The sequence below is a fragment of the Heterocephalus glaber genome, unplaced genomic scaffold, assembly GCF_053883595.1.
Source record: "Heterocephalus glaber isolate CG9 unplaced genomic scaffold, H.glaber_assembly_v1.0 deba00001451, whole genome shotgun sequence".
Lineage (NCBI taxonomy): Eukaryota > Metazoa > Chordata > Mammalia > Rodentia > Bathyergidae > Heterocephalus > Heterocephalus glaber.
In genome coordinates, this window is record NW_028258301.1 from 418,785 (window position 1) to 553,475 (window position 134,691).

The following is a 134,691-nucleotide window of genomic DNA, read 5'->3' on the forward strand; positions in this document are numbered from 1 at the left end:
CCTTGCAAGTGCAAGGACCCGAGTTTGATCTCCAGTACTCCCCCCCGAAAAAACTCTAATGAAAATAATTTGGCTATGAAAAATGCAATCATCTGAGATTGCAGATTAACCTTATTAATAAAATAAATTTTAAATGAAAATTAAGTTTCTTGGAGATTTGTTGCCTCTCAAGTGCAATTATTGATATAATGATATTTTATTGTTTAATATACTTTATCAAGTATCTTAAAGGAAAGGCAATTGTTCAAAAAATAATTCATCAAAAATATTTCCTCTTATCCACTGTAATTAAAATCATTACATTTAGTCATTCAACAATGGTCTTATTCTTCTCTTGCATTTTTGGCAGTAAAATGTGGGCATCTTTTTATAACATGAACAAATTAAGAAGATATACGTATTTGGAAAAAATTCAGCTTTTTCTTTCTTTTTTTTTTTTTGGTGCTGAGTATTGAACTCAGGGCTGTACATGCTAAGCATGCACTCAACTTCTGAGCTACACCCCAACCCAAATTTAACTTTTTGTGGCAAAGTTTACTGCTGTCAACTGTGTTTTAACTGAGCAGGTTAATACCATGAGTAGTCTCTATCCCACTGAACAAAAATGGCTTTAAAATAGCAGGAAAAGAACAGCTACTTTTAACCAGAGACAAGTTTTTAAAAATTTACATTTTTAGAACAATATGACATACAGAGAATCAATTAGGCTTTAACCCAGAGTGCTGTAATAGTTTATGGTGTGATGCCTGGGAAATATTTCTAGAGAGCAACCCGCAGTCTATATAGGAAGTACCAGTCCACGTTTCCAGCCATAAATACAGGAACAAGGTTCTGCTCACTGTCTCCAAAGAGGTGGGCTCCAGAAGGGCATCCTGTCCCATTTTAGAAACTACACCATGAAAGCAATTCTCATTTCCTAAACTCTATTCTTCCTCATTGTTTTTCTTCCCAATACATTTTTCTGCCAGCCACCCGGGTTCCACAGAGTGTGTAACTTCCATGGGGAGACAATGCAGGTTTCCATTCTTTCACACTAAGAAGGGTGTCTTCTAAGAGATACACAGAGGATAAAGGCATTTTATACAGAAGCAGTAGAAACTTTACAACTGAAGCAGTGCCAGAAATCCGAGGCCACAAAATGATTGGAAGGGACTTTGAGATCAGAAAAGTCTGGCCTAAGGGTTCGTGCAAACTTTATCAGAAAACTGTAGAATCTCAAGCACAGGTAAATTCAAACACTGAAAGATGTGGAAAATTTTCTGAAAGGGAATGATAAAGAGACCTTTCTTGCCTCATAAGTTAAAAATCACAAGACATATTAGACTGTTCACATGGGCAGTACTGTACATTATTAATCCCAAACTGATCTTATGACTCTTGTCATAGAATCCAAAACACCACAGAGGGTAAGATATTCCAAGTGGACCAATCACAAAAAGGATCCTAGTGACTCAATTATCCAATTACCTATAGCTATCAATTTAGTCTAGCCTGGGCCTGCTTCTTACAGGGAGGTGGCCTCCCATGGCGCACAATATGTTTTTCTAAGCTGTCCAGAATGGCCACAGCAATCTGTTGGACATGGGGATCGGTCTGTTCATGTTCTTTGATGTTATATAAATGTTGCAGTCCTCCTTCTTCAATCAGCATGCTGCAATACCTTGAAGCTGAAAGAAAACAAGAGAAACAATCTGATAAAAACCATTTATTACAAAACAATGGCCAACATCATATTAAATGGAGAGAAGCTGAAAGCTTTCTCTCTAAAGTCAAGAACGAGACAGGAATATCTGCTATCACCACTCCTATTTAATACAGTTCTTGAAACATCAGCCAGAACAATCCAGCAAAAAGAAATAAAAAGGGATATATATATATATGGATATATATATCCATATATATATATGGATATATATATCCATATATATATATGGATATATATGAAAGAAATAAGTCAAATCATCATTATTCAAAGATGACATAATCCTCTACATATATGACTCAAAAATTCCATTAAAAGATTCCTAGAATTAATAACCAAATTCAGTAACATATCAAGATACATAATCAATACATAAAAATTAATAGCATTCCTATACACCAAAAATAAACTCACTGAGAAAGAAATTAGGGAAATAATACTTTTCCCAATAGCTTCAAGAAAAATTAAATACTTAGGAATTAACCTAACCAAGAAAGGAAAGACCTCTACAGTGAAAGCTACAGCACTCTGAAAAGGAAGATCAAAGAGGACATTAGAAAACGGAAAGATATCCCGTTTCTGCATAGGCAGAACCAATATAGTCAAAATGGTCATACTTCCAAAACTGATACACAAATTTAATGCAATCCCAATCAAAATACCAACAGCACTCCTCACAAGAACTAGAGGAAGCAATCTTAAAATTCATATGGAACCAGAAGAGACTATAGCAAAAGCAATTCTGGGTAACAAAGGCAAGGCAAGAGGCATCATAAACATGGACTTTAAGCTACACTGCAAGGCTACAGTGATAAAGACTACATGGTATTGGGGGGAAAAAAGACGTGGATCAATGTAACAGAATAGAGGATGCAGAACAACTCCAGGCACACTCAGCTAGATGGTCTTTGACAAGGGACCCAAACATTTCTGGAAGAAGAAAGACAGCCTCTTTAACAACTGGTTCTGGGAAAACTAGCTATCTACATGCAGAAGATTGAATCTGGACCTGTATCTCTCATCATGTACTAAACTAAAATGCAAATGGATCAAAGATCTAAATGTGAAAACAGAAAACAGATTTTCCTTTATCTGCTGGAAAATAAAACAGGAAAAACTATTGAAGTCAGAGGCACAGGCAAGCACTTTTTTTTTTTTAACAGAACTCCACTGCATAAGAAATAGTACCAAGAATCAACAAATGGATCACATCAAATTTAAAAGCTTCTGAAAAAAAATTTTAAAGCTTCTGTGCAACAAAGGACGACAGAGTGAAGAGCCAACCTACAGAATGTAGAATATATAAACAACTCAAAAATATTAGACCTGCCCAAAGCAAAAGATCCAATCAAAAAAATAGGCAACTGAAATGACTACACATTTCTCAGAAGTAATGCTCAATAAATACATATAAAAATGTTCAACATTTCTGGCCATTAGAGAAACATAAATTAAAACAACAGTGAGATTCCATCTAACTCTAGAAAGAAAGGCTACATCAAGAAATCAAATAATAACAAATGCTGATGAGGCTGCAGGTAAAAAGGAACCCTTCTAAATTGTTGGTAGGAATGTAAACTAATACAACCACTATAGAGATCAGTATGAAGATTCCTCAAAAAACTAAAACTAGAAATTCCATTTGACCTAGCTGTTCCCCTTATACGTATCTTCCCCAAAGAGTTGAAGACATCATCTCACAGTGATACATGCACACCTATGTTTAAAGCAGCATAATTTATAATAGCTAAATCTTAGAAGTGACCTGTACACTCATGAACAGATGGATGGCTAAAAAAATGGTATTTATACACAATGGAGTACTACTCCGGTATAAAAGAGGATAAACTTCAGTCTTTTGTAGGAAAATGGATGTACTTTGAGACCATAATATTAAGTGAAATAGACACAAGTTTAAATATTGTATGGTTTCTCTCTCTCTCTCTCTCTCTCTCTCTCTCTCTCTCTCTCTCTGTTTTTTCAGGGGTTTTTTTGGTTTTTTTTGAGACAGCGTCTCACTATGTAGTTCAGGCTGGTCTTGAACTCTTAGCAATACTCCTGGCTCAGCCTACTTAGTGCTGGGATTACAAGCACGTGTCACCATATGGGAGACTGCCCTGTTGATTATGCCCAAAGCAGGCTCCAAGTAGTGCCGGCTACAAAGAGTTAACCCCACAATTGGCTTGCTTTAAGAAGTGAGTCTGACCAAAGCCCACATGACTCATAAGAGCACTGGAGATGCCATGCAGGTTAGCACAATTTCTCTGCCAATAGCCACAGCAGAGAGCAGAGAAACGGCAGATGAAGCTGTGGAGCTTAAGATGACATAACATGGCCAAGGTTAGGGTGACTCACACCCAAAATCCATTCCCAAAATTAAAATCTTCTTGACTAAAAAGACAAGGTTAATTGTTAACCACAACCTATATCTGGTCTGTTCTGTTCCTAACACATGAATGCTTTTGTATCTTCTCTTACAAGCCTTGCCTGGATCAGCAATGTATCCCTAGCAATCACATGTAGCCCCTCACTCCAACTTAACGAATAATTGTGTCACCAATAAATATCAGCGGTTCTGGCTATTCAGGGTCTTTGCTGCTTGCTTAGCCTTGACTATCCCAGTTCCCTGTCTCTCTCTTTAATTCTGTCTCTGAGTCCTTCTTCTCACCAGGCATTGCGCACTGAACAGGAGACTGGGATCCTCTGCAGGGGTCTTCAATACCACTGCACCCAGCTTGCATGTATAAACAAGGAGCAAAATAAAAGACAGATAATAAAAAAAAGTTCCCTAGAGGAATTCTTGGTTTATTAACCATAACCCTGTGATTTTATTTTTTCATTTGGTGATATTTGAAGTATTTCACAATTTGACAACTTTTAAAAGTGTACATGCTTTAAAGCCAGGTATGGTGGCATAGACCTGTAATTCTAGCCTTCAGGAGGCTGAGGCAGGAGGATCGCTGTGAGTTTGAGGCCAACATGAGTCACATAGTGAGTTCAAGGCCAGCCTGCACTACATAGTAAGTTCAAGCCTAGCCTGAACTAATAGCAAGACCCTGTCTCAAAAAACAAAAGAAAAAACCAAAACAAAAAAGTGTACATGCCTTAGATTTCACTAACCAGGGTTCTTTCTCTGCTTATGATAATATCACTTTGTACTTTTGTCAAGTAAATAAATGTTTGGATGTGAAAGAAAAAACAAAAAGAAAGTGTTTGTGTGACCTTCACAATGAGCCCCCCTCCCACTTTGAGACAAGGTCTTGCTAAAATGCCCAATTTGGGCTCATATTTATAATCCTCCTGCCTCAGCCGTCCAGAGTACTGGTAATGATAGGCATGTACCACCATGCCTGGTCTACCTGTTGTCTTTTTAAAAAATTTCTTAGTTATTAACTAGCAGTATATTTATTTTTGATCATTTCAAGATTTGTTCAAATTTTTTAGGATTTTTCTAAAGTAGCTAATATTATAGGGCTAGCTTAATTTTTTCTGGTGTTTCTACTGCCTCAGGCATTAAGCTCTTTTTATCCAATACTGGAAACTGAATCCAGGGCCTTTGTCCTGAGCTACATTCCCAGCCTTTTTAAAAAAAAAATTGTTTTGTTTTTGTTTTTTTGAGACAGTGTCTCACTATGTAATTCAGGCTGGCCTTGAACTCACTATGTAGGTCAGGCTGGCCTGAACCCACACCTGGCAAATTCTTGCTACTCTGTTTGGAACTCAAATATTTTCCAGTGATACATGAGCTCCAAATATTGTTCAATTATCAGTAATTTGGTATTTGTTCTTTCTCAGGCTAGAAGTCTTACCATAAGCATGCAACAGGAGTGATATTCAAAGACTCAAGCAATCCTCATAAAGATTTCTGTAGTTTTATGTGTGTAGTGCTGAGGATCAGACCCTGAGCCTTGCATGTACTAAGTACTAAGCACATGCTGTACCAGAGTTACACTCCCAGCCAGGAGTTCCTGGTAACTGTAGCTGCTGCCTCTGCCTTACACTGCACCATAATCTCAGGCACCACAGTCTCTGCTCTTTCCCCTCAGCTCAATGAAATTGTTTTATTGTGCTTGATTCTTCCACCCTAGGCCAGGACTATGGTTTGAATAGTTCCTTTCCAAACTCAGGTGTTGCCAATATGTCAATATTACGAAGCAAGGCCAATAATTTGTGATTAGGTCACAAGGGCTTTGTTCTCATTACTAAGACAGATATCCTTATAAAAGAGGCTTCACACAGCAGCTGGATGGCATGCTGGCCTGCTATTCTGCCTCATGCTAAGGTTCCTTCATCTTGGACCTCTGGCCTCCAGAACTGTGAGAAATAAGTTTCTGTCCTTTATACCTTACCTAGACTTAAGTATTCTGTTACAGCAGCACAAAATGGACTATGACAATCAGGGTCTAGTAATAGCTGTATCTTCAGGAAGAAAACCAGGTAAGCTGTACTGATCATTCCTTGCCATTCTTTACGTATCAGACCCCTTGTTGCCTTGGCCTAAGGTCTAGAGAGAGTTTTTTCAAATTTCCTCCCCAGTTTTCATTTAGCTGGCAGGCTAGTCAGATACCTGTTATTTCCATCATGTACCAAAATACAAATTCCTGCATATTTCCTAGTCTTGTTTTTTTTTTCTTTGTGGTGCTTGGTATTGCACCCAGGGCCTAATGCATGCTAGGCAAGCCTTCAACCACTGAGCTACATCCCCAGTACCCTTTTTTCTGCACTGAGAGGGGGGAGATGACTGTTTGTTTGGTACTGGGGATTGAACCCAGGGCCTTGACACTGAGCTATAGCCCCAGCTCTTTTTTTTTATTTCTTAATATGAACTTTAAACACTCCTGCCTCAGCCTCCCAAAGTGCTGGAATTAGAGGTGACCAAACCCAGCTCCCAGCCCATTTTTTGTATTGTTTTGTTTTTTGAGATAGGGTGCTCACACTCCTGAGTAGCTAGAATTACAGGTGTATGCCACCACACCCTACTCTACTGTATGTTCTTCACTTAAAATGACATGCAAATATTCCACTGTACAGATTGTTCAATGTTATTTTACATTTCCCTATTGCTGGACCTCTATTTAGTGTTATCAGCTATTATAAATAATGTTTGAATGGAATATTCATGTAAAAACAAGCTTTTGCATATAATTAAAAAACAATTTTTTTGCAGTGCTGGGAATCAAACCCAGAATCTCAGGCATGCTTGCTAGGCAAGTCCAGTACCACTAAGCTATATCCCTGGCCCTCACTATTTTGTTTTGTTTTGTTCCCCCAGGACTGGGGATTGAACACAGGGTTTTGGGCATGCTAGGCAAGCACTCTACCACTGAGCTACACCCCTAGCCCATCACTATTGGCTCTGAATCTTTAAATTTTATGAGTTTAGGTCAGGCACGGTGGCACACACTTGTAATTCCAGCACTCAGGAAGCTGAGACAGGAGGATCACTGTGAGTTTGAAGCCAGCCTAGGCTATATAGTGAGTCGTAAGGACAGCCTAAACTGCCTTGTGAGACTCTGTCTCAAATAAATAAATAAATAAAACTAACTAACTAAATTCTATGAGTTTAAACCAGATGTGGTGGCACATATCTATAATCCCAGTATTTAGAAGGCTGAGGTTGGGCTGGGGATTTAGCTCAGTGGTTTCGCCACCTGCCTCATAAGCACAAGGTCCCAAGTTTGATCCCCAGTACCAAAAACACAAAAAAATAGAAGGCTGAGGCAAGATGGTGACCTACATAACAAGTTCAAGGCAAGACTGTATTATGTAGCAGTCCTTGTCTCACAAATAAGCCAACTAAATAATTAAATAAATTTTTAAAATTCCATGTTAGAACCGTTATCTCACTACTGTCATTCCACATTGCCAAACTTATTCTAAAAGAATACTTAGTTTATAACCTATAATTCTCTTATATCTTTAGAAGTCAGTATCTAAAAATTATTCCAAAGCACAAATAAGAAATGGCTTTCCTGTGAAAAGAGAATTTCCTTTGAAAAAGAAAAACCATAATTCTTTTTTTGCTACATACGATTCTTGCTGCAGACATGTTGCATCGCCCAAACTGCCCACAGCTGGACTCCCGGTGTTGTGAAACAGCCAAGTAATGGGAAAAATGGATTAAAGGACCTAAGGTACAAAATAAAACAGTCAAAGTTACATTCGATATGTAGCATCTTTTTTTGTTGTTTGTTTGAGGTAGGGTCTTGGCTACTAGTTTAGGCTGGCCTTGAACTCACTGTGTAGCTCAGGCTGGCCTTCCACCCACAGCAATCCTCCTGCCTCAGCCTCTCTAGTGCTGGAATTAGAGGTATATGGCATCACGCCTGGCTTGTAGCATTTTTTTTGGTACCGGGGATCAAACTCTGGTCCTTGCGCTTGCGCAGCAGGCGGTGAAACCACTGAGCTAAATCCCTGGCCCTTGTAGCATTATTTTTAAAGCAGCAATTACTAAACATTTCATTTTAGAAATGTCATCATATAAATGAACTACAGAACATCTTGTCTTAGACATTTCTGAAAAGACTGAATTCCAACATGTTTTGGTATATAGAAAGTAAAAGGGGGGCTGGGGATTTAGCTCAGTGGTTTGACTGCCTGCCTTGCAAGCGCAAGGACCCAAGTTCGATCCCTGGTACCAAAAAAGAAAGTAAAAGGGATTAGAACTCAGTACTAAAAGAGAAACAAAGCATCTTTCAAAAGCACTTTTTTGGTCTTAAAGATACACATTTTGCAGACTAACAAACCTTGATTTAGAAACTAAGACACAGAGAAGTTAGGTGATACCGTTAAGAAGTAGAACAACATGAAGGTCTAGAACTAGCTTTTCTGCATCTACTGGTCTGAACAAAAAGGGGTACCACATAAATTGGACAAATAAAAAATGTTGGCAGAACCAGCATTTATAAAGCAGACAATAAAAATAAGTTGGAATAAAATTAATTAAGCAGCAACCTGGAATACTTTGGGTAATTAGTAACTTTGCTATGAAATTACCCAATTGTCATAAAGAGGGTTGGGCAGCCAGTATGCACTTTGATAAATTATTCTGCAAACTTTTTCCCTTATGGATGTGGTGTTACTTCTAGTTCTTGCAATACTGCATGTTCTTTTAGATTTCCATGTATTCATACATTGCTTTCTCTTCCTAAAATCTCTTGACCTTAATTTTTCAAAAACTAGCCAGGGGTGGTAGCACATGGCTGTAATCCCAGAACTTGGGGGGCTGAGGCAGGAGGATCACTGTGTGTTCAAGGCCAGCTTGGACTACATAGTGAGACCCTGTCTCAAAACACAAAACAAAACAAAAACTCAGTTCACAAATGAGTTCTTTGAAAGCTTTTTTTTTTTTTTTTTTTTGGTACCAGGGATCGAACTCAGATCCTTGTGCTTTCGAGGCAGGTGGCAGAACCACTGAGCTAAACCCCCGGCCCTCTTTGAAAGCTTTTTAACTTAATATTTTTCAGTGTACATATAAGGGCTTTCATGTTTAATTTTACATACATCTAGTGTAGTGGTCTCTCTTACCAGACTATAAGATTCTTTTTTGAGGGGCCAGGGATTTAGCTCAGTGGTTCCGGTGCCTGCCTCGCAAGTGCAAGGTCACAAGTTCAATCCAGGCACCAAAAAAAAAAAAGATTCTTTCTTTTGTCTTTTTGGTACCAGAGATCACTTGTGAGGCAGGAAGCAGAACCACTGAGCTAAATCCCTGGACTCTATTTTTATTTTTTCAGACAGGGTCTCATTATGTAGCCGCAGTGATCCTCCTGCCTCAGCCTCTTAAATGCCTGGGACCACAGGTGTGTGTCACCACACCTGCCCTTAGACTATAAGATTCTTGTGTGCACCTTAATTGTCTTGGACATCTTTGAATTTCTTTTTATTTTTTCATGTTTGAATTTCAAGAGCACAGAACAAATCTTTGGGAGCAATATTCAGTAAGTATTCAATAAAGGAAGGAATGGTATGAATTATAGGTGTCAGAAAAAATCAAAATACTTTGCTTCTTTTATTTTATTTTAAGATACGCAGGATTGACCCTAGACTCTCATGCCTGGGGCAAGCCCTCTACCACTGGGCTACTTGGCAGCCCTTTTTATTTTTCACTTTGAGATAGGGTCTCACTGAGTTACCCAGGCTGAGATCTTCCTGCCTCAGCCTGCCAAGTAGCTAGGATTACAGGCCTGTACTATCACACCCAGCTACATTGCTTCTTTTTTTTGGTACCAGGGATCGAACTTAGGACCATGTGCTTGTGAGGCAGCTGCAGTGCCACTGAGCTAAATCCCCAGCCCTACACTGCTTCTTTTAAAGTTAGTATTGAGGGAGATGAGTAACATCTAATGAGAATGAGCCTGAGATAAGAAAAAGACTAGGTTACTGGTTATTATTAATTATTGTAACAATTACCTGTATGCTACCATCTCACACTCCGGAGTTGGCCATTTCAAAATAGCTGAATGCTAGAAGACATAAGAAAGATACAAAGAAAGGATTACAAGACTTACTAAGCATTACAGTATTACATCTTAAGGCTCTGATAGTTTAACCATTATGAATGTGGTTTTTATTCTTCCAGAAAACACCAAATGATCCTACCAAATCATCGAGAAGAGAATTCCTCTGGCTACGGCTCAATGTCCAAGCTTGTTCACCTCTGGATATTAAATGGGCAATAATGCCAGCTGCAAAGTAACTCACTTCCACTTCAACACTGTGTAGGAGACTACTGATGTGGTCTATAAAATCCTTCCACATTAATTCAGAATGCAATTCTTGTACTTCAGCTATATTGTTCTGGGGGAAAAAAACATAAAAATTCAAGTAATATAAAAATAAATCAAAAAGTTAAAGTAATATGTATAGTAAATGACTAAAGGAACTGTTTACAGATACTGAGCAATCAACTAGCAATGCCAGAAGGGGATCATTGAAAGTATTCAAATGAGGGCAGTTTTCAGATTGCAATGAAAACCAATGAGAATCTAGTAGTTTGGTTGAGAAGGTAGAGATCATAGTACTGGAAAAAGAAGGGAGAGATACACAGACAGATGGACAGAGACAGATACACACACCAATATTACTGTATAAGAGGGCACCCTAGCCGGGGATTTAGCTCAGTAGCATCACGCCTGCCTTGAAGGTATAAGGTCCTGAGTTCGATCCCCGGCACCAAAAAAAAAAGAGGTCCCCTTAAATATTTGGTTGAGTAATGAAAGGGGGTGAAACTCTTTGAGGTTAGGAAAAGAGCCACCAGAAAGCACACAAAGGAATCTGAAAGTCACAAAGACCTAGGAACAGTTCACATTCCCACCAGCAAGAGTGAAAAGAACAAATAATAAGGTATTTAATAGAGGTGGGGCTAAATTATATTAGCCCTAGGGCCGAAACTAATCGGAAGCCACTTAATAAAACAACTAAACAAGCTTTAAAAAGAAGAAACTTGATGTCCACATAATTTAACTATATGCCAGAATAAAGCATAAGACTCTTTAGAGAAAAACAATAAAATCGAGCAATCCCCAATGTAAATTTCATAATGACTAACATCCAATCAAAAATTATCAGGCATACAAAGGAGTAGGAAAATATGATTCATAACCAGGAGAAAAATCAATTTATAGAAACAGATGTAGAAATTACAGAAATAATGAAATTAGCAAATATTTAAAACAGATATTTTAAATATGACTCAAGATGAAACAAAACATAAACATGAGGAGAAAAAGTAAGGATATAAAAAAGACCTAAGCCAAGTATGATGGCGCACACCTACAATACCAGCACTTGAGGGGCTGAAACAGGAGGAGCTCAAGTTTGAGGCCAGTCTGCACTACATAGACCTTATCTAAAAACAAACAAAAAAATAAAATCCTGAAATGTAATTTCTAGAGAGGGAAAAAAAATCCATTACTTGAATTGCAGAATATATAGGATGGTGTTAATAGATGAGATAAGGGCCAGGGGATTTAGCTCAGTGGTTCTGCTGCCTGCCTTGTAAGCGCAAGGACGTGAGTTCGATTCCCAATACCAAAAAAAAAAAAAAAATAGATGAGATGATGCAGAAAAAAAAATCATCAGTGAACTAAAAAGAAAACAGCCAAACAGTTTGTAATAGCTAAAGCTTGGAAACAGCCCAAGGGCCCATCAACTGGAAAATGGATAAAGAAGATGTGGTTTTTTTAATAAAATGGAGTACTACTCAGCCATAAAGAATAAGCAACTAGAGTCACTTATAGCTAAATGGATGTATAGAGGCCATACTCTTAAGTGAAATAAACAGGATACACATGTGTAAGTACCGAATTATTTCTTTATTGTGAGAAACAAAGTGTAAATAAGGATTAAAAGGATTAATAACTAATAATTGATACTTTGAAATAGGAAAAGGTCCAAAGGGGTAGGGGTGGTGAGAGGAGATGGGGAAAGGAAAAAATGGAAAGGAAAAATTATGAGAAAAGAAAAAAAAAATGGAAACGAAGTCTACATAAATAGGGAAGGGTGGAGGGGTGAAGGGTGCACAGGTAATGGGGAAAAAATAAGAACCAAGATGCATCATGTATAGGTACAAGCCCCCAATGATAAATGTAAATGTACTGTATATCTAAAATGTACCAATAAAAGAATTTAAGCAAAAAAAAAAATAAATAAAAATAAATAAATAAATTGTACCTTTAAAAAAAAAAAAGAAAAGGAAAACAGCCAAACCAAACTACAAAAGAAAAAAAGACTGGGAAAAAGGTTAATAAAGGACTTTTGTGATGTGAAGTACATTATCAAGCAGTTTAACATATTTATATAATTGGAGTTCTAGAAAGAATGCAGTAAGAAAGGGTATGGGAAAAGATACCTGAAGAAATAATGTAAAAAAATTTTCCAATTTGATGAAAATTACAAACCCAAAGATTCAAAAGAAAAAAATATTCACTTAAGACTTCAATAGACACTCAAAAATCTATTTAAAAATGAAAGAAAAAAGACAGGCATGGTGGCACAGGCTTGCAATCTCAGCACTTGGGAGGCTGAGGCAGGAGGATTGCCTCAAATTTGAGACCAGCTTGGGCTAAACAGTGAGTTCAAGGCCAGCCTGAACTGTATAATGAGACCCTGTCTCAAAAGAAAAGAAAAGAAAAGAAAAGAAAAGAAAAGGCTTTTCCATACAAACAAAATCTGAGGAAATTCATGGCCAGCATACCTTCAGAATAAGAAATGTAAAAAGAGGCTGGGGATATACCTCAGGGATACAGTGGTTGCCTGGCATGCACAAAGCTCCACCCGTTGAATCCCCCCATACAGATAGAGATAGAGATAAAGATAAAGATAGAGAAAGAGATAGAGAGAAAGAGAGAAATATAAAAGATACAACTGGGTGTGGTGGGACACACCTGTAATCCCAGCACTTGGGAGGCTGAGGCAGGAGGATTACCATGAGTTCAAGGCCAGCCTGTCCTACATAGTGGGACTTTATCTCAAAAACCAAAAACTAAAATAACAAAACAAAATATATATATATGAATTGAAAGATGAATCTCTCATTTTTATGTCTCTTCAGTGGTTAATGGAAGACTGATGAGGACTCTTGCTTCTGCCCCAGCTGAAATAAAAGCAACCAGAATCACACTTGTTCCCAAACTACTAAAAACAAAACAAACATGAAACAACAGTTTTCAAAACAGTAGACACTATGCAGTAAAGGATTGAGACTTGCTAGGCTGTGGATGAGGGATAAAGCCCTGAAGCAGCGCTCTGTGGACTTGTGGAATAGAGGAAATGGAGCTGAGAGTTCACTGATACTAAGGCAATTTACAGGATGAATACCAGGAAGAAGAGAGATGCACCAAGAGAGAGTGCAGAAGTCTACAGAGGGACCCTCTCTCTATTCAAAAGTGAGGGGGAAGATTAGGGCATGGCCAGCCTGCTGGGCAAATGGGCATGACCTGTCAAGCACAGAAATCCAGAACACGTTTGCAGAAAAACAGCTCCCAAGTTTTGTACCTGGGACAAACCAGAAAATACTATCTTCAGTTATTCTGGTGAAATATCAAGCAGATTTTTGATAGGTCGGCCTAGATCAAACATCAGCCTGAGGATACAAAAGATGGCTGCCATTAACCGGCTGCCATTAACCTCACTGCCCGGTAAACTCTTCAGTGGTCTGCTCTCACCCTGAAAAGCATACTTCTTTACCCACTTTAACTGGCCAAGACCCATTCTGCAGAGTATACTTCTTTTCCTAACTTTAATAAATGTAAAACCTCTAATTCTTGCACATATCTTGTCCAATTCTTTGTTCAGAACAACAAGAACCTCAAAAGACTCTCTAGGAGCCTATGGCAACCCAGGACCCAGGTAAACGAAGAGTACTGAGCAATCTATGAGCTTGAAAAAACTAGAGGGCAGGAAAAGAAATATCAGAAAAGGATTCTGGGGCCCGGGGATTTAGCTCGGTGGTTCTGCCACCTGCCTTGCAAGTGCAAGGACCCGAGTTCGATCCCCGGTACCAAAAAAAAAAGAATTATGGACAAGGAAGGGACAAGAAAAAAAATGGAAACAAAGCTTTTGTATATAGGGGGGGATAGGAAAAATAAAATAAAATTTATTTTAAAAAAAGAAAAAAAAAGGATTAGGGAGCTGGGCCTGGTGTGTCACACCTTAGTCTCAGCTGAGATAAGAGGATCATTTGAGGCCAGGAGTGTAGTAAGACACATTGGGCAACATAGAGCCTGTCTCAAAAAAGAAAAAAAAAAGGTCATGTTTTAATAGTTTCAATAGAGAAAGTAATTAGCCCTAGCTTAATCATTATCTTGGAACCTAGTAAACCATAACAGCAAAACCCAAAAATAAGCCAGCCATGGTAGTACATGCCTGTAATCCCAGCACTCGGGAGGCTGAGCCAGGAGGATTGCAGCAAGTTGGAGGTCAGCCTGGGGTACACAATGAGTTCAAGGCCAGCCTGAATTGCATAGAGAGACCCTGGTCTCAACAAACCAAAAATAAATTTAAAAATTTAAAAAAATAAAAAGAAATAACCCAAAATAGTCCAACTTTCAAAAAGTAAATTAACTGTACCCCAGGACAAAGTTTAATAATATTTATAGGAAAGTAAAAATATGTAGCAAGTAAGAAGGTAAAATTCACAATGACTAGCACCCAATCAAAAACTAACAAGTAAGCCGGGGATTTAGCTCAGTGGTTTTGCCTCCTGCTGCACAAGTGCAAGGATCCAAGTTCGATCCCCAGTACCAAAAAAACCCAAAAAAAACCCTAACAAGTAAACTGGGCATAGTGCACGCCTATAGTCCCAGCTACTAGGGTTAGCACAGGAATTTGACGTCAGCCTGGGCAACACAGCAAGGGTGTGTCTTAAAAACAAAACAACGTTCATTCAGAATGAGGGAAAATATTTGTAAATCATATATCTGATAAAGGAATGATTTTCAGAATACACAGAGAACTCTTAAAACTTAAAAACAAGAAAAGAGAAAGATAGCCAGGGATTTAGCTCAGTGGCACAGCACCTGCCTCTTAAGCACGAGGTCATGAGTTTGATCCCGGTACCAAAAAAACCAAAAAACAAGGAACAAAAAGTAAAAAAAAAAAAAAAAGATAAAGGAGTTGAACAGATATTTCTCCAGAGAAGATCAATGAATGGCCAATAAACACATAAGAAGATCCTCAACCTCATTAATTCTTTGTCACAAAAAAGACAAATACTGTACGATTCTGCTAACAAGGTAGTTAGAGTTGTCAAAAATCACAGAGATAGAAAAAAAAAAATCACAAAGATAGAAAATAGAACTGTGGCTGCCAGAGCCTGAGAGAGTGTGAAGTGGGTGGTACTGTTGTTTCATGGACAGAGTTTCAGTTTTACAGGAGGAAGAATAATGGAGATAAATAGTGGTGAACGGTGGAAAACATGAATGTATTTAATATCACTAAAACAAAGAATCCAGAACTCGCTACTAAAAAGCGGAGGTTATTAAGCTGGATAGAGAAGTAAGATGCAAAGTATACTTTGTCTATAAGAAATACACTTTTTTTGAGGTGTAGGGGATCAAACTCAAGGCATCATGTATGCTAAGCAAGTACTAAACCCTTAGCCCAGGTTATAGTAATATTAATTACCCCATAAGATGAAAATGATGCAAAGTTGGATACAGTCATAAACTTTTTTTTCTAGATCTTAATTGGCTTTATTTGTGATTCTAGAATCAAATAGTAATCTGGACCCAAAATGTTTCCAAATGTTCTCCATAATCTTAAACTTCTAAAATACATTCTGCACTGTTTCATTAATTATAATAAACATGCATTCTTTTTGAAATTTTTTAAAAAACACTTTTTTGGGAGGTGCTGAGGATTGAACCCAGGATTTGTGCACATGCTAAGCACATGCTCTACTGCTTAGCTATGCTTCCAACCCCAAAAAAGCATTTTCAAAGCTCCGTTCTTCAAATAAATTTCCTCCCCCTCCTGCTCTACCTCCCCCTTTTTATTTATGTTTTTTGAGACAGGGTCTCACTGTGTAGTCTAGGCCAGCCTTGAACTTACCACATAGCCCAGGCTGGACTTAAACTCACAAATCTCTTGCCTCAGCCTCCTAAAGAGTAGAAATTACAGGCATGCAGCACTGTACCCCCCCTCCCCTTCTTCTTGATATGACTTAAGCCACCTTCTGTATACAATAATCTTTTTGGGGGGGTACTGGGGATTGAACTTAGGACCTTGCGCTTGAGGCAGGAGCGATGCACTGAGCTAAATCTCTGGCCCTGTATATAATAATCTTATGAACCCTGAATAGAACAATCAAATACTGGCCAGCACAAATACTGCAGCACACACCTGCAATCTCAGGTACTTGGGAGTCTGAGGCAGGAGGGTCACAAGTAGCCTGGGCAATTCAGTAAGGCCTTGTGTCAAAAAATAAATAAATAAAAAGGTTAGGGATGTAGCTTAGTGGTAGAGTGCTTACCCAGTATGCATAAAGTTTCCAGGTTTGATTCCCAGTAGTCCTAAACAATTTATTAGATCAAATCCTGTCATTTATTTAATAATTCCTCTATTACCAGACATTTATATTTTCCTCTTCCTATTTTATATTACTAAAGCAACTATAAATAGAATCTCCTTAAATTCCAGCCCTCAGCTTTCCCCAAAATTCATTTCCTCACTACTCAATATAGCTCATACTCTCACAGGTGGAAATAAACACTAATTTATATTTTTACTCACTAATCTATGCCTCCTATGATCTAATTCCTTGAAAGCCCAGGCCTGGTGTAAAACACTTTTACTACATAGGCACTTTGCCTGTGGCAATGATTTAAGCTGATAAACTATTCGATCCTTTGTCTTTGCCCCCAAATCCTACAGAGCTCAGCTTAACCTATTTTTGTTAAACATTCCTTTAAGTAGTAATTATTACCTACCAAACACAGCATCCAAGAATACTTGTAGGTTAACGACATTTCTGATGAAAATGTTTTTAAAAATATGCTCAGTGTGAAATACAATGTATATTTGTATTTTTCCTTTTAAAGCGTCAAAAATCTTGATATATAGTTTTAGTGTATATGTGTGTGTGTTCTAAATAGACAGGGTCTCATTCTACTGCCCAGGCTGATCTTGATCTCCCAGGCTGAAGTTATCCTCCAACCTCAGACTCCCGAGCAGGTGGGACTTTAGGTATCTGCCACCAAGCCAAGCCTTTATTGCTGTTTGGTGTTTTGTTTTGTTTTATTTGACAGTATCTTGCTAAGTTGCTCAGGCTGGCCTTGAACTTGCAATCCTCCTGTGTGGACTTCCCAGTAGCTGGGATTACTGACGAACTTCTTATTGCCTGTTTATTTTCTAATTTAATAATGATATTGTGTTACTTTCCAGTGTCATTAAGTGTTCATAAATACAGAACCAATTTTTATTGTATTCTTTCAGACAGAAAATAATTACAGCTTGCAATTTAACAGGAAATGATCGTATCTTACCAAAAGTCCTAGAACTTTCTGTTGAATGGATGACTCAGTTGGGAAAGACTGTAAAAAAGAAAGAGAAATCTATAACTACCCCAAAAAGGCACATATAATAAGGAAAGGCTTAAATAAGTAAATCAATAAATATCAAAACTGTAGATTGAGGGCCAGGGATTTAGTTCAGTGGTTTCACTGCCTGCCTTGCAAGTGCAAGGAGCCAAGATCGATCCCCGGTACCAAAAAAACACACACACACAAAAAACTGTAGATCGAAGTGCCCATTCTAACCTCTAGAACCCTCATGAAGAGTTCTAAACCTTGGTTTTCAATAAAGTGTCTGCAAGTGGTTGGGGATTCATCTGTGAGGTTCCAAAGTGCACTCAATGTAAACTTCAACGTAGTATCCACAGAATTTTGATTGGTTTTCTGCTTCACTATTTGAAGAAGTTGCTAAAAGGAGGAAAACAGAATAAAATTTTCGCTGTTGAATTGTTACTATGACTTGTGATTATTATTATTTTTTTAATTACTTAAATTCTTTTATTGGTACATTTTAGGTATACAACACATTTACATTTCTCATTGGGAACTTGTACCTTTACATGATGCATCTTGGTTCTTATTTTTTCCCCATTCCCCTATCCTCCCTTCACCCCCTCCACCCTTCCCTATTTACAAAGACTTTATTTCCATTTTTTCCATTTCTCATCATTTTTCCTTTCCTTTCTTTCCTTTCCCCTGCCCCTCCCACTACCCCTACCCCTTTGGACTTTTTCTTCCTACTTGTGATTATTAATAACCACACACTTTAAGGATCAAGCTCATGGCTTAAAGCATTCCCCATAAAGGATCTTATAAACACAGCCCCTTGGAGCAGTCTTTTCCTTCAATAAGAAAAATGTATAGGATTTTCATAAATATTTCTACATCTTTCTGATCAATCTATAATTTAATCACCTGTTAATAACATTTAAGAGACAAATAACTGAAGGTTTGGATCAACTATCTGAGTCAGTTATAGCATAGAGCATATTTCAGAACCTGAGACTGAAAAGGTGGAGGGGAGGGAGGGCCAGGGATTTAGCTCAGTGGCACCACACCTGCCTGCCAAGCGCAAGGTCCTGAGTTCAATCCCTAGTACCAAAAAAAAAAAAAAAAAAGGTGGAGGGGGGGCAGAAGGGAAAGTGAAGCAAACATTTATTAAATATCAGCAAATTATATCCTAGACCAGTGATGGTGAACCTTTTAGAGACCAAGTGCCCAAACTGCAACCCAAAACCCACTTATTTATTACAAAGTCCCAACACTGCAATTAAACCTGAATACTGAGGTTTCAGCTTAGAAAAACCAACTGTTATCCTATTCTCGACTGCTGGGGTGATGCTGGGGTGACTTGGGTCCTGTGCCGACAGAGGGCTCTAGTCCCTGTTGCGGCACACGTACCATAGATTTGCCGCCAATGCCCTATATCGTAGTACTACTGCTATCTCCATTCCCCAAGGAAGAAAACTGAATCTGAGAAATATTAAGTAATTTGACCATAGTGAACTTACTGAAAGTTTTTCTTAAGAAAAAAAGACAGATGGCTAAATATAATTATAAAAGAATTAGTTTATATTATATACAAGATAACAGCTTTGAAATTTTAGTTATAAACTATTTCTACCACAGTATTAGTCTAAGAACTTTAAGTTCAAAAGGTAAATGGTTTAAAACCTACATAAGGCATCTATAATTTCATTTTTAGATTACACTTTTGGAGGAAAAAGGGAAGCCCTGATAAAATAGACTCCAAGAAAATATTAATGAATACTATTACTAAAAGTTACACTCAATTCAGAAAATTTTTAAAAGAAACACAAACAGGGGCTGGGGATTTAGCTCAGTGGTTCCGCCACCTGCCTTGAAAGCACAAGGTCCCAAATTCAATCCCTGGTACCCGCCCCACTAAAAAACAAACAAACAAAAAAAGAAACACAAACATCTCGATACAATTATTTAACTTAATACCATAATGGCTAAAAGTGTAACACTAGAATCAAGTTATTTGAATACATACAAACAAACACATATGGTCAACTAATCACATAACCTTAACTAACTTAACTGTTTCCTCATCTATACCTTATGGGTGATAATTAAGAATTGAAGAATAAAAATAAACACCACTGGGCATGGTGGCACATGGCTGTAATCCTAGCACCCTGGGAGGCCGAGGCAGGAGGATTACAAGTTTGAATCAAGCCCAGACAATTTAGCAAGACCTGTCTCAAAATAAAAAATTAAAAAGGGCTGCAGATGTAGTTCAGTGAGAAGGTCTTGGGTTCAATCCACAGTACCGCAAAACCAAAGAATGAACAAACAACAAACTTGGACTGAATGTGAAGTTCAGTGTTAGGTAGATCATGTGCCAGGCTCTGGATTTGATCTCAAACACCAAATAAACCAAACAAAAACAAAACTCAACTATCACTATCATCACAGCCATTACTGTTAATTCCTGCTTAAACTAAACTTAATTCCCGCTCCTACAAATCATACACGTAGCCTACTTCCTTAAAATCCTTGAATATACCTCCAGTGAAAATTAGTGAGCACAGGTATAACAAAAAAAAAGAAGTTATGTGTATATCGCTGTTGTGGTTTGTTTTTGTTTTTGCTTTTTTGGTACTGGGGGTCAAACTCAGGACCTTGCACTTGCCAGGCAGGTGTGGCGCCACTGAGCTAAATCCCTGGCCCTTGCTTTTGTTTTTAACAATACTGGAGATTGAACTCAGGGCTTTGTTCATGCTAGGCAAATGCTCTACCACTGAGATCTACATCCCCAGCTCTTTTTACTTTTAGACAGGGTCTCGCTGAATTGCTTAGGCTGATCTCAAACGTTTGTTCTGCCTGCTTCAGCAGCCCAAGTTAGCTAGGATCACAGGTGTGCACCACTGTGCCCAGCAAAAAAGCCTCTTAAAAAACTAAAATGTCAAAAAAACCCCACTAAAATGTCATCCCTAAAAAAATTAAAAATAAGTATTATTTCTCTCTTATCTAATACATATTGTATTTAACTACTTAGCATACACTCCGACAATTAATCTTTTTCTTATTTAATCTTTCTGGGGCCAGAGATGTAGCTCAGTGGTGCCACATCTGCCTGGCAAGTGCAAGGTCCTGAGTTCAATTCCTGGTACCAAAAAAAAAAGTATAAATTAATCTTCCTAACAGCTATATAATGTGACTTGTTCAAATTCCAGCCCAGCCTGAGCGATTTAGCAACATCCTATCTCAAAATTTAAAAGGCTAAGGATATAGTTCAGCATAAGGGTGCTAGGTTCAAACCTCAGTACCAAAAAAACTAAAAAATTAAAAAAAGAATATGAGACAGGGACCACCACAGGGACTGAAGACAAAAAATCTAAGGCCTTAGCCCCTGACCTGTCACCCATTGAAAGAATGGTGTGTGGAAAGCTGAAAACACCCAGCCTTAACCCCTGTGCTAGCTCAACCCTCTTCAAGACTGGGGATACCAAGATAAGACTGACTAAGGTATTTCTCAAGACTTTCAGGGATGTTGCATTGCCAGCTTTTACAATATCCCACTACCGGCCCCCTGGAGCAACGCCTCCAAGTCTCTAGTCCCTGTCCTGACCTGTAATCCTCTGAATCCCAGGAAGAGCAACACCTCTGAAGGCAGATCAGCCCATGATGAGAGCACCCCTCACCAGGCGAGATGATACCCACTGAGGCTGCCCCTCAGCAGAAGCCCTCATCTCTCGGTACCAGGTTGACACTCCCTCTGGTGAAGTGAACTGAGATAATGATCAACCAGTCCCTCGCCCACACCAACAACCCCATAAGAACTTCCCTTGTCCTCCTGTTAATAGGCCAGCCTCACTTTTCTCTCTCAATCAGTGCTCTTCCCCCTTTAACTTCCTTTCTCTTCAAGCTGAAGTTCCTTTCCTCCAAACTAAAAGCTTGGCCTGCATATGCTTGAACCCCTCAGCCTGGTCTCATTTCTATGGCACTGGGTCAAAAGATCCGCTGTCTAATATCAAATACATCCATTTAGAAGTATCAAAATAAATGTTTTTAAAATATAGGGGATGCTGGGGCTGGGGATTTAGCTCAGTGGTTCCAACACTTGCCTTGTAAGCGCAAGATTCTGAGTTCGATTCCTGGCGCGCACACACACACAATATATATATATATCATATATATATATATATATATATGAATGAATGAATGAGATGCTGGGCGTGGTGGGTGCATGCCTATAATCCCAGCACTCAGGAGACTGAGGCAGGAGGAGCACCACGAGTTCAAGGACAGTTTGGGTTACATAGTGAGTTCAATGCCAGCCTGAACTACATAGCAAGACCCTGTCTCAAAATCAAAGGGGGTGGGGTAGGGTCTGATTTTAGCTCAGTGGTAGAGTATTTGCCTAGCATATGCAAAACCCTGAATCCCCAGCACTGCAAAAAAAAGGAAGTCGCATGGTGCAGCAGGCCTGTAATCCCAGCACTCAGGGAGGCTGAGGCAGGAAGATTATTGCAAGTCCGAGGTTAGTCTGAACTACATAGGGAGACCCTGCCTCAAAAATCAAAACAAAACAAAATAACCGGCTGGGGATTTAGCTCAGTGGCGCCGCATCTGTCTCAAAAGCCCAAGGTCCTGAGTTCAATCCCTGGTACCAGAAAAAAAAAACAACCAGCAAGAACAAATCCTAACATATGCTTTTTTTATAAAAGGAAAGAAATACACACACACACACACACACACACACACACACACACACACATATCCAGATGGCTGCAAACAATAAAAATAAATTCTTATCTAGTGGCCTACAGAGAGGAGATATGAACTTACCCTGACAATGAAGAGTTCAGCTCCAAGCTGTGCAGTTTGTTCTGTAGAAAGCTGGAAGCAAGCACAAGACCAAGTGAATATCCACGAACTAGTCAGTGAGCTCACTCTCACTCACTGTAACAGATTCCAAGGGCACAGTAAAATATCTGATCAACACAAAATTCTCTACTATCTAATCGGCTTGACTAAGGCTGGCTGATACGCTTACTAATCTTTCTGGCACACAGACTGCAGGGAAAAATAGTAATTATTTTGAGGGGTTTTTTTTTGGGGGGGGGGGTTGAGACTCATAGCAATTCTGCCTCAGCCTCCCCAGTGCTGGGATTACAGGCGTGCACCACTATGGCCGGCCCCAGAAAACAGTAACTGTAACGGGAAACAACTGCCTATACGAAATTATTCAGCAAGAGTTCCAGTACCTTTGGCCTGGGGATTTAGTTCAGTGGTTCCGCCACCTGCCTTGCAAGTGCAAGGTACTGAGTTCGATCCCCAGTACCAAAAAAAAAAAAAAAGTTCCAGTACCTTGGCAGCCAGGATAGAAATGATAGCAACCGCCATCCTTTGCATGTTTTGATCCTCATGGTTGCAGAGCCACTGCATGACAAGTTTGGCTGCTTCAAACCTAAAAATGCGCAGAGGGTTTCATGAGTTAATCTTGGAGGGTGAAGCACAGTTTCAAAGTTCCAGCTAGGAACTGATGCTCTAAATTAAGTAGGCAAAAAGAAAAGTGAAAATTCCTCTTAATTGATAGCAAATAACAGTCACAGTGGTTTGGAGATGATGGCTTAATTCTGACATTTTGTAAAGAAATAATAGTTTGGAAAATATGATCAAACCCGGCATTTCATCCTCTATAATTATAACCTATTTTATATTTCCTTCCTCTCTCCCCCTCCCCTTCCCTCCCTCCCTCCCCCTCCCTTCCTTCCTCCTTCCCTCTATCTCTAACTCTCATTGGTACTAGAGATTGAACCTAAGGCCTCTGGTATGCTAAGCTAGTCCTAGTGGAGAGCAGTAAACAATAAAATATTTCTACTTCTCATACAGATTTTATTATTCTAGGGAAGAAGAAAGGTAATAAGGGAAAGGGAGGATATGAAGTGTTGAAATTTTATTTAGGATAGCTAAGGAAGACATTGAACCTTTCTTTTGGTGGAGGGGCAGTACTGGGTCATAATGACTTTGGTTTTTTTTTTATTTTGTTTTGTTCAGAGACAGTGTCTCGCTATGTAGTTCAGAATGGCCTCAACCTCGCTATGTAGTCCAGGCTGGCCTCTAACTGGCAGTGATACTCCTGCCTCGGTCCCCCCTCAACCCCCAAAGTGCTAGGATTACAGGAATATACCAGCATGCCTGGCCTTGAGTCTTAGTGTCTTGTACATGCCAGGCAAATGTTCTGAGCTACATCCTCAGACCTTTCTTAAATTTTATTTTAATACAGTCTCACTAAATTGCGCAGGATGGCCAGGAACTTGCAGTCCTCCTGCTCTGCCTCCCTAGTAGCTGGAATTACAGGCGTGTAGCACCACCTTGAGGGGCTCTGGCTAATGTTTTTAATGGATCACTCTATCAATTGTGCTCAGAATAAACTTCAGGAGGGCAAGGACAGAAGTAGGTGAGTGGGTCAAAGGCTAATAATTCACGAGAGAAATCGCTTTTAGTCTAGTCCCAATGGTATAAAGGGAAGTGGAATGTTGGAATTTTGGATATATTTTGAAGATAGAGCTGGGCCTGCCAAAGCACTGGATGTAGGAGAGAAATCAAAACGGCATTATCTTGTCCATAGGCTCATGCTTTAAGATTCAGCTCAAACAGTACTTTCTTCAAGAACCTTTCCTTCACAAGTTTATCGTTGCCTTCTCCTAGTGCCTTGTTTTTAACTGTGATCATATGGAGACTCTCCTGAATCTCCACTGGCTATGAAGTCCTTGAGGGAAGGGACCATATCCTTTACGCTAAGTATTCAATGGCACATAAACAGTGCTTAATACATGTTGGCTGAATGGTTATACTGAAGTAGATTATTGTTCTGCAAATTCACTGTCACCTCCTTTGTATTCCTAATGCCATTTCTTTTTGTTGTTGCTATTCCTAAGGCTTTTGCATGTGTGTGTGTGTGTGTGTGTATAGCTGGGACTTGACCCCAGGGCCTTTGCATTGATCTACATTCACAACTAGCTCTAAAAAAAATTATTTTTGAGACAAAGTCCTGTTAAATTGCCACGTTTAGGCTCAAATTTATGATCCTCCTACCTCACCACACCAGAGTGCTGGGATTATAGGCATGTGCCAGTACACCCAGTTCCCAAGGCTATTTCTGATTGGGCCCATTATTGGTTTTTGGGGAGTGGTGGTACTGGAGATCAAATACAAGGCCCTGTGCAAGCTAGAGAAGCACTCTTATTTCTGAGCTACATTCCTAGCCTGGCATTTTTCTATAGTAGATTCCCAATCAGCTTCCCTGTCTCTATTGCTTCCCCTTTGATTTGTGCCTGTACATCAGTAATAAATAACCCGTCAGAGGGCTTAGGTATAATGTCAGTCCTATACTCACAACATTCTAGGACTCTAGCATGCACTGCTACTTTCAAATCTTCTCTTTTCTTCCCTACCTTATGCTTACTATGAAGTGAATTGCTTATTAGTCACACATACACACACACCTGCAGTTATTCAGTACAATAGCCTGGTGATTAAGGTTCAGATTTTGAAGACAAGTTTTGAATGGCCTCATACAGCAATCCTCCTGCCTCAGCTTCCTGAGTGCTGGGATTACAGGCATGTGCCATCATCCCCAGGTCTACTTTTTTAAACCAGTCCTCTACTTACTCTTAATAATAATAACAACAAATTATTTTATCATGTGCATCTATGCAGTCAAGTCATGAATAACACCATATACTTTGGAGTCAGCTTGGATTCAAATATCAGCTCTACCGCTTAGGAACTCTGGGATCTTGGGAAGTTACTTCGTCTCTCTGGACCTCAGTATTTTTATCTCTAAAACAGTAACAAAAGCCTCTTCCATGGGGTTACTGTGAGGGTTAAATGGTAATACCTGGGCTAGGGTATAGCTCAGTGGCTACATCTGGGGTAGGGTGTAGCTCAGTGGCAAAACTCTTGTCTGGTATACACAAAGCTCTAGGTTCAACCCCAGGACCGCAAGGAAAAAAAAAGACTCAGTATAGAAATTGGCACATAATAAATTCCTGATAAAGGTTTAGTACTGGGCACTAAACCCAGGGAGCACTTAGCTATATCTCCAGCCTGCCTGCCTGCCTGCCTGCCTGCCTTCCTTCCTTGTTTGTTTAAATTTTGAGGTAGGGTCTTGCTAAATTTACCCAGGCTGGTCTCAAATTTAAAATCCTCCTGCCTCAGTCTTCCAAGTAGCTAAAATTGTATGTGTGCAATACCATACTAAGCCAAATGAAGTTAATTTTTACTAATATTACTATTACTGAGTTCCTCTATGATGCTATTCATGCAATTCCAGAATATACCACTCAACTAGCTCTCCTTTTCAAAGCAATATAGTATGAATATAAAAATCAAAGGCTCTGAAGTTGGGCATGGGGCTCACACCTATAATCCCAAGTACTCAGGAGACTGAGGCAGGAGGATCCCAGGTTCAAGGTCAGCCTGGACAATTTAGCAAGATCCCACCTTTTAAAAAAAAGAAGAAGAAGAAGAAAGAAAAAGGCTCTGAAATCAGTCTGGATTTAAATCTAGACTCTGCAACTTATTATCTTATTACCTTGAGCAAGTTACTGAGCCTTTCGGTGCCTGTGCCTGTTTCCTCACCTGTAAGATGAAGATTGTAAGAATAACAATTTCACTGAATTGTGGTAATGATTGAATAAGCACATGTAACACTTTAGCATTGGGCCTGGCAGTAATAGTAAGTGCTTCATACATGTTCGTTGTTACTGTCTCAAGTGCCATCATCAATATGAAGTCTAATGATCATTCAGATGGATCTGTTTTCCTTGCTCAGAGGCCCAATACATTCTGTCAATTATCTATTCTATGAAAAATTCTGTCTCATGTTATATTCATTCAGTCATTTATCCATCCATTCACTACATATCCACCTAAACACTAGAGACCATGAGATGAAGCAGTCAGCTTCTGACCACAAAGATGCTCAATTCTAGCATAATGCATGTTCTGATTTGTATCTAGATATTTCCCCCAAAGCCTCATCTAGTCATAGGTGGGGCTCTTCAGAGGTGACTGGATCTAGAGTTTATGATGCTGTGATCAAGGATGTGATGCTGGGATTGATTTATGATGTGATTTTAGGATTAAGAATGCCCCACCCTGGGTGTGAGTGCTACCTGTTCTAAGGGTGGGTAGTCTCCATAGATTATAAGGGGGCCAGGGATTTAGCTCAGTTGCATCGCGCCTGCCATGCAAGTTCAAGGTACTGAGTTTGATCCCTGGTACCAAAATAAAATAAAATAAAATAGATAGGTTATAAGGGGAAGAAAGAGTGTTGTCACTTGTTGCTGGCTGCTGTTTCTATTGCACCACTTGCTGCCTTCCTACCTTCCTGCCTTCTGCTTGAAGTGAACTATTTCTCCTATGCCATGCCACCCTGCCTTGGAGCCACCTGACCGACTAAAACCTCCATAAACTGAGCCAAAATAGACCTTTTCTCCTTTAACTTTGGGTGTTGGATATTTTGTCTTAGCAATGAGAAAAGTAACTAAGACAGTGCACTGCACAGATCAGAGGCAGACAAACTATAGTCGGTGGACAAGTTGCCTATTTTATAAAGTTTCAATGAACATTCACACTCACTTGTTTATATATTGTCTATGGCTGCTTTTGAGGTACAGTGATTTACATAGTTGCAACACAGACCTCATGGGACACAAATCTAAAAGATTTATAATCTGGCCCTTTAAGAAAATGTCTGGGCCAGGGATTTAGCTCAGTGGTTCTGCCGCCTGCCTTGCAACCGCAAGGACCTTAGTTCAATCCCCAGTACAAGAAAAAAAAAAAAGACCCAGCTAAGAAAATGTTTGTCAACCCCTGGGGTAAATTATAATCTTCTCTAGGAGAATGAGTATCTCTTTTCTACTATTTTTTTGGTACCCGGGATTGAACTTGGGACCTTGCACTTGAGAGGCAAGCGGCAGAACCACTGAGCTAAATCCCCGGACCCTGGCCCTCTTTCTTACTTTTGACTTCACTGCCATGATCAACACAGAGGCTTGATGTTTATAAAATAAAATTAGTGATCTACATGAGAAATATGTAGTTATGTTTTATCCAAGTATTTATTTTAAATAATAAATGAAACACCTCAATCCTTAGCCATACCAGATAATACTATATTCTTTTACCCAATGAAAGGTAAATCTCAGTAATGTTGCTGCTTGAGAAACATACTTTTCATAAATCATGAAGAATAAATTTCCTTTTCAAAATGCCATTGTTAAATACATTTTAAAACAGCAAAATGAGGGCCGGGGATTTAACTCAGTGGCACCACACCTGCCTCCCAAGCTCAAAGTCCTGAGTTTGATCCCCGGTACCAAAAAACCAGTAAAATGAAAAAAAAAACAACCACTTTTTAAAATTTTGTTTTTTAAAGACAAGGTCTCACTATGTATTTCAGGCTGGCCTCTAACTCATTGTATAACCCAGGCTGGCCTCAAACATGAGGTGATCCTCCTGCCTCAGTCTCCCGAGGACTGGGATTATAGGCATGTGCCACCATGTCCAGCTAATATATCGTCTTTATGGTTCCCAAATTACAACATTTCAAAAAACAAGGAACACCCTTTATACTTAGTGGAATTGCTATATGGCTTCCCTTAACCTCCACTTAAAAGTTTCTTTCATAATTTAACACCAAATAATAATAAAAGGTATACTGCAAAGAAAAGAACACTAGACCTAAAAATAGAAGACTTGAGTCTGTCTAGTTTTCCAGTTATTAATCACAACACCACAATCAAGACACTGAATTTCTATATGACTCCATTCCTTTTAGGGTTTTGTTTTTTTTTTGAGAAAGGATCTCGATATGTAGCCCAGGGTGGCCTTGAACTCCTGATCATGATCCTTCTGTTTCAGCCTCCTGAGTGCTGGGATTACAGGTCTACAGCACCATATCTCGCAATTTCTTCATCTTTTGAATGGAGATGATAATGATCACAGAACACAATACAGTGTGGCTATTCTGTAAACTATAACCAATATAAATTCTTTTCTATGACAATCTTTACTTTTAAATGATTCTCACTACACCAAATAACATACAACAAGTTCTTGAGTTCTATTATCTAGTAATTTTGATTAAGATAAATTAAGCACAACCAAACCAAGAATACTTAGTACAGTGTATTCACTGTTTTGATCCTTTGTCAAGGCACTGGCTGCTGTTTCCTACAAGTTACTTTTCCATCGGTAAAGCCCTGGGCATTTAAGAAAGTACAAGGGAAAAAATTTTATTTAACCCTAGGGCCTGGGGATTTAGCTCAGTGGTTCTGCCACCTGCCTCGAAAGTGCAAGGACCTGAGTTTGACCTCCGGTATCCCCCCCCAAAAATTTATTTAACCCTTTTCTTTTTCAAAGAATTGATTTTTTTCCCTACTAGATCTAAGAAAGAAAAATTCAACATTGATATACAGTATATGCTGCTGGAGCTGAAAGGCATAGACCAACGGACAATATATACTCATTATATTTCTAAGAAATATGAAGTAAAATATAAAGCGTTTGGATAAGTACTAAGTTTGTACACAGAACCTAATTATGCCACTCTTCAAAAAGCAAAGGGATCTACTACATAATATACAGAAATAATTTAATGCATTTCATAAGACTAGAACTCAACTTTGCTGAAGCTTCACATTTCATTAGGGTATCTCCAATGCCAATCTATGAACAGGCACTTATTTCTTCTCCTACCCATTTATGCCATAGTTTTCATGGATTTCTGGCCAGAAGTCATGGACAAAGACCAAGAGGACTTTTTCCCTGTCTGCCAGAAGCAGGGCTAGAGCATGGCCACCCTCTCCTTGGTATCTTCCTCCACTTCAGTCCTGCTGCTATCATGGGACCCCAGAGCCACAGCTTCCTTGGCCTTGAAACTCTTTCACCACAGGCAGGCGGTAGGTACTGTTCAACCTCAGCCTGCGCCTCTTTGATCTGCTTCAGTCTCAAGTTCTTTCACTTTGCAGTTGCTTCTCAGACTCCAACAATGGCTGGATGCCCTGAGATGGACCAACCATGGCTATGGCAACTGAGACCAAGGCAAGTAGTCCAAAATGGCACGATGGCCCTTTGAGCCAACTGACCCACAGCCCAGGATCTGCACTTCTATAACCAAGCAAAGTGCTATGAAAATGGGTCAACTGGTATCAAGAAGGTCAAGGCACTAAATTTAACAAAGTAGATTTAGTATCCTTTAAAGCAATCTTACACCAAGGATATCTGGTTATTTTTTGTTTGGTTTGGTTTGGTTGACTGGTTTTTTATTCTTTTGAAACAGGGTCTTGCTATGTAGATCAGGCTGTCCTTGAATTCATTATGTAGTCCAGGTTGGCCTCAAACTTGTAGCAATCCTCCTGCCTCAAATTCCTGAGTACTGGGATTACAGGTGTGTGCTCCACCCAGTCAATCAAGGATATAAAACTGGTAAGAAATGACTTGAGACAAATTTCTAAAATTTAAAATTTTAAGTTTTAGAGTTACCACTTGCCTGTTGAATGGAACATCTTGAAGGATCCGGTCACTGCAAAGTGAAAGGAGGCAATTCTTCTGTAACTAAAGAAAAGGAAGGAGGAAAATCTGAATAAAATATTAGTTCTCTTTTTTTTTTCTTGTGCTGGGAGTTGAACCCAGGGCCTTAGGCAAGTGTTATACTACTACATATACTCCTTGCTTGGTAACACAGCATCAAGGAAGTTTAGCCAGCCTGCTTTGAAGATAGCCTGACTCTAACTTAAGAGTATAAGGAGCTAGTATTCTACATTTTGGCCTTGAAATAAAGACTGATAGTCTTGAATCTTTTTCTTTTTTTAATTAAACTGAAAGTTTCTGGGTGTGCTGATAGGCATCTGTAATCCCAGCACTCAGGAAGCTGAGGCAGGAGGACTGCCACAAGTTTGAGGCCAACCTGGACTACATAGTGAGTTCAAGGCCAGCCTGAACTACACAGGGAGACCTTGTCTCAAAATAAATGAATAAATAAATAAATAAATAAATAAATAAATTTTTAAAAATTTAAAGTGACAGTTTATTACAAAAAAGAAGTATAGCAGGCTACCTCATCAGCAGAGTATGCTAGTTAGAAGCAAACCAGTCCCAGGAAAGAGTAAAATTAGCTGCTCCACTGATACTGTGAAGTGAAAAATAATTTTAGATAAGTACAATCAAAGAAGAGTAAATAAAAATATGCCAGCCAGAAGAAGGACACCCTAGGTTCAATCCCCAGTACCACAAAAAGAAAAGAGAGAATTTATCATCAAAACAGAAGGGTGATCAGGTTACTGTAGTCTTATGAAGCAAAATCATAACCAGGAAGCTTTCTTAATTTTCAGCTGTTCTAAATGCTTTTCCTGTGCTCCCAACATACAGGCTAAATAGCTTTTATCCAAAACACTTGCTCAAAAATAGTTCCGATGTCAGAGTTTTTCAGATTTTGAAACATTTGCATAGACTTTATCAGTTGAGCATCCCTAATCTGAAAAGCCCAAAATCCAAAAGTTTTTTGAGAATCAGGTGTCAAAATTTTCAGTTTTCAAAGCATCTCTGATTTTTGATTTTTGCACAAAGGATGGTCAAGCTATCCTTTTGGGGGTAGGGACAGTACTGGGGATCAAACCCAGGGCTTTGTGCATATGCTTTGCCACTGAGCTACATCCCTTATATACTTACTCCTCAAATTTTAATGTGTATACAATTTTTTTTTCAGTACTGGGAATTGTTGCAGCCAGGGCCTTCACAGTGAGCTACACACTGAGACAGGGTCTTGCTAAATGGCTAAATTGTCCAGGCTGTGCTCAAATTTGCAATCCTACTGCCTCAGTATCCCAGGATGCTGGGATTACAGGTATGTACTCCCAGATCCAACTCAGCCTTAATTTATTAACTTTATGCAGGGCCGGGGATTTAGCTCAGTGGTTTTGCCGCCTGCTGCGCAAGCGCAAGGACCCGAGTTCGATCCCCGGTACCAAAAAAAAAAAAAGAAACATTAACTTTATGTGGAGGTAAGAAACTGGTAAAAGGAAAACCTAGAAAGACTCCTTTTTTTGAGAGAGAGACTGACTGACTAGTTCAGGCTGGCCTCATACTCATAACAATCATCTGGCCTCAGTCTCCCAAGTGTGGGGACTGCAGGTGTGCACCATCATGCCAGGCTTCTAGAAGGACTATTTGCATAAGTATTCACATGTGCTTACCTGCTGATGATTGGGAAAATGTTCCATAGCTTTGAGCAGCAAATGGGTCACATCAGCCAGCAGTCGGACAGGCATTCCTGCAGCAAGATCCTGCTTGGTTAGGTTAAATACACAGGCACTTGCAGCCAGTTGCACTGGTAAATTCATAGGGTGATTTCTCATCCCAGTAACCACAAGCTGGAAAAAAAAAATTTGTCTTAACTCACCTCATAAATATAAGCCATTTTCATACAGCAACATTACTCTGTTGATATATAATAATTTTAAAGATGTCTTAAGTAACTCTTCCATCCTCGTGTACAAGAAGCCTAGCACATAGGCAGTTACTCATAGTTTCTGCCTACCTGGTCAAAGCAGGTATCTGGTTGTTCATATCTAGACATTTTCCTGGAAAGCAAAATCAATGAATGGATCTTTTCTATGCAGGTGCTCATTTTTATATTCCTAAGACCGAGTGCCTTTATGTGGAAAGCAGTGAATAATAATTGTTCACTGACTTGAATAGGGTAAACTAGTGGCAAATTTCACTTTCAATTCCCAACCTTCCTTTCCTTGAGAACACTGCTGAAGTTAGTGTGACAAAATTCATTCACCTCACCATGGCCTCCCCTTTGTTTCTTCCTCAACCACCCAAAATCCTTACCATTTCTCACTATCAGCTGAAGACCTCATTTTCAACAACACTAAGAAAATGAAAACAACCAAGAAAGCACTTTAAATTCTCACACCACATGTATCCCCACACACACCCACCACTAGCAGCACACAGATGAATATATGCCACTCCCTTGGAACCTTACCATAAATGAGATTTTTTTTTTTTTGGCTCCTATCTACAGTTGCCCTCCTTTTACAGTGCTGAGATTGAACTCAGGACCCTGGGCTTGCTAGGCAAATGCAAACCTCCAGGACCAATCCGTCCTTTTATATGCTTGATCATTCCCTTCCTGTCTATTCCATGGCATCAGCAGATTTCTCCCTTAACTCCTACAGCAATTTTTTATTCTGTACTGGGTCATTCATATCAGCATACAAAGAAGCAGTTTTCCCCCCAGCTTAAAAAACAAAAACAAAACCCTCTTTTAATCCCACTTGCTTAGTCAATCACCTTTTTTCTTTGCTTTCCCTTACAGCAAAACTCCTATATTCTTTAATTTCTTTTTTTTTTTTTTGGTACGGGGATTGAACTCAGGACCTTGCACTTGCGAGGCAGGCAACGGAACCACTGAGGTAAATCCCCGGCCCTATATTCTTTAATTTCTGAATCACTCTCTGAATGGACAGATATTTCAGATCAGGACTACAGATCTAGTCCTTTGTTGTTCCAGTTCACAGAACCCCCCCCACCCCCCAAAAATAAAACCAATCCGTTTAACGAATGCCAATATCTTCATATAGAGAGGGAGGGATGCCGGAGACTCCTGCAGTTAAGTCTCTAGTACTCACCTGCCCAATATATGATGCAGGCCTGAGGAAAAAAATACACTAAGACAGAACTAGAAGAGAAAGTGGGGTGCCAGGACAACTGATGCCAGTGCTGGACAGTCCCAGGCACTGACTTTTATTGACAATCAATTGGGGTAAAGGTGATGTGTGGTTTCTATGGAAATTAATGTAAATAAGGTTCAGAAAGGACAAGACAAAGCATTCTCAAATAGACAAAATATATGATTGTAATTAGGACACTGTCCTTCTAGTCAGAAGGTTTAGTTGTGGGAACGGAATTTGGGCTCAAGTTACTCTGACCCTGGCATGTGGGTTTCAGCCAGACTCACTTCTAAAACAAGCCAATTGTGGGGTTAACTCTTTATAGCCTGCTTTCGGCATAATCAATATTATGGTCCTCTGTAGAGGGACAGGTACTGGGGATAACACTAAGGGATGAAATGTTACTGGTTCCTATCCAAGCACCCCATTCTCAAAATGTAAAATATTTAGGAAGTCAAATCAGTTGTGGCTCTGCCACTGACTTATTCTTACCTAACCACACAGACTCTCAGCTTCACAATCTGTGTAACAGAAGATAAAATCTATCTCTTCAGAATGTTGTGCCCACTAAATAAAGTATTAAATATAATACAGTCCCATACACACTGGTTCTCAAAATTCAATGTGCATAAGATCTTAGGAGTTATTCAAATGCAGATTCCTGTGCCCCAGTGGGGCTCACAATTTTTTGGGGGGGGGCACCGTACTGGGGGTTGAACGCAGGGTTGCATACTTGACTACATCCCTAGTCCTTTTTATTCATTTATTTTGAGACAGGGTCTCACTAAGTTATCCAGGCTGTAGTAAACTTGTGATTCTCCTGTGTTATGGTTTCTATCTAAAATGTCCCCCAAAACCTCATGGACTCGTAGCTGGGGCTTTTGGGAGGTGACTGGATCACAGTGTGTGGTACTCACCACTGGATTAGTCTACTGATGGGTTTGTAGCTGGGTATGATATTGGGAGGCAAAGCCTGGTGAGTCTATCTCTTCCCCACTCCTCCCTTGATCTCTCTCCTTCTTGCATGCTCTGCCATGAACTGTTTCTCCTCGGCTATGCCTCTCTGCCAGACCACTCTCCCTTGAAGCTACCTGACTATGGACTGAAACTTCTACGAACTGTGAGCCAAAATAAGCCTCACCTCCTTTAACTTGTGGATGTTGGGTATTTTGTCCCAGCAATGAGAAAGTAAGACATCCTGCCTCAGCTTTTTGAGTAGCTGGGATTACAGTGGCACAAATATGCCTTTAAAATAAGCAATTTATCAGACTTCTAGTGGTTTATCACTAGATTGTTGTTTATCAAACTAGTTGTTTATCAAAATGATAAACACTGCCCTAAGCAATCAACAAAATTAAGAATCCTGGGCCAACGGATGGGGATTTAGCTCAGTGGTTCTGCCACCTGCCTCACAAGCAAAAGGTCCTGGGTTCCATCCCCAGCACCAAAAAATTTCTGCCTAATAAACCTCTTTAGTGGGCTGGGGATTTAGCTCAGTGGCAACATGTCTGCCTCACAGTGCAAGGTCCTGAGTTTGAGCCCCAGTACAAAAAAAAAAAATTAAGAATCGCCTTTATTGTCCTTCAAAAAACTATTTTGGTTAAATGGGAAATAACATGGATCAGTTACAAATGCATAGAAATTTCATAAATGGCATGGAATTCTAATACTGTATTTCTAAAAAGATTGTAAGTGGAAAGCAATATAGAATTAACATACACTGCAATATATAGATTCCAGTTATACTCATATTTTCTACTCTAGCTGGTGATAAAATATCATGATCACTGATTTTAGGTAATTAAGTATGTACTGGAAAGCATTCATATTGTTTAATGAGATTACTTTGAAACCTCAAAAACACTATGCACCTGTCTTGTCATTTAAGCTAATAACTGAAATCACAGATTGTCACTCACATTATAAATAAAAATCAAAGACTAAATGCAAATGTTCTTATACAATTATCAAAATTTTAATAACCAGTTTCTTATTCTTACCTTTAAAATTTCTGGCTTTGTTTTTTCCATCACATGAGTCAGGCTAAAAAGGTGAAACAGAGCTTCTCGGACAAAAAATGCCCGCTCACTGTACCGCTTCAATGCTTCTGCAATCTGAATTTCATTGGCTTCTCCAGATACCTTTGAACACAGCCAAAAAATTAACTTCCAGAATTCTTTTCAACCTTCTAACTTTATCTAAATATCAACTATAAAGATGGCATCCAGGATCGTTATATAAAATAAATGGTAGTATTACTTTGAACACAATCAGAATAGTCATCCCTAGGATGTTTGACAGGCTCAGGACTGAGCATAAGGCTATAGGTAAAATTTTCTATACTAAACTTAAATAAATCTCAATATATTTAACACTATTTATTAGGCCTTCCCACGTCATCAGGCTCTTGTCTTGCCTCCCCACCTCATGCCCTTTTTTGACACAGTCTTGCTAAATTGCCCAAGCTGGCCTTGTACTTGCAGTTTTCCCATCTCAGGCCACAAAACAGCTGGGATTACAGACACAAGCCACCACACCCAGTTTCCTACCTGCCTTTTAAATTTTATTTTTATTTTATTTATTTATTTATTTATTTATTTATTTAGCAGTACTAGGGACTAAACCCAGGGCCTTGGCACTGAGCTACATTCCCAGCCCTTTTAGCTTTTTATTTTGAGACAAGTCTTCCTACCTGTCTTTTAAGGTAATCCCTTTCCCCTAGCTCACAGTGTTACAGCTATGGTGGTCTTTTTTTCCCCCAGATCTTTCTCAGCAAAAGGCCATTACATATGATATCTACTCTAACTGAAACCTTCCATTCTCTATTTATTAAATGACTAATTTTTACTTACCTTTCCTAACTCAAATTAAACATTTCTTTACCAAGGCCTTCCCTGACCCACTGCTCTAAATTGGGTCCCTTAAACCATCTCTTTCATGGCTGTTGTCGTAACAACCCATTCACCAATGGACTAACGCATTCACCATTCATTTTACCCCAACAGCTAAGATTGTGTTTAGTTCAGAAAAAGCACTAAATACTCACCAAATAAATTTATTAATTTCCCCAGATTTATCAAACTCCCTAACAGGTTCTGTTCAAAATTAAATCTAATGAGTTTTCCATTTAGACAAATTAATATCATTATTAATATCATTATAAACTGGTTCAGACACCACTGGATAACCAAATATAAACAATGGAAAGTGGCTCCTTAATCCAACTAGTAAGTCAAAATGAAATAATTAAAATATCACCATAATCCCTAATAACATAAATAGATTTAGGTACTGAGCACCAATAACTGCTAACACCACAGAAAAAGAAACATTAGGTACTCTCCCAGTGAAAGAGCACAACACTTAAGGACCCTCAAAGGGATTAAACACTAGCCTCATTAAACCTCCAAATCCAGTTAGCAATTTGCAGGAAACACAGAGAAATATGTACCACAAGTATACACAAGCAATAAGGAAAATGCTACATGTCCAAAGGACTGAATTCTTTTTTTTTTTTTTTTTTTTTGGTACTGGGGATCAAACTTGGGGCCTTACACTTGCGAGACAGGTGGCAGAACCACTGAGCTAAATCCCCGGCCCAGGACTGAATTCTTCAACAGACAAGTTTTAAGGAAAAGAAAGGGATGGAGGAGGAACTAAAAGACATATCAAAATTTTTAAAACTGGGAAGAGTAACCAAAGTGGCTGAAGATAAACATTTGAGCAGTGAAACTATAAAGAAATCCAAGGACATGATTATTATTAAAGTCAGGCCAAAGGTTACCTTTGTGAGGGAGTTATACACAGAACAGGGCACACAGAAAAGCCTGAGGTAGTTGACAAAGACCCGAGTGATGGTCTCAAGCATGTCTGCCTTATTTTCACTCAGTGAGCTATATAATTGTTATTTATCATCTTTGTATCTGTTTTATTTTACAAAAAGGTAAAAACATGCATGCAAAAAATGTCACTCAGAGAGACAAGGGGGAAGATTTAGTCCTTTCTGGCAATGGCTCTATACAGGGAGGCACAAAAGTGATCAAAGGAAGTGAAAAGACCTTTGTAATGGGGTAACAAAAACTACAGTACCCTGAAAAACATTAAAGAAGACATCAGAAAATGGAAAGATATCCCCTTTTCCTAGATAGGCAGAACCAATATTGTCAAAATAGCCATATCACCAAAACTCATATATAGATTTAATCCAATCCCAATCAAAATACCAACAGCATTACTTTCAGAACTAGACAAAATAATCCTAGGCCCGGGGATTTAGCTCAGTGATTCTGCCGCCTGCCTTGCAAGCGCAAGGACCTGAGTTCAATCCCCGGTACCAAGAAAAAAGAATCCTAAAATCATATAGAATCAGAAAAGACCCAGAATAGCGAAAGCAATCCCAGGCAACAAGAGCAAAGCAAGAAGCATCATAATCCCAGATTTCAAGTTATACTACAAAACTACAGTAACAAAAATAGCACGGTACTGGAACAAAAACAAACATGTGGATCAGTAGAATTGAATAGAGAAACAACCCCAGCACATTCAGCCATCTGATCTTTGACAAAGGGACCAGAAACACACTGGAGGAAAGATAGCCTCTCTAACAAATGATGTGGAAAAAACTGCCTATACAAATGCAGATTGAATCTTGATCCATATCTCTCACTATGTACAAAAATTAAATAAAAATTGATCAAAGATTTAATATTAAAACAGAAAAAAGAAAGAAAAAAAGACAGAATGCTAGGTGCATGGCTCAGTGATAGAGCAGATGCTTAGTATGCTTGGTATATGTGAAACCCTATTGGGTCTGTAGCTCTGAGAGAAAGGGAGGGAGGGAGGGAGGGAAGGAGGAGGGGAGGGGTGGGGGGGGAGAACATGAAGGAACTTGTCCTTAGAGCATCAATTTTAGTTTTAACACATTAAATATTAATAAGGTTTAATTTATTACTACAGCAACTTTCACACAGGATTGAAATTTCTTTTTTTTTCAGTACTGGAGATGGAACACAGGGGTGCTCTACCACCAAGCTATATCTCCAACATTTTATTTTTCTTTGAGACAGGGTCTCACTACATAGCCTAGGCTGGCCTGGAACTTGTGATCCTCCTGCACTATGCTCCCCATTAGCTGACATTACAGATGCACACCAGTATGCCCAACATGGATTGAAACTATTTTTAAATCTATCTCCTCTCTCCTAGACTAGAATTCTTTGAGAACAAGAACACTGACTCAGACATCTTTAAAAAGTACTTTGTAAAATTTTTTTAATGGACCAACTTCTCTGTTGATTACTGCAGTTCAATACAAAAGTCTAAATTCAAAGGAGAGGTCTAAACTGGAGATACAAATTTGGGAGTCATCACACAGTGGCACACGCCTATAATTCCAGCACTCCCCAAGGTTGAGGCAGGGGGACTGCCACCAGTTCCAAGACAATGTGAATTCAAGCCTAGCCTGAATTACGCATCTAGACCCTGTATCAAAGAAATAAACAAACAAAAAGAAAACCTGTAAGTTTCAAGAGCCAAGCATGGAACACTTCAATAGTTAGAGGCTTGGTAGATGATGAAAAACCAATGAAGGAATTGAGACTGAACAGCAAGAAAAGTAGGAAAAAATAAGAATCATCCCAAGTGTGATACCCTGGAAGGTAAGTTTAAAAAACTTTATCTCAAGGAAGAAGCAAGATCAACTGCATCAAATACCGTATTACATCAAATAATATGATGATTGAGAATTAATACTGGGCTTAGCAGACTTACAAAGATCCTCAGAAGCTAGAGCCATATCTTGGTAGAAAAATAAGCCTAGGAATGAGGTAGAAAATGAAGGTAAACATCCTGCTTGTGGAGAAGTAAATGGAGAGCTGTGGTGCACTGAGAAAGTGAGGGGAAAGAGAGATCCTAAGATACTCAAATATGGGCATGAGGTGCACTGGAAAGACACAGGCTTTAGAATAAAAAAGTCCAGGGAAACACAGGCCCAATAAAGCTGGCCAAGACCCTGGAGAGGCCATTTTCTCAAAAACAAAAAGGAGAGGAGGGCTGGGGATTTAGTTCAGTGGCACTGCAGCTGCCTTGCAAGCGCAAGGTCCTGAGTTCAATCGCCGGTACCAAAAAAAAAAAACACCCAAAAAAGAATCCATCTTTTGGACTTTATGAACAAAACCTCAGTAGCACAGGAAGTAGTACAAAGAATCAACAACTGGGATCTCATCTTATTAAAAAGCTTCTGCACTGCAAGAGAAACCACCAACAGAGCTAAGAGACAACCTACAATGTGGAAAAAAAATTTTAGCAGCTATAACTCAAAGGGCTACTATCTAGAATATATAAAGAACTTAAAAAAACAGACCCCCCAACTTTTAAGGACCCAATTCAAAAATAGGCATCCGAAATGAACAGACATTTCTCAGACAAAGAAGTAAAAGCAGCAAACAATATGAAAAAATGTTCAACATCACTGGTCATTCGAGAGATGCAGATGAAAACAACATTGAGAGGGCTGGGGATTTAGCTCAGGGATTTTACCGCATGCTGCGCAAGCGCAAGGACCCGAGTTCGATCCCCAGTACCAAAAAGAAAACAACACCGAGATTCTACCTCACCCCAAAGAATAGCTACTATCAAGAAATCAACCAATAACAAATGCTGGTGGGGTTGTTGGGGGAAAGGAACCCTTCTCCACTGTTAGTAGGAGTGCAGACTGGTGCAACCACTGTGGAAATCAGTATGGAGATACCTCAAAGAACTAGGACTAGAGGTCCCACTTGACCCAGCTATTCCCCTGCTGGGTATCTTCTCAAAAGAATTATTTGTTTTTGTTTTTGTTTTTTTGTACTGGGGATCGCACTCAGGGACCTTGAGCTTGCAAGGCAGGAGGCAGAAACACTGAGCTAAATCCCTGGCTCTTCTCAAAAGAATTAAATGAATCATACCACAGCGATATATGTGCACCCATGTTTCTAGCAGCACAGTTTGTAATAGCTAAAGTTTGGAATCAGCCCAAGTGCCCATCAACTGGAAACTGGATAAAGAAGATGTGGTTTTTTTTATAAAATGGAGTACTACTCAGCCATAAAGAATGAGAAACTAGGGTCATTTATAGCTAAATGGATGCATATTGAGGCCATACTCTTAAGGGAAATAAATAGGACACACGTGTAAATACCAAATAGTTTCTCTGGTGTGAGAAACTGAAAGTGTAAATAAGGATTAAAATGATTAAAATGAATAATTGATAATTTGAAATAGGAAGAAAAGGTCCAAAGGGGTAGGGGAAGTGGGAGGGGAAGGGGAAAGGAAAAATTATGAGAAAAGGAAAACATGGAAACAAAGTCTTTGTAAATAGGGAAGGGTGGAGGGGGTGAAGGGAGGACAGGGAATAGGGAAAAAATAAAAACCAAGCTACATCATTGCACCCAATGATAAATGTAAATGTATTGTATGCCTAAAATGTACCAATAAAAAAATTTAAGGAAAAAAAAAAATTCATCTTTTTTTTTTTTCAAACCCTAGCCTTTCACTTGAAAGATTTTATTACATGAAATGTCCCACAGGTCAATAAATTTAGGGGGAAATGAGTATTTGGCCCAAAAGAGAAAATATAATCAAGATTTTAGGGCTTTTATTTCTTTTGTAATTGTATAAAAAATGGGAAATACATAAAAAGCAGAATTTTAATGTGAAAACATTTGTTGCTATAATCATTAGTTTTAGAGGCATTGTTAAATTTAGTGTGTGTGCAGAGTCCATTTCCCAGAAGATCTTCTACTTTTCCTCAAGTATCTTCTATTTTTATCATGAATTCCATTTTAATCAACTGTAAGTAATTTAAGATAAATTCCTACAACTTAATGGCAAAAAAAAAAAAAAAAGTAATGCAGACAGAGGCACAATAAGCACATCATTTCTTTAAAAACCATCATCCCATATAAATACTGGGGAGTTACATCAATGATTCCTTGCATCCTTTAATGTGGCCTAAATAAAAGAGGCACATAAAGCCAAACTAAACTAGAAGCATCACAATACTGTATTGAGATAATCATTTCAGACAAAGTTTTCACCCACTACGCTAAATTAGACAGTTGGTTTTTTTCACTGGGAAAAGGGCTTTGGGGGATTGAACCCAGAGCCTCACTGAGCTATAGCCTCAGTCCTTTGTATTTATCTATCTTTTTTTAAAATTTTGAGACAGGGTCTTGCTAAATTGTCAAGGCTGGTGTGGAACTTGCGATCCTGCTGCCTCAGCCTGTAAGCTTGGGATTATAGGCATGTGCCACTATGCCCAGAAAAATAAAACAATTCTAAAAAAGGAGGCATAGAAATTTCGGCTCTCCTCTAGCATGATCTATTATGTTCTAGCTTTCAAATCAGTAATAAAAGAAATAAAAGGAGGGCCAGGGATTTAGCTCAGTGGTTCCAGCGCCTGTCTCACAAGCGCAAGTTCCCGAGTTCGATCCCTGGTACCAAAAAAAAAAAACTAAATAAAAGGAATATCAACTTTTGTATACACATGAATAAAGGACAAAGTTCCAATAACCTATATATATATTATACACACATATATACGTATACATATATATATATACATATATATGTGTGTGTGTGTGTGTGTGTGTGTGTGTGTGTATATATATATATATATATTTTTTTTTTTTTGGTACCGGGGATCGAACTCGGGTCCTTGCGCTTGTGGGGCAGGTGGCAAAACCACTGAGCTAAATCCCCGGCCCTCAGCAATGATTCTTAACTTTGGCTGATCATTATATTTACCTAAGAAATTTCTAAAAGTATTTATGCCAGGGGTGAGGTGGCACACGCTTGTTATCCCAGCACTTGAGAAGTTGAGGCAGGAAGACTGCCACAAGTTCAAGACTAGATAGTGAGCTCAAGGCTAGCCTGAACTACATAGTGAGACTCTGTCTCAAAAATAAAAACCAAATAAATAAAAATAAAAATACCTACCCCAAGGACCAACCTCCCTATCTAGTACACAGGCCTTTGTGCATATTAACCTACCCACCCTTAGGATCTCTACTCATTCATCTATCCTTCAGAAAAGCCTTAATTAAGTAGATCTCTCTGCTAAACATTTCCATACATAGTACTACATACTTTCTAGATTCTTAGGCTATAAGTTTAAAGTACAAGGAAATAAATACAAATCCATAACAGATTTTTTATCATGTCACCACCACACCCATTAGATTAGTCTTCTCAGAAGGTCAATCTTATGTCTTTTTCATCTTTGAATCCAAAACTGTATTAAGTCCAATTGATGTTTGTTAAACTAAATTTTAATCATTAAGCACAAGAAATCTCAAGAAAAGAAAATTATTACCATTTCTAAGGTGATTTCCTCCAAGAGCTTGATCTAACATTAGATATTCAATTTAACAAGGAATATCCTTAGTTTCATAGAAATGATCCATTAGAAATGATACATTTAAATGGTTCAAAATATCTAAATGGCATAACAAGACCCTGTTTAACCAGGACCTACTGCACTATACTTTATAATTACTAATCTTCAGAAAAATTCTGCAAGGTAGAAATAGTGTCTATTTTATAAATAAGGAAATGGAAACTCAAAATTAAGTTACACTAGAGTTTTCTCAGAGTGAGAAAGCACAAAAGCTGGGCTTTTACCTAGGACTCTAACTCTAAAGCAAGCCTTTCCCCTATACCAGTACGGGGAACCTGTAGCATGAATGCCACAACAGCCTGTTTATCATTGGAAGCTCTGAAAGGTCCACCATCACTGCCCTATACAATTCCCTGCCTTGTGAACATTTCCCAAATACTAGACAGTCATTCTAACAGAGTCTATGCAACTAAGACTTTGGTCAGCCTGACAAAATAGTATTTTTGTTGTTGTTGTTTTGTTCTTGGTTTTTTTTTTGAGACAGGGTTTCACTATGTAGCCCAGGCTGCCCTTGAACTCTCAGAGATCTTCCTGCCTCAGCTTCCTAAGTGGTAGGATTACAGGCATGTGCCACCACACCTCCAGCTAAAATAACACATTTTTAAGATCTAACCTTTAAATGTCCTTCGCCTGTGAGGAATTCAGAGTAACCAGCATCAGTGGCCAGCAAACCTACAAACTGCATGCTGGGCCGTTGTTGTATAAAGGCTTCAACAGCTTTATCTGTCACATGTTTTCTCCCAGAAACATCCAGAGAGACAAGACTGGGTAGGATGTCCTTCTGTTCTAGTAAGCGAAGAGCTATGTCTGATGTAAACTGTTTATCATCTGAGATATCAAGATGATTCAGATGTCTGAGTTCCCGAACAACATCCAGGATCTGGGTAGTTGTCATTTTTAAACACTTCAAGTGGTGCATGGTTAGAGACTTGAGTCGGTCTCTGCAGGCCAGCAAAGCAGTGATGTCTGTGATTGAGGTGTTAGAGATATCCAGGCTCTCCAATCGTGGCAGCGACGCAACTTCAGCCAGGTCTTCATTGTAAAAGAGAACATTGGTGATGCTGAGAGCTCGAAGGCCAGAAAGCCGGCTGAAGCACCGCTCATAAGGATCCTCCAGGGAGAGAGTCAATGAGTTCAGCACCAAGCACTGGAGATTCTGCTGGATCCATTTGTTACTGCCAAGCCCACTGATAATATCAGTGATGGTGATGTCAGCATTCACACCTGTGGCATCGAGTTCCACTAACTTGTGGTGGCAGAAGGCTTTCCGGAAAGCAACAGCAGAGATCTTTGCTTTGCGAATGTAAGCTCGCTTTAAGCGCATCTGGTTGCCCCTAAAAATACCTACAGTTCCATCATTCAGTAGACCTGGGGAAACACAAGCAGCACTTTTACTTCAAAAAACAGCTAAAAGACAACAAAAATGCCCACCATGCTCTACATTTCCGACGTGTCCCATGCTACTGTATTTCATCTGAAACTTGTAATTCTGTGAAATGAGGGTATTACTCTTACCTATAATTTATAAGCAAGTAAGCTGAGGCTTAAAAAGTGGCTCTCCAAGATCATATAGCTAACAAGAGGCAGAATCGGGACTGTAGTAGACCATACTGAACTCAACTAGCATTTGGTTCTCCTCATCTCACTGGACACACAGACAGCTGTACTTCCCAGCCCTTCCTGCAGTTAGACGAGGACATGGCGAACCAGGAGTCTTCAGCTCTAGAGAGGACAGCTTTATGAAGGTGGAGCCTCCATCAGTCTGGATACTAAGATAACCTTGGAACAGAACCCTTGATGGGTTTACAGAGTTTATGTATCATGAGTGAGGTTTAAACTTTGTGTTAATGCATCTCTAGCCTAGACTTTAAATTCACTACAACATATTGTGATATAAACAAATATATATTATATTCAGCACACATAAAGTGCTTAAACACATTTTTTTTTTGGTTTTTTTTTTGGTTTTTTGGTACCGGGGATCAAACTCGGGCTTGCGAGGCAGGCAGCAAAACCACTGAGCTAAATCCCCAGCCCAGCTTTAACACATTTTTAAACCACTAGCCAGATCTAAAATCTATTAAAAGGACCTAGTAGTTATAGCCCCTCTCTTTTAAATGAATATAAATAAAGCAGACACAATAAACTCTTTAGGAAGTTCCTCAGAGACATACCTGCCTACCAATCAAGAGTGCTACACATTCTCTGGAGCCATATCTCAACAGCATCACATCAACTGAATAACATCTACTATGAAAGAAGCAACAGCCGTGCCAATAAAAGGCAGTCTAAGAACAGTCTGAGGTAAATGAGCAGTTGGGGCAGAATAAATAAAGCTTGATTTCAAGAGACTAAGTCAAGTGGCCCCTCAGCTAGCCCATCCTAAAGATGTAGACCAGGCTGCCAGGGAGCCACCCTCAAATCAGAACCAAGGTATTATTTAAAGGGAGTACTCTTCACTAATGGATGTTATCAATTATCGCTAGACAAAAAAACTTTATAAAAACTGGCACAATGGACAAAAATAAATGACATATTAAGAATCCCGCTACATATTGTAGAGCTGTGTTTACTAACACAGTAGCACTAACCACACAGCCGTTGAGCACTTGAATAGCCAGTATGACCCATCCCCCTTTCTTGTACTGGGGACTGAACCCAGGGCCTCCACATTAAGCTACATCCCCAGCTGCTTCTTTTATTCTCTATTTTGAGACAGGGTCTTGCTAAACTGCTGAGTTGTCCAAGCTCGGCTTAAACTTCCAATCCTCCTGCCTCAGCTTCCCAGAAAGCTGGGATCACAGGTATGCACCACTGTACCCAGGTCACGGTAAGCTTTAAGTGTAAAACACATACTGTGGGGCGTGGTGGCACATCTGTAATCCCAGCACCCAGGCAGGAGGATCACCGAGAGTTCGGGGCCAGCCTGGGCTACATAGTGAGTTCAGCCTGAACTATATGGCAAGACCTTCTCTCAAAAAAAAAATATACATATACTGTAATTTTGAACACATAGTACAACCAAAAAAAGGAATGTAAAATACCTCAATAACTTTATATCTATCACATGTTGAAATGATACAGATTTATATATATTGGTTTAAAGTATTATTAAAATTTGTTTTACCTGTGTAGGGATGCATGTTTGGGACTTGTGTGTGTACGTGCATGCATTGCTAGGAATGGAACCTATGGCCTCACCACGCTAGGCAAGCACTTCACCATTAAGTTATACCACCATCTCTTGTTTTACTTTTTTAATGTAGTCAACAGTAGATGTAAAACTATGTTTCTATTGGACAGTGCTATTCTAGAGTAAGTCTTTTAAACTACCTAAACTTTATCTCAGGGGGTAAATTTCATGATGGGGTTCTAGCTACTCAACAATTTTTTTTTTTTTTTCAGACAGGGTCTTACTGTGTAGTTCAGGCTGGCCTTGAACTCACTATGTAGCCCAGGTTGGCCTCAAACTTTCGGTGAGCCTCCTGCCTCAGCCTCCCGAGTGCTGAGATTACAGCCCTGCACCACCACATCCAGTCAATGAACAACTTTTTAACAATTACTGTAGGTCAAGCAGTATTAAATATTGTAGATGCAAAAAAACATATGCTTCTATACTCGATTTATAATTCCACAGAATAAAAAAAAAAGATGACCAGCCATAACAGAATGAGATGTATGCTCTACCAGTGCCAAGTACAATGTACCAAGAAGGCAAAGAAAGGAAGTGATCCATTCTGGCTGGAGATCTGGGACGGATTGGATGGAGGAGATAATGCTTGAGTAAGGCCTTCAAAGATGATAAAAGAACTCAAAGATGGAGAAAGAAAGTAAAAGCAGCATCAAAGGGAGAACAGACAGCATGAACAACGCCTTACAGATGTGAAGGCACATCACACAACTAGAAAACAGTAAGTAGTTCTATATTGCTTGAACATAAGGACAGAAATCAAAGGAAAGGAAAACCTGCAGCCCTGTTTCCCTGATAAATAGAAGAAAAACAGATATGAGTGATAATGTGGTGCATTTCTTGGGATATTAGTACACAAGTGGGGAGATAAGAAATGAGGCTGGGAAGGTGAGCTGTGGATAGATTACATGAAAGTTAAATAAAACAGTACAGCTGGGGACCTTGGGACCCAAAGAAAAACACAGCGGAATCCTGGGTGTTTTACTGGCCATGTATCCCACACCCAAAGTTGAAGCTAGCACCACAGGAAGCACCAATGAGCACAGACAAGCTCCAAAATATCTGCTCATTCTACCCAAAGTACCAGACGGAGCCAGCAAAACTGGAAATTTTTGGACAGTAAGTTCTCTACTTCAGCTGAAGACCACAGCGGGTAAAAAAACTGTGACACCAAGGGAGCCTAGGTTTCCACCCTCACAAGGTTGTTAATTACCCGCCCCAACCTCCCCACAAGGGAGGCGGCGTTAGAGAAGCCTAAGGAGCCAGGACTTTCACCCCTACCATCTGCGATAGCTGACAGCATCCCTACCTTCGCCCCTGTGATGTCAGTGGATACCATCTGGGCAGCCCTGACTGATATCCACCTAGCAGTATCGAAGTCCTTCACTCTCCTGGTCGGAGTAATGTCACCGGAAGCCTGGTGACAAGTCAGGACTTTCACAGTGGCCTAGCAGTAATGAGATCACTTGCTCCCAACATGGAGTCCATGATGGTGAAGCAGAAATGATGCACTCACCTACCCCTCAGCTAGAGGTGTCCCTGGAATCCTAGTGGGGAGCCAGAGCACCAACTCCTACACAGCAGTGACAAGGCCGTGCTCCTGACTGCCACTGTCACAGTCACAAATTTAAATAGGAGAACACAGTATTCAAGACATCCAGTTTTCTATCAAAAATTACTCACCATACCAAAATAGAAGAAAAGATTACAATAGATGTCAAGTGAGGTAACAGAAAATTTTAAATTATTTGATAAAGATTTAAAGGAATGATGATCAAAATGCAAATACATTTTCAAAAGTGACCAATTATATCCGCCGCCTGCCTCGCAAGCACAAGGACCCAAGTTCAATCCCCGGTACCAAAAAAAAAAAAAAAGTGAGCAATTACAAACATGCTTGAAACAAATGAAAAGCAGAAAACTTCAGCAAGGAAACAGAAAACATAAAGAAGAACCACATGAAAAATTTTACAACTGAAAAATACAAATAATGTTTGGGCTCAAAAGCAGATTGAGGGAACAGATGGAGAAAAAATCAGTGACCTAGAAAGATAAAAGAATACAAATATCCAAATTTAGGCAGTAGGAAAAAGTACACTAGAACACTCCCCCCCCTCAAATAAACATCCAAATCTATCTGTGTAACTGGAATCCCCAAGGAAAGGAAAGAGGGTGGGTTTCAAGAAGTACTTGAAGTAATAATGTCAAAAAAATTTCCAAATAAGGCAAAAGACAGACTATACATTGAATAAGATGCATGAATGACAATCAAAACAAACCCAAAGATACTCAAACCAAAACATGAACTCTAAAAACAAAAATCTTGAAAGAAGTTGGAAAGAAATGACACTTCCTCTATAAATTTAAAAAAATTGTTTTTTTAAACAGTCTTGTTATGTTACCCAGGATGACTTTAAACTTGGATCCTCCCACCTCAGCCTTCCAAGTAACTGGGATCGTAGGCTTGCACTACTGTGCTTGGCTCTTTTTCTACTTTATTATGAAAAACTTACAAATAACAGAAAAATTAATGAAACAATGTTTTAAAATAGTAACCAGATCTGGCAACTTGTTCTCTTGTACATTCTCAGCAGTACCACTCTGGCATGTTTAAAATAACTCAGAACTGGTTTTGGTAACTAAAGCAGGTCATCACATTGGGGCAATACAAGTAGGGGCAGCAAACTACTCTTTGACCCTCAGTTTCCTCAGTGGAAGGCAGTTTGAACAGAAGAGTTAGAAAATATATTTTGATCAATCATGTAGCCTTCCTAAAATATCATTCTGAGGGACAATTATTTAACTGTATTTATTTAAAAGTCACTTTCATTATTTTATCCACATAAAACATTTGCCACAGTGCATAAAATGTAATAAGTATCCAATAAATGCTAGCTGCTATCATTAGCTATGATTAGATATATTTCAAAAGAATAATTCAATCTGGCAAAGTTAAAACTTTAGTTAACACTTATTTTTTTATTTACTAGTTTTTTAATTGAATATGCTGAGTAAAATAATTAAATTCAGATTAGAAAAAAATATTAGCACCAGCATAATCTCTTAAATTGTTGTGCAGTTTTATAGGGGACTTTTTTATTTTTTGGTACTGGGGATTGAACTCGGGTCCTTGCACTTGTGAGGCAGGCGCTGGAACCACTGAGCTAAATCCCCAGCCCTGTAGGGGACTTTTAAACATGTATAGTACTCAATGAAATTTACCCTGGTTCCTATAGAGGATTGGAAAAATTCAAAGAGCTGATAGGCTTGAGCAAACTAGTGAAAATCAAGGAGTATAGAGGTCTTCTTTCCTAAATTATTCAAAACAAACCCCCTCAATTATAGCCATATTTTCCCCTACTCTTCCCTGGAATGCGTTATCTGCACACATGCTTAACAGTGTTTTTCATATAAAGCCACAGCAAAAGTGGCACATAGAAGCAGGGGTGGCTCAACTGTAGGTGCAGTGCAGGAAGCTGTGTGGCACAGTGGGAAGAATGTATGTTCATAAATAGGCAGACCTGCACCTGAACTATTCACTAGCACTGTGACCGGCAGGAAGTTACTGCTCTGAACCTCAGTTTCTTCATCTGTATATGAATGGGGTTCATAATGGCTATACTGTAAAATGTCTGGCACAACACAGGCAATCCATAAATGATAGCTATTATTATTGCCAAATTTTCATTCTATTTTACTTTTTTTTTTTTTGTACCGGGGATCGAACTCGGGTCCTTGCACTCTATTTTATAGCTATGAACAAGTTGTATTTCCCACTTTTAAGAGTTTGTAAGATATAATAAAGGTGTATCTCTTGTATTTAAAACATATAAAAATAAAAAAAGACTCAATATACACGACTATCATTTCAGATACTTCTCAATTTAGAATTTGTTTTAGAAAACACAAGTATTAAGTTATCCATAGTTTCCCATGTTAATAATCAAAACCAGAAACTAGTTTTTTCATGATAGTACTGATTCTCCCACTGTCAAATGAAGACAAAGATATTTTATACTCAAGGATTTCTAAATGGGTATTTTTTGTCCAGCTTAGAAAAGAAAAATGCTTATTCTAAATTACACAGTAAGAGGCAGGATAAATAAAAATAAATAAATTCCTTTTCCTAGAATCGGGTTTATCTGGTCTTTTCTGTTATTTCTAAGAAAATAATTAAATGGCCATAGTAGTACTTCAAAATCCATTACCAATTAATAGCACATAATTTTTGTCTCCTCTGGTTATGTCTTACCATGAAATGCCATGGTCTGAAGCAGTCGATCAGCCACCTCTTGTGGAAATACCCCAGGTTCCTGCAGACACAATGTTCCATCTTGCCTTGCTGAACAGAATTTCTCAAGGTGAGTGGTCAGGAAACTCAAGCAGATATCAAGTAAGGAATAAGGAGATGCCTCCTCCTTGGAGCCCAGGAAGAAACATGAAGGGAACACAAAAGGAACAAGTTAATTTCCAAAAAAGGAGAGAACAAAACATTCTTTTACTCCTCCAATAAGAAAGTGATAAGCAATGGATACTGTTAGGCAGTGAGAGGACAGTGTTTGAGCCACGCTCCTGGAAGGAAGAGAAGTACCAAAACAACATTTACACACTGCTCAGGACCTGTAACACAGGATGGACACACTGTATGGGGTACCATGTAAGCACACAGGAAGTTCTAACTATCAGGAATGGTTGGGGAAGGCCTCAGGGGCATAGCAAACTGATCCTCCTAAACTCTCTCATGACTCCCCTGGGCTTGAAGACAAAGGACAAAATTTTTGGATAGATACACTGATGTCCTCCCAAAATTTAATTCTAATTTACTTTTCAGCTTAATCTCCCACAAAATTCTTATTTCCAATGTGATTATTCAAATATGGTGAGTTTATCTGGATAAAAGAATTTAGTATAGATGTTATCCTCAAAAAAGAAAAGGTTGGGCCGGGGATTTAGCTCAGTGGTTCTGGTGCCTGCCTTGCAAGGGCAAGGTCCTGAGTTTGATCTCCAGTATCAAAAAAAAAAAGAAAAGGTTTGGCCAGGCATGGAGGCACACAACTATAATCCCAGCACTTGGGAGGCTGAAGCAGGAGGATCACAAAACCCTGTCTCAAAAGAAAAAATAGAAAAAGGGCTGGGAATTGTAGCTCAGTGCAAAAGCCCCAAATTCAATCCCAAGAAAGAAAGGAGGGGAAAAGGAGGAGAGGGGAGGAGGAGGAAGGAAGGGTTTAACCCCGTCATTTCAGTCCAAGGAATAATAATTTTTAAAAAACTAATAAATTAGCAAAGATTTAAGGGCTTTAATTATAAAAATAAACACTTTAAATGTCCTTAATTGTGTATTGTGCTCTGTATGACTATGCTCAATATCTTACAAGAATTATCCATTATTTCATTTATTCCTCATCTTTATTTTGAAAAGTAGTCAAATATTTTCATTTTCATATAACTGAAAACAGGCTCAGAAAAATAGCATCTTTCTCACCATTTTACATTTATTAAGTGACAAAATGGGCTTCAAAACAGGAGTTGGTGGGGCCGGGGATTTAGCTCAGTGTTTCTGCCACCTACCTCGGAAGCTCAAGGACCAGAGTTCGATCCCTGGTACCAAAAAAAAAAACAAAACAAAAAACAAGAGCTGATTCAGGAGTACAACTCTTACCACATTATACAGCATATATGACTTTTTTTTTTGGTGGTGGTGGTGATTTTGTGAAACAGGATTTTGCTGTGTACCCCAGGCTAGCCTTGAACTCGCCATGTTGCACAGTCTAGCCTCAAACTCACAGATCTCCGGCCTCAGCATCTTGAGTGCTGGAATTACAAGCATTTACTACCACACCCAGCTGCATATGTAACACTTTAATGACTGAATAATGTGAAGCCACTAAAAATGTTTATTTCTAATATATGCTGTATTAATCACATTGAAAAATACTCAGCGTACATGATTAAAAAATAATTTATCAAACTTCCTCAACCTGAGGAAGGCTATCTACCAAAAAAACCAGTTACTTAATAATAAAAGTCCCGGGCCGGGGATTTAGCTCAGTGATTTCGGCGCCTGCTGCGCAAGCGCAAGGACCTGAGTTCGATCCCAGGTACCAAAATAATAATAATAATAATAATAATAATAATAATAATAATAATAAAAGTCCCAATGTTTTCCCCCTAAAATCAGGATCAAAGCAAGGATGACTGCTATCACCATTTCAATTCAACATTTTACTAAATTTTAGTAAGAAATTAAATAGGTAAGAAAATAAATGGTACACAGATTTGAAAGAAAGAAGTAAAACTATCTCTATTTTTAGGTGACATGGACTGAGATACAGAAAATCCAAACAAGTTTTTAAAAAGCCATCACAGTTAATTAAAAGATGAGTTCACAAGATTGCAGGTTAGGGGCCGGGGATTTAGCTCAGTGTTTCCATCACCTGCCTCACAAGTGCAAGGTCCCAAGTTTGATCCCCAGTACCAAAAAAAAAAAAAGGAAGAAAGAAAGAAACAAGATTGCAGGTTACAAGATCAATATTAAAAACTCTTTTGCATTTTTTTTTACAGAAATTGATAATCTGATCCTAAAATGAATATGGAAATACAAGAGCCCTAGAATAGCCAGAACAAACTGGGAAAGAATGAACAAAGATGGAGGACTCACATTGAAACCTTACTATAAAAATACATTAATCAAATAAATCAGTGTGAGCCGGGCATGGTGGCACACACCTATAATCCCAGCACTTGGGGGGCTGAGTCCGGAGGATCAAAAATTAGAGGCCAGTCTAGACTACATAGTGAGATTCTATTTAAAAAAACCAAAAGAAAAGTGAAAAAACAAGTGGCATTAGTATAAGGACAGACACAGAGACCAATGGAAGAGAAGTCAGAATCCAGAAATAAACTCTTACACTTAGGGTCAAATGCTTTTTCAACTAGGGTGTCAGGACAATTCCCTGGGCCAGAGAAGAGGCAAGCAGTGCTGGGACACTTGGAATCCACGTGGAGAAGAATGAAGAGTCTGATTTCACACCATATACTATAAAAATTACCTCAGAATGGATCGGTGAGACCTAAAACTATTAAACTCTTAAGAGGAAAACAGGTATAAATCTTTTTTTTTTTTTAAACAGGTATAAATCTTACTGGCTTCAGATTAGTAAATGGTTTATTAAATACAAGTGCACACACAACTAAAGAAAAAGCAGGTATGTTGGACTTCATCAAAATTAAAAACTCTTGTAGTTCAAAGAATACAACAAAGTAAAATGACAACCCACAGAATGGGAGAAGATATTTGCAAGTCACTTATCTAAAAAGGAACTTGTGTCCAGACTATTTAAGGGACTCTGGCATGGTGGTGCTTGACTGTAATGCCAGCACTCTGGGAGGCTGAGGCAGGAGGACTGCAAGTTTGAGCCCAGGCTGGGAACTTGGCCAGACTGTCAATCAGTCAATCAATCAATCAATCAACAGGGCTGAAGATGTTACTACAGTGTGAGGTCCTTGGGTTCTATCCCCAAAAACCTCTCTTACAAATTCAGTCATAAAAAAGCAAACTAAAAATAGAGACCTAAATAGACACTGCTCTAAAGAATTACAAATGACCAGTGAAAGATGCTCAAAATCATTCACCACCAGGAAAATGCAAATCAAAATCTCAATGAGCAGCCAGGCATGGAGGCACACACTTGTAATCCCAGCACTCAGGAAGCTAAGACAAGAGTATCGCCGTGAGTTTGAGGTCAACCTGGGCTACATTATATATTCAAGGACAGTTTGAATTACAGAATGAGGCCCTGTCTCAAAAAAAAATGTTTTTTTCAATGAGCTACCACTCCACAATCACTAGAATAGCTATAATCAAAATCATGGCCAATAGGAAAGGTTGTAAAAATGTTGCAGCTGTCTGGGAAAACAGGTAGCAGTTCATCAAAATACTTAAACAAAGAGTTGTCATATGATCCAGCAATTTTACTCCTGGGTATAAACCTAAGACAAATGAAACTGCCCATATAAAAAATTTGTACATGAATATTTATAGAAACATTATTCATAATAGCTTAAAAACAGAAAGGGTGGTCTAAGCTGTTTTTACTCACATTACTGCCACCAAATGTGAGGTTTCCTCAGCACCAGAGTTCTGATCCCCGTGGGTATTACAGTTCAATTCAATTCCAACACTACCCAGAATTGGTGCAGACCCACAGGTTAATGGCTCAGCTCCACACCACTGCCCACACTCCCAACACCAGTCCTAAGTTCCAGGTTCCCCCTGGTACTCAGCTATAAACTGGGGGTGTCCATGATCCCCCTGAAGAGGGCCTTGAGTTCACTTATTTGCTAAAATAGCTCACAGAATTCAGAACTCTTATAATAGCTTAAAAACAAAAGTAACTTTACTTACCACTAACCTCCAGGAAGGGAGGAGTGGCTGAAGGGTAAACTACTGGTCAGGGTTAACAGTTTAATCGATCATGCATACATAATGAAACTTCTGTAAAAAAAAACCCTGGAGTTTGGAGAGCTTCCAGGATCCTGAGCATGCAGAGGAGCTGGGAAGATGGCTAGCAGGGAGGCTGCAGAAGCCTCACACCCCTGCTTCCAAAATGATCATCTCTTCCAAATCACTTTTCTTAGGATCTTTTAAAATACTCCCTGTAATAAACTGCAGTACTCAGAGGCTTCTGACCCAAGAGAAGATCCTCAAGAGCCAAGTTCCAGAACTGGCTATTTCTCAGGACTGATGAGCTGCCTGTGTCCACCTGACTGACACTGAGATGGATCTTTTTTTTTTTTGGTACTGGGGATCAAACTCGGGAACTTGTGCTTGCTAGGCAAGCACTGGAACCACTGAGCTAAATCCCCAGCCAGACACTGAGATGATATTCCCATATAAGATGCACCATAAGCTGTCTCCTGGCAGTGCCAGGCAAGAGGGTCACGGACAGAGACTTCTCGTCTTCCGCCATGCTGCACAAAAACCATTTCTTTTCCCATTACTCTATCTCTGAAGTTACCGGCTCTTTTGGATGGCAGCAGAACCAGACCTTTTGTGATAACAAGGTGTCTGGAAATCCACAGATGGTAAAGTTCAGAGTCAGGATTATTCAAACCAAAAAGTCTGCCTTAAGGGTCTGTGTCCTTATCTACCACAATACACTAAGAGTGTGTGTGTGTGCGTGCGTATGTATTTTCTGGGGACTGAACACAGGGCCTCATGCTCTACCATTGAGCTGCATCTCCAGTCCTTTTTTTTTTTTTGAGACAGGGTGTCACTAAGTTGCCCAGCCTGGCCTCAACTTGAGATTTTCTAGCTTCAGCCTCCTAGGTAGTTCAGATTACAGATCTGTACCACCACATCTGTCTACCATATTATACTACCCTTTAAAACTTTTTTTTGAGACAAGACCTTGCTATGTAGTTCATTCTGGCCTTGAACCCATTATATAGCTCAAGTTGGCCTTGAACTCACGGCGATCCTCCTGCCTTAGCCTCCTGAGTGCTGGGATTACAGGCATGTACCACCAGGCCCAGCTCTACACTTTTAAACTTTATATATGAATTCTAAATAGTCATCCTTTGGTGTGAGGGACTGGACCCAAGAGCCCCGTGGATATCAAAATCTGAGGATATTCAAGCTCCTTATATAAAATGACATGGTATTTCCTTATACCTACACACCTTGCTTTAAATTACATCTAGAGTGTTTATAATACCTAGTACAATCCAAACACTATACAGTGGTTGTATTGTATTTAGGAAGTAATGACAAGAAAAAACGTCTCTACATGTTTATTATAGATAATATTTCTTTTTCTTTTTGCCACTGTGGGGATTAAACCTACAGCCTTGTGCATGCTGGACAAAAACTCTCCCATTTAACTTCATTCCCCAGCCCTTTTCTGAATATTTTCAATCCCAGGTTAGTTGAATACATGGTGTTAAAAGTTTTGATCTCATGTGTTTGGAAGGTGACTGCATCATGGAGGTGCTACTGCAACTGTAGCTCCATCAGCCGTTAGGGCCAGGGCCTGGTCGGAGGAGGCAGGTTACCCAGGAATGACCTGCAAGGGTGCTTCTCCCTCCCCTGCCCCTCCTTCTCTCTGCTTCCTAGCCATCAAGACGTGGCCGATTCTAAAAACCGTGAGCCCAAAGAAACCTCTCCTTCAAGTGGTAAGTGGTGGATACTGTGTCTCAGGGATGAGAAAGTGACCAAGACACACAGACACAAAACTCAAGGGTACAAGGGCTGACTGTATATATGTCTCATTATAAAAATATTTTAAGAGCTTAGAGGTATAGCTCAGTGGTATATCATGTGCCTAACACCCATGAGGTCCTGAGTTCAAGCCTAGCACCACACACACACACACACACACACACACACGCACACACACGTTTACTGGCTACACAGCTTGATCCCCTCTTCCCCAGCTCCCATGCTCTCATCCTCTAATATAATCTTTAAGAAAGTTTACACTCTGAGAAGATAATACCATATTTATCCTCTAGCTTTAGTGCCTTGCACATCTCCACCGGGAATCCCTTGAAAGTCTTCACAGCATGAGAACAGTGGGTAGAGATGATATGGGAGTCTTTGTCTTTTTTTTTTTTGGTACCAGGGATCAAACTTGGGTCCTTGCGCTTGCGCAGCAGGCGGCAAAACCACTGAGCTAAATCCCCAGCCCGTCTTTGTCATTTTTTAAGAAGAGAAACTACAGGATAAAAGCTATACATTACAGCTGGGTTAGACTAAGTGGAGTAGAAGTCATTACAATAATTACAAAGAACTTTCCAATACTTCCTAGAAATCATTTAGTCTTTGAACTGTGTGGATTATCTTGTTATCCAACTTCTGTTTTTTTCAGTAGGAGCTTTGTTTTTAACTGTCTGGAATATGGTTGTTTGGTAATGGGAAAAACTCTCTGAGTTGAAACTATGAAAGAATTAACTGTAAACTTGGTGTGCTGCTGCACACTGGTAATTCTAACACTCCAGGAGGCTGAGACAGGAGGATCAAAAGTTGGAGCCCTTAGCAAGAGGAACTTATTGACATTAACAAGGCCCTGTCTCAAAAAGGTGTAAGAGGGAATCTAGCTCAGTTCGAAGGCCCTGGGTTCAATCCCCAGTGGCCCCCCCAATAAAATTTGTTTAATTTTAAGAGACACTTAATTTTCAGTGCTGTTGCTACTATTTAAAAATAACATAGGAGGGGCTGGGGATTTAGCCCAGTGGTTTTGCCATCTGCTGCGCAAGCACAAGCACAAGGACCCGAGTTCAAAAATAAATAAATAAAAATAACATAGGAAAGGAAGCTCTTCTCAATACTTCTGCACTAGCTTAAATTACAATTCAGGAAGTCACAGACAGCAGTGTGGCTTCTGGAGTAGATTTTGTTTTCTGAGACAGGGTCTCATTATGTATTCCAGGCTGGTCTTCAACTCACTGTGTAGCCCAGGCTGGCCTCAAACTTGCAGCGATCCTCTTGCCTTAGGCTCCTGAGTGCTGGATTACAGGCGTGTGCTGCCACACCCAGCCTCGAGTAGACCTTAGACAGTGGGTACAGCTCTGGTTCTGCCCTGGGCTTGGTATGTACCTATCTGTTCTTTCTTTCTTTTTTTTTAGGTATCCGGGATGGAACTCAGGACCTTGTGCTTTCAAGGCAGGCGGCGGAACCACTGAGCTAAATCCCTGGCCCTGTCTGTTCATTTTTAGATGGGGTTACCTAGCCTTACTCATGTCATTGACCTGACCTGCCTTGCATTTCAGAGGAGTGACACACAGTAGTAATCCCCTCCTGTCCTAGGTTTCACTCACCAGTTTCAGTTCCATGCACATAATCACAGTCTGAAAATATTAATTCATTGTGGGTTTTCTGTTTACATATTTATTCTTTGTGCTGCTGGGGTTCAAGCGCAGGGTCTTACACACGCTAGCCAAGTGGTCCACAGCTGAACTACACCCCCAGCTCCTTGTTATTTGTTGTGACTCAAGAGAATAATCACATTCACATACTTTATTTATAGCACACTATTACAATTGCTCTATTTTATTACTGGTTATCACTGCTAATTTCTTATTATCCCTAACATAAATTATCATAGGTACATACATATAGGAAAGAACATAGGGTTCTGTATGAGCTGTAGTTTCAGGCATTCATTGGGGATGTACTTCAACATACTCCCCGTTCATTAAGGCGTCCTACTGGAGGCAAATATCATACCAAGTTTTAGAAATTCCTGTTTATAGCACTAATTTCAAGTAAACCCTTCCTCTACCCTATAGCAATTTTATTTTATTCTGCTCTTAAATCAAAATTAGAGCTGGGTGTGGTGGTGCACACCAGTAAACCCAGCAAGGGAGGCTGAGGCAGGAGGACTGCTGCAAGTTTGAGGCCCGCCTGGGCTCCATAGTGAGTACAAGGCCTTGAACTATGCAGCAAGGCCTTGTCCCAAAAAATTAAAATGAAAAAAGGTCAAAATTAGAAAAGCAGAGACCTACAGAATAAAGAATAAGTACTTCTGGGCCGGGGATTTATCTCAGTGGTTTCGCCTGCCTGCTGCTCAAGCACAAGGACCCGAGTTCGATCCCTGGTACCAAAAAAAACCAACAAGTACTTTTTAGCAAGGTATTCAAAATTATTTTACTAACTGGTTCCATCCCTTCTCACTAGACTCATTTTCCAGTTTCCTTTTCCCCCCAAAACACACTACCTACCTGATGCACTAAATGCAACCTAACCCTTACTGTTCTTATTTTAGCGCCCCTTTTTTAAAAAGGTGTTTTGAGACAAAGTTTCACTATGTAGCCCAGGCTGGCCTTGAACTTTTTTTTTTTTTTTTTTTTTGGTACCAGGGATCGAACTTGGGACCTTGTGCTTTCAAGGCAGGTGACAGAACCAATGAGCTAAATCCCTGGCTCCTGACCTTGAACTTTTGATCCTCTTGTCTTTCTGCCTCAGCCTCCCACAGGGCTGGGATTATAGGCTTGCACCACTACCCCTGGGAATTTTGACCCTTCCTTTCTTTTTTCTCTTTTTGGTTTTTGAGACAGGATCTCACTATGTATTCCAGGCTGACCTTGAACTCACTATGTAGCCCCCCAGGCTGGCCTCAAACTCAAGGTGATCCTCCTGCCTCAGCCTCCCAAATACTGGGATTACAGGTAAGTGCCACCATGCCTGGCTGGATTTTCACACTTGTGAGCCCTTATTTAGATTAGTCCTTTTATGGCAAAGGACTCAGCCTTAAAGATTCGATCAAAGCTCATTACCTAGTTCTGTGATGCCTTTCCTAATTTCTGAGGCAAAATTAACTACTTTCAGCACCTGAAAAACTAAACTGCACTAGTAACACCACCTACTGCATACTGAATGACAATGGTGTGGTTACAGGCACTAAACTAAGCACTACATACCTATTTGCAATCTGCAAATCAAGTTTGCTTTGAATAAAGTGGGTAAGCTAAACTACAGAATAATTAACTTACACATTAAAGATAAAACAGCCACCAGATGGCAGAACAAGAATAAAGATCACAGCAGCGATCTTACATGAAGCACTTGCTATGTATCTAATCCTGGCAGAGTCCTCTGTCCCTTGATACATGAGCTCTTTGAATTTCTCTATCTGAAGCCAAGCACAGTAACAACATGCATTTAAAGACAAGGAAATGGGGTGAGATTAAGTATCTTCATTTTCACATGGCCACTATGATGTTAGACTCCAATTCAAAAATGAGGTCAAAACCTGTATCTTTAAGCATTTAATTGCTATACTCATATCATAATCATTATTATTGAGCATTTTTGTGCTATTATGTGCTATTTTCTTTCTTTCTTTCTTTCTTTTTTTTTGGGACCGGGGATCGAACTCGGGACCTTGCATTTATGTGCTATTTTCTATGTTCAGTATGCTACTATGTGAAGCAGTTTATGTACACAATTTCAGTTCTCATAAGAATTTTATAGGCACCCAAATTTGAGTGGCCACTCCTGTCCTGCCAAGTAATTAAAGGAAGAGGCATGGCAAAGATACTATAGCAGTAAATGCTGAAAAACCTGCCAAATTGTGCATTATTGCAGAATGTGGAGATCTGAAAAAAGGTGATGGCTGGGGAATATTCCCCAAAGATGGCTCTGGCAATAGTCATCCATATTTCCCTGAAGGTACAGATGTAAATTTAAAAGATGTAATTAAAACTGTATTAATAACAGAAGATTTAGAACATTTAAAATACTTTTTTCAAGTCCCAGTACTGAGAGATGGCTATTAAAAAATACACAAAGGTTTTAAGATGTGAACAGTTCAAAGGCTGTTACTGAGGAAGCAGACAGCTCTGGGGGCACTGCTGATACCAGTGCTTGTAATCTGAAGACCTCAACTTGGCAAGGAGCAAAATCAACAGTGATCTGCAAGCTCCTGAAACAGACCCATCAAATACCAAAGCACTGTGCCACGGAGGATGGCAAGGATTGAAAGACTCTAATCTGGCACTGGTTGATCTTAAGAAAGCTCAAGAGAGCACTAGAAGACAAAGCTATCCAGGCACAGCATAAAAAGATAAAGACAAGGCAGTACATGCAAAAATGTTTGCTTGGTAAGGGTTCAATTTTGCTTGAATATTACACATGGATTGTTTAAAGCCATAAAACCAAGTTACTGTTGGAGGTCCTGAGTCACGCGGAAGACGCCGAGTCACCCCACTGCACACAGGCGGGTCTGCCCACACCCTGCCGAGGTCCCCAGTCGCGCAGAACACACACCGAATCAGCCCGCTGCAGACAGGCAGGTCTGTGCACGCCCTACCGAGGTCCTGAGTCACGGGGAAGACACCGAATCACCCCGCTGCAGACAGGCAGGTCTGCCCACACCCTGCCAAGGTCCCCAGTCGCGCGGAACACAAGCCCGGTCAGCCCGCTGCAGACAGGCAGGTCTGTGCTCGCCCTGCTGAGGTCCTGGGTCACGCGGAAGACACCGAATCAGCCCGCTGCAGACAGGCAGCCACCTGATTCCACATTACCAAGGTGCAGAGGACACCAGACCACCAGACCAAGGTACTGAGTCCCACTGTTCCCGGGCCAGAGGTAGGGGCTTCTGAGCCATCGTCCCACTGCTCCTGGTCCAGAGGAAGGGGCTTCCCAGTCACCATCCCTCCCGCTGCTACCAGCCCAGAGGAAAGGGCTTTTGGGCCACCTTCCGTCCCGCTGCTCCTGGCCCAGAGGAAGGGGCTTCCGGGCCACCATCCCTCCCACCGCTCCCGGCCCAGAGGAAGGGGCTTCTGAGCCACCATCCCACTGCTCCTGGTCCAGAGGAAGGGGTTTCCCAGCCACCATCCCTCCCGCTGCTCCCAGCCCACAAGGAAAGGGCTTTTGGGTCACCATCCCTACCACTGCTCGCGGCCCCTGTCCCACCTCACCCAGCTCAGAGGAGGTAATCCATGCAGGCGCTAACAGCCCCCCGCCCCAGTCGAAATGAGAAAACACGTAAATAAGTCTCAAAACCAGACTTCCAGATCACCTACAGCAACCCCAAAGGGAAATGACATGGAACCCTCTGATACTCAACCACCTGGACCCACTGAACTGGCAACAAAAGGGGATCTGGAAAAAATGAAATCAGAAATAATTTCTCAGATAACAGGAGAAATTGTGCCCTTAGTGCAAGACATGGTTAATAAATCTAGAGAGGAGCTGAGGAACATGATGGAATCCCAACATAAGAAACAAATGGAATCCATAAAACAGATGCAAATAGATTTCCAGGACATGAAAAACTCCATTGAAAGTCTACACAGCAGAATGAGCCAGTATGAGGACAGAATTTCAGATATAGAAGATAAGATTGCAATTAGTGACCAGGAAAAGAAAAATTGCTTCAAAATTATAAGGGAACATGAGAAATCAATCCAGCAGCTGCTAGATGATGCAAAAAAGAATAACATAAGACTGATTGGGCTCAATGAAGACACAGGAGAGAGTGCAGATGACATAAAAAATCTCTTCACAGAAATAATGGCAGAAAACTTCCCAAGCAGGGGAAAAGAGCTTGACATACAGATAAGTGAGGCATATAGGACTCCAAATAGCCTTGATCAAAAAAAATCTATACATAGGCATATAATTGTTAAGATTCCAGAAACACAACAGAAGAACAAAGTTCTACAAGCAGTCAGAGAAAAGAAACAAATCACATACAAAGGAAAGTCCATCAGAATCACAGCAGACTTCTCAAAACAAACCATCAAGGCAAGAAGAGCTTGGAGTGACATATTCCAAGCCCTAAAAGAAAACAGCCTCCAACCCAGATTGATGTACCCTGTAAAACTATCTTTCAAAATGGATGGAGAAATAAGATATTTTCATGACAAAGAGCACCTTAGGAACTTCGTGAATACCAAACCAGCACTCCAAAGAATTTTACACAATAGCCTAGGAACAGACATTGAGGATCACAACCCCAGGAAGCAAAGCAGAATGAACCCATCTGGCAAGACAAGAAATTAAATGTAAAGGGGGAGAACCCAACAAAAAGAAAAAGTCATGGCAATAACAAGTCAATACGTTTCAGTTATAACCATCAACGTTAATGGTCTCAATTCACCAATCAAAAGAAACAGACTGGCAGAATGGGTCAAGAAGCAAAATCCAACAATATGCTGCACACAAGAAACACACTTAATTCAAAAGGAAACTCATAGACTGAAAGTTAAAGGGTGGAAAACAATACTGCATGCGACAGGAACCCAAAAAAAAGCAGGAGTAGCTATCCTCTTGGCAGATCCAGTAGATTCCAAACCAACACTGATTAAGAGAGACGAAGAAGGACACTACATCCTTGTAAAGGGAAGAATCCAAGAGGAAGAGATGACAATCATAAATATCTATGCAACAAACACTAGTGCACCCAACTATATAAAACAAATACTAACAGACATGAAAAGCCATATATGCACTAATACAATTGTAGTGGGGGACCTCAACACCCCACTGTCACAAATAGATAGATCAACTAGACTAAAAATAAGTAATGAAATACTAGAACTCAATCGAACTCTTGAACAAATGAACTTAACAGATGTTTACAGAGTCTTCCACCCCACAAAATCAGAATACACATTCTTCTCAGCTGCACATGGGTCATTCTCCAAAATAGACCACATACTCACACATAGAACATGTTTAAGTAAGTGCAAAGGAATTGAAGTTATCCCCTGTACATTATCAGCCCATAGTGCAATGAAATTGGAGATCCATAGCAAAAGAAACTCAAAAAATTTCATAAACACGTGGAAATTGAACAACACACTTCTGAATAACCAATGGGTCACAGAGGAAATTAAAGAAGAAATCAGACAGTTCCTTCAATTAAATGACAATGACAATACAACATATTGGAATCTATGGGACTCAATGAAAGCAGTCTTACGAGGGAAATTCATAGCAGTGAATATGCATATTAGGAAAACAGAATGATCCCAATTAAACAACCTGATGCTGAACCTCAAGCTTCTAGAAAAAGAAGAGCAGGACAACCCCAAAGCTCATACAAGGGAAGAAATTATAAAGATCAGAGGAGAAATCAATGCAATGGAGACTAAGAGAACGATACAAAAAAATCAATGAAGCCAGGAGTTGGTTCTTTGAAAGAATCAACAAAATTGATAAACCTTTAGTCAACCTTGTCAGAAAAAGGAAAGAAAAGGCCCAAATCCTTGCAATTAGGAATGAAAAGGGTGAAATTACAACAGACCCAGCAGAAATCCAGAGGATCATCAATACCTACTTCCAGAAGCTATACGCCAATAAGATGGACAACACAGAAGAAATGGACAGATTCCTAGATACATATGAATTACCAAAGTTGAATGAAGAGGACCTAAAAATTCTGAACAACCCAATATCAACCAATGAAATTGAAAACGTAATTAAAAACTTATCACCTAAGAAAAGCCCGGGCCCTGATGTCTTCACTGCTGAATTCTACAAGACATTTAGAGAGGAACTGCTGCCGTTACTGTTTAAACTCTTCAATGAAATTGAAAGGGAAGCAATACTCCCAAATTCATTCCTGGAAGCAAGCATCACCTTGATCCCCAAAGCAGAAAAAGACCCAACTGAAAAAGAGAACTATAGCCCAATCTCACTAATGAACACAGATGCAAAAATCCTTAATAAGATACTGGCAAACAGAATGCAGAAGATCATCAAGAAGATCATACACCCTGATCAAGTGGGATTCATCCCAGGGATGCAGGGATGGTTCAATGTACAAAAATCAATTAATGTAATACACTATATCAATAGAGCCAAGGACAAAAACCATATGATTATCTCCATAGATGCAGAAAAAGCATTTGACAAAATCCAACATGCATTTATGATAAAAACCCTACAAAAAATTGGAATAGATGGTCTCTACCTCAAACTGATAGAAGCCATCTATGAAAAACCAACAGCCAATATCATACTAAATGGTCAAAAACTGAAATCCTTCACACTCAAATCAGGAACAAGACAAGGATGTCCACTATCACCTCTCTTGTTCAATATAGTTCTGGAAACATTAGCCATGGCAATTAGACAAGAGAAAGAAATAAAAGGAATAAAGATAGGCAATGAAGAAGTCCAATTGTCATTATTTGCAGATGACATGATACTCTATATAGAAGACCCCAAGAACTCCACCAAAAGTCTTCTAGATTTAATAACCAAATTCAGTCAAGTAGCTGGTTACAAGGTCAACACACAAAAATCAATAGCTTTCCTCTACACAAATGACAGACTCACTGAGAGAGAAATAGGGCAAATAATTCCTTTCACAATAGCATCCAAAAAACTGAAATACCTAGGAATCATCCTAACGAAAGAAATCAAAGACCTCTTCTCTGAAAACTATGGCACTCTGAAAAGAGAGATTGAAGATGATATCAAAAAATGGACAGACATCCCCTGCTCCTGGGTAGGAAGGATTAATATAGTGAAAATGGCCATACTTCCAAAACTGCTATATAGATTTAATGCAATTCCAATTTAGATCCCAGCAGCATACTTCATAGACCTCGAGAAAAAAATCCAAAAATTCATTTGGAGCAAGAAGAGACCCAGAATAGCAAAAGCAATTCTAGGTAACAGAGACATGGCAGGGGGTATCACAATCCCCAACCTGCAACTCTACTACAAAGCTACTGTGATAAAAACAGCATGATACTGGCAAAGAAACAGGCTTGAGGACCAGTGGAACAGATTAGAAGATGCAGAAACAACGCCAGACACACTCAGCCATCTCATCTTCGATAAAGGAGCCAAACACCCTCACTGGAGGAATGATAGCCTCTTTAATAAATGGTGCTGGAAAAATTGGGCTTCAACTTGCCAAAGATTAAAACTAGATTTATATCTCTCACCATGGACTAAACTAAAATCAAAATGGATTAAAGATCTAAATATTAAAATAGAAACTCTGAACCAGTTGGAACAGAGGTTAGGTAGAACCCTTGAAGACATCGGTGTAGGAAAAGATTTTATGAACAAAACCTCAGCTGCCCGTGAATTAGCACAAACAATCAACAAATGGGATCTCTTCTTATTAAAAAGCTTCTGCACAGCAAGAGAAACCACCAGCAGTGTGAAGAGACAACCCACAATGTGGGAAAAAATCTTCACCTGCTCTTCCTCAGACAAAGGTCTACTATCTCGAATCTATAAAGAACTTAAAAAGATCAGACCTCCCAAATTTAAAGACCCAATCTGAAAATGGGCATCTGAAATGAACAGACATTTCTCACACAAAGAAGTAGAAATAGCAAATAAATACATGAAAAAATGTTCAACGTCACTGTTCATTCGAGAGATGCAAATGAAAACAATGCTGAGATTCTACTTCACTCCAGAAAGAATGGCTGCTATCATGAAATCAACCAATAACACATGCTGGCGGGGCTGTGGGGAAAGAGGAACACTGCTGCACTGCTGGTGGGAGTGTAGACTGGTGCAACCACTGTGGAAATCAGTATGGAGATACCTCAAAGAACTAGGACTGGAAGTCCCATTTGACCCCGCTATTCCACGGCTGGGGATCTTCCCCAAAGAATTAAAAGAATCATACCACAGTGATATATGGGCACCCATGTTCATAGCAGTGCAGTTTGTAATAGCTAAAGCTTGGAAACAGCCCAAATGCCCATCAACTGGAGACTGGATAAAGAAAATGTGGTTTTTTTATAAAAGGGAGTACTACTCAGCCATAAAAAATGAGAAATTAGAGGCATTTATAGCTAAGTGGATGCACATTGAGGCAATACTCTTAAGTGAAATAAATAGGACACACATGTGTAAATACCGAATAGTTTCTCTGGTGTGAGAAACTGAAAGTGTAAATAAGGACTAAATGTATAATAGTTCATGTGAAATAGGAAGAAAAGGGGCAAAGGGGAAGGAAGTGGGAGGGCTAGGGGAAAGGATAGAAGGGAATGGGATTAATATGAGAAAATGGAAAAATAGGAACAAAATTTTTGTAAATAGAGAGGGCTGGAGGGTTGAAGGGAGGGCTGGGCAAGGGTGAAAAACAAGATCCAAGAGAGATTATGTAAAGGTGCAAATTTCCAATGATGAAAGTCATTATATTGTATACCTAAAATGTACCAATTATTAGAATGAATAATCGATAATGTAAAATAGGAAGAAAAGGTCCAAAGGGGTAGGGGTAGTGGGAGGCACAGGGGAAAGGAAAGAAGGGAAAGGAAAAAATGATGAGAAATGGAAAAAATGGAAATAAAGTCTTTGTAAATAGGGAAGGGTGGAGGGCATGAAGGGAGGGCTAGGAATGGGGAAAAAATAAGAACCAAGATGCATTATATAAAGGTACAATTAATTCCCAATGAGAAATGTAATTGTGTTGTATACCTACAATGTACCAATAAAAGAATTTAATACAAAAAAAAAACCAAACCAAGTTACTGTCTATATAGGATCCCGAATGAAATGTCTTTTCTTTGACATTTCAGTTCTTCATTATTCACAGTTTAGAAATCTGATAGTTTCCTCCTTTATAAAAAGTTACAAGGGCTGGGGATTTAGCTCAGTGGTTTCGCTGCCTGCTGTGCAAGCGCAAGGACCAGAGTTCGATCTCCGGTACCAAAAAAAAAAAAAAAGTTACGAAATTTTTAAGGAAGAATTTTATAGATTAAATTCCATCAGTGTCCCTAGCATACAGATAAAGAATTTGAACAGTTAAGCAATTTTCCCAAGATTACACAGCTAATAACTGAGACACTCAGGATTAGCCCCCCAGGATAATCTGATTGAGAGTTAAACTTGTGCTTTTCCCACTACACCTGCTGTCCCCTGTATCTGATTCCAAAGCTAGTTTTCCTTCACAATTCCACATTATACCAGAGTGATTTATATCTGCTTCCTTCTGGACAATGAGCTCTTCAAAGTCCCTTCTTTATTCCTGGAACCCAAGACAGTTCCTGATATTAAATGGTATAAGGAGCCGGGAGCGCTGGTAAAGGGACTTCTCCAGTGCCTTGAAAGAAGCAGGTTCAAGACACAAACCCAGGCCAGGTGTGGTAGTGCACACCTATAATCCCAGCACTTTTGAGACTGAGGCAGGTGGACAGCTGCAAGTTTGAGGCTGCACAGTGAGTTCAAGGACAGCCTGAATGACACAGCGAGATCCTGTCACAAAAAAGATACAAACCCAGATCTATTGATTTTGACATCTATACTTTTTCCACTACAACATCCTCACTCACAAACATAACAATAATTAGTCTGGCATTGATATAAATGTTAAAAAAAACTCTGGGCTCAGACATGACATGATGATGCTATGAAGTAAGAGTAGAGGCAATGAAAATGGGGGAAAAATAAAAAGTGAGTATGTATTTATGTATTGCAGAGATGGAGATCAACACAGGGGTTTGCCCATGCAAGGCAAGTGATCTACCACTGAGCTATATCCTTGGCCTCAAAAGTAGGCCTGGGGAGGGGCCGGGGATTTAGCTCAGTGGTTTCACCGCCTGCTGCACAAGCACAAGGACACAAGTTCGATCCCCCGTACCAAAAAAAAGTAGGGCCAGGGACTTGGCACTGGGCCTGCGTCACAAGCACAAGGTCCTGAGTTTGATCCCTAGTACTGAAAAAAAAAAAAAAAAAATTAAGCCCAGCCTGGGCAATTTAGAAGCTTAAAGAGACTTGGTCTCAAAATAAAAATTTGAAGGGCTGGGAATGTAGTTTATAAACCTCTTTTAAAGCAATTATTACAACTGTGTAAGGGAAAGGGACAGAGATTATTCCTGTTGGGGAAACTGAGATTCAAAGAAGGATAGTTACTAGTGGTAGCCACGCCTCACTTCCTTTATATTTGCTGTTACCTCTGGAATGCCCTTCCTCACCTGTTCATTTATCCAGTTCTCATTCTTTCTACAAGAGACAATACATATTTCTACTCCTCCAGGAAGCTGTCTTTCATAACCCAAAACACAGGTGGATGCAACCACGCTACTCTTTGTAACAGATCCACCACACATATCCACTGAGCAACTTACTTGTTTAGATGACTGTCTCCCCTCCAGACTATGGGAGTTAGGGAAGTTAGATCTCAGATATATGGTCCACTAAGGTGGGACAAAAGACCTTATGGTCTAACCAACCCTTTTGGTTCCCAAGTTCTAAAGGAAAACAGTGATAACAATGAAGTATCACTGCAAGAATTTTTTTTTTTTGGTACCGGGGATCGAACTTGGGTCCTTGTGCTTGTGCAGCAGGAGGCAAAACCACTGAGCTAAATCCCCAGCCCCATTGTAAGAAATTTTTATACACACTCACTTTAACAAAAACAAAATAGATGTTTCCTATTTAAATAATAATACATGATCAAGATCTAAATTTGGAAATATTTATGTCAAAAATACTGTCATATACACTACCACATACCAGAGTTAAGCCATAATAAATGACATCAATAATAAAGTTAACAATAAGTCATAATTAAGAAACAAAACAGCAATAGTAAAAGTCAGCAACCAGCTGAAGACAACATTGCTACCGCACTGATTACAAACCCCTCTTCAGGGCTGGGGATTTAGCTCAGTGGTTCCGGCGCCTGCCTCACAAGCACAAGGTCCTGAGTTCGATCCCCGGTACCAAAAAAAAAAAAGAAACACACAAACTCCTCTTCTAAGAAATAACAGGTATTCCCACAAATTACATCCGTACATAGACAAAATGAGCTTTACAATACTTTCATGTGTCCGACTTAATAAAAAACTAGAGTTCTCAGTAAATTCTAATCTGTGAACTTTTAATTTTACCATTACTAATTGCAGTAATGCTTAATAACTCCCCCAGTAGTTCTCTAACATGAACTTAATAGTACATAGTCATGTACTGTATTTTGTTGGTTGTTTTGTTTTGCAGTGATGGGGATGGAACCTAGGGCCAAGCAAATGCTAGGGAAGCTCTCTACCTGAGTTAAAGCCCTGGGCCTATATATTTAAAAGTTTCATTCTGTTACTGTATTGCCAAAGGCAAACAAGTATTTCAAAACTGTGAGTTGTGGCCCATCCATTTCTATTTAGTGGGGAAATGAAAGACACTGGAAATTGACTACTATTGGAGACTTAGGGCTTCTATTGCTGCTGGTATGATGGAAAATGAGAGATCCTCACAGATCAGGCATTTTTTATTCTTGGAAACTAAAACTCCACTGTATATGTATCCAAGAACTTATTTGTTGAATACAGTAATAAATGAATAGGTGGACGACTTGCTCAAAAAATTCTCCTTGGGCCAGGGATTTAGCTCAGTGGTTTCGCAGCCTGCTGCACAAGCGCAAGGACTGGAGTCCGCTGCCCGGTACCAAAAAAAAAAGTTCTCCTCATGACCCAACTTCAGGAAACATCTCATAAAAAGTACTGTATATATAGGCCGGGGATTTAGCTCAGTGGTTCCACCTCCTGCCTCTCAAGCACAAGGTCCTGAGTTCCATCCCCGGTATCAAAAAAAAAACCACTAAGAAAAAAGTACTGCATATAAAGGGCTGGGGATGTAGCTTAGTGCTAGAGTGCTCACCTAGTATGTGCCAGACCCTGAGTTCAGTTCTCAATACTGCAAAAAGAAAAAAAGTAATAAGATTGCCTTAATATTTCAAGGACAGACCTTGTGGACTTCAGAATTCCTAAGCAATGCTATCTATGTTTTAGTTAATTACAAAGAAAAATATGTTTCATGCACGATGCTGGCAACAATGTCTCACAGTAAACAAAGCACAGTCTGCTCCTTTAGTTCACCTGATACATTAATCCAGGGATGGAAACCTTGACAGCTTTCAATGATAACAAACAGACCCTGCGGCACACATGCCATAGGTTCGCCACCACTGCATTAATTAACCTTATAAAGTAAAAGAATACAAATTTCATTTTACAGACAAGGAAGCTGCAGCACAAAAATGAAGTAATTTCTCCGCAGAGGTTTTGTGGTTAAGTAGGAAGAGTATCGGGTATCACACTGAACAAATTAGCTTTTCTGAGCCTGCGCGATCTTTTATAGGATGGGATGTTACTACTTATGCAGCTGTCAGGATGAAGTAAGAAGATGTACTTAAGGCACCAGCAAAGGCCCAACACAGCAATTACTCAGTGAGACTCCCTTCAACTTAGTAGCCACCATCTTACACACGTAACATAAATTTGAGCTTCAGACAGATAGGACAGAAAGTTTGTGTTGTAAATTCTCAAGAGAGACTTTTCCTATCCAGGATCCACGTCTTGACTCTCTATGTCATCAGGCAGGTACTTTTCAGTCTTCCTTTCCACTAAGAGTGTAGATATTTTAGGATCCTGGCTTTGCCCAGTGGTCTCAGTTCCAATACATATGAATCTGGCCAAGACGTCATCTCCTAGCTAGGCCTGGTGTTGCAGTCCTGTAATCCCAGCACTCTGGGAGGCTCAGGCAAGAGGACTCCAAGTTCCAGCCCAGTCTGGGCAAATGGTAACGAAGCAAGACCCTTCAAAATAAAACCAATAAAAGGGGCTGGGATAATAGTTTAGTGTGAAAGACTTGAGTTCAATCCCCAGTACCACCAAAAAAAAAAAAAGAAAAAGAAAAATCATCTCCTACTTCAAAGGATCCTAAGACTGACAATGTCTCCAGTAAAATAAAATGTCTCTGGTAGTGCACATTTTCTTGTACCACATTTTGAGTGATTTTTTTTTCTTCTATGCTGAGAATTAAACCCAGGCCCTCCTATATGCTAAGCAAGAGCAAGAGCTCTATCACTAAGTGCCATGTTTCCTAAATACTGGGCCAGAAACCAGGTGACTACAAAGATCATCAGTGACAATTTTATTATTTTTATTTTTTTGAGACAGGGTATGTCTCACTATGTAGCCAGCTTCTATTCCTCCTGCCTCAGCCTCCCAAGTACAGAGATTACAGGTAAGCAGCAAAGGCAGTTTTATGATGAAAATAAAATTTTTATTGACATAGTTCTGAAGGGTTATGTAATACTGTGGTGATCAGTATGGGTTTTAGAGTCTGACTGCTGGGATTAAAATGCCTGCTCCACCATTTATAAAACTATGTAACCTTGGCAAAGCTGTATTAGTCTCCTCCCACCTCAGTTTCATGATCTGTAAGATGCAGACAATAACTGTACCAACATCAGAGGACTGTTTCTGGAATTAAACAAATTCTAAGTGCAAAATACTTAGAACAGTGACTGGCACACATTAATTGTTCAATAAATGTTAACTATTATTATAGACTATAAACTCTGTAGGAAAAAACAAACAAACATGTGTTGTTCCCCACGATAGTCCCAGACTCTAAAACAATGCCTACTACACAGTGGCACTAAATGTTTATTGAACAAGTAAGTGAACAATCAAGTACAAATCTATTGTTAAGCATAATTAAAATACTTACTTGCTCCTAGGAAAAGAGACTACGTATCCTGAGAGAAATATTTAAGTCTCAAGTCTAGCCCCGAAATTGGTAAATAGAACTGAAAGACAGACAAATGTCACCTGAATTCACAAGTACCTGTAAGAAACTTCAGAAGTGGGTATGGTAGTGTACTTGGGAGACTGAGGCAGGAAGATAGCAAATCTGAACCCAGCTCGGCAATTTAGTGACTTAGAGAGACCTTGTCTCAAAATTCAAAAATTAATGGGCAGGGGATTTAGCTCAGTGGTTTTGCCGCCTGCTGCGCAAGTGCAAGGACCCGAGTTTGATCCCTGGTACAAAAAAAATTTAAAAATTAAAGTGTTGGAGATGTTCAGTGAAAAGACTTTGGGTTTAATCCTCAGTACCACAAAAAAGGAAGAAAAAAAAGAAACTTCAGATATTAGACATCTGACTCCTTACTGCAGTACTCCATGAGAAATGACCTCTTAGCTTATGGGCTTTCTTATTGTTTTTGCAGTGCTAGAGATCAAACCCAGGGCCTCAGACATGCTGGGCAAGCATTCTCTATTAACGAGCTCCATCCCTAGCCCTAATTTTTTTTTTTTAATTTTTTAATTCTGTTATAGTCTTTTCTTTTCTTTTTTTTTTTTTTTTTTGTACCAGGGATCAAACTCGGGACATTGTGCTTGCCAGACAGGTGCCAGAACCACTGAGCTAAATCTCCAGCCCAATGATCCTAATTTTTTTTAAACAAGTATTTCCTACTACTGATTCAACCAAGTCAGGATTTCAGAAATTACTATCTAAAATAACCCTTCATATGATTTAATCTCTTTGTCATCGCCCTCTCCACCATTATCATTTTATAAATGATAAAGGTCTAGAAAGTATATCAAGGACACGGATAATACCATGCCCAAGAGTATAGCTATTTTGAACTATTTGGTATGGTTTTCTTTTCTTCTTCTTTTTCTTTTTTTTTTCCTTTTTGGGTGGTGCTGGGAATCAGATCCTGGGACCTTGCCCATACAAGTGCTCTGCCACTGAGCTACATCTCCAGCTACTTTTCTTTTTAAAAAATTACCAATTACTGTTCAGAGACAATCTAGATGCCAAACTGAAAATCAGTTAAAGCAAGATTTTTGCATGTATCACTTTAAGACCTGGTCAATATGGCAAGCAGTTATGTGCTAAAGGGCAGCGGGTAGAGTTCTACCTAAAAAAGATCAAGGCCTTGAAATGTAAATAAATCCCCCTCGTTTCCTCTTAGGTCATGTAATAAAGCTATTCTAAGAAACAAAACAAAAATTCAAGTCCATAATCCTTGACCAGATGAGCAGATCATCTCAAAAAGATATCTTAAAGGTAGCTCAGATACTTCAGCACTATTTTCCTCTGAACTATGTGCATGAATTCTGAAACATAATATGGTACACAGAGACAGGGTTGGTTAATAATGGAAAGAGCACTGGGCTTGCAGTCAATCCTGGCCCTGCTATTTATTACCGGTCCAACCTTAAGAAAATCAATTGACTTCTCAGTTTCCCTATCTGAAAAACTGAAGCTAAAGCTCTATCTTGACCACTTCACAAAATGGCAGCAAAGAATAGATGAGACAGGTGAAAATGAATTTAAAATACTAAAGTATTGTGGCTGGAGGTGTAGCTCAGTGGTAGCGCATTTGCCTAGCATGTACAAGGCCCTAGGTTTGACTACTAGCACTGGATAAATAAATAAAAAGTATAATGCAAATATTAACATAATGGAAGTGAAACGTCCCTGTCGTGAAAAGTTGAGTAATAGTGCTCGCTTCGGCAGCACATATACTAAAAAAAAAAAAAAAAAAAAAAAAATTGGAATGAAAAGTTGAGTAATTCATTCATGAAGATAAGAGCTCAAGTTTACACAAAATTTAAACATAAAAGCAGCTTTCCTGCCTAGATTCCAGAGCACTATAACTAATAGAATGTATCCATTCTTCTATGTACTTTTAACTTGCTAGAATATTACTACTTTCTTTAAAAGATGAAAGAAGTTGCAGAAAGGATTTAACATTTTCATTTTAAAAATTTTAAAATGACAACAGAGAAGTAAAATGATTTACCAAGGGTAACAGGTCCACGAAAAGAAAATAACTAGCTGGGAGCAGTGGTACACACATGTAATCCCACCTACTCAGAAGACTGAGGCAGGAAAAAAGCAAGTTTGAGGTCAGTCTGGGCAACTTCAGGATACTTTGTCTCAAAACAAAAACTAAAAAGATTTGAGGATGTAGCTCAGTAGTAGGATGGCCCTGGGTTTGATACTCAGTAACAGGGAGAGGAGATGGGAAGTAGGGTGGGGAGGAAAGAAAATAACTTGGTATTACAAAACCAAGAACAGCTGGGTGTGGAAGCGCATGCCTCAGCACAGGCTGAGGCGAGAAGATCACTACAGTTCCAGGCCAGCCTGGACTACAGAGCAAGACCTTGTCCCAAAAACAAACAAACAGGGCTGGGGATGTAGCTCAGCGGCACAGCTCCTGCCTGGCAACTGCAAGGGCCCAGAGTTCAATTCCTGGTACCAAAAAACAAACAAAACCAAAAACAACTGCACCTGTTTTAAATGTCCTTAGAAACAGAGAATATAAGCTGAGCACAGTGACATGTGCCTGTAGCAGGGACTGAGGCGGAGGATAGCTTGAGCCCAGAAGTTTGAAGCTACCCTGGGAAACACAGTAAGGACATTAAACAGGCATGAAGACACTAGGGAGCTAAGAAAAATGCTTATGCAAAGTTATACACATTATAAAGTTATAATGCTATATAAAATGTTTCCTGGAGACAGGAAAAAATACAAACAATATTTTTATATAGGGTTAACTTAAAAAAATTTTAATTCACCACTAGAGCTACCAGTAACTGAGTCATTACTGTTAGAATTTAAATATTCTCTTCTCTGGAGGGACATCTCCACAAGTTATAAACAAGTAACTTGCAAGTATTTACACAAAAGAATATGGGTTGGCAATCCTGAAATCACCTGGCTTTGGCCCAACTCTGCCTGCTAAATCATCCTGGACAAAAAATCTTTATTCAAGGTCAAAGTATCACCTGGGCTAATAAGGGAAACTATGGTATCTGATCTAATATTTCTTACCCAACAAATCTTTTTCCCCTCAGAGGATCTATACAGAGTGTTCAACTTTCTTTTCCTCTTTCATATTGCTTCTTGGCCTTTTGGCTAAGATCAAGGGTAGTATCTTTTCCTCTTTCACAACTCACATCTCAGTTAAGAGCACCTTATGCAATCCTCTCCCAAGTACACAGATTCACTCACCAAATACCTCCTACTATGTCTCAGGTGTTTAGTGCTTAACACAATGAATTGGAGGGAAATCATAGAACCATGCCCATCCTCAATTGCCTCACAATTAGGAGAGGTAGCAAGACTTGTTGACAATAGTATCATCATGAAATAATTTGTTACAAGATACAGAGGAGGGGCTGAGGATTTAGCTCAGTGGTTTTGCCATCTGCCTGGCAAGCACAAGACCCTGAGTTCGATCCCCAGTACCAAAAAAAAAAAAAAAAAGGATACAGAGGAGCTAATGGAATAGCCCAAGACTACCTGGCAGTAACTGAGGAGGAAGAGCTTAAGCATTCTAGGCAAAAAGAACAGGGTGAGAACCAGGGATTTAGCTCAGTGGTTCCAGCGCCTGCCTTACAAGCACTCACAACTCAAAAGGTCTCAAGTTCGATCCCTGGTAACACAGTATATGCTCAACATTTCTGAGGTAAAATGCAAAATGTTTTCTTATCAAATAAGAAGACTGAAGCACTAGAGGTTAGATCAAAAGGCTACCAGTATACTATGCAAAACACTTTCATTCAACAATTGGCTGAACCCCTACAATATGCAAGGCATCACCAAGTACACACATCACAATCTTTGTAGCCTGGTATGCATATGCTTGGTTGCTGCTTGACTTGTACAGCATAATCTCTGTGGTCCCAACAGCCCTCTAAGACCACTGTGAACTAGCCTTACCTAATCTGCAAGCTCCCTAAGAATTGCAAGGAGTCCAAAAATTCACATGTACACTGTACAAAATATCTTGAAACATGCAATGTTTCCAAGGGATGATAAATGTTATTAACAGAATGCAATATAACCTTAAAATATTACTGAACTCCTATCAACTTTTTCTCCCTATGATTAATGCATTCTGAACAAGGATTTCATTGGCAAAAAGCTATCTTCCTGGGGTCCACTGCCTCAGACAACAGGGAGTAACAAAAAAATCTGGGTAGAAAAGGTGGCATGGCTCCATTCTTTCCATTTTTTCACCTTTGCTTAGCTATCAGGTGAGAATTTCTCTTTCTTTCATTTAGGAGTCTGACAGTCTCCATCATGATTAGCGTGACAGTAGTACTACTAGCATACAATTTGTCACAGAAATACTTCAATGCCAGACATAGATATTCTCCTCCCAAGTGCTTTATAAAAGCGATTTGGCAGCATGACATGCACCTGTGATCCTTGCTATTTGGAATCCGAGGCAGGAAAATCACAAGTTCAAAGTCCAGTCTGGCCAATTTAGCAAGACCATGTCTCAAAAGAAAAAAAAAAACGGACAGGAGTGTGGCTCAGTGGTAGAGCACCTCTGCATTGGATTCCTAGTACCACCAAAAAGAAAAAAAAATTTTTTTTAATTAAAAAAGAGATGAGGAAGGGACAGGGATTTAGCTCAGTAGCATTGCGTCTGCCTGGCAAGCGCAAGGTCCTGAGTTCAACTCCCACTACCAAAAAAATAGATAAATAAATAAAAGAAAGAGAGATGGGGATATATCTCAGGGCTGGAGTGTTTGCCTATTATATAGGAGGCCCTGGGTTCAATCCCCACTACCAAAACAAAGAAAAAACCCATAATGTTGTCCATACTCTTTGACCAATTTTCTTTTAATAAATACAAATTACTTTTATAATGGAAACAATAGTAAAAATGTTTTAAATGCCTGAATTCAGTTTAGATTTCTATACCCCTGAGGAGTCTAGTGAAGATAGCTGAACAGCACAGGCTTAGGGGTCAGACAAGCCTGTGTTCGAATCCAGCTATGATGCTCACTGGCTCTATGACCATAGGTGAGTTACGAAAAGCCTCAGTTTCTCTTCTGTATAATAAGAAAATATCATTACCCTCACGGAACCATGAAGAGTAACTGGTACATTACCTGATACACCATGCGTTCGCCAAATGAAAGCTACTGCATGAGATCATGCTCCTCTAAGTGTCCTAGCATTAAATAATTTTGCCTTTATCACTTTTTGTTTTGATTTATTAGTATTAAAAATGCCTTCCATTCCATTGCAAACAATGACTCCTTTTGCCCCTTACTAGTTAAAGGTTTTTAAGAGGCAACTTTTTAGAACCTATGAAAAGAATGTCTTCACCAGCATTTCCCAATTTATGGATGCTCTACAAACTCATATCATTAAATTATATGCCTGAAAGTAGGGTCAGAGAAGGTACAGGATATTTATTCCCAGTGCTAATATTAATATCTACTCACAATATATAAGTGTTTCTAAACAAGAAGGTAATTTAGCTAAGATTTCCTTCTTAAGGAAGGAAAGGACTTTTCTCCACTTGTGCTTCTGAATGCCTTTGTGATTTCCACCAGTGTGAGATCTCTGACTTAGGGTCTCAAAGCCTCAGCTTAGTAGGGATTTCTTTTATTTTTTAATTCCCCACATATACATCCTTTTACCAGTTTCAAGAACACATTTACTGTAGCTAGATGTTGTGATGCAGAACTATAATCCCAGCTACTCAGGGGGCTGAGGCAGGATGATCACAAATGTGAGGCTAGCCTGGGCAACTTAGTGTGAGACCGTCTCAAAATTAAGGAATAAAAAGGGATAGGGATGTAGCTCAGTAATAAGAGTACTTGCCTAGCATGTGCAAGGCCCTGGATTCAATCCCTAGTATCACCACCAAAATAAAAAAACAAAAAAACCCTACTGATAGCAATACTATTCTCCATCTTTTTAGCTCAAAATGTCATGATCACTGGGCCGGGGATTTAGCTCAGTGGTTCCACTGCCTGCCTCGAAAGCGCAAGGACCCAAGTTTGATCCCCGGTACCAAAACAAAACAAAATGTCACGATCATTGATAGTCCTGATGAAAAGCCCTAGGAGAGATTATTGTCACTTGGGAATTATTTCTTGTTGCTGTATCTGGGCATGCTCTGTTTTATAACAAGGAATATACATTCTTCATGGATAAAATTCCTGTCTCTAAATATTCTCTATATTCTGAAACTTTAGGCAAATGCTATGTGTTCAGTAGTTGCCCAAACTCAATCCAAGAGAGCATTGTTTTTCTGTTTTGGTTTGGTCTGGTTTGGTTTGTTTGTTTGGTACCAGGGATGAAACTCAGGACCTTGTGCTTTTGAGGCAGGTGCTGGAACCACTGAGCTAAATGCCCAGCCCTGGTTTTGGCTGTTTTGAAACAGGGGCTCACTATGTAGTTCAGGCTGGCCTCAAACTTTCGGTGATCCTCCCACAGGTGTGCGCCACTGTGCCCATGGAAGACAGCACTGTTAAAACAGGACAGTCTCCTTTGTTTGACCTCCAGTTTCCTATAAGCATAGATGTGAAAAAGATGTATCTGTGTGTTGGTGTACTTTTTTTTTTTTTGGTACCGGGGATCGAACCAGGGTCCTTGCACCTGCGCAGCAGGCAGCGAAACCACTGAGCTAAATCCCCGGCCCTGTTGGTGTACTTTTCACATGGTTGATTAATTCTTCATATAATCTCTGTATATTCAGCCATTACAGGACAATGAAGATGATATTAGCAACCTCAAAGCACTACTAACAATAACACATAAAGTTAGCAAGTCCTGGGTTTCCTAACAGATGACCTCTGGGAGACCAACTGTTTATAACGAAAGGACTTTAGTGTAGTAAATTTATGTTGTTTTAATGTTCTAGGGATTCTGTAAGTCCCCATAGGCAACATATATGAAAATGGAGGGTCAGTGAGCAAAATTATGACAATATGATTCAAAATTATGACAAAATTATGACAAATATGACAATTATGATTCTGCTCTTCCACAAGTCTATAGTGCTATCTCTATGGAAAACTCAATTAGCCAAAAAGCAGTGTGCTAGATCCTCACGTTTTATTTACCCATACTCTTTTCTCCAATTTAAATTACCACTAGCACAAGGTGAGGTGAAAGTTCACACACAAACCAATACAACTCTCATCTCAAATCATGTTTCATAATGCATTTAGAATGATCACCCTCAAAATCTTCTCTAGATTATGATAAACACACACACACACACACACTTTTCAAAGTACTCAGGGTCTTTTGTTGTTTTTTTGTTTTGTCTGAAACAGGGTCTCACTATGTAGTCCAGGCTGGCCTCAAACCTGCAGTGATCCTCCTGCCTCAGGATTATGAGTGCTGGGATTACAGTCATGCACCACCATGCCCAGCCTGAGGGGCTTTACAGTAAAGCCAAACTCCTTAGCCTGTGACTCAAGATCCTCCATAATCTGACCCTAGGGTCCCTAATCTCCTCCTACTGTGACGTCCGTGCTAGAGCCACATGTTTCCTAGAATACATCAGTGCCTAGAATACAAAGTGCCTCTAGGGTCTTAGGAGAACATTTTTAAAAATGAATTTACTGGAAACAAAGCTTTTGTAAATAGAAGGGAAGAGAGGTCAAAGGGAAGGGAGAGGAATGTGAAAAAAAGAAGATATACCTTGTACAGGTATAAATTCCCTATGATTAATGTGATCATTATATATATCTAAAATGTACCAATAAATGTTTTGCTTTTTTAACAAAAAGTGAATTTACTATCTCAGCTTCTATGCTCTACTTGGTCCCTTTCATAGGAATGGCATTCTTTCCCAAACCCTTACCCATAGAACTCACTTGTTAGCTAGGCATCAAGGCACATGCCTGTAATGCCAGCACTGTGGGATGCTAGGGCAGGAGGACCGCCCAGGGAAGTTAACAACTTAGCAAGACCCTGTCTCAAAGACTAAAAGGGCTGGAGATGTAATTTGGTGCAAAAGCCATGGATTCAATCCCCAGTACCAGAAATAAAAAGAATCCCACATATTAAAACCCACAGTTTTGATGTCCCATTTTCAGCCAAGCCTCCCTTAATTTCTGGTCATCCACAAATTTATTCATTCATTCAACAAATTATTGAGCACTTACGAACAAGGTACAATGTAGGTGTTGTAGATACAATAATGATGAGCCAAACATGGTCTTTACCTTCATCAAGCTATTACCTACCTTACTAAGTTGCTATGAGAATTAAATCAGACAAAATATATAAAGCACTATGAACAGTGTATACTACACTCATATTGAATAAATACTAATGTTGCTGTTCTATCTAAAATTGTTGTCATACCTATAATACATCACTTTATATCTGACCCTGGTTTACTTTTTCTTAGTAAGTATAACTATTTCTCACTATATATTTATAGATTTATTTATTGTCTATCCCTACCTCCTCCTCCTAGCATGTCTTTTTTTAACCGCTGAGACCACAGCATTACAACATCCTCTGGCCCTTAGCAGCTGGTCAAAAATCACCTCTGTGTGGTTTTTTTGTTGTTTTTTCTTTTGATACCAGGGATCAAACTTGGGACCTTATGCTTGGAAGGCAGGTGGCGGAACCACTGAGCTAAATCCCCGGCCCCTGTGTCAATTATTTTTACACTCTGGATATGGAGACTTAAATTAAATAATCACAACAAGTAATACGAAATTACAATTGATAAGCATCCTACCATATATGCCATTGTGCCTGGCCATAATAAACATCTGAAAAACATACAGTTTTATAGTAATCATTCATGCAACTTTTTTTTTTTTGAGACAGGGTTTCACTATGTAGCTCAGGCTGGCCTTGAACTCACTATGTAGCCCATATTGGCCTCGAACTCAGCAATCCTCCTGCCTCTGTCTCCCCAAGTGCTGGGATTATAGGTGTGGGCCACTACACCTGGCCTACAACTCTATTTACTGAATGCCTACTAAATCTACTGCACAAGAAAAAAAAAAAAGTAGCTCCTACAAATGATTTCCAACTCACAATAAACTAGTATTTTGCTTTCTCTTTGCCTCTCCTGTACATGCACTCTGTATGTATACATGTTTTCATAAATGAGGAAAATCAAGCTAGTTGGATGCAAAGTTTCAAACATAACGTAATGCCTAATATACCTATGGTCTGAATGTGTCTACCAAATTCATGTGGAAATCCTAACTGTGAAGCAGATAGTATTAGGAAAGACGGCCTTTGGAAGGTGATTAGATCACCATGAATAGGACCCATGCCCCTATACAAGAAGCCCTGGACTTGGCCTGGCCCTTCTATCATATATAAGCACATGGAGAAGATGCCATCTATGAATCAGGAAGACAGCCTTCACTAGACAGTGAATGTGTCAGTGTCTTGGTCCTAGACTTCCAAACCTCCAAACTCTCAGAAATAAATTTCTGTGGTTTATAAGCTACCCAGAGTATGGTATTTTATTTCAGCAGCCAGAACAGACGAAGACTATCTTTCCAGCCTCATTTCCTACTATACACCCCCATTACAGCATCCTTCCATGCTATATAAAAGTAATCCTGCTTTCATATATCCTAATTTCTTTCTACTTTCTATTTACACACAAAATGAAGCTTTCTTCCCCTTCCCAAAATGATCTATATGAATCTATTCGTCTTTCACAACCAGCTCAAATGACACTTTGGGATCCTAAATACCCAAAGAGGAGTTTCCAACTCTATACGAACTCTCTACACTAATATATTCATTCTCAGTGGGAGGGCAAAAATCTCAGTAAGGACTTCTCAAAAATCTAGCAATTTGTTGATTTAGGTAAGATGGCTCTTTATTCTAAAAAAGAATATCACCATATCTCTCTAAATTTCCTTTTTGCATTAAAAAAATTATCAAAATTCACTCTGTGTAGTTCAGTTGCCTCAAATTTCTGCTTAAGACTGTGCTTGTCAGGTGGGAAAATGAGAACATAAAGTCAAACAGTCAAGCACCTACTTGACCTGGGCATCAGGAATAACAGGAATAAGAGATACAGTTACTGCTAGAACTTGTTTTTTCCAGGACAGAAACAATTTAGCTCACAATGACAGTGTGATGCATTGTGAAGGAAGGAGACAGACACAGAAAAGGAAAACCTATAAATCCAAGAGTCAGTGAATTAGGGAAAGCTTATAGATTAAATGATTTGATAGTAAAACACTGCTAAAAATCAGATGCAAGCAAAATCGAAACTGACTAACCTAGGAGAACACGAATACCAGGATTTAGTTTTGACTAGACTGTTATAATCCTCTCAGGATAAAAAAAATTTAGCTTGCTGTATATAACACATTTTTCAATAAATGTACTGCAAACTATGTATAACCCAACTAAATGAAAAACCAATTTAAGTCTCAGCCTATTTTGAAACAGGAAGAAAATCTGCAAACAAAAGATTTCTCCCTAAGTAAGGGCAAAACAAATAAACCTTTTAAAAGTAATAAAGAGACTGACAGTCTGACTGCCAAGCTGATTTTCAGTCCTGAAATGCCCTTGGTCTCTGCCTCCAAACAAAAACAAAGCATTTTTTTCTAAGTATTAACAGTTAAGCTTGTAAATAAATATCTTTAAACTTCCCAAAGTGTATCTCCACATTAAAAGACACTCAAAATCAATTTCAAAAAAAAATCTTTCAAGCTATTTCTGTGAAAAAGCTAGATACCCCAAAAGGTCACAATATGCCTGTGAGTCCTTACCCCACCACTGTACAACAAACACACCATCATTCAGGTCTGGCCATGACACTAGGCAATAAAGCTTCCAGGCTCTCTTCCATACCCTCAACCCCTCTTCCGCCCTCCAAAAAACCAAAAACAAAAAGAAAAAGAAAGAAAGAAAGAAATGGACCCCACGAATCCCTATCTACTCCCCCCAACCCGCTCCTGGGAAGCAGTATCTTTCAGATTGTTTCTGCTTAGACCCTTGAAACCATCGAAGGAAATGAGCAAAGCTGGGCGAGCAAGGACATCCGATAAGGAGCTGGGGAAATGTGGACGGCAGAGAAGGAAGGGGAGGCGGGGGCGGTGGGTAAAATGGTGAAGGGGGCAAAGGGAGAGCCAAGTACAGGAGCCAAATACAGAGAAGAAAAAGGGGGATGGGGTCAAGATCACAGAAGAGAGAAAAAAGCAAAATGGTCGAGCAGAAAAGGAAGGGAGGGTAAAAGGCTGAGGAGGGGGATGCAGAGAACACGCAAAGGAGGCTGTCACTGGGGGTGACAAAAGGGCGTCCAGGGGAGCAGGGGGACGAAGGGGTGTCACCTAAGGCGCTCTCCCCAGCAGCTGGACAGGGAGCACCGGGCACGAGGGGTTGGATGCTGAGGGTGCGGTACTCAGGGCCGAGGTGCGGGAGGGCGGGCGAGGCCGCCGGGGGACACCGAGACGAGGGAGGAGCGGCCGCGGGGCAAGGCGGCGGGCGGGGGCAGCAGGGCAGGCCTCGCTCCCTCACCATGGCTGCGCCGGCCAGGTCCTCGGCCAAGCAGCTTCGGTCCGGGGTGCGGCGCCGGGCCGGCCCCGAGCCCGCCCCCAGGCTGAACCGGCGCGAGGGATCCAGGGGCTCCGGCGAGCGGCGGGTCCGGGCTCGGCTCAGGCCTCGGCCTCCTTAGTTCCCAAGCTAGAAGAGCAGCAGATGCCTCAGCCCTAGCCGTGCCCAGACTCCGCCCCCCGCGAGTCCCCGCCCCGCTTGCTAACCGGGCCCCGCCCCCGCCCACTGCGCAGACTCGGCTTGGACCCCCGCCCCGCCCGCCTAGCCCCTTAAAGGGGCAAGGCCCCTTCCAAGTTTCCTGGCTCCTCTAACAAAGAAAAGAGCTTTAAATCTTACGTCATGACAGGAGGACAGGGGCACTCGCTGCTGTCGTCTGTACATCTTTGTGTCAGTCTGTCGCTCACCACCATTCCTTCAAATTTTAGCTTCTGATTGTAACTCATGACTATTGTCATCATTCTTGTCGATTTCAACGTTCTTAGATGATTCTTCCAATGCTCTGGCCTCTCAGGTTCCTCTCTACAGACCACCCAGCTTCAGCCTCTCATTCACATGCTCGTGCCCTCTATTACAAATAATTGCAATCTCTCTCTCGCTCACTGGCTCGCTCCCTTTCTCTCTCTCTCAATTTCTGTCAGGATTTAACTCAGACCCTCTTGAGTGCTAGGCAAGCGCTGCACCACTGAGCCACATCCCTGACCCCTGTAATCTCCATTTTAATCATCTAGCTTCCACCACATTCTTCTTCCTTTTTAGCTCCCTCCCTCCAATATTCCAGCTCCCAATATTCAACTCCGCCAAGCCTCCAGGTCCAGTCGCGTTCCTCCTACTCCCTTCCTGTCCTCCCTTCCTTCCTTAAATAGCTTAGATTCTACTTCCCATTATGAAAATTATTCCCAGATATTCACTATCACTTCTCCAGTTATTCTTTCCTTTCTTTGTACTAATATAGTTCCAGGCCCGTGCCTACATCAAAAGGAATGGAGAAAAATCTACAGCCGTACTAGTTGTTGACTAACTCCCCCGAATTTCATATCATTATACTCAGATGGGCCCTCAATACTAATTTTTCCAGTTGCATACACTCTCCCACTCCCCTAGATAACTATTTCAGGGCTCTCTCTCTCCAAACCTCCAACATTTCCTCCCTCATTCACATCTAGCTGATGATTTTGCTTCTAACTCACTGAGAAAATGAAAGGAAAAAAACAACATTTACAAGTTTCCACCACTCACCATAACTTCCAACCAACCTGTAACTAACTCTGCTTCTATTCTCTGTCTTCCTTTCTTTATTTTTTTCCCCCAGTATCAGGAATTGAACTCAGGGCCTCATGCTTGCCAGGCAGAAACTGTGCCGCTGAGCTACATCCCCAGCTGAAATTACACATGAATTATTTCTCTTTATTGAGGTTGTTGTTGTTTTGGTTTGGTTTGTTTTGCTTTGCTTTGCTTTGTTTTTCTTGAGATAGCTTCTAGCTATGCAGTCCAGGATAGCCTTGAACTCGTAATATGGCCCAGGCTGGCCTCAAACTCGCTGGGATTTTCCTGTCTCAGCTTCCTAGAATGCTGGGATTATAACCATGTGTTGTCATGCCCAGCTACAAGTGAATTATTGTATTTGTCTCTTTTTTTTTTCAGTGCTTGGGAATCAAACTTCACACATTCTAGGCAAGCTACATTCCCAGCCCTGTATTTGTCTGTTAGCTTACATCAAACCCTGTTCAATTTTTCTCAAGCTGTCTGTGCTAAAAGTAAAAGACAGTTTTTCTTCCAATGTCACACTTATGTTTGTAAAATACAATACAAAGTATATACTATGGGCCGGAGATTTAGCTCAGTGGAGATTTAGCTTGCTCTTAGCAAGGTCCCAAGTTTGATCCCCAGTACCCCAAAAAAGTATATATTAGAAAACATCAAATTTGAAATAACAGACATATCAATGCCCAGGGTCTTTTGGATTTTTGGTTTTGTTTTGCTTTTCGGTTCTGGGAGTGAACTCAAGGCCTTACACATGCTGAGCATGTGCTCTATCACTGAGCCAACCCTCGATACCCAGATTTTTCTTCTAACTGTCTCAGCCATTTTCAAGGGTATAGTTTGCGGACATTAAATACCTTCACATTGTCGTGCAGCCATCACCACCACGCAGTCTATAACTCTTTTCATCTTGCAAAACTGAGACAATGTACCCAAACTAGTGACAACGCATTCTCAGACTGTAACTAGTCCATCGTACTTAAAGGAGCACAAGCATTTGGCCTCATATCGTTTCACTGACTCAAAGACATCTATCCAGCAATTCTCCTTCTCTCCTATACTGCTGTTTGTTTTTCTTTCTCCTTGTTAGAACAGTATGAACTTGTTTCTTCCATCTTAAAAAATACAAATAAATGCCATCTTGACTCTGCTTGTCACTCCAGCTACTGCCTGTTTTTTCTGCCCTGCTTTAGAGCAAATGCCTCAGAAAGGGGTCTATCCTGTCCTCCAGGCCTGGCCTTCCTCTTCCTCTGAGACCCAGTGAGACCCTTTCTAATTGAGGCTTCACCTCTGCTATTCCAGCAATGTCCTCCTGTCTGGGCTACCAGCAGTGTCCACTTGCGCACAGCAGTCGGTCCTCGATCCATGTAGTGTTTGACCTTCGGGAATATGTGCCCAAATTATACTTCCATTCTGGAGCTCTCTCCTGAATTTCAGACTTATACATCCTACTGGCAGCTAAGGATATCCCTTCATGTGTTTACTGGCCATGATTATTCCCAGTAGTCACCTGAAAGGCTTCGCTTCAAGCACTATTGGCTATGAATAAGGCAGTAAATAATACAGGAAGTAGAGCCCCAATATTAGCTTAGACCAATCGTGATTTGCTGTGTCTGATCTGGGAGTCACTTTGTCTAAGGATATGGTGGTAGTAGAGTAAAATCACTATTAAAAATCAGAGTCATTGGGCCGAGGATTTAACTCAGTGGTTCTGGTGCCTGCCTCTCAAATGCAAGGTCCCGAGTTTGATCCCTGGTACCAACCCCCCCCCCCCCCAAAATCAGGGTCATTTTAAACCAGGCATACAGGGCACATGCCTGTAATCCCAGCACTCGGGAGGCTGACGCAGGAGGATTGCCCCAACTTCGAGGCCACCCTGGCCTACATAGTGAGCTCAAGAATAGCCTGAACTACAGAGCAAGACCCTGTTTTCACCAAAAAAAAAAAAGAAAAGAAAAGAATCAGTTATTTTGGACTGGGGATTTTTTTTTTCTTAAATTCTTTTATTGGTACATTGTAGGTATACAACACATTTAAATTTCTCATTGGGAACTTGTACCTTTGCATGATGCATCTTGATTCTTATTTTATCCCCTTTCTTAGCCCTCCCTTCACCCCCTCCACCTTTCCCTATTTACAAAGACTTTATTTCCATTTTTTCCATTTCTCATCATTTTTCCTTTCCCTTCTTTCCTTTCCCCTGCCCCTCCCACTACCCCTACCCCTTTGGACCTTTTTTTCCTATTTTACATTATTGATTATTCCTTCTAATCATTGGTACATTTTAGGTATACAATATAATGACATTCATCATTGGAAATTTGCACCTTTACATAGTCTCTCTTGGATCTTGTTTTTCACCCTTGCCCAGCCCTCCCTTCAACCCCTCCATTCCTCCCTATTTATAAAGATTTTGTTCCTATTTTTCCATTTTCTCATATTAATCCCATTCCCTTCTATCCTTTCCCCTAGCCCTCCCACTTCCTTCCCCTTTGCCCCTTTTCTTCCTATTTCACATTACCTATTATATATTTAGTCCTTATTTACACTTTCAGTTTCTCACACCAGAGAAACTATTCAGTATTTATACATGTGTGTCCTATTTATTTCACTTAAGAGTATTGCCTCAATGTGCATCCACTTAGCTATAAATGCCTCTAATTTCTCATTTTTTATGGCTGAGTAGTACACCCTTTTATAAAAAAACCACATTTTCTTTATCCAGTCTCCAGTTGATGGGCATTTGGGCTGTTTCCAAGTTTTAGCTATTACAAACTGTGCTGCTATGAACATGGGCCCACATATATCACTGTGGTATGATTCTTTTAATTCTTTGGGGAAGATCCCCAGCCGTGGAATAGCGGGGTCAAATGGGACTTCCAGTCCTAGTTCTTTGAGGTATCTCCATACTGATTTCCACAGTGGTTGCACCAGTCTACACTCCCACCAGCAGTGCAGCAGTGTTCCTCTTTCCCCACAGCCCCGCCAGCATGTGTTATTGGTTGATTTCATGATAGCAGCCATTCTTTCTGGAGTGAAGTAGAATCTCAGCATTGTTTTCATTTGCATCTCTCGAATGAACAGTGACGTTGAACATTTTTTCATGTATTTATTTGCTATTTCTACTTCTTTGTGTGAGAAATGTCTGTTCATTTCAGATGCCCATTTTCAGACTGGGTCTTTAAATTTGGGAGGTCTGATCTTTTTAAGTTCTTTATAGATTCGAGATAGTAGACCTTTGTCTGAGGAAAAGCAGGTGACGATTTTTTCCCACATTGTGGGTTGGTTCTTCACACTGCTGGTGGTTTCTCTTGCTGTGCAGAAGCCTTTTAATAAGAAGAGATCCCACTTGTTGATTGTTTGTGCTAGTTCATGGGAAACTGAGGTTTTGTTCATAAAATCTTTTCCTACACCGATGTCTTCAAGGGTTCTACCTAACCTCTGTTCCAACTGGTTCAGAGTTTCTATTTTAATATTTAGATCTTTAATCCATTTTGATTTTAGTTTAGTCCATGGTGAGAGATATAAATCTAGTTTTAATCTTTGGCAAGCTGAAGCCCAATTTTTCCAGCACCATTTATTAAAGAGGCTATCTTTCCTCCAGTGAGGGTGTTTGGCTCCTTTATCGAAGATGAGATGGCTGAGTGTGTCTGGCGTTGTTTCTGCATCTTCTAATCTGTTCCACTGGTCCTCAAGCCTGTTTCTTTGCCAGTACCATGCTGTTTTTATCACAGTAGCTTTGTAGTAGAGTTGCAGGTTAGGGATTGTGATACCCCCTGCCATGTCTCTGTTACCTAGAATTGATTTTGCTATTCTGGGTCTCTTCTTGCTCCAAATGAATTTTTGGATTTTTTTCTCGAGGTCCATGAAGTATGCTGCTGGGATCTAAATTGGAATTGCATTAAATCTATATAGCAGTTTTGGAAGTATGGCCATTTTCACTATATTAATCCTTCCTACCCAGGAGCAGGGGATGTCTGTCCATTTTCTGATATCATCTTCAATCTGTCCTTTCAGAGTGCCATAGTTTTCAGAGAAGAGGTCTTTGATTTCTTTCGTTAGGATGATTCCTAGGTATTTCAGTTTTTTGGATGCTATTGTGAAAGGAATTATTTGCCCTATTTCTCTCTCAGTGAGTCTGTCATTTGTGTAGAGGAAAGCTATTGATTTTTGTGTTGACCTTGTAACCAGCTACTTGACTGAATTTGGTTATTAAGTCTAGAAGACTTTTGGTTGAGTTCTTGGGGTCTTCTATATAGAGTATCATGTCATCTGCAAATAATGACAATTTGATTTCTTCATTTCCTATCTTTATTCCTTTTATTTCTTTCTCTTGTCTAATTGCCATGGCTAATATTTCCAGAACTATATTGAACAAGAGAGGTGATAGTGGACATCCTTGTCTTGTTCCTGATTTGAGTGTGAAGGATTTCAGTTTTTGACCATTTAGTATGATATTGGCTTCAATATGCCAATTTTACCCTTAGAGGAGAAGATTTAAAAGGGATTAGGAGGGAAAAAATAGAGAAATAGAAAAAAAAGAAAAAAAGAAAAGAAGAGATTAGAAGCAAGGTTGGAGGACAAAGGTAGATCATGCAAACTTTGGGTAACTGGTGAAGAAGACAGGAGGGAAAGAGAGAAGGAAAAGATAAGAACAAGAACAGGTCAGAACAGAACAACAACAAAACCTAGAAACCATGTTCACACTCATAAAAACAAGAACAAGCAGTCAAGAAAAAACAAATGAAAACAAAAACCAGAAAGAGGAAAAAAACAAAAAAGAAGAAGAAAAGTGTCCAATTGAAGGCATGTCTCTGCTATCACTGGTAGACAACATGAGGAGACAGAGTCCAGATATGTCTTAGCAAGTCAGCTGGAGCTTTACGGCAGGGTAGTAGATAATATCAGCAAGCCTGAACCTTTAGTTTCACTGAAGTTCATACTGGTTTCTGTCTGTGAGGCTGGAACTGGATTTGTTGAGCCTGCAACAGTCCATGTGCCTCCTGCTGGCTTGAATTCAGCTCCCTGACAAGTTGAACTTGTTCTGTGTTCCAAGCTCAGTTAGCCCCTCTCCAAAATGGCTACCAGCCAACCATCCTCTTCCAGGGCATGTCTGAACCCAAATAACTCACCAGCCTCTGCAGTTCACTGTGTCCACTGCTCCTTTCCACTGGTGCATTTCACCATGGAGGCCTCTGGGATCACCAGAAATCACAGTGCATGTCTAAGGAGACCTGTCTGAAACTAAACAAATAAACAAAAAGGGCTGAGGATATAGCTCAGTGGTTGAATGCTCCTGGGTTTGTTCCCATCTTAGTTACTTTCTTATTGCTGAGACAAAATACCTGACACCCACAAGTTAAAGGAATAAAGGTTTATATTAGCTCACAGTTTGTGGAGGTTTCAATCCATAGTTGGCTGGCTCCAACACAGGGCACCATGGCAAAGGGCCACAGCAGAGGAGAAACACCTCATGCCACACATGGTAGGCAGAAAACAGCCTTCCTTCTTCTTTTCCTTTTTACTCCATCCTGGCTACAAGCCTGTTTGTTTGTGCCACCCACATCCAGGGTAGGTCTTCTCTCTTCAGTAAATCCATCATTCATACCCAGAACTATGCTAAACCAATCAGTAGACTAATCCAGTATCACACACCCAGGATAGAGGAGTCATCGATCCTCTACCTAGTCGCCTCCTGTATAAGCTTTGGGAGGACATTACATGTAACCTAGAACAAATCCCCAGTATCACATACACAAAAAAGTTTGCTGAATATAATCAACCTGTATTGGCAGAGTTTACACCTTATGTGAACAAATTTGCTTTCTACAATAAATATTCTAATAATTTGTTTTATTAATTCACACTCTCAAAAATACAAATTGAGTCCAGGCATGGTGGTGCATGCCTGTAATCCTAGCACTTGGAAGGCTGAGATAGGAGGATCCCCATGAGTTTGAAGCCAGCCTGGGCTACATAGCAAGTTCAAGGCCAGCCTGGACTACATAGCAAAACCCTGTCTCGAAAAAGAAAAATACAAATTAAGATTCCTCAGAACTATTAAAATGTTTGGGAAGATCTGCTCCTTTTGATAAACATACAAACACAACTTTATGAGGAAGGATTCAAAATAAGAATTAAAAAAAAAAAAAATTTTACAGGGCCGGGGATTTAGCTCAGTGGTTCCACCACCTGCCTTGCAAGTGCAAGGTCCAGAGTTTGATCCCTGGTACCAAAAACATTAATAATCAAAAAAAAATTTTTTTAACTTAAATTTAATGATAAATAATATGCAATTATGCAGCAATCTTTCCTCTTATCTATGTAAGCAGAGATTAATGGTTAATATAATGCTTTGCCCTTTTAAAAAACTTTGTGTCATTTCAAAATTACTGCTACTGAAGCTTGTGCCTATAAGAAACAGGTCTTTTCCATCAAAAATATAAACAAGAGGGCCAGGGATTTAGCTCAGTGGTTCCAGCGCCTGCCTCACAAGCGCAAGGTCCCGAGTTCAACCCTTCGGTACCAAAAAAAAGAAAAAAAAAAAAAAAATATATATATATATATATATAAATATAAATATAAACAAGAAAAAAATATATATAAACAAGAGAGTGTCTCCATCTTGGACTCTAGTGCACCCTAGGCGGCCCCTCCCAAATGCACTAAGTTACAAAAAATGCTCAGAACACAGCTACAAACCAAAGACAGCTTCTGGACAGCCAAGGACTCTCTGTTCCTCACGCTTTCTGCCCCTCAGCAACCCTTCAGATTCTCCTCCATTTCGCTGTTTAAACCAGCCAATCAGAATAGATGTGAATCTTCAACCCAGCCAATGTGGAAAAGGTCAGCTGGTTCTCCTGCATTAAGGATGAAAGGGCCAACCCTCCTTTGTCCTGCACACCTGCTACTTCATGCTGTGCCCTTCTGTGGTAGTAAAAGTTGCTTTGTCAAGACCTCTTGCCCTATGTGTGAGTGAGTTCTTTCTGGCACTGTCAATTTGAGTCTGGCGGCTTATTTCCAACATGCCTTCTAGTCTCAACCTAATAATAATCAAACCTAAATCTAAGACATTGGAGGCTTAGCCAGGCATGGTAGCACATGTCTGTAATCCTAGCACACATGGAGACGGAGGCAGAGGAATGCAAGTTTGAGGCCATGTTGGGCAATTTAGTGACTTAGCAAGACTCTGTATCAAAACAAAACAAAAAAAACAGTGAGTGGGGCGGGGGGGAAGGAATATAGTTCAATGAAAAGGCCCTGGGTTCAATTCTCAGTTAAAAAAAAAAAATCAGGGCTCATAGTTTATTTCTTCAAAATATCAATTGTTTTCAGAATTTTTTGAAGATGCTCTCTCTTGTTTTTTGTTTTCATGTTTTGTTTTGTTCTGTATTGTTTTATTTTGAGAGAAGTTCTTACTATGTTGTTCAAATTAGCCTTGAACTCACTATGTAGCCCAAGCCTGGCCTCAAACTCACAGTAAACCTCCTGCCTCAGCCTCCCAGGTGCTAGGATCACAAATGTGCAACACCATGCCCAGCTCAAGACTCATATTTTTAAATGACAGCTATTGTGCTTATGAAGAGAATATCAATTTGTGCTAGGAAGGAGAATCAGAAGCAAAGAGGGCATGGCAAGTTATTGGAAGGTAGACTTCAATTTAACAAAAGGAAGAATTATCCTCTAGGAGTGAGAATGATCCCATATGGAATGGGCTGCATATGAAGTATAAACTCCTGGTCACCAGAGACGTGTAGAAAAGGGGTTGATTGAGAACATGTTGGGGATATGATAAACAGGCTATCTATAATGAATCATTTTAAGACAATGGTTCCTGGGCTGGGGATTTAGCTCAGTGGTTTCGCCACCTGCTGCACAAGCACAAGGACCTGAGTTCGATCCCCGGTACCAAAAATAAAGACAACAGTTCCTAAAAAATGGCTCCTGAAAGTTGAGCAGAAAAAGGATTTCCTGTTATTTTTAATTTTCAGTATCCTGAAACTTGAAGAGAAGAGACCATTCTGAAGGTCTACTGTCTCTTGTGAACTCTGTTGGACAATGAAAAAAACTCCAAATTAAAAATAAACAAGCTCCTCCTTGACAATTTAATAAAAGGAACACAAACTTACAATGAAATTTCAGCTGCCACTCCCTGAGCTGCCTTCCAACCACACATTAGAACCCAGGACTCAGGGCAGAAGCTTCCAGCAAGCATCACCTACTAAAGAAACTCCCCCAGGCTTGCAGGCTGGCTGTCTCTATGTAGAGCCAGATAGCAGCACAGGGATTTTTCAGAGCTGAAAGTAGCCATCCAGATACTAACTCTCAATTCCTGTTAAGAGTCACAGCAGATGGCTTTTTAGAAATAGTTTTCAGGCAAGCTTCAAGACAATCCCCTGAGGCTGATAGAAAGTGTGATTACCCAGCATGATAAAGGGAAGAAGGGAATTTCTCAAGTCAGCAAGAGAAGAGAAAAGCTGACCTCAGAACTCCTCGCTTTCTCACAGCCTGCAGAGCACTGGAATTTCTCTATGGGATGGGAAGGATCAGAAGAACAGGGCGGGTCTTTCTAATGTGAAACTTTTCTACTGTGGTGTATCACAAATTCTAGTATCTATCATAATCTCCTGTGTGCTTTCTAGGTCCCTCTCCCAGGGTTTCTGATCCATTAGGTCTGGGTTGGGGTTTAAGAATATGTATTACTAGCATGATCCCAGGAGATTAGTGGTGCCCGATAGGAAGATCCTTGGAGAGCCACTCTCCTGTGTTTTTCCTTCTCAATTTCTTCTATTAGATGCCAGAAAGCAAGACAGAATGATTTGAATAGAAAAACAAAAGTCTTTTATCAAGACTGTTTCTGAGATTAAGTGTCCTATCTCATAATAAGACCAAGGAGCATTCTACAAGGACCCAAAAGGACTGAGTTGTAGTCCCTGGCTCTGACATTGGGGAAGTTGGAGTTGATGACCTTTCAGGCCAGTTGGAGCCCTGAGACTGAGGGCTTGGGCAAATCAGTTCTCTCTCTGGGGCTCAGTCGAATCATCTGCAGCTGAGGGGCTAAGTGGGTAGGAAAGGCGACCTCTGAACCCTCTACCAGTCTAACATTCAGGCTCTGTATTTACCTAGCCAGAGTATTGATTTCTCTAGGTACTACTCATGCCTCCAGGGAATAGTTAATATTTAACATGGGCTGTAAGACTTCTCAGAGATTTGAGTGTGCTTGGAAAGTCCTCTCTATATGATGATTCCAAATCCTCATGGGGGAGCTGGGAAAAACTCCTGACTATGGAATCTAAAATTATGGCTCCAAGGGGCTTGAAGGTATAGTTTAGTGGTACAGCATGGGTGTAGCATGCACAAGGCCCTGTGTTCATCCCTGACAACACACATACGCACACATGTGCAGAGCAAACACACAATGTCTCTGGGATGGCAGTACAGCTCAGCAGTAGAGTGCTTGGCTGGGATGTGTGAGTCCCTAGGTTCGATCCCCAGCACCAATAAGAAAAAAAATTGTCTCTAAAGAAGATAACTGTGATTTAAAAATCAATTAAGTGGGCCGGAGATTTAGCTCAGTGGTGCTGCCGCCTGCCCCCGCAAGCCCAAGGACCCAAGTTTGACCCCCGGTACCAAAAAAAAAAAATCAATTAAGTACCCACCCTGTCTTGATTAAAAAGGAACAATAGACAAAGAATCTTGTGCAGACAGAAGCAATTCCTTGGGCCTATGAGTACAGTGAGGTAAACCAAGCCTTCTTATGTGAATAATCAAACTGAAGCAAAGGTCACAAGTATGATTACATTTTACCATTCTCTGTCTTTTATAACAAGATACAATTTGCTTGGTTTTTTTTTAAATGTAAATAGAACAGTTAACTTCTTAAGCTTGTGAAGTACACTTTCAGAGAATTACGGAGGGTGCCTAGCATGTTTATTATGTAAAAGAACATTAGTTTGTGAAATATACCTGCTATTTTCTCTTAATCAATAAGTGACCTCTCTGGTCACCACTTTTCCTTTTCTTCTCTTCACTTCCTAGCACATAGATTTCTGGGGATAGAAAGCAGTTCACTTGGATTTTTCCCCCTGAAGTTGCTGCTTTGATAATAAAGGTGCCTCTTGCTATTTCTGATTCAAACACCAATGTGAATGTATTCTATGGCATGGATTCATGGTGAAGTGAATTCCATAGGAGTACATTCCTCATGAAACAAGGAGCCAAAGCACTAGGACAGAGTTTACAACTTTGAACCAAGGAGGGAAACTGAAGGCTGAGAAAACTTTGGTGTGGGATAAGGAAAAATGTGTGCCCAAGGTCAGATGACGCACACAAATATCAGGGTCATCTTGTAAACCAACGATTCAGACCTGTGTCACTTCCTCTTCATTGGTGTCATTAACTAAACATATTCACAGAAGACCTTGGCACCTGACCCACCCTTCACCCTATTGCAGTAATTACCATGGTATGGTCTCCATTCCACCAGAAACAGCATCACCTGGGGGGGGGGGGTGTTAAGAGATTCAAGTGGGCCTCGGGTCTTGGGTCACCAAGACCAACTGAATCAGACACCCTGGGTGTGGGACCCAGCAACCTGTATCACAACAAGCTTTCCATGTGATTGTGGTCAGCTCTGAAGTTTAAGAGCTGCAGGGCTATTACAGTCCTAAGACAACTTGGATGACTTCAACATTCACCTGAATGACCTATCCAGATCTTTGACCTCTCTACTCCTTGGCTTCCTCAATTCTGATAACTCTCCCTTCCATTCTAGCCACCCATTCCCACAGCTGCACCTAGGACCTTGTCAAATAAAACTTATTTCCTGTCTGAAGTTTGAAATAGCTTAATTATGTTGTGCCCAGATCGCGAAGTCCCCAAAGACCACCAAGGAGCCGATTCCGATGCAAACGCACGAGGGTCGTTTATTCAAGCTCGAGCGGGACTCTCAATTGTCACCGACGCAGCGGATCAATATCGAGAGCCCCGAATTTTAAATTAGCGGGGTTTTTTATAGAGGTTACAGCAAGGTTTGGAGATTTTCCATTTAGCAGTTACGTGATTGGTTGACAATTAGCAAGCACGAAGTGTACATTTTTGATTGGCCAGGTGCATCGGGGGGGTTGAGGGGCGGTTACATGTAGGTTTTACGAGGGAAATGAGGGGCAAAGGTTGGTGGTCAACTGTCACGTACTGATGGTCAGCAGACACACTGACTATTAGTCACGACCATTACGTACTGACAGTCAGCACATCTACAGATTGTTCTATGGATAGGGGGCCCGGAACGTTCATTTCCTGGGCAAACAGACGGCTGAGTAATTAACTTAGGAACTTTGGTTTGTCACAGATTGTATCTTCTGTTCCAGAGCAAACACATTTTAACCATTAATTTGAGAGGCTAGGGGAATGGTGGATTTTAGCAAAATGGAGTCGCTTTGGTCTCAATTACTCACCACCATCTCCTGATTTATGTACTCTCTGTACTTCTCTTACTGGATGACAAACTCTCCTACGGCTGTAGTGGAGGTCGAGGTGGGGGAACCCTGTATCTTGAGTCCAAAATTTTATGGTAGCCCACATTTTCTAAGCTTAACCTCTTCACTAGTCTCAAATGCAAGTTCCACCTGGCAGGCTGTTCCACTGTTATGTCACGGCAGCACATGCACCAATCAACTCCCTGTCTTCCCTTTCTTGTACTTTCTCAGCAGCAGAGACCATAGATGTCACCTGGGAGTCATCCTCTGCACCTTCCTCTCCTTCATCCCTTTCAACCAAGCAACCATCCAAATCACAATAACTGTACCTCTCATTGGGCCATAAGTAAGTTACTAATTTAATCTTCAGCAGATATTAAAGTTTTGCAAAGTTCTTTCAAACTAGGAATTCTGTGGGTGATTTCTCAAATCACTTCCCTCCTTTTCTAAATTCCTGTTACCAGTGCCTGGGATTAAGCTGGCATCACTCCCTCTCCCTTGGTGTCATTAACTAAACACATTCACGGAAGGCCAATCATTCTCAACACTGACTTCATTTTAGAATCACCTAGGAGCTGCCCAAACTATAAGACCTTGACCCACCACCCAAGTAACTGGATAATGATTTAATTTTAAGAACCCAAGGTTTTAAATCTAGACTTTGAGGTAAATCTAATTCTAGAGTTTATCATCTAGAAGCCTCCTTTTTTTTTTTTTGCTGGACTGGGGATGGAACTCAGGACTGTGTGCTTGCCAGGCAAGCACGGCATCACTGAGCTACGTCCTCAGCTTGAAGCCTCTAAAAGAATTTTGAAAAAGTATAATCCTCCTCATAAATTTTAATTTGACACCTACGTTTTTGCCAGTAGATAAAAATAGCAGGTTGGAATTACATCTTCATTTCATCTACATTAAATTATCAGTTTAATAATTGCTTACTGAAACACTTTTGCTTTACTGTCTTGGGACGCTCCCTCAGGAGCCTTGCATGCTCTACACATCCTTCTCAATGGTGCTTGAGACTTATTTTTTGGTACTGGGGATCGGACTTGGGTTCTTGCACTTTCAAGGCAGGCAGCGTAACCACTGAGCTAAATCCCCAGCCCTACTTGAGCCATTTTTACCCCCATGGAAGACCCTTATAGTAATAGGATAAATGAAAGGCTTAGCTTTTTTTTTTCAAAGTGAGAGAAGGCTATGGTGAAGGAGAAGTCACAGATACATTCTTGAGAAAATTAATTTTAGGGAAAAGTATTTACATAAATGGGAGAAATGGTTTTCTTAAAATTACTCATGCTTGTGTATACCTGGAAAGCCTTAAAGATCCTGCAGAGATATGGGTTCCCTTGCTTGAAGCCTACAGTTTAAAGCATTGTTGTAGTCTTCTCATTGATCTCTCTGCTTCAAGTATACATACATATATAATATATCAAAAAGTATATAATATAGATGATAATAATATAGATGTATATATACATATCTATTTTCAACATCCCATAAAACTCATCCCTGTGAAGTGTACAATTCAGTGTTTTTTAATATACTCACAAAATTGTGCAACCAGTGAGGTAAGACAAAAGAAATAAAAACTAAATAAAAAGAAGACAAGCCAGGCATGGCAGTGCACTCCTGTAATCCCAGCACTTGGGAGGCTGAGGCAGGAGAATTGCTGTGAGTTCGAGGTTAGCATGGTTTCCATAGTGAGTTCAAGGCCAGCCTGCACTACATGGTGAGATCCTGTCTCAAAAAACCAAAAAACCAAAACCAAAACAAACCTACTTAACCTATTTTTAAAGAGTGGGATAGGTTCCTTACTCAACCTCGGGGGCCTCTCAGACCCAGCTCAGTGACATTTACCTTGGTGACCATAAAAGCACATAAAAAGAGGGGTGGAGACTGGAGACCTCTACTCTGGTACACTTAGCCAAGAGGCTTTTCATTTTTTCCTTTCTTCTCTCTTCCTGTTTCAAATCCTTTAACTTTTTCCTCACTATTACTGTCAGAGACAGGCAGGAAACCGGAGAGTACAGGAGCCTGGCATGTTCCACCCTGGGGTAGGTGGAAGGAGAAGCTCATGTCCTGTTTTCCTGATCTGTGCTACAGACTTTGCAAAGCCTGTGAGTTCCTTGTGTGTGTTATAGGTCCCTGGGTAAAAAGATCTTTGCAGTCAATTTTTGAGTAAAATCCAGTTCTTGCATACAACTCCTTAGTTACACTAACTCCTTGGTTACAGATAATTTGTTAATTGTTGCGATCTACTTTTTACAGGTTAAAAAAAGGCAGTTATTTCTGGTCTTTGTTCACTAATAAAAACCCCAATAATCTTCATAGCCTTATGAAAAGATATACTCCCAATAAACATTGCTTAAATGTTATTATAAAATGCTTATATTGTTTATCATCAAAAGGTTAAGTTCTAAATATGTTATTGTGATTTTTTTTTTTTTTTGTACCAGGGATCAAACTTGGGTCCTTGTGCTTGCAGGGCAGGCAGTGGAACCACTGAGCTAAATCCCTGGCCCTGTGATATGTTTATATTGGTCATCTTCTAAAACAAAATTTTCAGTGGAAAAAAAACAAGGTGTTTTTATTTTGTTTGTTTGGTTTTTTTGTTACCAAGGATCGAACTCAGGACCTTTTTCTTGCAAGGCAGGCGTGGTTCCACTGAGCTAAAGCCCCAGCCCAACAAGGTGCCAAAAAAAAAAAGATACTTTTGGTACCAAGCTACATTCTAGGACATAAGGTTTCATATAATTGTAATAATTATTATTGCTACTTCTCTGGTGTACAAAATGTATTCATGTCTTCTGACTATACAGGTCTTCTAACATTTTGTTCATTGTAATAACCTCCTTACGATCCAGGTATTCAACTTTCTCTTGTGTTCCAGCTACTTATGGTAAGCCAATATGAGATAATCAATCAAATAATAGTATTTCTTAAAACTTATATAACGGATATGTTATGTGTCACCATACTTGGGATGCTCAGGTGCTGAGCAGTCCAAATGATATAACATCCTAAAATTAAGGGCTAAATGTTATAAACTTCTAAGGTACATTTATAGGCTATGTCCCCTTTAGATGACATACTATTAAAGCATGACAAATAAGGGGTTTTCTATGTGACATTTAATGTCTTATGATCAAATAGAGGTGTTTGACTAAAAGCTACTACATGCTAAGATGGACATTAAATATGTTTCAAAGATAATGTCATCATAATTGTCATACTAAAATACTATGTGTGGCTCTTGATCTTAAGCTTTTCTATATAATCTATAACTGTTGTCTGCTAACATTCTACAGAGATTCAACTACTAAGACAACCATGGTTGATAAAAATAACAATCCTCTAACTATACCTTATATTTCAAAAAGTCTTTAATGTCTAACAAAATTGTATAGTGATCTTCTCTTCTGGGTGTTCAATAACTAAAGTTTAGAGATCAAAACTCAAAGATAACTGGGCTAAAAGACAACCTATATTTTAACCGTGACCCCTCAAGATCAACAAAGATCTTGGCGGCAGCCATCCGAGGGGACCCAGCTCTGGAAAGCCCAAAGGGCAGATGCCTAAAAACCAGGACACCTGCCACTGGACAAAAATCAATGTGTCTACTGCAAAAAAAAAAAAAGAAAGAAAGAAAATCCACTGAAAAAAATAAATGCCCCTATAAACCCTCTGCCAGAGTACTGTCCCTCCCCACATCTGGGAAAAGAAAACCCAGAGGAAACAAGCCCCGAGGGCTTATTGAACTGACTCTGAGGTGAGGTCCCAAAGGTGTGGGCAGAAACTAACCCACTGTGTTTGGCTGAACTTCTGTCGACAGCCACACCTATGCAAGTTCCACAATATCCCATCTCTCAAAAAGCCAGACCGGGATAGCCCCTCACAACAAGAGGTTGCTGGACTTTGAAATATTGACTCCCTATCAGTCTCCATGGAACACTCTGTTCCTGCTGGTACAAAAACCAGGAACATCAGATTACAGGCCGGTCCAGGACTTAAAAAAAGTTAACCAGCAAGTAATAACTCTACACCCCACTGTCCCTAACCCACATACTCTCTTGAGTTTGCTGTCTCCTGAGCACCAAATATATACTGTGCTACATTTAAAAGATGCCTTTTTCAGTCTGCCTCTTGCCCCAGCTAGCCAGCCCATCTTCGCCTTCAAACAGATCGGCCCGGCTTCCAATGATTCCTGTCAACTCACCTGGACCTGGCTGCTTCAAGGATTCAAAAACATACCCACTCTGTTTGGTGAGGCCTTCCAAAAAGACTTGGTGAGTTTTTGATTCCACCACCCTAAACCTCACCCTATTTCAATGTGTGGATGATTGTTGCTAGCTGCTGCCAGTCTTTCCAAATACCTACAAGAAACACGAGAGCTTCTTCAGTTACTAGGGGAGTTGGGCTACCGCGTCTTGGTCAAAAAGGCACAACTCTATCCCTCCCAAGTGTCTTACCTGAGATATGAGATCTCAAAAAACAAAACAAAAAACCCCCTCTGTTTCAGGCCAAAAAATGGCCCATTCTCCAGATACCCATGCCAACTACCAAAAAACAGATATGAAAATTCCTGGGCACATCTAGATACTGTCACCTATGGACACCTGGGTTTGCCAAGATAGCACCATGCCTCCATTCTGCCACGGGAGGAGACCAACACCTAAAATGGAAGAAAAAAAAAAAGGTGTTCCAGGATCTAAAACAAACACTGGTATCAGTCCCAGCTCTGGAATTGCCCGATGTCACCAAGCTCTTTCAGTTATTCATCCATGAGGTGAGAGAAGTTGCCAAAGGGGTCCTAACACAGTCTTTAGGGCCCTGAAAGTTCTCCATAGCCTACCTGTCTAAAAGATTAGATCGTGTGGCCTCAGGATGGCCTTCATGACTTTGGGCAGTAGCTGCCACTGCTTTGTTAGTCAAGGAGGCTGATAAACTGACCCTGGGACAAGACTTGATCCTTGAGGTCCCCCACTCAATAGAGACTGCTCAGAGGGGCTACTAACAGATAAATGTTTAACTCCATAGCAAAGCCTCTTGTGTGACCAGCCTTGCATTGTTTTTTCTACAAATCAGATTTTCAGCTGGGCCATGCTAATGCCAGACAATGATCCTGACTTTCGGATTCATGACTTTGAGGAGGTGCTAGACCAAACCCAATGGAGAGACATGCAGATCTGATGGATGCCCTCCTGGCAGAGGTCAACATCACTCTCCTCACAGATAAAAACAGTATGATGGTAAATGGGATGCAAAAAGCGGCAGCTGCGATGACTACAGCTGACCGAATTATTTAGGCCCTTCTTTTGCCAGAAGGGATCATTCTAGCTTTTGCTATGCTACATGTTCATACCAGTATATACAGAGAGAGGGGGCTTTTATCGGCTGCAAAAAAAAAAACCCCAACCGGGCTGGGGATTTAGCTCAGTGGTTTCGCCTCCTGCTGTGCAAGCGCAAGGACCCGAGTTCGATCCCCAGTACCCAAAACAAAAAACAACAAAAAAAACCCCAACCCATCAAAAATAAAGAGGAGATCTTGTCTCTCTAGAGGTGATATTGTTTCCCAAGGAGGTGGCTGTCATGCATATCTGGAGACATCAAAGACACCACTACTCCAAAAACAAAAACAAAACCGGCTCACAGACTGGGTCATCTCCTTTAGTCATTCTGCCAGCCATAGGCCTACTTCCCCCTCTATTCCCGGCCAATCCCACTTACAGTTAAAAAACCCAAGCCAGTTGCAAAAAAAAAAAGCCCCCCAAGCCTGATAAAAATGTTCAGATGGGTGTATCTACCTCCCCCAGACACTAGGGCAACAACTCATTCGAGAGCTACATTCAGTCACACACCTAGGGGGTTCCAAGATGGCTGAGCTTCTAGCTCCAAGATACTGTTTCCCAAAATTACAAACCTGGCTCACCAGGCCTCTCTTAGATACCCAGCCTGTGTGCGATTAAATCTCTGCCAGGGCCCCTCTGCACCCCTTGGAATTCAATTCAGGGAAATGAGTCCAGGAAAACACTGAAAAATAGACTTCACAGAGATCAAGCCTCAGGCGAGCTATCAATACCTTTTGATATTCGTGGATACTTTCTCAGGTTGGAGAGAGGTCTAGGCTACTCTGGGAAAAACCTGCCACTGTGATAAAAAAGCTGCTCCAAAAATTGATCCCCAGGTTTGGGTTACCAGTGTCCATTAGACTGACAACAGCACCACTTTTATAGCTTCTAGAACTCAGTCAGTAAGACACTGGGTATAAATGAAAAACTCTGCTGTGCCTACTGACCTCAAAACTCCGGGCAAATAAAATGAATAAGTTGGACCCTAAATTCTACTTTGACCAAATTGATTTTAAAAACTGGTAAAAGGTGGGCCAAACTGCTTCTGTGGTCATCCTTCAAATGAGAAGCTAAAAAATCTTCTAAACAGTCTGTTAAAATACTGTGGGACTGTATAACCTTTGTTCCTTTTCTCCAGCCCCATTGTGATTAAATGTGAGTTAATAGATAAAGATGTTTGTTAGTTTTGGGACACTAGATAAAAATCTGTAACAGACCTAAAGTCCCAAAGTAAACTACTCAACTCCTTGTTTGCCCGGAACATCAGTTTCGGGCACCACAATTTTTAGAACAAGCTGCAAATGTCTGCTGACCATCAATACGTGACAGTCGACCACTAACCTTTGTCCCCTTTTCTTTAATTTTATATGTTAACTTCCCCTTCAACCCCCTATAAAAACAGCCTTGGACTCTGAGCTAGCTGCCTCTCTAAGCTATTTTGCTTTGGGAGTGCCGTCTGGCCAGACTAGTAAAGGTCTGTTTTATTTTCCAACTTGTCCGGTGTGTTCCTTCCCAGGTGTTCTTCGCTGTAGTCAGCTCCCTGGAACATTTGGTAAGGCTCTTGGTCTTACATTCTGAAGACACCGCTGAGATTCCTGGGTGTGCTTCACTAGTCAGCTCCTCGGAGTGTTTGGTAAGGCCCTCGGTCTTACAATACCTTCAGTCTTTTCAACAGATATGGGCTTCTGACCACGCCAACATACACATTACCCTACTGTTACCCAGCTCTGTGCCCTGCCACCCATTCCAGCCAAAAAACACCGGGCTCATCAAGGCCTTCCAGAAAGACTCACCCCACTGTAAAAAGGACCATACACTGTTGTCTTCATCCTGCTTTTCCTTAGACTCCTGATCAGACCCTGGGTTCTTAATTAGATAATTAAATTTGTAAAACAGCATATAGCCTCTGTTAAACTACTGTACATAAAAACCTACTATAATCCTCTACCCACTCAAGAGGCTCCAGATGTGTCAGTGCTTTGTCATCGTACTTAGAGGAGTTGGGAATGTGATAGCCAACCTGACTCCATTTGTGTACCTAACTCGATTTGTGTACCTAACTCCATTTGTGTAGAGTGATTTGGGTGGTCGCCTTCCCCTTTTCCCTTGGGAGGCCCCTCAGTTAATGCAAGACTGTCCATCATCTTCACTGCCTTGTAAACAGGATGCCTGTGTGAGTCTGCAACTTATATGTTATCTTTGTGACCTTTTGGTAGAACAATCTACAACTATGTTATCTTTACTACCTTGTAAACAGAAGACCCCCCCACCTGTGTGATACTTTGTTTTAACTGTACTATCTAAAACTTCCCCAATCCCCACTAGTTTAACAAAGTTCTGCTCCTGTAAAACTCCGCTTGTGCCCCCCACCCTCGGAGCCCTCCCAAAATAAAAGAGGCCTTAAAAGGACCCTGTAAACTGCCTTTCTTTTTTTCTTTTGTCCAGACTTTTTAGAGGCATGAACCACTCTAAATCAACCAGTTTATAATAAAATATTCCAGGGCCGGGGATTTAGCTCAGTGATTCTGCCTGCCTTGCAAGCAGAAGGACCTGAGTTCAATTTCCGGCACCAAAAAAACCCCCAACCAACCAACCAAATAAACAAACAAACTATATATATATATATATATATATATAAAGATTCCATTTACTTCAGAGTCTGGAACATCTCTATGGTTCCAACTTGCCTGGCCCCATTACAAAGGCAGTTAGACAAAGCTGGGCCCTCAGCACAGAAAAACAATTGAGGCACATTCACTGGTTAGCATTATAAAAAGAGAAGAGGTACTATATTTACCTGCTTCCCCTAGAGATGAATAGCAGTGATTGATATTCTAAATAGACATCAATCTCCCTAGCCCATTTCCTTTTTGGAAATTCCTTGTGTATGACTTGTTTTCCTATTTGATCCCCATTTAATCAATATTACCTGGGTGACTGTACTTGTAATCTTATTGGTTGATCATGGTTTTGTTCCACCTCATGCCCACCTTGTAATTTTCCATCGGGTTTTATAGTTTTGTCCCACTTTGTACCCGCCTCACCTCATGCCTTTGCCCTATAAAACACCTTTGAAAAGTGAGGTAAGCGGGCAACCCTCTTTCTGGTTCCCCTTCTGTCTCTCTTAGACAGAAGCTATCTTTCTCTCAATAAATTTGTCCTACTTTTAATTTGTCCGTTGTTCCTAGAATTCATTCTTTAATTTTAGAGAACACAAATGCTCCTTTCGGTTATCTATCAGGTTTGGGAGTAACATCTATTCCCCCTATACAGATTCATGCACCTCCTCCTCTGGAAAGCCTTTCCTGATCATCCCCTCCATCTTTAAGCTGGTCATCCTGTATGAGATTAGATTCTGCTCCACTGGAGTTTTCCCATTTTTTTGCCTCCCAACTAGGCTGTGAGCTCCTTGAGACCATTGACTGGATTTGATTTATCTCTATCTCCAGGGCCCAGAGCATGACTCAACTGGAGGGAATAAATTTCCTGCCATTCTGGTGTCCTTTAAATGTCCCCTGGTTTAATTGTTAAGAACTTGTTCCAGCTTCTCAGGAAAAGACAGCCAGCTTACCTTTAGGCATATAAGATATTTTTTGGTACCGGAGATCGAACTCCGGTCCTTGTGTTTGTGAACCAGGAGGCAGAACCACTGAGCTAAATCCCCAGCCCATTAGGCATATAAGATAGCCCAGACCTCAGGCAGTAAATCAATCACAAGAGAACATAGTAGTTGAAAGATAAGACATTCTAAAAAGTAACAAGAAAGTATTTTCTCTTAATATTAATTCATTTTCTTTCCTCTCATCAACTACATTTACTGAATTAACTTTCTTATTCTCAATCTTTGTTGTGCAGTATGGGTTAGACACCATCCCATTCACCTAATTATCTTACTGAAGCAGCAGATTAGAGTCTTGTGCTTATAGCACAGACTCTAGAACAAACTAATCTCTAGGTTTACTCCCAGATCCACACTTTTCTGTGTCTCTGTTTCTTTATAAATGAAGTTTGTATTATAATTTTATCTTATAGCATTCTAGTAAGAGTTAATTGTATTACTGTATATTTACACTATATAAATAAGGCTCTTAGAATAGGGCTAAGATTATAATCATTGTTAAATAACTGTTAGCTACTATAAAACCCTCCTACAAACGTTGTACTCTAGATGCTATTATTCCCATTTCACAGATGAGGAAACTGAAGCTTAGAGAGAAAAATGATTTATTTGCCTCATGTTATAGAATTAAATTGACTCCCAGGACTAGTAACTCATCCAGATTTAGTAATCCAAGTGCACATTTTCTTGGGACCTTGTCTACAGGATACCCTTTTATAAAGGTTCATCTGTCCATGTCCTACAAATTGTGTATCTGCTACTTATGTGTGTATACAGGTGTGTGCAAAATTCCACTTCTCCAGGCATCCTGGTTTATCATCTGTTCACTAGTCTATCCCTTTCTGGGAGGTCAGGTGCATGTAAATAATTTATTCTCCAACAAATACCAAGGCTGTGCTAAGCCCTTCCTAAACTAGGAATTCTGTGGGTGGCAAATTCTCTAACTAATAGTAACTCTTTTCTGTTGTTCTTGTTGTTATTTTGAGGTTGTTTATTGTCTGTTTTTGAGACAGGGTCTCTTGTAGTTCAGGTTGCCCTTGAACTCACTATGTAGCCCAGGCTGGCCTCCAACTCACAGTGATGCTCCTCCCCTGGCCTCCTGAGTGGTGAGATTACAGGCATGGGCCACCATGCCTGGCACTAATAACCCTCTTATTCTACATTCTTCCTACTGGATCATTTGCGCAATAAATACCTCTCCTTTGTGTTGTGCTGTACACAGAACACTGAGGACACAGAAGTAAGACCTCGTCCCTGCCACCAAGGTGCTCAAGTCTAATGGGGGACAAGACAGACAATAGGAAAAAAATATGATCAATACTCACAAAAAGAAGCATAGTTAGGTAGGGGGGGCATACAAGTCCCTGAGTTTGATCCACAACACCACAGGGGGAAGAAAAAGGGATGATGCCTACTGGAGTACAGAGGCTTCCAGGCCAGTTTGAGGATGAAAGCCAGGGCAGCCTTCCTAGTACACGTACTGCTTCGCCTGGGATTTGAAGGATAAGAAAGACTCAATAAGTTATGAGAAGAAGGAAGAGCATTCTGTGTATAGAGAACTGCTTGTGTGAAGGCGCTGGAGCATGACAGCAGGTGCTGGGCTTAGGTCTACAAATATAGTGTGTATGGGAGGGGAAGAAGCAAAGCTGGAAAGGCATGCTGGGGCACATTACTGTGGGATTCATGGACAAAGGTAAAGAACTTCATGTTTAATACTATGTGACATTTGGTTTCAACTCCCTTCTGCACAATTCTTTCTTTCTTTCTTTCTTTCTTTCTTTCTTTCTTTCTTTCTTTCTTTCTTTTTGGTGCTTTTATTCAGACAGTCAGCATTTGGTCAATTTAGAAGTCCAAATTAATTTATTTACCCATACACATATGTTTAGCTACCACCTGTATCTATTCCTATGTACAAGCAGGAAGTTTCAGGAATAGACTTGACGTATTAACTGTAAACCTCATGAGCTTTTTTAGAAGGCACTAAATCTCAGTCCAGACTTGAGATAATTTACCTGAAACCTGATTCTTTCTCTGCCTAGGATTTTGCAACCCAGCTGGGTCATTTGGGCTTTCCTGGCTATTCTTCCCTGAACCAAGTCCATTCATACATTGTGGGAATGGCTATAAGATGAATCAGTCAGCTTGCATGGTGAACAAGTGTCTATTGTCCTCAGGCATATGGAACCTCATAAGTGAGAAGGAGAAGGAAAAGAGTATCAGGTTCCTACTCTCTGGGACTTCACAATCAAAAAATACAAAGTTAGGTCTGGAAGACATGTTATAAATCATTAGCCACATTGATATTGGGGAAATAATATAACTCCCAACCTGCTCGATGTCAGATATGCCAAGTGTTTCCCAAAATCGAAGAATAAATTCTAAGGAACAATGGAGGTTAAGAATAAAAAAAAAAAACCTCCTCTTGTTGCTTTTGCTGTCTTCCACTGGCCATGAATTGTTGCCCCTCTGCCACCCTGCCTTGGAGCCAGCCGGTTATGGACTGAAACCTCTACAAACTGGGCATGATAAAATAGCATGCTGCAAAGAAGGATGTTTGCCCTCATTCATCGTCTGTCCTATGATAGCCCTATGATAGTCCTATGATAACCCAGGCACAAGGACCATGTGTGGAGGTTAGTAGATTCCTTGTAGGCTAGCTGTGGGCTCAGCTTAGAGAATTTGACCTCATTACAAGCTGGACAATGCAGAATGGACAGAATCATTGTATCAGCATCAGGGAACCATAGCCATAGTAATAACGTCATAGCAGTTCACAAAAAGATGCAACTATTCCACTCTGTCCCAAGAGAAAACAATCCCCTTCCCAACCAAAGTACACACCCAAAGAGAAAACTATCCCAGGACTTGGACTTCTTACAGAAATTACTTTAGAGAGCACCTCATTCTTTCTTATTTTATTTCCTCTGGCTGTACCAGTGTAGGATGAATCCTCTGCATAGTTAGTGGAGGGCTCAACGATACGGCCTCTGAAGTCACCAAGATGTCCTAGCTAATCCAGATACTACTATTTACGAACTGTATGATTGTGTATATTTCACCAAAGCACTTTGCATCTCATTTTTCTTATCTAGAAAAATAAAGATATTAATAGTAACAGGGCCTTCAGAAGTGGCCTCAGCAGTGTGGAGAGGACTAGACTCATGGGGTGTGAGGCAGGACAGGTTTTGAAAAGGATCCTGCCAGGATCCCAAACTCCTAGGGCAGAGAAGCTGAGCTGGTCCCAGCACCCGGAAGGAAGCTCCCCCACTGCCATCCCAAGCTCCTAGGGCAGAGAAGGTGAGCCACGTGGGGACCAGAAGCACCCCCCCCCCGCAACGTGGAAATGAGAAAACACATAAACAAGCCTCAAAAACAGACTTCTGGATCACCTACAGCAACCCCAAAGGGAAATGAGATGGAACAATTTGACCTGGACTCTCTGAACTGGCAACAAAAGAGGATCTGGGAAAAATGAAATCAGAAATAATTACTCAGATAACAGCAAAGATTTTGCTCATGGTGCAAGACATGATTAATAAATCTAGAGAGGACACAGATAAAAAAATAGAGGATCTGAGGAACATGATGGAATCCCAACACAGGAAACAAATGGAATCCATAAAACAGATGCAAACAGATTTCCAGGAGATGAAAAACTCCATTGAAAGTCTGCACAGCAGAATGAACCAATGTGAGGATAGAATTTCAGATATAGAAGAAAAGATTGCAATTAGTGACCAGGAAAAGAAAAATTGCTTTAAAATTGTAAAGGAACATGAGAAATCAATCCAGCAGATGCTAGACGATGCAAAGAATAACCTAAGACTGATTGGAGTCCATGAAGAAAGAGGAGAGACTGCAGATGACATAAAAAAACTCTTCACAGAAGTGATGGCAGAAAACTTCCCAAGGAGAGGAAAAGAACTTGACATACAGATAAGTGAGGCATACAGGACTCCAAATAGCCTTGATCAAAAAAAATCTGCACATAGGCATATAATAGTTAGGATTCCAGAAATCCAACAGAATAAAATTCTACAAGCAGTGAGAGAAAAGAAACAAATCACATACAGAGGAAAGCCCATCAGAATCACAGCAGACTTCTCAATGCAAACCCTCAAGGCAAGAAGAGCTTGGAGTGATGTATTTCAAGCCCTAAAGGAAAACAGCCTCCAACCCAGATTGATGTACCCTGCAAAACTATCTTTCAGAATTGATGGAGAAATAAGATACTTTCATGATAAAGAGCACCTCAAACAGGCACTCCAAAAAATTTTAGACAATACCCTAGAAAAAGACAATGAGGATCACAACCCCAGGAAACCCAGCAGAATGAATCCATTGGGCATGACAAATTAAACGCAAAGGGGGAGAATCCAACAAAAAGGAAAAGTCATGACAAGGCTTTTAAAACTTTTAATTTCATCTCCCTAATGAGTGTATAATTCAATCTTGTTATTGTACTGATTAGTATTTTTCTGATTCTAGAGTTGCACACCATTCCTTGTGCTATACTGGCTATTTATCATCTTAGGTCTACATTTTAATTGGGTTGTCTATTAAGGAGCTCTAAGAATTCTTTATATATTCTGGTCATAGGTTATATGCATTGTAAATATGGCCTGTTTAAGGACTACTTTTCATTTTAATGATGTCATTTAAAGTTCTAAATTTTGACAGAATCCCATTTATCAATGTTTTTCTTTTATACATCATGTTTTTTGTATCCTAGGTAGTTCTTGCCTACCCTGAATTCATAAACATTTTCCCTTATAATTTCTTCTTAAAGTTTTATACTTTTAGGCTTTCATATTTAGGTTCACAGATCCCTTCACGTTATTTTCATGTATTGAAATAAAGGGTTGAGGTTAATTTTTTATATATGGATACCAGGTGTTCTAGTGCCATTTGCTGAAAACACTGTCTCTTCCTCGGCTCTTGAATTGAGTTTATATTCTATAAAATGCTAATGTTAAATAATCTTTCAAAACTCAGTGGACCATATATATGTGGTCCTATTTCTAGATTCTCTGTTTTATTCCAATGATCTATATGTCTTTCCTTATACCAACACTGCCTTGATTACTGTAGCTTTAGAGGAAGTCTTAAAATTAGGTACTAAGGGTCTTCCAACACTGTTTTTGTTTTTGTTTTTGTTTTTAACTTTTCTAGGTCCTTTGTACTCCTATATAACTTTTAAATTTCAATATCCAATTCTTCATTTATAGCAAGTATACACAGACCTGAATTTTTATATATACCTTGTGTTTTCCAATCCTGCTAAATTCAAGTACAAGTTCTAGGGGCTCCTAGAGATTTCTTAGTATTTTCTCTGTAGATGATCATTTCATCTACATATAAAGATTTTGCTTCTGCCATGCCAATCCTATCCTAGTTGTGTCATTTTATTGCCAGACTATTTTGGTGGGGACTAGGTTTCAAAATTTAATGGACAGATAAAGAGTAAGCATATCTGCCCTTGTTCCCCACCTTAAGGAGAAAGCATTGTATCTTCTCCATTTATATAAGGCATTCTCGCTGGAAGTATGGAGTACATGTCTTTAATCTGTTGAGAAGTTTCTGTTCTACTTCTAGGCTCCTGATAGCTTTTACCATGAACAGCTGTAGAATTTAGTCCAATACTTTTTCTCCAACTAGTGATATGATCATATGGCTTTTTCCTTTCCTCTGTTAAAATGATGACTTTTGGGGGTGGATCTTCCAATGCTGAACCAACACTGCCATCCCTATAACAAAACCACTTTCTACATCCTGCCAGATCTGACTTCTATTAATTTGTTTTGTTAAACAAATTTCTATTTATGTTCATACTTTTTTCTTCTATTATCTTTATCCAGTTTTAGGATTAGCACAATGTTGATTTCCTAAAACGAGGGGAGAAGTGTTCCTTCTTTTTTCTGCTTTAAATGTTTGATATAATTTATCAGTTAAAATGTTTATGAGCCTGCTGTTGTCATATAGGTAGGTTTTCAAGCTAGGAATATACTTTCTTTAATAGGTGCTATTCAAATTTTATATTTCCTCCAGAGTTAGTTTCATTAATTTGTCTTCCAAGGTACTTCTTAGAAGTTGTCAAATTTATTTCAAAAAAGATTTTTGTAATATGCTTTCTATATCCTTTTAAATTCTGTACAATCTGTGGTAATGTCTCTTAGATCTTAATATTGTAATTTTAAAAATGTATAATTGATATTGTGTAACAGGAAGAAAAGGTCTAAAGGAGCAGGGGAAGTGGGAGGAGTAGGGGAAAGGAAAAAAGGGAAAAGAAAAAATATGAGAAAAGGAAAAAAATGGAATCAAAGTCTTTGCAAATAGGGAAGGGTGGAGGGGGTGAAGGGAGGGCAAGGGAAGGGGAAAAAAATAAGAACCAAGATACTCATGTAATGCTACAAGATCCCAATGATGAATGTAACTGTATTTTATAACAAAAATGTACCAGTAAACTTAGTGGGAAAAAAAAAAAAAAACTTATTGAGAGAGATAGCTCCTGAGAATCAGGAGGAGACCCAAAAGTGGGTTGCCAACAAACCTACTTCTCAAAGAAGTTTTATACAGCAAAAATCATGAGGTGGGTACAATGTGGGTCAAACTATCATCAACCAATAAGATTATAAGAATAACCACTTGCCCAGTGTGGTGGCACATGTAATCCCAGCACTCGGGAGGTCGAGGCAGGAGGATCACTGCAAGTTTGAGGCCAGCATTGGCTACATAGTGAGTTTAAGGTCATCCTGAATGGCATAGTAAGAGCCTTTCTAAAAACAGTAAAGCCACTTAGGTAATATTGAGAAACAGGTCAAATAGCAAGTATACATAGAAAGATCAAAGACCTTTTTAGGAAGGGATGGATTCGGAGGTCTTGGTCACCAACCTGGGTGACTGATGTCTATCTAGACTTTATTGGACCACTTGATACCACTTATCCATTGGGAAGGTATTTAGGGCTGGTCATTTTGTCTTTATCTTGAGGCCTGCCCTTTAATAGATGTGCCTCTACCCATAGTTGTAATGTGTTCTCATCCTGTATATTGAGTCTCTCTAGGGTCTAGCCCTGTCTGACTGCCTATAATATTTCTACATAACTTAGCTGTCTATAATAGTTCCCCTTCAGAAGAAGTACCCCAGGTAATGACTGTTTGGCTACTTCAGGCTGAAGGGGGTTGTAGTTGTGATTGGCAGTCATAGATACTCTCTGGAGGGTCTATCTAAAGGCCCTTGATAGATCCCAGGCATTCTCATCTTGGGTAGGCATATACTTTATGTCTGGAGGAGACAAGGGCAAAAAACCAGTTAAGTATGCATGGGCTAAATAATAAGATCAATAAGACTATTATGAATATAACCAAAAAATGTTTCAACCAGGAAGAGCCAGTAATAGACAAAGGAGGTAAGGAGAAAGTCTAGGGAATTTTAGAATCCAACATGTTATTAACCTGCTATTTAATAGCTTGAACAGCCATTGAGGTATTAGCAGAAGGATCAGGAAGGTACCCACAACATTTAGCTTTTGTAATTGCTCAAATATCCCCTTGTACTTTTTTTGTTCTATAAGGAAAGGCCTCGACTCAGTTCATGAAAGTGTCTACCCAGATCAATAGGTATTGGAGCCCGTTACTCTTTGGCATATGAGTAAAAAATTGAGCTGTCAATCTTCTCCAGGGTATTTACCATGTCTCTGTATACCTGGAGGGGCTATGGTCTAGTTAAGAGGATTGTTCTTTTGACAGAGCTCACATGTCTTAACTATCTGTTGTACTGTCTGAGAAAGTTTCTTTCCTTTGAATAACTTTAAAGCCATCTGTTGGGTCTTGTCTCTCCCCAAGTGAAAGGTTTGATAGAGAGACTTAATAATTTTCTATTGACTAGCTCCAGGAAGGAACAATTTACCATCATCTGATTGTAACCATCCTGATGAAAGGAATTGACACCCATGGGAAAGAGCCCATTTGATTTCTGACTCAGAATATTTGGGTCGAGTATGATTAATGGACCCTTCCCAAATCAGAGGGGCTCGAAGTGAGGGCCTTCAAGCAGCTCTTTTTCCAGCTGCATCAGCCAGTTGATTACCTTGAGATAGTCCATCAACTGCTTTTTGGTGCCCTCTACAGTGAATTACTGCCACTTTGGAGGGCATGTAGACACATGATAAAAGTTTGTCTATCTCCTAATGATACTTCATGGGAGATCCATTGGATGTTAGATAATTTTTTTTCTATACAGCTGCATGAGCATGCAGCACTAGGAAAGCATACTTTGAATCAGTATAAATATTGACTTTTTGTCCTTTACTGAGTTGTAGATCCTTTGTTTGAGATATGAGTTCTGCTAGCTGGGCACTAGTCCCAGAGGCAAGTGAGGAAATTTTAAGTGTCTGATGTAGAATCACTATTGCATCTCTGGCCTTCTTCTCCCATTTTTCATGAAGGAACTGACATCACAGAAGGGGTCAAATTAGGGTCAGGAAAGGGTATATCTATCAAGTCTTCTCTGGCTGTGTATGTATGGAGAATTATTTGTTTTCAGTCATGTCTATTAGCCTCAAGTTTTTTCTTTTTTGGTAGAAAGGTAGCAGAGTTTAAAGGGGAACGTGTCATTATTTGAATGGCTGGCCCTTCTAGAAGTAGAGCCTGGTATTTAAGAAGTTGGTTGTCTGATAGCCATAGGCTTCCTTTGGAAGAAAGAAGACTTGACACATTGTGAGGTATACATATATATATATATATATATATATATATATATATATATATATAATGAGATCTTTGCCTAAAGTAGTTTGGATGCCTCTGGTACCAGGAGAGCTATGGCAGCCACAGCTCTAAGGCATGCAGACCATCCCTTTGCTATAATATCTAATTCATGACTCAGATATCCTACATGCTGTTGATGAAGTCCTCGATCCTGTGTAAGCACTCCTGCTGGGAGCACTGTAGACGAGCCTTCTTCCCTGTCCATTTCCCTTAAAACCATCAAAGCATGATGTTCTGCAGACCCTAGCTACTCTCCTGGTTCTGATTACAGACCAGCCTCTTCACCTTCCCCTGCCCTTCCCTTATCTCTACCACTATAAATAAACATGCTACAGTTACCAGGCAGTCCTTTTCTCCTATCAGGAGGAAGGCTCCACCTCACCTCAGCTTTTAATATCTCTGTCTGTCTTTTTTCATCCTCCACCATTCTCCTTCCATGGACCCTTCAGCTGTGCAGGTGGTGGCAGTTGGCACATGAGCAGACCAGAGTATGAGACAAGAGATGAGACCAAAATATGAGACAAGTTGCATATTCAGGTGAGTGGGCACCTCAGGGTGTGCACACATAAGTTAGGGATGAGGTGGATTGGAAATTCACCAGGTGTAAAACATGGGGCAATTGGGATCCTATGAGTGACATTTGTATACAGAAATGCTCATGGCACTTTTAAAAGCTAGAGGGTCTGATGCAAAGACCCCCCCCAATTAGCAAAGTTTATGAATTGCATTGAGGGACCAGAAAAAGTCCCTATATATACCTTTTCCTTATGGATTCTAATCTGTGAGTGCTTTGATGATTGAGCCTCCATGAAGTCCACCCCTGAATATCTGGCAAAAAGTAGTGTTCTTAGATTGCAAGAGACTGTCCAGGACTATGGGGTTGTAGGGAGGTCCTTTTCCAGTCTGGAGGCGCTGCCTCCTACTGAGCCTCCTGCTGCACCTGAGGAGCTTGCTGTGATGACTCTGATGGAGAGGTGCTCGGTGAAGAGAGTGATGATAGAATTTTTGAGGGGTGTATTGTGGCGCTTTTATGGTTGGTGCAGCAAAAAGTTAAACTCACAACTTTTCTGGGCCTTGGGCTTGCACTTCTGCTTTGCAAGAACAAAGGAATTCCAATGTGCCACATGGTGTGGCTTCCTCATTCCTTGCAAAGGTTTCCTATTCCTCTTCACTACTACAACTTCCATCATGAGAGGCCAGACAGGCAGGAGAGACTTTTAAGGTACCTTTACCCACTCCTCTGCCTGCTTTTGCTGCCTCAGCTCCCCCTGAGGAGAAAGGGAAGCAGGAATGTAAAACTCTGTCCTAGCCCTGCCTATTTACATATCAACAACTTGTTTGGCAGGCTACACTAGCAAGAAATCCCACTGAGCCCTATTGTTTTCTACACAAATATTAGAAAACAAAACATAAGGTTTAAAACAATTAAAACCAAATGCAATGCTTAAGAACAGAGCTCAAAGACTAAATGTTAGGTTACAGCCCAGTGCCTGCTACAGTTTGCATGCTCCATACTAAAATAAGCTGTGATGTCCTACCAGGCAGGGGAAACTTTAAAAATTTCAAATTATAAATTTTGGTTAATTGATGAATGTACTTTTTATCTCCAATTTAAATTGATGTTTAATTGGTGCTTGGTTTTCAGATGTTTAATTGGTGTATTTTAAACATTTTTTTCTACTTTGCAAATTCTTAAATTGTAATTGTAGGATTAACTTGCTCTTCTCTCTAATTTCTGCTTGCAGATTTCTGATAATAACTATAACAAAAGATTATGCTACTGTTCTATTATTAGCTTGTTATAAAAGATTACACTTATAGGTATACAACTCTTTTATTCCTTCTAGTTCTAATTACAAGAGATCTCTGTTAATTGACCTACAAAAGTTTTAACTAGTCTTAATTACAATTATAAACCAAAAAATTGTAAAAGGGATGTTATAATTCAAATTGGCCAAATATATTTGAGTGCACTCTAGTTTCATAAATTCTTTTTTTTGTTTGTTTGTCTGTCTGTCCAATTGTTCATCTATTTTGTTTGAGCTCAAAATTTTTCCTTTTCATGCCTTTAAAATTTCTTTTCTTAAAAGATATTTGCCTATAATTTAAATTGGCTTATAGATAAATGTTATTAAAGTTAAAGGCATGGCTTTTGCCCCCAAGTTGCTAGCTGATCAAAATGATGTCAAAGAGTAATTTTAATTGTAATGCATATTGCTGTCTACATTCAATAACTCAAAAATATTTTTTATTGGTTACAAAAATGTGTTAATTGTTACAATCTGTATTTTTTTTTTTTGGTACCAGGGATCGAACTCGGGACCTTGCGCTTGGGAGGCAGGCAGCAGAACCACTGAACTAAATCTCCGGCCTGCAATCTGGTTTTTATGGGTTATTTAAAAATTAAAGTAATTAAATGAAGACTTTTATGTTTGAGGAGACTGCTAAATGGGACTCCCCTTAGTGAATAAAGAAGAAACTGCCCAGAAAACAGGTACATTTATAAGCCCATACCTTTTCCTTAGATGGAATCTGTTAGACCCAGGGAGAAAGAACCAACCAGAGACTGATATTAAATCCACACAGGAGTTTATTACTGGCCAGGACCCGAGTTGAGCATCAGATTTGAGCCCTGACTGGGGGGAGACTAACATGTTTTATACACCTTTGAGGCCAACAGTTTCTAGGCCCCCCTATGGGATAGAACTAGCAAAGCAAGAGAAAGGTACAGAAGTGGAATGTCTTGCTGTTAAAACATTTGTAAAACAATAGTTGATTAATTGTTATTTCTAAAGGGACCTTTTAAGGGGAGGAGGTTTCTAAGCTTCCTCCTTCTGAGTTTATCTAAAGAACAGGCAGGTGGGTCAAGCAGCAATATGGAGTTTGTCTTGCTAACTAGGGTCCTTCAGAATCTTATCAAAAGATAATAACTTAAGTAAGAATTTCCTTTTTTATGTGTTCCTGGAGGGGAGTGGTTACATTTAACAATGGCTATTTTATACTAAGATACACATTTAAGTGTGTTACAAAGATAATCTTATCATGATTGTCATTCTAAAGTATTATGTGTGGGTCCTGATTTAAAGTTTCTTTCTGTCAATATTTTACATGAATTCAACTAGTAGAACAACCATAATTGATAAAAACAACAGTCCTGAGGCTGCCGTACCACCGCCCCAGAGGGCCGAGGAGGTGAGCCTCTTGGGCTGCCGTACCACTGCTCTAGAGCACTGAGGAGGTAAGCTGTGCAGGCGCCAGCACAACCCCCTCCACCCCGCGCTGTGCCAAGCCATTACCTGGATCCACACCACAGAATTGCAGGGGTCACAAAGGACATTGTTCTGAGCTTGAGAAGATAGAGTAGAGGTGAACAACAGAAAGAGGACCTCTCTGAGGCCCCTTGATGAAAATTAAAGCCCACTGGAAAAGTGAAGAAAATCTTTACAATAAAGGCACACCAGACCACCTTAGTTGGGGGAGCAGCACTGTAGACCAGAGCAGCAGGGCTGCAAGCAGATCCCAGCCAGGGCTCTGCCCTGACCCCAGAAGCTGGGGCACACTGGCCCAAGCCAAGGGCCTGCCTGGAAAAGAGCTGCACAGGGACACAAGCAACAGCCAGAGGTTTGCCCCAATACCATCAGTAAGTGTGCAAGACCCTAGCCAGAAGCTTCCTCACACAACAGGAACTGGGGTGCACAGCCCCCAGCCAAAGACCCTCCCAGACAACAGCTACATAGGGGCCCTAGCCAGTCGCACACCTAGATATCATCCCACATGTGCTCAGCCCCCAGCCAGAAGCCCACCCAAACAACAGATCAGCTCAGGGATCCAGAAGGCCACCTTTCTGAACCTAGGAATTAGAGTACTGGTGAGCAGCAGAGAAAAGGGACTCTGTGGCTTGCTGAGAATTGAAGACCACTGGGTGAGCAAAAAGCTGGCACAACAAAGGCACAGCAGGCTGCATCTGTTGAAATGAGAAGGCACGTAAAGAAGCCTCAAAACCAGACTTCCAGATCACCTAAGGCAAAGGAAAGGAGATGGAACAATCTGATACTCAACCACCTGGATGCCCTGAACGGGCAACAAAAGAGGATCTGGAAAAAATGAAATCAGAAATAATTTCTCAGATAACAGCAGAGATTGTACCCATAGTGCAAGACTTGATTAATAAATCTAAAGCAGACACATGAGAAAATAGAGGAGCTGAGGAACATGATGGAATCCCAACATAAGAAACAAATGGAATCCATAAAACAGATGCAAACAGATTTCTAGGAGATTAAAAATTCCATTGAAAGTTTATGCAGCAGAATGAGCCAATGTGAGGACAAAATTTCAGATATAGAAGATAAGATTGCAATTAGTGACCAGGAAAAGAAAAATTTCTTTAAAATAGTAAGGGACCATGATAAATCAATCCGGCAGCTACTAGACGAGGTAAAGAAGAATAATATAAGACTAAAAAAAAAAAAGAAGAATAACATAAGACTGATTGGAGTCAATGAAGAAACAGGAGACAGTGCAGATGACATTAAAACAAAAAACAAAAAAATCTGTTCACAGAAGTGATGGCAGAAAACTTCCCAAGAAGGGGAAAAAACCCTGAAATACAGATAAGTGAGGCATATAGGACTACAACTAGCCGTGATCAAAAAAATCTACACATAGGCATATAATAGGATTCCAAAAACCCAACAGAAGAACAAAATTCTACAAGCATTGAGAGAAAAGAAACAAATCACATACAAAGGAAAGCCCATCAGAATCACAGCTGAAGGGCCAGGGATTTAGCTCAGTGGTTCTGCTGCCTGCCTCATGAGCAGATGGTCCCAAGTTCAAACCCCAGTACCCAAAAAACAAACAAAAACAAACAAAAAAAGACCCAGAATCACAGCAGACTCCTCAATGCAAACCCTCAAGGCAAGAAGAGCTTGGAGTGATACATTCCAAGCTCTAAAGGAAAATAGCCTCCAACCCAGATTGATGTACCCTGCAAAACTATCTTTCAAATTTGATGGAGAAATAAGATACTTTCATGACAAAAAGCACCTTAGGAACTTCATGAATAACAAACCAGCACGCCAAAAAATTTTAGACAATATCCTAGGAAAAGACAATGAGGATCACAACTCCAGGAAGCCCAGCAGAATGAACCCATTGGGCATGACAAGAAATTAAATGCAAAGGGGGAGAATCCAACAAAAAGAAAAGTCATGACAATGATAAGTCAATATGTATCAGTTATAACTATCAATGTAAATGATCTCAGTTCACCAATCCAAAGAAATAGACTGGCAGAATGGGTCAAGAATCAAGATCCAACAATATGCTGCATACAAGGAACACACTTCATTTAAAAAGAAACTCATAGACTGAAAGTTAAAGGGTGGAAAACAATACTCCATGCCACAGGAACCCGAAAAAAAGCAGGAGTAGCTATCCTCTTTGCAGATCAAATGGATTTCAAACCAAAATCTGAAACACTTTTGGTCTCAAGAATTTCAGATAAGGCACAGTCAACCTGTGTGTACAAATCTATTGTGAACATGTGCTTTCATTTCTCTTAAGTAAAAACTTAAGAACAGAACTGTTGGTTCTTAACGGCAATACAAGAATTTTCTATATTGTTTTCCAAAATGGTTTTATCGTTTTTCATTCACATTAGCAGTTTTAGAAAGTTCTAATTGGTTCATACTTAAGCTGACATTTGTTCTTTTAAAACCTTTAACTTAATATCCCTGAGTATACAATATGATCCTGTTATTGTACTGATTAGCATTTTTCTGATTCTAGTGTTGCACACCTTTCCTTGTGCTGTACTGGCTATTTATCATCTTCTTGTGTCTACTTTTTAATTGGGTTGTCTATTAATGAGCTGTAAGAGTTCTTTATATATTCTGGTCATAGGTTATATGTATTATAAGTATGTTCTGGTTAAGGACTACTTTTCATTTTCTTAATGATGTCTTTTAAAGTTCTAAATTTTGATGGAATCTCATTTATTTTCTTTTATATAACATGTTTTTTGTATCCTAGGAAATTCTTGCCTACCCTAAATTCATGAACATTTTCCCTTATAATTTCTTCTTATAGTTTTATAGTTTTAGACTTTCATATTTAGGTTCATAGATCCTTTCAAGTTATTTTTATGTATGGAAATAAAGGGTTGAGGTTAATGTTTTACATACGGATACCAGGTGTTCTAGTGCCATTTGTTGAAAACATTATCTTTTCCTCTGCTCTTGAGTTGAGTTTATGTTCTATAAAATGTTAATGTTAAATAATCTTTCAAAAATCAATGGACCATATATGTGTGGTTCTATTCCTAGATTCTCTGTTTTATTCCATTGATCTATATGTATTTCCTTATGCCAACATTGCCTTGATTACTGTAGCTTTAGAAGAGGTCTTAAAGTTAGGTAATAAATGTCTTCCAACACTGGTTTTTTTTTTCTTTTTACTTTTCCAGGTCCTTTCTACTCCTACATTATTTTTGAATTTCAATATCCAATTCTTCATTTATAGCAAGTATACACAGATGTGAATTTTTATATACACCTTGTGTTTTCTAATCCTGCTAAATTCAAATACAAGTTCTAGGGGCTCCTAGAGATTTCTTAGCATTTTCTCTGTGCATGATCATTTTATCTACATACAAAGATTTTACTTCTACCTTGCCAATCCTATGCTATTTGTTTATTTTTATTGCCAGACTATTTTGGTTTGGGCCTATGTTTCAAAGTTTAATGGACAGATGAAGAGAAGACATACTTGCCTTTGTTCCCCACCTTAGGGAGAAAGCATTGTATCTTTTGTATTCATATAATGTGTTTTTGCTGGAAGTATGGAGTACATGTCTTTTATCTGTTGAGAAGATTCTGTTCGACTTCTAGTCTCCTGATAGCTTTTACCATGAACAGCTGTAGAATTTAGTCCAATACTTTTGGATCATGTGGCTTTTTCCTTTCCTTTGTTAAAGTGATGACTTATGGGGGTGGATCTTCTAATGCTGAACCAACACTGCCATCCCTATAATAAAACCACTTACTACATACTGCCAGATCTGACTTCTCATAGTTTGTTTTGTTAAACGAATTTTTATTTATGTTCATATCTTTCTCTTCTATTATCTTTATCCAGTTTTAGTATTAGCACAATGTTGATTTCCTAAAATGAGGGGAGACGTGTTCCTTCTTTTTTCTGCTTTAAATGTTTGATGTAATTTATCAGTTAAAATGTATATCAGCGTGTTGTTGTCATATAGATAGGTTTTCAAGCTAGGAATATACTTTCTTTTTTTTTTTTTTTTTTCTGGTACCAGGGATTGAGCTCTGGTTCTTGCGCTTGCGCAGCAGGCGGCAGAACCACTGAGCTAAATCCCCGGCCCTAGGAATATACTTTCTTTAATAGGTGCTATTCAAATTTCGTATTTCTTCCAGAGTCAGTTTCATTAATTTGTTTTCCAAAGTACTTCATAGAAGTTGTCAAATTTATTTCAAAAAAGATTTTTGTAATATGCTTTCTATATCCTTTTAAATTCTGTAAAATCTGTGCTATCCAAATCTTGATATTGTAATTTTAAAAAATGTATAATTGATATTGTGTAATAGGAAGAAAAGGTCTAAAAGAGTAGGGGAAGTGGGACGGATAGGGGAAAGGAAAGAAGGGAAAAGAAAAAATATGAGAAAAAGAAAAAAAATGGAAACAAAGTCTTTTTAAATAGGGAAGGGTGGAGGGGGTGAAGGGAGGGCAGGGGAATGGGGAAAAAATAAGAACCAAGATACGTCATGTAAAGGTACAAGATCCCAATGATGAATGTAACTGTATTTTATACCTAAAATGTACCAATAAACTTAATGGAAAAAAATAACAGTCCTCTAACTATATTTTAGATTCCAAAATGCTTGGTCTCTAGGTAAAATTATAATAGTTAAATTCATTACTCCTATTGCAATGCTAATGTTTTTTGATCTTCTTTTCTGGGTGTTCAATGCCTAAAATCCAGAGACCAGCACTAGAAAGGTAACTGGACTAAGAAGACAGCCAATATTTTGGCCCCGGCCCTCCAAGGTCAACAAGGATCCAGGACCTGAGGGAACCTTTTCTATAAGATCCTATGTTTTTGGTAAGTCACACAACCTCCTAAGCAGGGCGATTGTTGGACACCAAAGCAACAAGTGCAGTTTGCCAAAGGAATGTCACCTGGAGGGAAAAATCTCCCATGCTTTCACAGGAAGCAACATGGTCAAGTAGGCCCATGACACATCCTGATGGCTGACACTGACAGGAACTGAGAGGCTCTATACATGCTTCCAAGATATTGCCTGAGGAGACCTAATTGACCTTGATAGATAGCAAGAGGTTAATTGTATTTAATATAGGTTTCACTAAAAATTGGTCTTAAACACCCAGTAGAAAGTGTAATTAAAGATATGTAAACTCAAGACCATAATAATAAAGCTAGACTTAAAAAGAGGCTCCAATTACTAACCCTGTCTTACAGTTTCCAGATACACTGGTAGCTAACCACCGTTATGGGTCATTAGATAAAACCATGGTAAAATTTATACAAACTCAACAAGAGTTTAAAACAAATTTTTAGCTCAAATTGTTTTTTGAAATTAAATTTTTAGTCCATTTAAAGCTACAATTAGAAGAAATTATAACAAATATCAGAGTTATAGATAATCTCCAGTAGTGGACGACTCTCTGATGGAGAGTCTATCAGGTCTACAAGTTACATTCACTATTTTAGTCTCCTAAAAACAATTTCTAAAGATGGCTCTTTCTCCAAAACAACTTTTTATTTTAGTGCTTATACCTTAACTATACATGCTCTAATTTCTTGAAAAATTTTGTTTATTCTTGCCTATAGGCTGCCAAACTCAAAGTGATCATACAGATAATATCAACAACAAATAGGTTAGATTTTTTTTTTACCAAAATCCACCAGATTGACCTTACAAAGAGAGTTTATAATTACTAAATTACCACATGAGTTTTACTTAAGTCCTGTTAAATTAGCTCCCTTGAAGGGGACCCAACAGCGGTCTTCCCTACATTGACCCTTCTCAGCTCAAAGCAATTAGATGAAACCTGCACCCTTTCTCCCCTAACTGCAGTTGGAGACAGCCCTTTGAAAAAGAGCTTATTATAGACAACTAATCCAGTTAAAAACACTATAGGTCCTTATCACCCATAGAGATAAGACATTGTTGAGTGTACTACTTTTTCCTAAAAACACACTTAAATAAACAAGAAAGGGGGCTCAATTAGATTCTGTCACCTTCTCTAGTTGCCTTCTTTAAAAAAATTTTTTAAATCCTTGGGCCAGGGATTTAGCTCAGTGGTGCCACCTGCCTTGCAAGCCCAAGGTCCTGAGTTCAATCCCCAGTACAAAAAAAGAAGACAAAAAAATTTTTTTAATCCACTTATGGAAATGTAAATAGCCTTCATCAAATCTACAGACATGTCCTAGACACAAATGTTGTCAAAGGATATCCTAACTACAAGGTAAAATGGCTCAATGCAATTAATAACATAGGGGCCAGAGTATGCTTGTACTCCAACAGAGGACAAACTCAGATTCACCTTTGGCTCATCCCCTTCCTTGGGAAACTCCTGCTTTGGTACCTATTTTTACCAATCAGTCCCACATCTTGGGGGGCCATTCTGATGCTCATATATCTCCTACATCTATCACCTATAATTACACCAGGAGAACAGTGGGCCTCTGTAAGGGTCAGGGGGAATGGATGTCACTGGAGACCTCTGCAGTAGGTCCCAGCCTCCTGTGAGCCACCATAGCACTGGCTAAAGGTTAAAGAATAGACAGAATTGGGGCTGGGGATTTAGCTCATTGGTTCTGCCACCTGCCTCACAAGCAGAAGGACCTGAGTTTGATCCCCGGTACCAAAAAAAAAAAGAATAGACAGAATGAGACTTATAGTGAAGCTGAGTCTTGTGTCCTGGTCTTGCTGCTCTAGGCAACAAAGACAAAAGCCCCCAAGTGCATCCAGCATGTATTGAATACAATTGTGAGAAGGAATAGGGAACTAGGGAGCTTTGAAGTCATCTAGTGAATTACTGCCGAACACCTGGCATGATGGCACCAGGCAGGGCTGTTAGGGAGTAGGCACTGCTTATCTTGTTAGGACAGAAGAAACCAGTAGTGGGACTAGGCGCAATTAGCAAGCAATCCACAAGGTCAGTGAGAAGCAATAATTCAGGGAAAAGGATTTTAATTGGGGTTACACTGACCTCAGCTGCCGATAATTCAGCAGGGCCCTGCCACTTCACAGACCAGGACTTAGGCCTCCATGACAATCATTAGCAAAGGAGCAATACTAGCCCAACTCTGCTAGCTGACATGCCTGTTTGAGTCATGCAGGGCTTTGGTCTGACTCCTGATATAAACCAGTATAGCCAAATTAGGGAAGGCAAGAAGCATGTGCCACTCATAGTCTGCTAGTAATGGGCAGGGATGTCTCCTAAAGGCCTCCTTCTCTCTCAGCCCATCTTCACTCTGTCTCTCACTCTGGGTAACTGAAAAGACAGCCATTGTCTGAATGCATCAGGCATGGAACAAGATGAGTTGGTGCTAATAAATAGTTTCAATCTAACCTCAACAGATAATCCTCATAACCTTTCATGCTCCCTCTCCTCTTGCCATAATGTCACTCATTATGTTCCTCTCTCAAAGTAGGCTTCTTGGGAAGACTGCTGCACCCCTGAAGTAAACAAGACGATTATACAAAATATAACTTTCCAGGATTGGTCTTATACAAAGTACAATGTTACCGGCCACCTTCCAGCATCAGTACTACGTATATCATCAAAGTACTTCCAAAGAGATCTTTGGCTATTGGGTGCCATTTTACAAGTGATCACTCTCTCTAGCTGTAGTTTAAAGGACAGGAGTCACACAGGGGCCAATAAGGTCTAGGCATGCACTTGTGTACAAAACCCTTATGTGGTCCTAGTTGGACAGGTCAATATTACTCCAGAAGGAGACTTTTAATGTCAACTACCAAAATTATAATCTCTGCCTGTATTACTAACATTAATAAGGATAAAAATGTGCTAATATTATATAGGCCATCCTTTGTCATGATACCCACTAATGTTTCTGGCCCTTGGTATCATGACTGTGGACTGCAAATACTGGAAGAAGTACACGGACACCTCCTTTCCCCCTGCTGGATGGTAGGACTTATTATCCTGGGAATTATGTCTCTAGTTACTCTGCTTGCCACCACTGTGGTTGCATCTGTGGCCTTAGCACAAAATGTACAGAATGAGCAGTTTGTCAATCATCTAGGAAAAAATACCTCTTATGCCCTTGAGACCCAGGAAGATTTGATGTTAAACTGGAAGTACAAGTTAATGTTAAGTACAGGTTAATGTTGGAAGCTATGGTGTTAGAGACTGGTAATCAAGTTAAAGCCCTACAAGACCGTCAAGGATTGCAGTGCCATGCTGAATACCCTCATGTTTGCATCACTGCTCTTCCTTACAATGAGTCACACTGGGATTGGGAAAAGGTTGCTGCACATTTAATGGGTATCTTTCATCATACCAATCTCAGCCTGGAAAAGCTTCATCAACAGATCTGGCCCATTCAGTATGCTCATGTTAGTTTCCTCAACCCTGAGGACATGACAAGATCGGTTCTTGATTCCTTAAATGGATTCAATCCTTTCAAAATGGCTTAAAAAAAAAGGCCAAACATAGCATCGCTATGATCCTAAGAATTCTGATTTTCCTGTTGCTACTAATGATTTGTTTACTAGTCCTCTGCAGGGTCTTCCAAGGACGACTGACTGAACTTGTCTTGAGACAACATCATCACAAGCTGCAGCTACAAAATAGAAAAGGGGGAGATACTGGGAGCACCACATTGTAGATGAGCCTTCCCCCCTGTCCATTCCCCATAAAACCATCAAAGCATGAAGCTCTGGAGACCTTAGCTACTCTCCCAGCCCTTCACCTCCCCTGCTCTTCCCTTACCTCTACCACTATAAACAAACTCACTGCAGTTACCAGGGAGTCCTTTTCTCCCACCAGGAGGAAGGCTCCACCTGACCTCAGCTTTTTGTATCTCTTTGTCTGTCTTTTCTTCATCCGCCACCATTCTCCCTCCATGGACTCTTCAGCCGCACAGCCATGGCACACTCCCAAAGCCATGCCCTGGATTCCTTCAACATATAGATTGAAGTGGTGTCCTGTTGATAGGCTCAATGTGGGGCAGTTAGAAGCACTTGTTTAAGCTTTTGGAAAGCAGTTTGGGAATCAGGTTCCTGGGTTAAAATATGGATATCTACCTTTGGGCTTCCTTTATAAACTGATAGAGGGGCCATGCGATCTCACCATACCCTGCTATCCAAAGGCAACAGAAGCCTGTAATTTCTAGGAATATTCATAGTTGTTTTAGGGTCTTGGCCTGCAGGAGGGAAAGTATTGGTTTAGTTCTTTTTTCTCCCAGCCTTTGGGTTTCCTTAAGCATGATAAGCCCCAAGTGGGCCGGGGCTTTAGCTCAGTGGTTCTGCAACCTGCCTCACAAGTGCACAGACCCGTATTCAATCCCTGGTACCAAAAAACAAACAAACAAGCAAACAAAAAATAGGTACGCCCCAAGTATTTTATCTCAAGGATGCAAACTTGTACCTTAGATCTGGAGACCTTATAACCTCTGTCTGCTAGAAAGTTCATCAGAGCATGGGTACCTTGACTAGAGAGCTCCTCTGAGGGGGCACATAACAGTATATCATCTACATATTTAAGGACTGTGACTCAGGAAAATTCAAAACATGCCAAGTCATGGGAAAGGACTTGTTCAAAAAGATAAGGACTATCTCTGAACCTTTGAGAAAGCGCAGTCCAAATCAGTTGAGAGGCCTATTTATGAGGATTTTTAAAGGCAAAAAGAAACACTTAAAACCAACCAGCATCTTCTAGGGTCTGAGAAAAGAGAGTGTACAGGTTAAGCACCAGTACAGGTGGATTGGCACTACTGCCTCATTTACTAATCTAAGGTCTTGTACTAACCTCTACTCTCCATTGGGTTTTTGAACTCTCAAGACTGGAGTGTTGTATGGGGCTGTTATAGGGTGTAAGTAAACCTGTCAGTTGTCAATTATAGTCCCTTTTTAACTTTAGGCCTTAAAGGGTATTATCTCTGGTAAGGAAAAATAGTGGGATCTTTAAGATGTATTTGGACTGAGGCAGCTTCTATTGCTCTTTTTATTTTACTTTTAGTCGTCCATACTTTAGGATTTGTCTCTGCGAGGATGAGGCAGTGCACCTGACCTCGGTGTATGTATGTTACAGTATTTAAACAAGATAAGATATGGGGGGTCCTGGATTTTTAGGCATAATTAAAAAGGAATGAGAGAAGAGAAGGCCATTCCAGTTACAGCCTAAGGGTTGTGAGAAACAGGGAATTACCTCCTCTGATGGCTGGAAGGAAGGCCAGGATTGAAAAGAAGGGCAGAGAGACATGCACCAGTGCCCAGCTATAGGCTTACTTCTTTCTTTCTTTTTTTTTTTAAACACATCAGAATTTTATTGCTTGAAGAACACAGCATATGAAATCACAAGAATGTCAAAAATGAAAAGTCACTAGGCTTCAAACATATAATATATTATCGGATGCAGCAAAATATTAACCTGAACTCTGCATCAGAAATAAAAAGGTAAGGAAAAATACCTAAGTTATTTCCTTGAGAAATAGATACAAATAAAATAGAAGTATAAGGATGTTACAGTACAAATTAGTAAAGCCAACACTTACTATTTCTCTAGACTAGACTACCTTTGGTACTTAAACTTTTAAAACACGATTCCTTTCATTTTGTCCAAATACACTTCATGGGTAAAATATCCATGAAGTAACTTCAACTTAAAACATTCATCAAAATTACTAACCTTCTCGTTATGTGGGTGAAGTATATTTGATAAATATATAACATTATTTCCCTTTTTCAAAACTGCAAAATATAATCATTAACAAACCTAATACTTAAAAACTTTACTTACTTAGCTCGCTCTTCAATTAAAACTGTAATCCTTGCAACTATGAACTATTTTGGGGCTTGGTGAATATAGAAATTGAAATGATTTAGCAATTGACTAGGAATTTAATTACTTCATATTATCTTAATTGGTTTTTATTGTCTGTTCCCAAAATACAAACAATATGCAATTTCTCCATACACTAGATTCCTGTAACAATCACTACTGTACTTTACTTATCAGAACCAAATTAAAGCTTCTCCCTTTTAAAAAGCAGGTTGAAAGTATTTGTTTCATATAGGGGTGATAGATTATGATACACTTTCTTAAACAAAACCAAACCTTTTTTTTAAAGCTATCATTCAATTATGATGGAGACAATGATGCCATTTCTAAAGATAGCAGTAGACTCTAGGCCATCTAGTCAAGAAAATGTAAATGTAATGCTAAAAGCAAACAAGTAAACTACAGTTACAAGTTAAATTTGAAAAAAAAAGGGGGGCCCTTTTTCATAGCAAGCATGCTCATTACCTTTCTTTTCCCTAGTAAAGGTCTGAATATTTATAAAAAAACTAATGGAACCCAAGCAACTGTTCAACAAGTCCCAACTATATATTTGAATAATATAAACATGGATGGACTAAGCAAGAAGTACTATTGACAGTTATTGAACTGGAGTGAAATAGAATCACAACAGTCCTCAAAATTGGGCAGTCTTTGAAATGTAATAGCATAGCTCAAGATAAATTATGTTGTAATAAAACTAGTTTTTACCTCTACACAAAACAAAATAAAAAAAATAACTCACCAAATTTATACAACTACTACTGAGCACACTCTTTCCTAGTTTTTCAGTGTCTTATTTTGAAATTTCTCTAAACAAGTATATGTACCTGAGTATATATATATTTATTGCCTGTATATATACTCTTTTTAAAAGACAAAAAAATTCAGATACTATAGAACTGAACTCTTTAACCAACCTGATCCAATGTATTCTGCCTCATACCACACCACACCTCAATTTAAAATTCCCAATTTTAGTTTAGTTAAAAGGGCAGAGGAACTGTAAATGCACATTAAGAGCTTTTGTATAGATTTCACTGTATTTTTATAAAAGAAGTTTTTCTGTAACACTGTTTTATTTCTTTTCCCTCTATAAGTGTGATTACCTGGGCTTCTCTGTGGAGATGACAGTCCAGCCAGGGGGAGAAGGTAGAGTCCCCTAGGGGCCTTGTCTTGCTGGACCAGCTGGTAAGATGAGTCTGATCCCTGGGACCTCCATCTCAGGGAGCACTCCAACTTTTAATGGTCACTTTTCCAATCAGGACATGGCTCAGGGGGTCTCTTGTCATGACTGTTTTTGTCCCTCCTGAGGTGGGCTTTCTGCAGCAGTAGCAGGTGAGTTTAGTTGTGAAGCTCTTTTTGGAGCCCGAGAAACAGAATATATTCTTTCTAAGGCCACACCCAAGGGAACTGCTTTCTCTTGATCTCTTTGTTTTCTCCCCTTGGCCTCTTTCTTTTTTTTGGTACCGGGGATCGAACTCGGGTCCTTGTGCTTGCGTAGCAGGTGGTGAAACCACTGAGCTAAATCCCCGGCCCCCACCTTGGCCTCTTTCTGGTCTCAATTATAGACTATTGAGGAGGCAATTCTCACTAAAGTATCACGTGAGCTCCCTGGAGCAAAAGCCATGTTTTGTAGCTTTTTTCTTATATCTGAAGCTGACTGAGTAATAAACATGTCTTTAAAAATAATCTGTCCTTCAATTGAATCAGGAGCCAGAGATGTATGTTTCATTAATACCTTTTGTAAATGATCTAAGAAGGCTGAGCGATTCTCATCTTTGTCTTGATGAATAGTTGACAATTTAAAATAATTGAAGGGCTTAGTTCTTGTCCATCTTAGACCTTCAAGAATATGTATCTGAAGATGTTTCCTATTCCAAACTCCCATCTGGTTGGTAGGCTAGTAGGGGTCCTGTGTAGGGACTGCTTGGGCTCCAGTAGGAACTGGCTGTTCCCTGGGTGCCTGTATTTTGGCCTTCTAAAATTCACAATATGATATTTATATCCAAATGTTCTTAATGTTTTTTTTTTTTTTGGTACCAGGGATCGAACTCACGTTCTTGTGCTTGTGCAGCAGGCGGCGAAACCACTGAGCTAAATCCCCGGCCCTATATCCAAATGTAATAGCAGCTTAAGTGGTGCTTTTTTCTCATTAGAAGTCAATGTTTGGCTTACGAGCAATATTACCTCTTTTTAGTCTAGTTCATAGGTCTGAGTAAGTACCCTAAAGAACTCAATGTACTTACAGGGGTCATCTGAAAACTTATTTGCTCTGTTTGAGGTCACTGAGAAAAAAGGACACATAGACCTGAGTAGGGCCAAATTCTCCACCCACTTCCTATAAGGGATGCTGTCTTTGAGGAGCTTGAACAAAGTCAGATAAGGATGTATAGCCCAATAGAAGCTTCAGTTAAGGTTGTCTTGGAATCTTCACCCTTAGAGTCCAGAGGGAAAGGGAGGGACCTCAGGCTTAGTAATAGTAGATGTATCTGTGCCTTAAGGGCCAGAGGTGTCTGGTTTTCCTGTGGCTTATATTTACATTTGGAACACAAGTAAGGATTATCTTTTTTTTTTGGTATTGGGGATCGAACTCGGGTCCTTGCACTTGCACAGCAGGCGGCGAAACCACTGAGCTAAATCCCTGGCCCAAGTAAGGATTATCTTTTAACACAAATAAAATCTGAACATAAGTTAATTTTGATCATTTTTCCCTGCCACAGTAGAATTCTAGTTGTGAAATAATATCATAATCAGTACTTTCCTCAACATTCCATTTTGCCTCTAGGGGACAGGCAGGCCATGCAGAGGTACAGAAAAATATTAAACACCTCTTTCTCAATATGTGAAGGTAGAACAATTTCCAGTGCATACGAATACATTTCAAAGGAGTAAGAGAATTTAACCTTGAGTTTCCTAGCTGCAAAACAACAAGGGGAAAATAGGCATCCATTTTAATCCCTACTTGGTTTCTATATCCTCTCAAGGGATCCCCCCAAGGTGACCCACTCAAGAGCAGGTAGCTGCTATCTAGAGAGTAACCAGCAGATAGGTCAAGTTGGACCAATCACCCTTACTGACACCCATCCCTACCTTCTCCAGAAACTCACACTCCTAACTCCAACATGTGTTTCTAAAAGCACAAACTACAACTGATTCTAGCTATAACAGTTATTTTTAAAGAAGGAAGCATTGCTAGCAAAAGTAAAGAAATAACCAAGAGAATTGAACAACCGCTTTCCAATTCTTTGAAAGAGAGTGAGGGAAAAAAAAATCAAAGGGCAAACTGGAAGTGGTTACAGCACTTCCCAGCCTGCAAAAGAGATCACCTCCAGAAATAGATAGAGGCAAGTAATGGCTCAGAACAATTCTGCTCTGGGCCACCCTAGGGCAAAGAAGTCCTCAAGACATTTGTGTTATCTACCTAATCACCTAGGCAATCTTCCTTCACAGCAAGACAAGGCTAAGTTTTATTCAAAATTCACTAACATTTTTATGTCTATCTGCAATACACTTATGAAACTCACAGGTTAAAACCTGTACCTGTAATAGACATCCAGAAATGGGAAGAAAATAGTCAAATGAGAAGGGGAACAAAGGAGTGGGGAGGGGAAAAGGAAAGGTATATTTAAAAAAAAGAGAGAGAAAATCAAAGGAAAAAATGGAAACAACACTTTTGTACATAAGGGAGGGGGAAATGGGGAAAAAAGAAGCAAAATATATCATGTATTGGTACAAATTCCCTATGATGAATGTTATCACTATGTATATCTAAAATATAACAATAAATGTTTAAACAACAACAACAACAAAATAAAACCTGTGCCTGCCATTGAGCTATGGGCTCAATTTAAAAGTTCTTAGTTGTTGAGTAGGAGGGAAAGGTTGAGATAGTTCAGGGATCCTCCTTCTCTACTCTTTGGCAGAAACATGCCTGTAAAAAAGGAAAGTACAAAGTGACAGGCAAAGATCAGAAATGAGATCAGAAAAAAGGGAGTCTTTTCTTCTCATGTTCACGTTCAGTTATTGAGACAATTTACCCATGAGTAGGACCCTCATCCTGGAAAGGTGAGAGTGGGGAATCTCAAGAGCTAAGATTGCCTACCCACCTGTGGAAGATCAGACCTGAAAGGAAACTGAGGTAGAGCAGGCTCCACATTCCCCTGTAGAGTGTAGAAGGGGGATCAGGCCAGACTATCCCAGTGAAACCTGTCCCCTAAGTCTTAAGAATGGCCTATTTATTCCCTTTTAACTGGCAGTTGGGGGTCCCGTGATTTATTAATAGGCACGTATATTCCCTAAATATAAACTAGATTTTATAAAAAGACCCATTTTACAGCATTTCATAAATTTATATTTTGGTTAGTATCAAAGTCCACTAGAGAACGCTCTGACACTACTTCTCCCTAGCAAGACAATAAACAATAGTCAAAACAAGTCAAATAGGTCAAACAAGGAGTACCAATAAACTCAGCAACTAGGAAGTCCAAATTCAGCATATACAAAACAGGAATACAGGGCCCAGGATTTAGCTCAGTGGTGCCGCACCTGCCTCGCAAACGCAGGGTCCTGAGTTCGATTCCCGGTACCAAAAAACCCCCAAAACAGGAATACAGGACCTTACCCGAAAAAGTAAAATGTCCCATCAAAGAAACATCATTCTGTGGAAATCAGTATGGAGATACTTCAAAGAACTAGGACTAGAGGTCCCATTTGACCCAGCTATTCCCCTGCTGGGTATCTTCCCCAAAGAATTAGAAGAATCATACCACAGTGATATATGTGCACCCATGTTTATAGCACACAGTTTGTAACAGCGAAAGCTTGGAAACAGCCCAAGTGCCCATCAACTGGAAACTGGATAAAGAAGATGTGGTTTTTTTAATAAAATGGAGTACTACTCAGCCATAAAGAATGAGAAACTAGAGACATTTATAGCTAAATGGATGCATATTGAGGCCATACTCTTAAGTGAAATAAATAGGACACACATGGGTAAATACCGAATAGTTTCTCTAGTGTGAGAAACTGAAAGTGTAAATAAAGATTAAAATGATTAAAACGAATAATTGGTAATTTGAAATAGGAAAAGGTCCAAAGGTGTAGGGGTGGTGGGAGGGGAAGGAGAAAGGGAAGAAGGGAAAGGAAAAATTATGAGAAAGAAAAAAATAGAAACAAAATCTACGTAAATAGGGAAGGGTGGAGGGGGTGCAGGTAATGGGGCACACAGGTAATGGGGAAAAAAATAAAAACCAAGATACATCATGTACAGGTACAAGCACCCAATGATAAATCTAAATGTACTGTATACCTAAAAAGTACCAATAAAAGAATTTTTTTAAAAAACACAATTCATTAAACAAAAGGTATAGGGCTGGGCTGGGGTTTTAGCTCAGTGGTGCCATGCCTGCCTCTCAAGCATAAGGTCCTGAGTTTGATCCCCGGTACCAAAAAAAAGAATGAAAAATTTATTGAGAGAGATAGCTTCTGAGAGACAGGAGGAGACCCAAAAGTGGGTTGCCAATGAGCCTACTTCTCAAAAGTTTTGTAGAGCAAAAATCATGAGCTGGGTACAATGTGGGTCAAAACTATGATCAACCAATAAGATTATAAACATAGCCGCTTAGATAATATTGATCTAATAGAAAAACAGGTCACATAACAAAGGTACATTAAAAAAAAAACAAAGACCTTTTTAAAAAGAGATAGATTAAGGGGTGGGCATTTAGTAGGTTTTGCTGCCTGCTATGTAAGCACAAGGACCCGAGTTCGATCCCGGTACAAAAGAGACAGATTAAGAGGTCTTAGTAAACCACCTGGGCGACTGATGTCTAGCTAGACTTTATTGGACCAGGTGATACCATTTATCCCTTGGGGAGGTATGTAGGCCTGGTCATTTTGTCTTTATCTTGAGGCCTGGCCTTTAACAGATAGCCTCTAGCCATAGTTGTAATGTGTTCTCATCCTTTATACTGACTCTCCAGGCTAAATATCCTTAAAAGAGTTTGTAGTCTGGTTATTGTGCATCGAGTCACCTGGGGATGTTTTTAAAATGCAGATTCTTGGTTAGTAGGCCTGGATGAGGATCCAAGATTCTCCATTTCTACCCAAGATCTCAAATGATACTGATGTTGCTGGTCCTCAAACTACATTTTGAGTAGCAAGGATTTCAAGTCATTGTTTCCACACTGTAAGTTGTCTAATTTATGCATCTTGAAGGTTTGCAAAGAGATATAGCTACAGTGTCTCTTTTACTGTTTTTTAGCAATTCATCCTGGGAGCTAAGATAAGGAGACAATACATTTGTGGCTGTATAAAACATCCTTAAAATTCAGGCATTAAGGTTGGCCTGTCTCCTCCCAGCACTGGGTTAGGGTGCAGAGTGTAAGACTCATTTTACAGATCAGGAGACTCAGGATCTGAAAAAAGGATGAACTTAGCTAGAGCCAATTACTATAGAAATGGCAGAACAGAATTAGAATGGAAGCCTCTTGACCCCTAACCCAGCATGATTTCTTGCATATTTCAATGCTGGTTGAGGTG

The 134,691-nt window shown here is 39.8% G+C and overlaps 1 protein-coding gene, 1 long non-coding RNA gene and 2 pseudogenes across 4 annotated transcripts; 3 read left to right on the plus strand and 1 right to left on the minus strand.

Moving 5' to 3' along the window:
• Positions 1 to 339: 339 nt before the first annotated feature.
• On the minus strand, positions 340 to 84,407 carry Zyg11b (zyg-11 family member B, cell cycle regulator). 3 transcript variants are annotated; one of them, XM_087214837.1, is made up of 14 exons: positions 83,937 to 84,407; positions 50,316 to 50,481; positions 43,487 to 44,241; positions 35,438 to 35,578; positions 31,950 to 32,126; positions 30,248 to 30,312; positions 23,053 to 23,152; positions 22,531 to 22,581; positions 17,959 to 18,120; positions 17,686 to 17,733; positions 10,301 to 10,498; positions 10,112 to 10,164; positions 7,734 to 7,831; positions 340 to 1,667 (listed from the first exon to the last, which is right to left on the minus strand). In XM_087214837.1, exons 1-14 carry the CDS (start codon positions 83,979 to 83,981, stop codon positions 1,477 to 1,479), a joined length of 2,250 nt encoding a protein of 749 aa, XP_087070963.1. In that variant the 5' UTR covers positions 83,982 to 84,407; the 3' UTR covers positions 340 to 1,476. The 3 variants fall into 3 exon arrangements, with proteins under 3 accessions (XP_087070963.1, XP_004869293.1, XP_021103573.1); XM_004869236.4 differs by lacking the exon at positions 83,937 to 84,407 and adding an exon at positions 83,565 to 83,803; XM_021247914.2 differs by lacking the exon at positions 83,937 to 84,407 and adding an exon at positions 83,378 to 83,461.
• On the plus strand, positions 53,119 to 60,623 carry LOC147827295 (peptidyl-prolyl cis-trans isomerase D pseudogene; annotated as a pseudogene).
• Positions 75,184 to 75,266, plus strand: LOC147827296 (U2 spliceosomal RNA; annotated as a pseudogene).
• Positions 84,408 to 100,324: 15,917 nt separating the features above from the next.
• On the plus strand, positions 100,325 to 118,987 carry LOC101708537 (uncharacterized). Its single transcript, XR_206269.4, has 3 exons — positions 100,325 to 100,623; positions 114,522 to 114,609; positions 116,380 to 118,987. It is a non-coding gene; the product is annotated as an uncharacterized LOC101708537 (long non-coding RNA).
• The last annotated feature ends 15,704 nt before the right edge of the window (positions 118,988 to 134,691 follow it).

Excerpts from the sequence above, each read along its gene's own strand:
- Zyg11b (XM_087214837.1), bottom strand. The coding sequence starts at position 83,981 with ATGTACAGACGACAGCAGCGAGTGCCCCTGTCCTCCTGTCATGAC. Across the intron at positions 32,127-35,437 it reads CAAAGCCAGAAATTTTAAAG|CTTGTGGTTACTGGGATGAG; the intron begins GTAAGAATAAGA and ends TTTTTTTTCCAG. Across the intron at positions 1,668-7,733 it reads ACATGTCTGCAGCAAGAATC|CTTCAAGGTATTGCAGCATG; the intron begins GTATGTAGCAAA and ends GTTTTCTTTCAG.